This window comes from Mesoplodon densirostris, chromosome 8 (assembly GCF_025265405.1).
Source record: "Mesoplodon densirostris isolate mMesDen1 chromosome 8, mMesDen1 primary haplotype, whole genome shotgun sequence".
Taxonomy (NCBI): domain Eukaryota; kingdom Metazoa; phylum Chordata; class Mammalia; order Artiodactyla; family Ziphiidae; genus Mesoplodon; species Mesoplodon densirostris.
In genome coordinates this window covers 84,418,872-84,563,050 of record NC_082668.1, presented here as the reverse complement: position 1 = coordinate 84,563,050, position 144,179 = coordinate 84,418,872, and the positions used below count along the sequence as shown (strand labels likewise).

The 144,179-nt window shown below is 35.3% G+C and overlaps 1 protein-coding gene and 1 non-coding gene across 2 annotated transcripts; one reads left to right on the top strand and one right to left on the bottom strand.

The window, feature by feature from the left end:
* Positions 1 to 38,647: 38,647 nt before the first annotated feature.
* LOC132495326 (sodium channel protein type 2 subunit alpha-like) lies at positions 38,648 to 129,682 on the bottom strand. The gene is made up of 27 exons (XM_060107139.1): positions 129,586 to 129,682; positions 127,592 to 127,909; positions 126,573 to 126,691; positions 116,208 to 116,297; positions 115,353 to 115,481; positions 114,873 to 114,964; positions 113,530 to 113,802; positions 110,524 to 110,587; positions 108,826 to 108,967; positions 108,478 to 108,684; positions 106,812 to 107,099; positions 101,296 to 101,643; positions 95,344 to 95,476; positions 90,833 to 91,071; positions 84,683 to 84,856; positions 82,415 to 82,771; positions 76,355 to 76,834; positions 66,535 to 66,655; positions 58,076 to 58,230; positions 56,301 to 56,474; positions 52,661 to 52,783; positions 51,379 to 51,660; positions 50,025 to 50,078; positions 46,867 to 47,004; positions 46,372 to 46,476; positions 41,361 to 41,631; positions 38,648 to 39,843 (listed from the first exon to the last, which is right to left on the bottom strand). Exons 2-27 carry the CDS (start codon positions 127,856 to 127,858, stop codon positions 38,648 to 38,650), a joined length of 6,021 nt encoding a protein of 2,006 aa, XP_059963122.1. The 5' UTR covers positions 127,859 to 127,909; positions 129,586 to 129,682.
* Positions 59,108 to 59,213, top strand: LOC132495560 (U6 spliceosomal RNA). The gene has a single exon (XR_009533290.1). It is a non-coding gene; the product is annotated as a U6 spliceosomal RNA (small nuclear RNA).
* Positions 129,683 to 144,179: the final 14,497 nt, after the last annotated feature.

The following is a 144,179-nucleotide window of genomic DNA, read 5'->3' as shown; positions in this document are numbered from 1 at the left end:
TTTATTTTATTTTATTTTATTTTATTTTATTAATTTGAAAGCTAAGAAAGGCATTAGGCTTTACTCATACTCTGGCCCTCACAGTGAGCCCATCAGCAGGGGCGGTCATGGGTCACCTACTGAGGTAGGGAAAGTGGGTCTTTAGAATGGAGGAGGGGTTGACAGAAACATTCTCATTCAAACATTATTACAACACAAAGCATTTCACTGGGACTCATTTAGGTGGATGTATGGATTTTCCCCCCTGATTTTCACTGGCCTAAGCCTTCAGAAAATGGACTAGTGGCTTAAAAAGAATTGTGATTGATTGAAGACATTGGAAGTAATGCAACCACAAGTAAGCCACCTGAAAATGACACAGCTGACACATTTTCTACTCATAATGCAAGCTGTTTCTCAACCTAATTAAGAGGAATAATCTACTAAGATCCAAGAAGTTGATCAATAAAAAGAACTCTTTTCTGAAATAAATGCAGGCTATGGAAAGAGCATTTTGAAAATGGATGTTTCCATCATTACATAATTTTATTGCTAAAAATCTGCACACTTAAAAACATGGAAAACAAATTTTCTACCCTGATTAAAAATTTTCAAAAGAGGTTCAGTGGATTTTGAACCATTATTTAAAGATATAATTAACACTTGATTAGTTTACAAGAAAAACTGATGGACTTCAGGGAAGATTAAATCCTGATTGAATTTCAACAAAAATCTTTAATGGACAACATAGAGAAATGAGTGGGATGATTTGGGAAGAAAAGTAAAAAAAAAAAAAAGACATGTTTTTTTTTATCTGGATCTGCATCCTTTTTTCGTCAGCTAAGAGGGGTTACTAAACCCAAGTATCTAAGTAAACTGAACTTAAACTCATAGCTGCAAATTTCTATATTATAAAGGGTTAGGCCAAAATATTTTTATAAATAATGAGGCATATGAAATATTAGTTTTGTCCCCTATAACATAATATATATATATATATATATATATATATATATATATATATATATATATATATATATTTTAAAAAGCATTTTGTTCCCCTTCATATTAAATAGTTATTAAAATAATGTTTACGGCTTTCTCAGTTCATTTTTAAAAAATTCTGTTGCATCCTTTGTAATGTAAGGAATATAGAAATATATTTATTTATAACATAAATAAATAAACATCCATAAACTGAGGATATTTGTTTGAAAATATCTTATTGATTTGAGTATGCAGATTTAAAAGTTTGCAGATCTGACTTTTGGAAACTGGATTAGAGAGAATACTTTTCCTTTGACTTCTAGTCAATAAGTTAGAAATTCTTCCTTTTCTCATCTATGAATTAGAAATATGTACCAACTGATGATAATGAAGTGGTATTAGTTATCTGGGTATTGTAAGCATTGTCTTAATGTTATCTATTATAGATGTTAAAAACTTTGGTAATTATTAAACAATTATTGGGCTAAAAGTAACTGACATTTATTATTCTTTTTGTGAGTAAATAGTGTTTAGTGTCAAAAAAGGTTTTGGCATTATAGTTGAATGGCTATTAATCAGGACCTTGAAAGTCCTAGAAATAAAATGAATATTTTAACTAAATTATAGTAACCATCCTTGGGAAACTGGTGAAAGAGCCATCAAGGAAAAAAAGTGTCATTTGCTTTTGTCTATTATACACTGAATAGACTTAAAGCAAAATACATTATAAATACTTTTTAAATGGTTACAAAAATTTTACAACACATGCTCCCCCCAGATGGAATGCACAATCTAGGTGGATGGAAAGACATAAAAGTGTACACCATGTATCTTTTTACTTGAAGGGAAAGAATATCACCCAACTGGGTCTTTGACTGTTTCCTCTACACTAGTTGAAAATGCACACTGTGGGTAGTGGGAAATTCTCACCACTTCAAAGGGACAAATAGCACTGGCAACAAAGAAATGCTTTGAGAGAGTTTATGTCATAATGACCAGAATGAAACTCCAGCATCAACTCTAGATAGGCGTATTCATTTTCTATTGCTGTGTAACAGATTACCACAGATTTAGTAACTTAAAACAGCCTCCATTTATTATATCAGTGTCTATGTGTCCAAAGTCCGAACACCACATTACTGTATTTTCTGCTTAATCAATGTGTCAGCCAGAGCTGGAGTCTCATCTGAGGCCCAGGAATCTCCTCTTCCAAGTTTATATGGTTGTTGATAGAATTCATTCCCTTGTGTTGATAGAACTTATAGTGGCTCAGTCTTCAAGGTCAGCAGAATGGCTCTCTTAGATACCACCTCTTTTTAAAGGGCTCACCTTGGTTATATCAGATCCAGGAACGATAACTCCGTTCTTTACTAACTCAAAGTGAACTGATGGATAACGTAATTGCTGGAGCGCTCTGCCATGACCAGTCCTGTCCACACTCGGGGGAGGGAACTGTGTAGGATGTGTACACCAAGGAGACGCTAATAATGGAGACCGTTTTAGAATTCTGTCTTCCACAGCAGGCATGGATACAGTCTTTGGTCACTGCGTTTTTTGGAATAATTTATTCACACATTCTTTGGTTTATATTCAGTATTATTCTTTCAGCTATGTACTGTATTCAAGGGATTTTTTGTGGCAATAATCAAAAACGTAGTTTAGAATAACCTTGGTCTTTAACAGTTTCGACTAGTGTTTTTTTTTAACATCTTTATTGGAGTATAATTGCTTTACAATGGTGTGTTAGTTTCTGCTATATAACAAAGTGAATCAATTATACATATACATATATCCCTATATCTCCTCCCTCTTGTGTCTCCCTCCCATCCTCCCTATCCCACCCCTCTAAGTGGTCACAAAGCACTGAGCTTTTTTTTTTTTTTTTTTTTTTGCTGTACACGGGCCTCTCACTGCCGTTGCCTCTCCCGTTGCGGAGCACAGGCTCTGGACGCACAGGCTCCACGGCCATGGCTCGCGGGCCCAGCCGCTCCGCGGCATGTGGGATCTTCCCGGACCGGGGCACAAACCCGTGTCCCCTGCATCGGCAGGCGGACTCTCAACCACTGCGCCACCAAGGAAGCCCAGCACTGAGCTTTTTTAATCAAAATCCCAACCTTATACTTCTTGGCAGAGAGGCTTTAATGAAAACTAAATCATAAAGCTGAAAATTTTTTAATGAGATGAGGAAGACTTTTTTTCCTGGCCGCCGAGAGTAATGGGCCAAAGTTTAGAGGACAGTGAACCTCTGGGGGTCAGGGATCTCCATGGTACCTCCTTGTAATCACACCCTTCCCCTCCACCTCCAGCAGAGGGGATTATTGCTCTGTTTTCTGTCATTATAATTTTGCCCTTTATAGAATTTTATATGAAGGGAATCATGAAGTAGATAGTCTTTCTGTCTATGGCCTGCTTCACTTAGCATAAATGATTATGAGATTCATCCATGTTGTTGCATGCATTAGTTCATTCTCTTATTGCTGAGTGGTATTCCATTCTATGGATATACCACAATTTGTTTATTCACCAGTTGGTGGAAATTTGAGTTGTTTTCTGCTGGGGCTATTAAGAATAAAGCTTTGGGACTTCCTTGGTGGCACAGTGGTTAAAAATCTGCCTGCTAATGCAGGGGACATGGGTTCAATCCTTGGGCCAGGAAGATCCTACATGCCACAGAGCAACTAAACCCCTGAGCCACAACTACTGTGCCTGTGTTCTAGAGCCCGCAAGCCACAACTACTGAGCGCGTGTGCCACAATTACTGAAGCCCACGCACCCAGAGCCTGTGCTCTGCAACAAGAGAAGCCACTCAATGAGAAGCCCATGCACTGCAATGAAGAGTAGCCCCAGCTCACCACAACTAGAGAAAGCCCGTGAGCAGGAACGAAGACCCAACGCAGCCAAAAAAATAAAAAAGAATAAAGCTTCAATAAATGTACACATACAAGTAAAAATATCTAGTAATGGAATTGCTGGATTTTATGGTAAATGTATATTTAACCTGGAAAGAAATCCTTAAATTGCTTTCCAAAGTGACACCGAGGTATTTTGCACACTCACATGTAAGATAATAGTGTATGAGAGTTGCCTTATTAACCTCACCAACACTTGATATTGCCAGTCTTTTGTTTTTTGTTTTGTTTTGCTTTGTTTTGTCTAAAGTATCTTTTCCTTTAGTCCTCATTTTCTTCTTTCTTTATATTTTTATAAAAGAATTTTTTTATAATTTTGTTTTATCTCCATATTGGCTTATTAACAACACCTTATTATTTTATATTTAAGAGGTTGCAAGGAGTAAAGTATACCTCTTTAATGTACATTCTATAAGTAATATTATACCATTTTATACCATTTTATGTTTTGTATAAAAATGTAAAATTAGTTTATTTCTGTTTTTGTAAAATATTTTACTTCTATGTATGCTTAAACCCTTCAATGTGTTATTTTTGCATTGATTATCTTTTAAAGAACTTAAAAATGAGAAAATGTATTTTTTATATTTACTTAAATATTTAACATTTCTGCTGTTCTTCATTTTTTGGCGGAGATTCAAATTTCCCTCTGACATAATGTTCCTTGTACTTGATGAACTCCCTTCAATATTTCTGGTGGTGAAGGTATACTGATCATGAATTCTCTAAGCTTTTGTTTTTCTAAAAAGATTTTTAATTCACCTTTATTTTTGAAAAACAGTTTTGCTGAATATAGAATTCTAAGATGAAAGGATTTTTTTTCCTTTTTAAGTATTTAAAATATTGCTTTATTGTGTTTCTGACCAGAATCTGCCATCATTCTTTTCTTTTGACTTTCATATTCAGTTTGTCTTTATTCTCTGGCTATTTTCAAGATTTTCTTTTTATGACTTGGTTTTCAAAAATTTGATTATAATGTGCCTTATATGGTTTTCTTTTATTCTGCTTGGGGTTGTTAAGCATCTTTGAACTATTGTTTTATAAGTTTTATTAAACTTGGAAAACTTCAACTGTTATATCCTCAAATATTTTTTCTGTTCCTACCACCCTCCTTGTGGGACACCAATTACACATAAATTTGGCCAAGTGATGTTGTCCCACAGGTCACAGATTCTCTGTTTATCTTTTTTTATCTTCTTTTTAATTTTCATGACTTTTAACCTATCACAGCTCCAGTCAGCCAGTCCCCATACCATGGAAGCACTTGGTAGCTTTGATCTGGCTGCTTCTGCCAACTGTGTTGACAAAGAAGCAAATAAAACTTCTCTGCAGAAGAAAGAATAATGAAGTCTATTCACTGAGAGAAATAAAATTGAGAAACAGAGAAAGCTTGCTTTCTGAACTCTTGATATTTTTCTATTTCCTGGTTTAAGTTCCTTTCTGAGGATTTATTAATTCTTACCCTTGTAGTAATAGGCTCAATTCTTGGTTTTGTTCTTGGTTTCTGAGAAATGCCCAGTTTCTTTATAATAAATCATCTTTATCTTCCTTAAGCTAGCTGAATTTAGTTTTAAACAACAATCCTAAAACACTGACTCTTTTTTGTTTCAGCAGAGAAGTTTTTTCAAAATGAATTATATATGGAACCTCAATATATATAGAAACAAAAATAGAGGTGGTCTAGTTTTTTGGGTGCTGAAGGGCTCTCTGAAGATCCAATTACTTAGCATTGCTCCCCTTTATCATGGCACTTCATTTACCTCTACATGACTGTAGTGTTTCCTGGAACACAATTTGACAACCGCTGTCCTATAGGACCACTCTAGATACTCACCATTTTCCATGTATGCTTTTTGCTTCCTCATATCTGTGTTTTAGCCAGTTCTGTTCCTTCATTCTATTACATTCTTTTCCTTAACATTTTCTTTATCTATGCTTTGATCATTCCTCAGGTTCTATGTTGCTTAAATGGTCAACAATTCTGGCAGACTTAATCATTCTTGTCTTCTGAACTCTTATTCTATTTAATAACTCAAGGCATTTACACACTTTGTATTATAATATAAGCTATTTATTTAAGTTTCAACTATATTATATAAATTCTGTGAGTGCAGATACCCTAGGTTACATGGAGCCTATTGTGGTAGTTTATACTTGGTAGATACTTGATAAATATTTGTTAGATAATTTTCACCTTTTAATTACCCTCCTAGATTTCTTTAATTAATTAATTCATTTGTTTTTGGCTGCATTGGGTCTTCATTGCTGCATGCAGACTTTGTCTTGTTGCAGTGAGCTGGGGCTACTCTTTGTTGCAGTGCATGGCCTTCTCACTGCGGTGGCTTCTCTTGTTGTGGAGCATGGGCTATAAGCACGTGGGCTTCAGTAGTTGTGGCATGTGGGCTCAGTAGCTGTGGCTCACAGGCTCTAGAGAGCAGGTTCAGTAGTTGTGGTGCACGGGTTTAGTTGCTCTGCGGCATGTGGGATCTTCCCGGATCAGGGCTCGAACCTGTGTCTCCTGTATTGGCAGATGGATTCTTAACCGCTATGCCACCAGGGAAACCCTCTCCCAGATTTCTTTAGTAGAGTTTTAGCACTACTTTCAACACTACTCAATCTGACACACAAATAATCAATTGAATGCAGTGACTGATCCATATAAACCTTAATGACTAAAAAGCCAACATTAATCGAATATTTTTAAATGGGCTAATTTCAGTTAAATTTGAGATAGGAAGTATGAAAATAAAACTTCTTATAAACATAAACATGGTGGAAAAGAAAATTTATTTTAAATTTTTGTTCTATTGGCAGAGACGTGTAGGTATAGAGAAATTGTAATTATTTTCAAACTGTACTCTGCAAAGTCTTAGGAGTTCATTGAAGCCCCTTTAAGTATCACAATTGTTGGTGGATAGGGATGTATAGAAAGAGATAGAAGTGAGGAGAAGCCAAGATTTGGTGTTGTTTAAACAAACTGTCCCTTGTTTATTTTTTTTAAGTTTGAAAATCAACTAATTCCTCAGAGAAAAGTGAACCAAAATAATCCCAGATAGATGTTATCAAATCTTTGTCATACTTTCTCCACAAAGGAAATAATTGCATACTTATTTAAGTACTTGGAAGGAAAACTTCTAGAGAACAGTGTTGATTTTATACATTTACAAAGACTGCACAGCTATTGTTCTAAAAGACTATCAGACTTTGATGCTCTGAAAATTTTGCATGAAGCTATTACTCCATCACATCAATAGGGGAGGGGGAATAGAACTAATATTGAATAAAATTACTGTACACCAGCCAACGTGTTCAATTTAATTTTTAAAAAATCTTTACAATATAATGCATGGTCAACTTTCAAAAATTTTGCATTTGTTAAGTTGTGGAGTCAGGATTCAATTGAATGCACTTATTGAGATTAACAATGAGTAAAAATAATCCAGCATATTAAAATTCTTATGTTAATTTTTTCTTGGAATCCAAAGATTTTTTATATATTCTAAATTTATTCTTTTTAAAGAACAAAGTAGCCTCAGCCTAATTTTTATTGTTAGAAGAAATAAAACAAAATCTCGATATACAGCAATAACTGCTTCTTCCTAATGGGGGTTTTATAAATCACACATGTCAAGTATAAATCATTTAATATCAACACAGCTCTTGAAGTAAGAGTAGGACAGATTTTGTATGTGATAGCAGTTTTGTGGTTGTTTGGTAACATGTATCCAAGTTTCTGCTGTAGCCATTTCTTTTCTTTTGTTAATCAACTATCAAAAATACTAAATGGGGAGGGGGGTAGTGGAGGGAAGAACTGGGAGTTTGGGATTAGCAGATGTAAACTATTATATATAGGATGGATAAACAACAAGATCCTACCATATAGCACAGGGAACTACATTCAATATCCCGTGATAAACCATAATGGAAAAGAATATTTAAAAAGAGAATGTCTATATGTGTATAACTGAGTCACTTTTCTGTATAGCAGAGATGGACACAACATAGTAAGTTAACTATACTTCAATAAAAAAAAAATTTTTAAAATACTAAATGGATGGTATAGTATCCTGTGAGAGATGGTCTCTGCAATCATGTAGAAACATGCATGATAAAATAAAATATCTATAGATTTAGTATAATGTAGCATAACTGCCAATGATAAGCCCATGGATTCAAAATAGTGATAATTAAATTAATATAAAGTCACATCTTTTATAAAAATGTATTGTAATAATAATCTTTGCATTGTTCTGCCATGAACAGCAAATACTAAAGCTTTCCAAATCCGTTATACATCAACTTTCCAACCCATCTGCAACTTTCAAATATACTTGTCAAATATTAAAGATTAAGAAGGCAGTATTATTAATAGTAATACCAGGTGTGGAATTATGCTTTGCATTGGGAAAGAAATATAATAGATATAGTCTTTTCTCCAAGAGTTTGTAACCTAAAACATTCAATATGAGATCTGAGATAACATCACCATTACACTAACACACACTTAATGTAGTAGCTTGTTCAGAAGCTCAGTTTTTAACTGCGAGTTGCTTAGTTTTCACCATATTAAGTACTTAATGGAAAAGCACTCTACAAATGGGCCTTAGGAAGCCCATAAACAACTTAATATTGCTTGTGAAGTACTTGGGGGACAGGGAAAGCAAGTACATTTTGCTGGAGAGAAAGTATATGGCCTTTATCACATTCTTAATTAGTGTGTGTTACCCCCAAAAGTTTTAGAACTATTAACATAGAAATCAATTTGAGTACTATTTTATTGCTAATGGGAATTACTGTTGTTTTTGTATAATGTTGCCGTAACAAAAATCTGCTGAAATGCAATTTAACGATATGGATTTAGGTCTAGCTCTCTGTTTAGGTTGATATTATTCAGAATTGGGTGGATATTTACAGTTATCTTGAGCAATCTAGTTAAAATCAGGAGACACCTGCTCAACTGCCTTCAGGGGCTATAAGTTATTAAAAATATGTAAGATGTAAATATGTCGAATACTACAGAGGAGCAGGAATGATATAAAACCAGAGTATATGCCTCTCGTAAAGGTAGTCAAAATTCGTCATTTCTTTTAATACCATGTGGCTGAAGAAAACACCAATTTGTGAGCCCTGAATGGTTAAAGAATCAGAGTCACATAAATGCACTATTGGTGTCCCTGATGCTAATCCATGCTTCCTATGGTTCTATTGATTATGCAGAGTGAATTCACCTCACATTTGCCAAAATTTTTCAGAGTAAATAGTTATATAATGGTTAAATCATACTAATTCTGGTCTGGGTATGCCTGCCATTTTAATACCAATTTAGATTGCCTCAAATTTGATAAGATTGAATATTGTCGGCAAACCAAAAAACTTTACCCTCTTATGTTAAGTGTTTGGGACCTCCAATTAAACTAACAAGTGACAGATTAGCAAGATGAAGCGGGGCTTATATACCATCTTAAGAGGGGGTGGGGGCGAGCAGAGTGGCACTTCTGGGAGAACAAATGACTCCTTAGAAGGAGATTAAAAAGGCCACTTATGGAAAAACAAATGACTTTTTAAAAGATAAATGGGCTTTAGGAGAATAGATGGGAGATAGGATGGTTTTGTAGCAATGTCTGCTTGGGTGCATTACTGACTTCTGGTCTCCAAGAAGAAATTAGCATTGCTCCCGGGAGGTGATTTGTGACAGCTGGGTTCTTCTGGGGAGGCTCTGTTTTTAGGCAGATAAGGGATTTCAGCAACTCAAAGGTCTTCAGCTCAAAATAATTTTTTATGCCACAGTGGTTTATTCTGGATCCCTTTAATATAAAGCAACAAGCTATGAATATATGAAAAAAAAAGACAGCTTGCATTGTGAAAAGTCAACATCTAAGGCTCCTTAGATCGTCTGTATCAGATTCTTATTGAAGTTCATATTTTTGCTAAGTGTAATGTGTTAGAACCACGAGTCAACAGTTTAATAAGCTTAGGGAAAAACACATTTTTTTTTCTTAAGGAGACTCTTCTGAATTGCTAAATCACAGATCACAGACAGGTGAGCCGAAATAAAATAATTAGAGTAAATCAGTGGTTTATCCTTCTACTCTTTAAAAATCAGAGACTTTGCAATGTTTTCTGAACTCACATGACCAACACCAATGGTGATTTAGTAGTTTTGTTTTAATTAATACTGTTTCCAAAAAGCTGAATCTGAGCAGAGTCATCTGGATTCTAATAGGGAAGTAGTTTTCTTCAAGAGTGTACACTTTTTCAAAAGATAAAAATAAAATTTGTTCTGTTTTTCACTGACTATACAACAAACCATAGATGTTCCAGAGTAAACCACTCACACCTACAAGCACCTTCCCTCTGTAGATTTGTTTCTTTCTCATCCTTCCCAGGGTCCTTTTCTTCTTACCTTCACAGTCTTTCCTTCCTCTGTAGAAGGATGGGGATGAGGTGGGATTTGTTTTACTTTCTAGAAATATCTCTATTACCCACTGGCAGAAATTTAGAATCACAGAGCCCTCATAGATGAGAGATATGGGAGCAGCTGCTTTGAAAACAATGAAAATGAGAGAAATGGATGAAGGTGATTTTTAAGAAGTTAGATTAGGGCTTCCCTGGTGGCGCAGTAGTTGAGAGTCCGCCTGCCGATGCAGGGGACACGGGTTTGTGCCCCGGTCCGGGAAGATCCCACATGCCGCGGAGAGGCTGGACCCGTGAGCCGTGGCCGCTGAGCCTGCGCGTCCGGAGCCTGTGCTCCACAACGGGAGAGGCCACAACAGTGAGAGGCCCGCGTACCGCAAAAAAAAAAAAAAAAAAAAAAAAAAAGAAGTTAGATTAGTCCTTTACAATCATTAACAAGCATACAAATCTCCTGGGGATTTTGTTAAACTAGATATTTTGGGACTGGGAACTGAGATTTGGCATTTCTAATAAGCTCCCAGTGAAGCTAATGCTGCTGGTCCATGGACCACTCTTTGCCACAGTATCAAGGAGTTGGGCTGTTATCTTTATGAAAGCACACTTTCCTTGAAGTTTCTGGAAAACACGGAAGAATGAAACTGCTTCTTATTGTTTTTCTTGCTGCTCTATTATTTTTTTTGCATGTACTCAAGGCAGGACTGGACCACATGTTGCCAGGATTTATACAGCATTTATGAAATCTGGTTTCTCTGAGGTGATAATGTATCTCTTAGTGGAGCATGTATCATGATGTATCTGTATGATAATCAGAAGATAAAACAACTTTGCTTAGATTCTCTCAATAGGATAATAGTATTGACTTAAAAAACAGGAACAACAACAATCCCAAAGACCATTTGTTAAATATCTATTTTGTTTCAGGCACTGTACCAGGTCCTGGGGACCCAAAGTTGAATATTACATCATCCCTGCTGGTAAAGATCTAACATTCATCATGATCAGTGCTGCAGTAGGGTATGTATAAATGACAGGGGTAAACAGATGGAAACATAACTTGCATGTGGGGAAGACCACAAGGCCATAGAGAAGAAGTGAGACTGGAGTTAAGGCTTGAATGACAGGTAAGGTTTTAGGGGGGGAGGACGTTCTCTGCAGAGAAAACAGCAGGTGCAAATGAGGGAAGGCACTTGCCCTTGTAGCATGGTTTTTGATGGGGCTGTTATGCTCTCCATCAGACAAGTTCATTACGGAACAAATACAGTCAGAGCTGTGGTGAAAAATACTCTATTATTCACAGCAACTAATAATTGAAATAAGAAGCAAGTACATTTTTTTTAAAGTGCTTTAAAAGGCAAGTGGACATTAAATGTTTTATAATTACCCTCCCCACTGCCTTTTTAAGGGAAGCTATTGTCAAGGAAAGAAAAAAAAAAAAGGAAAGAATGTGTTTTGCACCATTTGTTACGGAGGTTGCCATGGAAAAGCTGACCTTCCATGCAGGGCTCAAGGATGGGAAGTTACTAGAGCATGAATCAGAAGCCACTTCTGCGTTCAGGCACGAGACCATTTCCACTATGGAATTAAAGATGATCTCTTTTTTTTTTCTCTCTCTCTCTCTTTTTTGTGGTACGCGGGCCTCTCACTGTTGTGGCCTCTCCTGTTGCAGAGCACAGGATCCGGACACACAGGCTCAGCAGCCATGGCTCACAGGCCCAGCTGCTCCGCGGCATGTGGGATCTTCCCGGACCGGGGCACAAACCCATGTCCCCTGCATCGGCAGGCGGACTCTCAACCACTGCGCCACCAGGGAAGCCCTGTTTGCTTGTTTTTTAAGTCAACAGAGTATTGCCAACCAGGAGAACTCACCCAAGCTTCAGTGTCTAGAATTTTTATTGGGTTGCCTTTACATAGGCATGGATGAGTGAGTCACTGGCCATATGATCGAACTAAATCTATACCCACCCTCCTCTCCCTGGACATTGGGCTTCTGTCACATGGCTCAAAGCCCCAACCCTCTAATTACATGGTTGGTCCTGAGTCATCCCAGCATAAACTCTCTAGGGCCCCCCTATGAGTAGGTAACTAGTAGGTCACAAGTATAAAGTGTCAGGGACCACCACCGTGAATAACAAAAACACCCTTATCACTTGGGAAATTCCAAGGATTTAGAGGTTACTTCCCAGAAACTGAAGACAAAGACCAGCTAAATTCTTCACTATACAACAGGGACCAACATGTAGGCACTGAAATATGGAGACTTGAACATGCGTGTCTTGCATGAGTAAAGACTTCCGGTCTGTGTGGCTTGACTCCAAGGTATTTTGAAACATAAAAATGAATGCTAAGCTATGGACAGAAGTTTGGGGACATTTTATGAAGCATCTTTGAAAGTAGCCTAAGAACTTTATCTTTTTAATAATAGAAAATCTCTTCCTATTACCAGATATATTTCCATATATGTTCCATACCTGAATTACTTCTGTTTGGTGAGATTATAGCATCTAAAAAGATTCTAACAGGGAGAATGGCCCTTGACCATGTTTCTGAAAATCTACCTCATACTTATAAACTGTTTCCAATTGGTCCAAGAAAAGTCACTGAGAAACTAGCAGTTTAACAAAACTAACAAGGGCCATCCTGATGCAGTTATTTAGCTGAGTACCTATTTAGCTTCATCCCTGGATTCTCTATCTGCTCTGGTCTCTGTTAGACAGTTATCCATTTTTTTTCCGACTCAATTTTTTCTATAGGATTCCAGATTCCTGGCATCTCCCTGAAACCTTTTTCTGTGCCTCAACTTAATGTCCCTGCTGACCTGTTAACTTACCTATATGTTACCTCCCAGGATGGCGACACAGCCAGAGGCCTAATTATACATCCCTGTGATCAGTGTGGCCATGCCAGGACAAGGCACTACCTCTCAGCTCTTTAGCCTTGCATCCCTTTCCTGCGGTAATTGAATGTTTCTTGGACAAGAGCCCTTCATTCCATTCCAGCTCTCAGCTCTCAGTCATGGGGTGGGATTCCTGCACTTGTACACTGCTTGGGCAGGCACAGTGCCTTGTACAGGATGGGCACACTGATTCTGTCACATTATATCCACAAGTACTACTTCTGCTGAAGTCATCGACTACTATACTGATTTACCCCTTTCTAAAAACAACATGGATCCTCAGGACTGTGGTATACAATAAACAAACTAGTATTTGGTCTGGCTTACAAGAGCTTCTCAACATGGTTTAATGCTAGGTGCTAAGTGAGAAATGTGGATAAATGAAAGGAGCCCTGACTTCATAAAGCTGACAGTCAAGTGGGTAGCTTATAACTTTTTTGAATATAAACACTATCAGTTAATTTTTAAACATAACCCTAATTACATATGGCTACTTCGTAATTACTAATCTAATAGTGTATTAGTATATTGTGTATATTATAAAATATATAAAAACCAGAGAATCAGAAGGATAAATTACATAATCTTTTTCTAGACTTGATAATGTCTAATGTTTATTGGACAACTTTTTATTAGATATGATTTTTTTTATCAGGTAAGATTCATTGCTTTTACCTGATTATATGGCTAAAGGAGAGGTCTAAATCGTGATAGCAGAGGTGTCATTTTCTTGTTGTTATATAAATTCCATAGTTCCTTACAGAGATCTTTTAAAGCTATTTAGGCAAAAAATCCAGAATAATTCTCTCACTTTTACACATTGGCCCCAACTTATGATAAGTCAGTTCTATATTCTCCAATCCTTTATGTGCACAAGACGGGTTCCTATCTCAAAGGCAATCATCCAAAGTGGTCTGGAATATAAATCTCTAAGCACAGGTAAGTCATGAGGGGAGCTAGATTCCTTCTCTGGAATTTAAGCCAGGAAACAGAGAGAGAATCTGCAGGAGAAGACCATGTGGGAACAGAAGCTGAGAAGATACCCAGGAGACCATATTGAGGCAGGGCCATGAGAACCATGAGTGAAGTGAAGGCATGAAGAAGAAGAAGAAGAAGCTACAAATGAGATGCACGAGCTGGGTGGGGGCTGGTAGGAGCAGAGATAAGTCTCCATCATTGCCCAAGAAGGATGTGCTCGGTTAATGAGGTGACCAAATAAATGAACCCTAATGCTGTGTGGATAATTCTACCTCACTTTGTTCAATTTCACTGCATCTCAACCATTCAACTCTTCCTGAGTTTCTGTGGGGTTCTTGCCTTCCTGATTTCCACATGTATCCTTCTATTAAACTTATACAGTGTGAGGTAGTCTGAGTTTCTGTTTCTGACCAACAGACAGCACCACCCACGGATCCAGGGCCATTTGTTAATGATTTGATTACTGATTAGTAAAAAGGGAGAGATGGTGGGGGTAGGAGGAGTCTTTTTTGTTTTTTATGAGTTTAAGAGGCATGTTCCAGAACTAAGTCTAGGGGATATACTCAGAACCTTTGTATTCACTTAATTTAGAAAAAATTCATGTAAGTGGGGCAAACAGAATGAACATCACACACTGCAAAAGGCTGATATGCTTCCTTGTCTCCCTGACATTCAATTGTGATCAACCTGAATGAAGCCATTCTGGAAATGCCCATTCTTGTTGGGAAGATATCATGAAAGTAGGCAAACAAGTGAAAGAACAGATTGGTATGTCCTTTAAAAATCCTGTTAGTAATATTCTATTATTAAGAACCCATGCTTGTGGCCAAAACAAAATCATCCAGATGAGTGTAATATAAAATAAAAGTTTCCAGCCCAACCTCTAGCCCCTATTTCTATTGATACTTGCCAGAAGTAATGAGTAATGGTTTCATGTTTATCCTTCCAGAATATTTCTTTTTGTATATACATTTTTATACAAATAAACTCATTCTAAACATGTTATTCTTTAACTTTATTTTCTTACAGCAACTATCCATTTCTGTTAATGTAAATCTGCCTCATTCTAACAACAGTTGTGTTGTATTATATTAAGTAGTTGTCACATTATTTAACCAGAACTCTACTGACAAGTAATATTTTCAGTTCTTTGCTCTTATAACTAATGCAGAAGCAAACATTCTTCTTTTTGTATCATTGTGTATTTGAGTAAATATATTTAAAGGATAAACACCTACCAATGGATTTGCTGGGTAAAGGATGTACGTTAATTTAAAACATCATAAATATTGTGAAATTGCCATCCCAAAATGTTATTTCAATTTACAAGAACCTTGTAAAAAAAAATGCCTGTTTTCCCACACCCATGTTAGACTGAATATTATCAAATTTTTTCATCTTTGCCAATATAATGGTCAAAAATGTGCTGTTTTAATTTGCATTTTTAAGCTCTAGTGATGCCAAACATCAGATATGTATTGGTTATTTGAATTTTGTTTTCTGTGAATTCTTTTTTAAAAAAATTAATTCTTTGTCATTTGTGTTGAAAATATTGTTCCACTTTATTATTTTTCCTGTCGATTTATTTATTGAATGTTATCCTGAATACGCATGTCTTTTAAAAAATATTTATACATGTTCAAGAGAATCAGTCATTTGCTTTGGACTTTGAGGATTTTTGTATACTTGGAAAGTCATTTTCTACTCAAGGATAATTTAAAAAATGATGTGTTTTTCTATATTTTTATGTTTTTATTTTAATATTTAAATTTTCGTAAATTTAGAATTTATTTTGTTATAAGGAGGGAGATTGGGATTCACTTCTCTTTCAGATGACTATACAGCTGCCCAACTACATGCATTAAATAATCCATATTTTCCCAACTGATATGAAATATCATCTATCATATCTTAAATCCTATACATATTTAAATCTATTTCTGGATTTGAATGAATATAATTGCATTGCTATATCTATTCCTGTGCCAGTACAAGCTATTTAAGTTTCTATAGCTTTGAAAATGCCTTAATATTTGGTAGGAGGTTAATTCTTTTTCTTTCAAGGGCAACTTGAAAATGTGTGTCAAAAATGACAAAGTTAACTACAATCTTTGGCCCAGCAATTTCACTTCTAGAATTTTTAACTAAGAAAATAATAAAATGTAGATATAACTTTAAAATGTATGATCTAAATTTCCCCAGGTCTAATCAGAATATAGGACAAATTGAAACACAGTAAGAGTTATAACTAGGGTGACCAACCCTTCTCCTGGGATTGAGGGATTTCCCAGGACATGGACTTTCAGTGCTAAAACCAGGAAATTCTCAAGTAAACTAGATGGTTGGTCACCTTAGCTACCCAAGTATTTCTAATTTTTGTTCTTCCTGTTCTACATGGTCTCCAGCCTCACAAATATTTCTAGGAGTTCCCAATTTTCATATGTGCTTACAAATTTGTGTTTTGTATAAATACATATACGTGCTCATATTTACTTCTGCTGGCACTGCCACTGTTCCACGTAGCAGTCCCCAACTGTTGCTCCTCTATTCTGTGCTACTTCATAGTTAGAGTTTCCTGCTTCTCTGTTGGGTATCGTGAACATCACTGTCTCTCTGCTTAGTATAGCATTACCTACCTGGTGGTAAGATATCTCTCAGGAGGTAAGGCTCCGGTTTCTCTGACTCTATTGCTGCCACTCTTCGGCTAAGAGCACAGACTCCAAGAGACAGATTGCCAGACTTCTAATCCTGAGACATTAGGAAGGCTACCCAGAGGACATAATGTCTGACCCAGATTGTCTAGGGAACAAATTATTTCCATGTTTCCCGTTAGCTAATGGAAGAACTCCTCTCACTTGTTCATAGCAGGAAGCCAAGCTTCTCCCCAGGACAGGGTCTACTCTGCCTCTAAGCTGCTGAGTGAACATGGCCTGTAAACCCAGATGATTACCCAGGGGTGACACGATCTCAGACTCTGAAGTTTGGGCTCACTGCCAATTTACATGTATGAATGTGTACCCTGCCACTTTTCACCAGTGAGCTTGGCGTAAGAAATAAGTGACAACAGGAGACTTGAATTACTCCTCTGTGTTGAGCTAGAGTGGGACCAGAAGAAGAGTAGTAGAATGAGACTGAGCAATAACCATTGGGAGTGCTGCTACCCATTAAGGCAAAACAGGAACTGAGGCAGAGAGACTCACGTGGCCACAGCAACATGGCAGGTGGGCGAGGCATGTGCTTCGGTGATATCAGTAATTGTTATCCCAATGACTAAGTACTAAACACAGTGATAACTTCAAACAGAAATGCATACAATTGTTAGTTTTTAACCATTCTCTGTAGCCTATTTGGACTTATATTTTTCAGCATTGAAAAGCAAGAATCAGCAATACATTATCATTCCAATTTTAAACTCTAAAGCAGGCGAGTTTCATCATAGGGCATACTATTAATATGTGTCTCATAAAATATTTTACATTTTGGAGATGTAATGAAGGTATCCAACTGGTTTAAATTTATTTAAAGGACTTAATTATTTTAGAGCACTTTTAGGTTCACAGAAAAATTGAGAGGAAGGGACAGGGATTTCCCATATATCTCCTGCCCCTACACATGCACAGCCTCCCTCATTATCAATGTCCTCCACCAGAGTGGTACATTTGTTACAACTGATTCACCTACATTGACACATCATCATCACCCAAGTCCATAGTTTACATTATAGTTCACCCTTGGTGTTTTATGTTCTGTGGGTTTGGGCAAATGTAAAATGGCATGTGTCTGTCATTATAGTGAACTCAGAGACTTGAAGCAGAAAAGACTCTCTTCTGCTGGCCTTGAAGAAACAAGCCACCATGGGTTCTACTGCTAAAAGAAACTGAATTCTACCAATGACCACATGAGCTTTAAAGAGGACCTCAGGCATCAGGTGAGACCTCAGCCCTGGCCAATACCTTGACTACAGCCTTGTGATGTCCTAAGCCGAGGATCCAGGTAAGCGGTCCCCAAACTCCTGATCCATAGAAACTGGGAGATAATAAACATGTCTGAACCACCATGTTGTGGTTATTTATTACTCAGCAATTGAAAACCAATATGTTATCATAAAAATATCTGAAAGTTATTTGGTGGAGATGACAAATAGATATTCCATTTGTTGGTTTTTAGAATGACTGAATTGAAACACCTTAGGAAAATCTATATATGATTTATATATTGATTATAGAGTAGATTCTGATATATTTCCAGATGTTGCTAAAGGCCTATGATTAAGCTTATGTTTCTGGATTTCGGGAATTTTTTTTTTTTTGCCAGGCCTATATTGAGTCTTGTCCCAAACTGATATGCCTGCTTCTTGTTTCATAGAGGACTTAGTATCATTCTGATTTTGCTCAGAGCATGGTGTTTTTAGTGTTTATCAGCTGATTCCCGATGAAGACTTTGTTTCCTCTTAGTATGTCTTGGAGAAGGCTGACTGCCCACTTTATAAATTAACCCAACAATGGCTGTACAATACTATAATTGTATGGTACTAATCAGAGCCCTTTGGATCAGATTTACTTTGTGGACTCTGTTTCCTTGGGCTAATTTTTCCCTGCTGCAATTGGAAGTTGTTGTGTATGGTGTCAGGAAGACTTTCATTTTGTAGGAAGAGTAGCTTATTGTGTGGTTTTGGAGCTGAAAATAAATATTCCACACATGGGGATACATGACATTTCCTGTCCTACTTTGTTAAAAGCCCTAGCCACAGTAGCTCAGAGAGATTATGGTCTAATTATTTTATTCCTGATATGACTTCCACAAATGTAGCTTTATTAATTTTAATACATGATGAAGTATTTCATGAATCAGAGAAAGAAGTTAAGACATGAGCTGAGTTGGATAACTAAATGTTACTGTGCTCATGAAAATATGGATAAACACTTTCTAGACTCTCTCAAGTACTTACAGTAATAATGAACAAGTATTTGAAACTTTGTATTTATATGAATGCTTGGACACTTTGTTCATTAAGTTTTCTATGAGTCTCTGAAATGCTTTCCATTAACCTTTTCTTTAGTTTCATAATTTATTCATGTTGGTTTAATTTTTGAACTAAGAGGTCTTCTATACTCAAGGAAAGAAATATTTTCTTAATACACATGTTTCACAACCTTTTTTTCTTGAAGAGGTATATTCAAATGCAAATTCATAGTTTTTCCAGGAATGTTTCCTAGAAAAAATTTGCTACATTTTTTAACACCTAAAATAGAAGGAAAATAAGCAGAAAATGTTTTTGCAAGACTAACTCCTTCTACTCCACCAAAAACAACTAGTCATGCTTCTCAATGGAAGCAGCGTCCTCTAGTGGATAAAGTTTCAATAATGTAAACTTTTTTAAAAAACAAATTTTCTTTGAGGTGAAATTCACATAATATAACCATTTTAAAGTGTATGATTCAGTGGTATTTTGTGTACTCACAATGTTGTGCAACAACCAGCTCTCACTAGGTTCAAAACTTTTTAATCGCTCCATAAATAACTCATAACCATTGAGTAATCACTCCCTATTCTGCCCTCCCATCCCCTTGTAAGCTCTACTATGCTTTCTGTCTCTATGGATTTGCTTATTCTGAATATATCACATAAAGGGAAACATACAATATGCGAACTTTTGTGTCTGGTTTCTTTCATTTAGCATATTGTTTTCAAGGTTTATATCAGTACTTCATCCCTTTTTATTGTAGAATAATATTTCATTGTATGTATATACCACAATTTGTTTACCTGTTCATTCAATAATGAAATTTGGGTTGTTTTCACGTTTTTTCTGTTATGAGTAATCCTGTTATAAACATTTGTGTACAAGTTTCTGTGTGAATATATATTTCCATTTCTCATGGTTAAATACCTTGGAGTGGAATTGTTGGGTCATATGGTAAGTCCATGTTTAACTTTTTGAGGAACCATAGAAAGAAAAAAAAAAAAGGGTCAACCAAGACACATCAGAATATGGTTTCCTAAAATATTGGCATGTTTTGCAAGTGAATGCTTGTTAGTGGGGAAAATAATGGGAATAGTCATAGCTACATATATTTCCCTCTAATAATGCCAATCTTTTATAGAAAGCCTTTCTAGAATTGAGCATGTGGTGATAATACCTCTTACCCCATGAAGATTGAGTTCAATGATATGCTATAAGATTTATCAATTAAAATATATATGATTATTTATGTATGCCAAGATGTTTGAGTTATCTCCTGTTGCATTTTGACTTCTAAATAAGTTTTTCTCCTTTTCTTGAATCCTTTCTATCTGAAAAACATGACATTTTCTTGTTTCAAATAACAGGAATTCAGATATCAATTACATCAATTTGGAGGGGAAAAAACATTGCTCCCCTCCAAGTTTGATATTTATAAACTTATAGTAATGTTGAGTTTTTGCATATTAAGACTCAAAGTTCAGAGAATTGAATAAAGTATAGGCTCTAGAATAGGAAGAATAGTTTATTATATAAGGGAAGTTCTTGTCTCAGAGGAAAGGGAAAACATTTCCTGTTACTGGTCAGTGGGGCAAAAGAAGAGAAAAAATTAAGAGAAGGGGATTAGATATGAGTGACCTGATTCTCTCTCCCACCTCATAGTTGAAACTAATATTGGAGGTGGTGGTGGTAGACCATTACCATTCGAGAATAGATTTAAGTGACTCTCAAGCAGAGGGCATATTCTGCACTTTTCAGGACATAGCTTAAGAAATTTGAAAGATGTTTAGAGATGACCCCATTTGGCAAATCCTGGGAGCAATGTGGTGCTGTCCTGTAGGTACAGGAAGAATCGAGAGAGTGGTTCCAATGTCACATGGTCTGCTCCTAACAGGTAAGAGGATCCAGACTTTCTTTGGAGCTCTGGCATGGGAGAGGTAGAAGGCAAAGTATGAAAGAGCTAAAAACAGTGGATCAGAGATATCTGGAGGCACTATGTGGAAAAGAGGGAATTTGAATCAAGAAACTTCAGTGTAAGGATGCTCAACATCTTTACTCATTAGAGAAATGCAAATCAAAACTACAATGAGATATCATCTCACACCAGTCAGAATGGCCATCATCAAAAAATCTAGAGACAATAAATGCTGGAGAGGGTGTGGAAAAAAGGGAACACTCTTGCACTGCTGGTGGGAATGTGAATTGGTACAGCCACTATGGAGAACAGTATGGAGGTTCCTTAAAAAACTACAAATAGAACTACCATATGACCCAGCAATCCCACTACTGGGCATATACCCTGAGAAAACCATAATTCAAAAAGAGACATGTACCAAAATGTTCATAGCAGCCCTATTTACAATAGCCCGGAGATGGAAACAACCTAAGTGTCCATCATCGGATGAATGGATAAAGAAGATGTGGCACATATATACAATGGAATATTACTCAGCCATAAAAAGAAATGAAATTGAGCTATTTGTAATGAGGTGGATGGACCTAGAGTCTGTCATACAGAGTGAAGTAAGTCAGAAAGAGAAAGACAAATACTGTATGCTGACACATATATATGGAATTTAAGAAAAAAATGTCATCAAGAACATAGGGGTAAGACAGGAATAAAGACACAGACCTACTAGAGCATGGACTTGAGGATATGGGGAGGGGGAAGGGTAAGCTGTGACAAAGTGAAAGAGCGGCATGGACATATATACACTACCAAACGTAAGGTAGATAGCTAGTGGGAAGCAGCCGCATAGCACAGGGAGATCAGCTCGGTTCTTTGTGACCGCCTGGAGGGGTGGGATAGGGAGGGTGGGAGGGAGACGCAAAAGGGAGGGGATATGGGAACATATGTATATGTATAACTGATTAAATTTGTAAAATAAAAAAAAAAAAAAGAAAAAAAGAAACTTCAGTGTCTCTGTTCATGTGAAATCCATCTGCGGCCAGCAAATGATTCCTGTTCATAGAAAAGCAAATCAGTGTTGTCAGATAAAGATCATAGATCTCTGTAAGTCAGTCCTCACTTGATCCTGCTGTTTGGGTTCTTATGGATTTTCTCATTAATTAAGGAGTTAAATGAAATCTTGGACTTTTAAAAAATTTGTATGAGAGACATGGTTTTAGGTGTTTTGGGGGGAAATTATCATTTTACAGAAAATAATGTCACCCTCAAAATACTAATATAGAAAAAAATATTACCTTAGAAATATATATCTACTTAAAATATCCTTCAAAATTGAAAATAAAAAAGAAACACTTTTCGGCAAATTAAACTTCAGAGACTGAATAAGAGTGGACCCACAGTAAAGAAAATACTAAAGGGAGTTTTTTTTCAGGCAGAACACAAATGATTCATAAGTAATGAAATTCAAGAAGGAATAAAAAGCATTAATATTATGGGAAATCTAAGTGAGTATTGGCTGTAACAATAATGCCTTCCAGAGTTTAAATATAGGTAAAATGAAAATATAAGACAATAATAGCACAACAGATGACAGGGGTGAAGTAGAAAAAGAGTATTCTCATGTGCTAGCAAAGTATAGAAGCTGGTAAAAGTACTAATTTATTCTATTTTATTTTTTAACATCTTTATTGGAGTATAATTGCTTTAAAATGTTGTGTTATTTGCTGCTGTATAACAAAGTGAATCAGCTATATGTATAATACATCCCCATATCCCCTCCCTCTTGTGCCTCCCCCCAACCCTCCCTATCCCACTCCTCTAGGTGGTCACAAAGCACCAAGATGATCTCCCCGTGCGATGCAGATGCTCCCCACTAGCTATCTATTTTACATTTGGAAGTGTGTGTATGTCAATGCTACTCTCTCACTTCATCCCAGCTTAAGCTTCCCCCTCCCTGTGTCCTCGAGTCCATTCTCTACATCTACGTCTTTATTCCTGTCCTGCCCCTAGGTTCTTCAGAACCATTTTTTTCTTTTTTTTTTTTTTTTGATTTCATATATTTGTGTTAGCATACAGTATTTGTTTTTCTCTTTCTTACTTCACTCTGTATGACAGACTCCAGGTCCATCCACCTCACTGCAAATAATTCAAGTTTGTTTCCTTTTATGGCTGAGTAATAATCCACTGTATATATATGTCACATCTTCTTTATCCTTTCATCTGTCAAAGGACACTTAGGTTGCTTCCATGTCCTGGCTATTGTAAATAGAGCTGCAATGAATATTGTGGTATATGACTCTTTTTGAATTATGGTTTTCTCAGGGTATATGCCCAGTAGTGGGATTGCTGGGTCATATGGGAGTTCTATTTTTAGTTTTTTAAGGAAGCTCCATACTGTTCTCCATAGTGGCTGTATCAATTTACATTCCCACCAACAGTGCAAGAGGGTGCCTTTTCTCCACACCCTCTCCAGCATTTATTGTTTGGAGATTTTTTGATGATGGCCATTCTGACCATTGTGAGGTGATACCTCCTTGTGGTTTTGATTTGCATTTCTCTAATGATTAGTGATGCTGAGCATCCTTTCATGTGTTTGTTGGCAATCTGTATATCTTCTATGGAGAAATGTCTATTTAGATCTTCTGCCCATTTTTGGATTGAGCTATTTATTTTTTTGATATTGAGCTGAATGAACTGCTCATATATTTTGGAGATTAATCCTTTGTCAGTTGCTTAATTTGCAAACATTTCTCCCATTCTGAGGGTTGCATTTTCATCTTGTTTATGGTTTCCTTTGCTGTCAAAAGCTTTAAAGTTTTATTAGGTCCCATTTGTTTATTTTTCTTTTTATTTCCCTTTCTGTAGAAAGTGGGTCAAAAAGAATCTTGTTGTGATTTATGTCAGAGTGTTCTTCCTAAGTTTTCCTCTAAGAGTTTTATAGTGTCTGGCCTTACATTTAGGTCCTTAATCCATTTTGAGTTTATTTTTTGTGTATCATGTTAGGAAGTATTCTAATTTCATTCTTTGACATGTAGCTGTCCAGTTTCCCCAGCACCACTTATTGAAGAGGCTGTCTTTTCTCCATTGTGTATGCTTGCCTCCTTTATCAAAGATAAGGTGACCATATGTGCGTGGGTTTGTCTCTGGGCTTTCTATCCTGTTCCATTGATCTATATTTCTGTTTTTGTGCCAGTACCATACTGCCTTGATTACTGTAGCTTTGCAGTATAGTCTGAAGTCAGGGAGCTGATTCCTCCAGCTCTGTTTTTCGTTCTCAAGATTGCTTTCGCTATTTGGGATCTTTTGTGTTTCCGTACAAATTGTGAAATTTTTCTTTCAGGTCTGGGAAAAATGCCATTGGTAGTTTGATAGGGATTGCATCGAATCTGTGGATGGCTTTGGGTAGTATAGTCTTTTTCACAATGTTGATTCTTCCAGTCCAAGAGCATGGTCTATCTCTCCATCTGTTTATATCATCTTTAATTTCTATCATCAGTGTCTTATAGTTTTCTGCATAAAGTCTTTTTTCTCCTTAGGTAGGTTTATTCCTAGGTATTTTATTCTTTTTGTTGCAATGATAAATGGGAGTGTTTCCTTAATTTCTCTTTCAGATTTTTCATCATTAGTGTATAGGAATGCACGAGATTTCTGTGCATTAATTTATATCCTGCTACTTTACGAAGTTCATTGATTAGCTCTAGTAGTTTTCTGGTAGCATGTTTAGGATTCTCTATGTATTGTATGATATCATCTGCAAACAGTGACACTTTTACTTCTTTTCTGATTTGGATTCCTTTTATTTCTTTTTCTTCTCTGATTGCTGTCGCTAAAACTTCCAAAATTATGTTGAATAATAATGGTGAGAGTGGGCATCCTTGTCTTGTTCCTGATTTTAGAGGAAATGGTTTCAGTTTTTCACCACTGAGAATGATGTTGGCTGTGGGTTGTTCATATATGGTCATTATTATGTTGTTGTAACTTCCCTCTATGCCTATGTTCTGGAGAGTTTTATCATAAATGGGTGTTGAGTTTTGTCAAAAGCTTTTTTGGCATCTATTGAGATTATCATGTGGTTTTTATCCTTCAGTTTGTTAATACGGTTTATCACATTGATTGATTTGCGTATATTGAAGAATCCTTGCATTCCTGGGATAAACCCCACTTGATCATGGTATTTGATCCTTTTAATGCGCTGTTGGATTCTGTTTGCTAGTATTTTGTTGAGGATTTTTCCATCTATGTTCATCTGGGATATTGGTCTGTAGTTGTTTTTTTTGTGTGTGTGACATCTTTGTCTGGTTTTGGTATCAGGGTGATGGGAACCTTGTAGAAGGAGTTTGGGAGTGTTCCTCCCTCTGCTGTATTTTGGAAGAGTTTGAGAAGGATTGGTGTTAGCTCTTCTCTAAATGGTTGATAGAGTTCACATGTGAAGCTATCAGGTCCTGGGCTTTTGTTTGCTGGAAGAGTTTAATCACAGTTTCAATTTCAGTGCTTGTGATTGGTCTGTGTATATTTTCAATTTCTTCCTGGTTCAGTCTCGGAAGGTTGTGTTTTTCTAAGATTTGTCCATTTCTTCCAGGTTGTCCATTTTATTGGCATATAGTTGCTTGTAGTAATCGCTCATTGTCCTTTGTATTTCTGCAGTGTCAGTTGTTACTTCTCCTTTTTCATTTCTAATTCTATTGATTTGAGTTTTCTTTTTTTCTTCATGAGTCTGGCTAGTGGTTTATCAATTTTGTTTATCTTCTTAAAGAACCAACTTTTAGTTTTATTGATCTTTGCTATTGTTTCCTTCATTTCTTATTCATTCATTTCTGATCTGTTCTTTATGATTTCTTTCCTTCTGCTAACTTTGCGGGTTTCTTGTTCTTCTTTCTCTAATTGCTTAGGGTGTAAGGTTAGGTTGTTTATTTGAGATTTTTCTTGTTTACTGAGGTAGGATTGTATTGCCATAAACTTCCCTCTTAGAACTGCTTTTGCTGCATTCCATAGGTTTTGGGTTGTCTTGTTTTCACTGTCATTTGTTTCTAGATATTTTTTGAGTTCTTTGATTTATTCGGTGATCTCTTGGTTATTTAGTAGCGTATTTGTATTTATATTTGTATTCCATGTATTTGTATTTGTATTCCATGTATTTGTATTTTTCACAGTTTTTCCCCTCTAATTGATATCTTGTCTCATAGTCTTGAGGTCAGAAAAGATACTTGATATGATTTCAATTTCCTTAAATTTATCAAGGCTTGATTTGTGACCCAAGATATGATATATCCTGGAGAATGTTCCACGAGCACTTGAGAAGAGAGTTTATTCTGTTGTTTTGGGATGGAATGTCCTATAAATGTCAATTAAGTCCATCTTGTTTAACGCATCATTTAAAGCTTGTGTTTCCTTATTTATTTTCATTTTAGATGATCAGTCCATTGGTGAAATTGAGGTGTTAAAGTCCCCTACTATTACTGTTCTACTGTCGATTTCCCCTCTTATGGCTGTTAGCATTTGCCTTATGTATTGAGGTTCTCCTATGTTGGGTGCATAAATATTTTCAATTGTTATAGCTTCTTCTTGGATTGATCCCTTGATCATTATGTAGTGTCCTTTTTTGCCCCTTGTAATTGTCTTTATTTTAAAGTCTATTTTGTCTGATATGAGAATTGCTACTCCAGCTTTCTTTTGATTTACATTTGCATGGAATATCTTTTTCCATCCTTTCACTTTCAGTCTGTATGTGTCCCTAGGTCTGAAGTGGATCTCTTGTAGATAGCATATTTACAGGTCTCGTTTTTGTATCTTTTCAGCCAGTCTCTGTCTTTTGGTGGCAGCATTTAATCCATTTACATTTAAGGTAATTATCGATATGTATGTTCCTTTTATCATTTTCTTAATTGTCTTGGGGTTTTTTTTGTAGGTCATTTCCTTCTCTTGTGTTTCCTGCCTAGATAAGTTCCTTTAGCATTTGTTTTAAAGCTGGTTTTGTGGTGCTGAATTCTCTTAACTTTTGCTTGTCTGTAAAAGTTTAACTTTTTCTGTCAAATCTGAATGAGATCCTTGCTGGGTAGAGTAATCTTGGTTGTAGGTTATTCCCTTTCATCATGTTAAATATGTCCTGCTACTCCCTTCTGGCTTGCAGAGTTTCTGCTGAAAGATCTGCTGTTAACCTTATGGGGATTCCCTTGTATGTTATTTGTTGCTTTTCCCTGCTGCTTTTAATATTTTTACTTTGTATTTAATTTTTGATAGTTTGATTAATATGTGTCTTGGGCTGTTTCTCCTTGGATTTATCCTGTATGGGACTCTCTGTGCTTCCTGGACTTGACTATTTCCTTTCCCATGTTAGGGAAGTTTTCAACTATAATCTCTTCAAACATTTTCTCAGACCCTTTCTTTTTCTCTTCTTCTTCTGGGACCCCTATAATTTGAATGTTGGTGCATTTAATGTTGTCCCAGAGGTCTCTGAGATTGTCCTCAATTCTTTTCATTCTTCTTTCTTTACTCTGCTCTGTGGTAGTTATTTCCACTGTTTTATCTTCCAGGTCACTTATCTGTTCTTCTGCCTCAGTTATTCTGCTATTGATTCCTTCTAGAGAATTTTTAATTTCATTTATTGTGTTGTTCATCATAGTTTGTTCACTCTTTATTTCTTCTAGGTCCTTGTTTAAACGTTTTTTTTTTTTTTATTTTCTCCATTCTATTTCCAAGATTTAGGATCATCTTTACTATCATTCTCTGAATTCTTTTTCAGGTAGACTGCCTATTTCCTCTTCATTTGTTTGGTCTGGTGGGATTTTACCTTGCTCCTTCATCTGCTGAATATTTCTCTGTCTTCTCATTTTGCTTAACTGACTGCGTTTGGTGTCTCCTTTTTGAAGGCTGCAGGTTTGTAGTTCCCATTGTTTTTGGTGTCTTCCCCCAGAGGGTAAGGTTGGATCAGTGGGTTGTGTAGGCTTCCTGGTGGAGGGGACTGGTGACTGTGTTCTGGTTGGTGTGGCTGGATCTTGTCTTTCTGGTGGGCAGGGTCACGTCCAGCAGTGTGTTTTGGGGTGTCTGTGAACTTATTTGATTTTAGGCAGCCTCCCTCTTAATGGGTGGGGTTGTGGTGCTGTCATGCTACTTGTTTGGCCTGGGGCATCCAGCACTGGAGCTTTCTGGCCATTGAGTGGAGTTGGGTCTTAAGGTTGAGACAGATATCTCTGGGAGAGCTCTCACCAGTTGATATTACGTGGGGCCAGGAGGTCTCTGGTGGTCCAATGTCCTGAACTCGGCTCTCCCACCTCAGAGGCTCAGGCTTGACACTAAGCTGGAGCACCAAGATCCTGTCAACCACACGGCTCAGAAGAAAAGGGAGAAAAAAAAGAAAGAAAAATATATAAATAAATAAAATAAAGAATAAAAAACTTATTAAAATACCAATTTAAAAAGTAATAATAATAATAATAATAAAGAGAGCAACCAAACCAATAAACAAATCTACCAATGATAACAAGCGCTAAAAACTATACTAAGATAAACATAAAAATCAGATACAAGTCAGTTGCCGACAGCAAACCCCAAGTCTACTCTTGCTCCCAAAGACCACTGCCTCAATTTTGGGTAGATTCGTTGTCTATTCAGGTATTCCACAGATTCAGGGTACATTAAGTTGATTGTGGGGATACAATCCAGGGCTCCTGAGGCTGCTGGGAGAAATTTCCCTTTCTCTTCTTTGTTCGCACAGCTCTTGGGGTTCAGGTTTGGATTCGGCCTACTTCTGTGTGTAGGTTGCCCTCAGGCTTCTGTTCCTGCCCAGATAGGATGGGGTTAAAGCAGCGGCTGATTAGGGGGCTCTGGCTCACTCAGTCCAGGGGAAAGGAGGGGTCTGGTAGTTATAATTGGAATGCCAGGCAAGCCTGTGGCAGCAGAGGCTGGTGTGATGTTGCAACAGCCTGAGGCATGCCTTGTATTCTCCCGGGGAAGTTGTCCCTGGATCACAGGACCCTGGCAGTGGCATGTTGCACAGGCTTCCAGGGTGGGTGTATGGATAGAGACCTGTGCTTGCACACAGGCTTCTTGGCTGCAGCAGCAGTGTTAGCATCTCATGCCTGTCTCCGGTGTCCATGTGATAGCCGTGGCTCCTGCCTGTCTCTGGAGCTCATTTAAATGGTGATCTGAATCCCCTCTCCTCACGCACCAGGAAACAATGGCCTCTTGCCTCTTAAGCAGGTCCAGACTTATTCCTGGACTCCCTGCTGGCTAGCTGTGGTGCACTAGCCCCCTTTAGGCTGTGTTCACACAGCCAACCCCAGTCTTCTCCCTGGGATCCAACCTCTGAAGCCCGATCCTCAGCTCTCAGCCCCCGCCCGCCCCGGCGGGTGAGCAGACAAGCCTCTTGAGCTGGTGAGTGCTGGTCGTCACTGATCCTCAGTGTGGGAATCTCTCTGCTTTGCCCTCTGCACCCCTGTTGCTGTGCTCTCCTCCAAGGCTCCAAAGATTCCAACCCCCACCCAGCCCATGTCTCTGCCCGTGAAGGGGCTTCCTAGTGTGTGGAAACTTTTCCTCCTTCACAGCTCCCTCCCAGAGGTGCAGGTCCAGTCCCTATTCTTTTGTCTCTATTTTTTCTTTTTTCTTTTGCCCTACCCAGGTACGCGGGGGAGTTTCTTGCCTTTTGGGAGGTCTGAGGTCTTCTGCCAGCGTTCAGTAGGTGTTCTGTAGGAGTTGTTCCACATGTAGATGTATTTTTGATGTTCTTGTGGGGAGGAAGGTGATCTCCACATCTTACTCCTCTGCCATCTTGAAGGTCCCCCCCTAATTTATTTTAGAATTTAATAAGTCACAGAAGCATGTGGCAGTTGGTGGGGTAGCTAAAAACAATATAATAACAAAATGTATAAAATTTAAAAAGTACCAATAATGAATCCAAAAGAAGTTGTCAATTTAAATCTAAATGTATTGTGTGTGTGTGTGTGTGTGTGTGAAAGATTGTTAGATAAGGATTGTCAGACTGGATACAAAATAAAACATCCATATTCAATATTGAATGTGAAGTTACAGAAACATTAAAGGTAAAGCAATGAAAAGAGATATACCATGCAACCACCATCTAAGTGAAAGCCACTGTAGATATAGTAATATCAGACAAAGTGAATTTAGGGCAATTATTAGAGATTTTTACTAGCAATTATTATTACTATTATTACTAGAAATTAAGGAGGTTATTTCATAATGATAAAAGGGTCTATCTACTACAAAAATGTAGCAATTATATATTTTAGGTGTTAACAAATATCAAATAACAAAATAAAAATCAAAAAATATATAGCAGAAGTTAACAGGACTTAACAGTGAAACAAACAAATTCATAAATACATTGGGAGATTTTCACATACCCTTTTGGTAAATGATTGAAAAAACAGACAGAAGAAATTAGTAAAGATGTATTCTGAATGAGAAGGCCAATAAACTTGATCTCTTAAACATATAAAACACTGCATCTAATAAATGAATAATGAATTTCATTTTCAACTACACATGAAACTTATGTTACATTTGATAGATGCTGAGCTAAAAAGCAATTCCTCTCAAATGTTAAATGGTTAAAATTATTCAGGGTATATTATCTGAATAAACAGAAATTAAATTGGAAGTCAAAACAAATATATCTAGATACTCCTGAAGTATTTGGAAATTTAGCAGTACTCTTCTAAACTTCCAATAAGATAAGACAAAATCACAATAGAACTTAGAAAATATTTTTAACCGAATGGTAACAAAATAAAATATAACAAAATTTGTAGATGTTATTAAAGTCATGCTTAGAGAGAAATATATAGCCTAAATGCATTTACTAAAAAAACAATAAAGGCTATAAATCAATTTCAATAATTTAGAAGATAATGGAAAATAAAAATCATAGAAATAGAAGAAAGCTATAAATATAAATGCAAAAAAAACTCCCAATGAAATAGAAAAGGATATACAGTAGAAAAGATGTCAAAAGCCAAAAGTTAGTTCTTTGAAAGATTGAATAACAAAAAGAAAAAAGTCACAAAATACCAATATCAGGAATCAAAAAAGGGTCATTAATACAGATTCTACAGATTTGTAGAAGATAACAAAGTTACAAACAACTTTATGTGAATAAAGTTGAAATTTCATTTGAAATGGACAAATTCCTTGAAAAATTTGTTACAGAAACTGAAACAAGAAACAGCAAATCTGAATGGTTCTCTATTAAAGAAAAAAACTAAGAACTTGGGCTTCCCTGGTGGTGCATTGGTTGAGAGTCCTCCTGCCGATGCGGGGGGACGCGGGTTCATGCCCCGGTCCAGGAGGATCCCACATGCCGTGGAACAGCTGGGCCCATGAGCCGTGGCCGCTGAGCCTGCGTGTCCGGAGCCTGTGCTTCGCAACGCGAGAGGCCACAACAATGAGAGGCCCGTGTACCGCAAACAAAACAAAACAAAAAAACAAAAACTAAGAACTTGTACACAAAACCAACCAGCCCCAGAAGCCTTCACTAGTAAATTATCCAAACAGTTAAGGGAAAATTAATACCAATCTTAATCTCTACCAGAGAACAAAAAGGTGAAAACCTTTTTCATCTTGTTTTAAGAGGTTAGCATAACTTTACTATCAAAATCTAACCAGCACATTAAAAGAAAGAAAAATTACAAGCCAAACTCTTTCACAAAAATAGATATAAGAATATGAAACAAAATATGAAAAAAATGAAACATGGCAATATATGAAATTGATAATGCAAGTGACCAAATTGAATTCAATTCCAGGAAAATAATTAGATATAACATTCTAAAATCAATGAATGTTATTTACTGCAATATAAAAATAAAGGAGAAAAATACTATGAATACCTAGATATAATACAATAAAAATTTAATAAAATTCAGTATTAAAAATGGTTTTAAAAATTTTTAGAAAATTAGGAACTGAAGGGATCTTTAAGATGATAAAGCATATCTATTTAAAAAACCTACACCAAACAGCATACTTAATAGTGAATTATTAAAATCTTCCCCATACTCAGATCAAAAGCAAACAAGCTAACCATTATCATCATACCTCTTAAATTTTATAATGGATGTCTAGTCAGTCCAGTAAGGAAAGAAAATGAAAATGATGGTAGAGGAATTGAAAAAAGCAGAAATCAATGGAACAGAAAACTGAAAAACTGTAGAGAAAATCAGTAAACCAAAAGTTAGTATTTTTGAATATATTAATAAAATTGAGGAAATCCCTAGATAAGCTAATCAAGAAAAAGAGATAAATTACAAATTTTCAATACCAGAAATGAAAAAAAAGATATGACTAGAGAGGCCATAGACATTACAAGCATAAAAAAGGAGTGATCTGAATAATTTATGCAGTAAATGCAATAACTTAGATGAGGAAATTCTTAGAAAAACACAACATAAAAAGTTAAAAAAAAAAAGAAAAAAATCTCAGTAGCCCCATATCTGTTAAAGAAATTAATATCTTTAATTTAAAATTTTGCACAAGGAAGATTCAAGTTACAGATGGCTTTACTAGTGAATTCTATCAATATTTAAGTGAGAAATAATTCCACTCTTACAGAAATTCTTTCAGGAATGAACACTTCCTAACTTGTTTTATGAAGACAGCATTATCCTGATACAAAAAATCTGACAAATTATCCAGAAAAAGAACTAAAAATAAGAGAGAGACATTAAGAGACATGGGAGAAAGATTTAGAAATTTCAGCATGTAATCCTCAAAAGTTCCAGATGGAGAGAATAGAAAAGTATGGGATGAGAAAATATTTCTAATGCTAAAAGCTAAGAGTTTTCCTGAAATTGTCTTAATTAAAGATACTAATAAATATCTTCAAATTATATTAGCATAAATTCTAAGTCAGATTAATAAAAGTAATTTTATAATGATGCAAAAAATTAAAAACATCAAAATAATTATAATATAAGCTAATGTATTAAAAATGTGGCTGACTAGTCATTTTCAGGAAAAGAAAAACTGAGTGAGTTTGCTATCTACAAACTTTGCTAACAGAATTCCTCATCTATTTCAAGAAGGAAATAGAACACAAAATGAAGAAGCAAAAGAAGCAAATTTAAAGAAAGAAATAAATTAACATCTAAATAAGTCTAAATAAGCACTGCTTACATAAATCCACAATAATAATACTGTTTAATTCATTGGGTGCCAGACAAGGTAGAATTAAAACAGTAGACAAAAATAACACAAGTGAGCAATGATATGAAATCGGTCTTGGAACTTCATTGCTCCAGATAAGGGTACAACTATTGATTATATTTCACTAATTAAGTATACATGTTAAAATTTTAATCACTTATAAAAAGAAATAAGGAAGAAGGAAGGAAGGAAGGAAGGAAGGGAGATAATATGCATCTTCACAACAGTAGAGATGGGGGAAAATGATGATAACAAAATTAATGCAAAAGAGGACAAAGAAAAGAAGGAAGAAACAAAGAAAAAACTTGAAAAATAGAAAGCACAAAATAGTGATAAAAATAAAATAAAATATATCTGTACCTAAAATAAATGTAAGTAGATTAAGATAGGCTATTAATAGAAAATGTCAAATTGGGTTTTATAAAACAAAAGCTAGGTATATTCTTTTAAAAATATGTACTAAAAAGATAAAAACACAGACATCTTTAAAAAAAAAGAGATGGGAAAATGAGATCTCTGTAAAATATTAGTAAAAAACAGGCAAGTTACCCTTATTACTATCAGCTTAAATAGGTACAGATGTATCTGATTTCACTGCTCATTCTACTGCTTGGAGCAATCAATCACTTCTCATTGCCAACAGAATAAATTCCAGACTCTTTAGCATAACTTTCAAGCTTCTTCACCTTTGGCTACAACCCTCCTTTGGACAGTTAAGTTCATGTTTGATCTCTCAGCTCCTATCATAAAGCTGATATGTAGTAGACACTCAAATATTTATTTAGTTCAGATGAAAGAAAAAAACTCACGAGGGACTTCCCTGGTGGCGCAGTGGTTAAGAATCCGCCTGCCAATGCAGGGTACACGGGCTTGAGCCCTGGTCCGGGAAGATCCAACATGCCGCGGAGCACCAATCCCATGTGCCACAACTACTGAAGCCTGTGTGCCTAGATCCTGTGCTCCACAACAAGAGAAGCCACCACAATGAGAAGCCCGCACACTGCAACGAAGACTAGCCCCCGCTCACCGCAACTAGAGAAAGCCCACGTGCAGCAATGAGGACCCAACACAGCCAAAAATAAATAAACTCACGATTCATGCAATCACAACATTTACTTGCATAATGTCCTTTCAACTTTTTCGTAGGTGTTTTTTCTTTTAAAAAAAGAGAGGAGAAGCACATTTATATTGTGGATCTGACATATTGACAGCTAAGCAAAATTTCTTTCACCCACGCCTCTTCCTTCCCTCTTCCCCCACTACTGCTGTACATATTAACAACAAAAGACTTTTGTTCAGAGGATAATTTATGAAGCATCCCCTCCTATTTCTTATACTCCCTTTCTTTCCTTGACTTTCCTGTTTTTCTTCCCTCTTCTTCCTTCTCCTCTCCCTTTTCATCCTCTCTCTTCTTTTTTTCACTCCTCCCTTCTCTTTGTACATTGATCTATATTATACCAGAGCTTAGGAAAACAAGTGATGATGAGGGGTGCCCAAGATAAGAATGGAAGTCTTTCCTGTTTAGATGTAACTTGACAATGACAAATCGAATGAATGTTTTATATAAGCTGCCTTCCATTGTCCAGATTTAATGGCTCTTACCCAACAGGGCATCTGGAGGACTATTTCTATGAATCCATACTGTTTCCTAAACCACCCCCATATGCACTAGGGATAGTGGGGGTGCCATTTTGTATGTGTGTGTATGTATAATTTGAAGATCTCTAAACTATTCTGATAGAATTTCCTTTCCACCAACTACAGTACCAGAAAAGAATACCTGATACAAATGGGTCAATGTCACACTTCAAGATAAACACCTCTTGGGACTTCCCTCGTGGCGCAGTGGGTAAGACTCCACACTCCCAATGCAGGGGGTCTGGGTTTGATCCCTGGTCAGGGAACTAGATCCCACATGCATGTCACAACTAAGAGTTTGCATGCCACAACTAAGGAGCCCGTGAGCTGCAACTAAGGAGCTCTGGAGCCGCAACTAAGGAGCCCGCCTGCTACAACTAAGACCCGGCACAACCAAATAAATAAATAAATAATATATTTTTAGAAAGCTTAAAAAAAAAAGATAAACACCTCTCTCCTACTGTAGAGCACAGGGAACAATATTCAATATCCTGTGATAAACCATGATGAAAAAGAATATATATGTATAACTGAGTCACTTTGCTGTATGGCAAAAATTAAACACAACATTGTAAATCAACTATACTTCAATAAAATTTAAAAAAAAGATAAACACCTCTCTCACTACAAGATAAACACCCCCAAAGCCATCATATCAGGAACTTGTATATGATGACTTATACAATGAAGCGCTGAAGGGAACAGGTGCATTTTCTGTAGAACATTTTTTCATATTGAGCAAGGGTACCCTAACTCATTGGTCCTTGACCCTAAGTATAAGTCAACATCAATGGGGAGCGTTAAAAAAATTAGATGCTTAAGTTTCATTCCTAGAGATATGAATTCAATTGGTCTGCTTTTGGTTCAAACATTGGCATTTATTAAAGCTTCTCAGGTATTTCTAATAAGTAATCAGAACTGAAAAACATTTCAAACTTCTCATAATTAAATGCAAAAACCAAATCTGTGTCATTTGGGAAATTTTGTTTATATATTATAAAGAGTGAGATCTAAGCTCACTTGGAATTTTTGCTTCCAAAATTATAGAAATGAATATGAAGATATTACATGAACCTTTTCTAGTGCAGCAGATTATTAGGGGCCTAAGTGTACAGATCTGTTGTCTACAGACTATAATAAGCAAGAGATTTGGTGAACAGAAAAGAAAAAATGAGAATATCCTTAATGAAAAATACTGAGAGCCCAAGGAAGTGATGGAAAAGTATATAGAAAGTACATCAAGAATACATAGGGAAGGAACCAAAATGGAAAAGAGAATAACAAAACAAAACAAAGCAGTAGGTAGACGGGAAGGAGAAAGGATGCACAACTTAAAATGCTAGTCAATCTTTTATTAATTTTTGTAATTTTCCACTACTCTATCCAATACCATATCTAGGTTTTGGGCCAATATTAAAACTAGATATCCAGTACACTCTTAATTAATTTCCATTAAATGAAAAAATTTAAAGATGAATTATTATATTCAATATGTATTTTTACATTTTTTCTGACAGACCATTTTACATGATAGAAATTTACCTTTAAATGGCATTTCAAAGATAGAAACAAAGACAGAACAATTAAATACAAAAACAAAAGCAAAAACTTTATTCTTTTGGCTTGATTGTAATGTGGTTTACTGTTCTTTATGGTAATAGCATTTTCCTGCATGCATTTCACCAACATACTACAAGTCAATAGCTTTAGTGTAAAGAATCTACATTTAATGTTGCTTGTGAAAGAAACACAAAATGTTTTGCTATAACTGGTAATATAATTTCACTTATATAATTTTGTTGAAAAGAAAAGCTTGGACCTCATATCATATCTGATAAAGTTCTAATGCCATATGGGTCAGTAAGAATAAAATCTACCTGTGTGAACAAACACTGGAAAAGACTGATGATTTACTGAATAAAAGACTAGGTGGAAACATCTGATTAAAGCGATGCCAAGAATATCAACTGATCGTTCCTTAAGCCTCTTTTGATAATAAGGCATCACGATTTGAAAGCAAATAAATGCTGGACTCAGTCTGAGATTTGTTTCACATTGAAATGTGTGAAAAGTTTACTGTACTAATTAAAAAAAGCAGGAAACTACACTGCATGTTAGTCTGTTTCTTATTTTGTGAAGTGCTTTGATTTAAAAGTGCTAGGAACAGAAACTAACAGTAGTGACTGTGACATCAACCTGAAGATACTTTTCATTTCTCATTTTATGTACAAAAAGCTGAAAAATAAAATAAAATGAACTTTGTACAGTATTTATATTTTCTTAGAAAACTCTAACCATATATTTTCAACAGAATTAAGCAGCTTGCAACATGTTTGTACATCGGGCTTTTTACCGTAGAGGATTCAATTAAGATTGGAAGGATAAAAACCAAGAAGCTCTTTATTGTTTGCTGCAACCTATTGCTTAATGACATGAAGAATGAGGTCTTGATAGAGCAATTTGCTTCACTTTACCACTGACATATATGGCTTCCCATATTAGACTTCTGAACAGTGGAAGGAACAAGATGCAGCAGCAGAGGCAAGATAAACATGCAGCAGTGACAGCTTCAAACTATAATGGAATCAATTACATCATATTACCTGTTGAAAGCTTGCAAACTATACTTACTGTGGTACATATCTGATGCAATAAATACTGTGCTTAAGTCGTCATTTTTGTTTGCTCAAACATGCACCAATGGGTAAAATTACTATTTACAAAGCAGACTTTTATTTTTTAAATTGACATGTACTATGTCAACCTTACCAAGAGCAGAAGATGGCTAAACAATACTGCAGGAAAAAGCAGAATCAACTTTATAAAGTGACGGGGGGGGATGCTTTTTGGTCAATTCAGGTTTTAGAAAGGACTGATAGGATATTTTTATTTTATGTCAAAGGACACTTATCAAAAATGTTAAAGTCATGCTGCCAGGACTCTGAATGACTATGTAATGGTGTGTGTGTGTGTGTGTGTGTGTGTGAGAGAGAGATGTGTGTAAACATATATATGTATATACACGCACATATACATATATACATATATACAGGTACATGTAATGGATTATGAAAAAATAAAACAACTTTTTAATGCTTGTGAATTCTATGAAACATATACAGGCACAGTAAAATTTTTCTGGATGAGACACCTTAAAAACATGAATAGCTATTTAAGCACCTCAAAAATCTAAAAACATCCTGACACAAGAAGTAAACTTTCCTTTTGTGATGTGATTTCTTTTCTTGTGAGAATGAGAAGTGCAGCATGCCTTCATTTAAAATATATCCAGTAATACAGTAGAGAAACATAGAATTTCTTACCTTTACTCCCTCTCCCCAAACATAAACCCATTTACAAAAATAGTCACATATAATAGTAAACAACCTGTGAATTAAAAAGAAAGTGATAAATTCACAGCATACATTTCATAAAAATATGGCAGGTGTGGCAGTTAGAACATAAACAGTGGTGACAATTACTGTTATCAAGTGTCACGTGTTGAATTTACATAAAAATTTAACTTCCCTCCCCCCTTTAAATTGGTTCCTAGAGTCTGAGTAGCCATTACTCTCTGCTCTTCAGCAGTGTCAGCTGGTTGTGAACACAGAAACCTCCTGTCGATGTTTCTCTGGTTTGTTGAGTCTCAGTTTGCTGACCAGAGGCCCCTGTCTTGTTATAGGCACTGACCTTAAGTATACAGTTGTAAAAACAGTCAGTTTGGCATTGACCTCCTGTGGGAGTCTTGTTGACACAAACACATCACCATCACAGGCTGTAAACAATTGATCACAAAATGGAATATTTTTTGTTTCTTTTTACTTTTTACTTTCCCTGATATCTTTCCCTTTGTCTTCCTTTTCTGATTTGTCTTTTTCAAATTTTTCTTTTTCTGGTTTGGTCACACTGTCATAGGAAGGTGGAGACGTGGTAGAAGGTGTCACATCGGTCTTCTCTGGAGTTGAATTCTCATTTAGTTTATCAGTGAGGATATCTTCTTTGATGGGTGTTCCATCACCTTCTTTACCTTTGTCCTTCTTATATATACATGAAACTTTTTTAACTTTTTGCTTCAAGAGGTAGCGTCTATAAGCCCTCTGGATAACAATAGCAGACACCTCCTCTTGTTTGCGTTTCAAAGTGGTTGTAATGGGCTCATAGGAGACTTTGGAGGGGTTCGATGCCATGAATCTCTCTTCCATCTGTACTCGAAGGGCATCCATCTCTCCACTCTCACCCAAAACACGCTTTGTAAAGGCAAATAAAATGTCAAGGCAGTGGATCCTGTCCCCACTGACCATGGGCAGATCCATAGCAATGAGCTGGACTTTGTTTGGTTTTGCTATGAGAAGAGGAGGATCCAGGGCAGCCGCAAAATCAGAGAGTTTGGCGAACTCTATGAACTGGGTGGCATCGGGATCAAACTTCTCCCAAACCTCATAGAACATCTCAAAGTCATCCTCACTCAGGGGCTCTGCACTTTCTTCAGTAGCAACACTGAAGTTCTCCAGGATGACAGCGATGTACATGTTCACCACGACCAGAAATGATATGATGATATAACTGACAAAAAAGAAAATCCCCACAGATGGGTTCCCACAATCTCCCTTAACTGAGCTGCCAGGGTGATCTTTTTCAGGGTCACAGTCTGGAGGTCCACTATTAAGAATAGGTGCTAGCAATCCATCCCAGCCAGCAGAGGTGGTAATCTGGAACAGGCAGATCATGCTGTTGCCAAAGGTCTCGAAGTTGAACATGTCATCAATTCCAACCTCCCTCTTAACATAGGCAAAGTTGGACATCCCAAAGATGGCGTAGATGAACATGACCAGGAAGAGCAGGAGGCCGATGTTAAACAGCGCAGGCAGGGACATCATCAAAGCAAAGAGCAGCGTGCGGATCCCCTTGGCCCCTTTGATCAGACGCAGGATTCGGCCAATCCTGGCAAGACGGATCACTCGGAACAGGGTAGGGGACACAAAATATTTCTCTATCAGCTCAGCCAGAAACATACCTATGGAAAGCCAAGATAAAATAAAAATAAGGCTATACTTAATGGCAGCAAATGAAAATTTACATTTCTAAGATAAGCACTAACTAGTTTTACAAAGTGTGGACATGAGAATTAGGTATACACACACACACACACACATTTACATACACACAATCTGCAATATTTGTTTAGCAAAATGAAACTGGTATGTTTAGTGTTATAACATTAACACCTTTATACTAACTGAAGGTATTAATGGTCATTTTTCCTGGTTCAAGAAAAGCATCTATAAAGGACACAATGTATATGTCAGCCAAGCACAGAAATTTATGTTTCTTAAATACTAGTTCTAGTGTTTGCATAAGATTTAATGGATAAAGCATATGATTTTTGGATCAGGAATATGAGAGTTCTTATTCTTCTGAGATGGTTTTGATCCATTTTATTTGAGAGGTGGCAGAACAATGTACTGGAGATAATCCAGGCTTTCAAGACAGACAGACATACTTGGGACTGAATCCTGGCAATGATTTTATGCATTGCTAAATGATGATGATAATAGCTACTTTGCTATCGTTGTTAGGCTTAACATTTCCTAAGTCTTTTCTTTCTGCTAGGCACAGTGCTAAGTGCATTTACTTTCATAATCTCATTTAATCTTCACAACACCACTTCACAAAAATATTCCTTGGAAAACTAAGGATTGGAAAGGTGAGGTAACTTGCCATAGGTCACAGAGCTGGTAAGTAGTGAAAATAGGGAAGCGCTCGGTCAGGTCTGTATGACCCAGGAGTCTCATCCCTTAATCACTGTATTATCCTGCATATCACAGTCATCAGGATCAAATGGAATGCTACCTTATCTTTCTACTTAACCAGCAAAGTGTATAAATAGTGGAATACTGTTTTTCTCTCTGTGTATATGTTCTCTTTCCTCAAACAAGCAGAACCTTACTTCTAGCACCTGATTTAATGTCCTACACACAAACACCTAATATGTATTGATGAAATGAATTTGCTTTGAATTTTTGAACAAAATATGTACTTGTGAAAAAGAATATTACACACCATAGAAAACTATCTGAACCCAAAGATAACATGAAGCTTGTATGAGTGTGAATATATATAAACACACAACATGATATTCCAATTATCAAGGACAATTATTTATGGACTATTTGACTACTTGTAAGGATTTATATGTGTACGTGTGTGTGAATTGTTTATTCAAAACAATACTTGTCTATACTACAAGAGTATGACTGAGTACAGGAGTATTATGCCAAAGTTGCAGTTATTTTCTTCTGAAATGAGACAAGATGATAAATGAAACCTGCAGAATATAAATTCTTATTTTTATACATCATTTCATACACAGCATGCAATTAGAGAAATGACAAGCTGAGAATGGACTAATAATTAGACTTTTATTTGAAATTTCGGGGTGAATGAGTAAGATTAGTGAAAAAAACTTTAAAGCTTTAAAACACCAATTTTCACTACTAAATTCCTTAACTGAGTAAAAGCAGCTCTTCTTACCTACAATGGAGAGAATGACCACCACAAAATCAAAAATATTCCATCCTATGGTGAAATAGTAATAACGAAGAGAGATTAGTTTCAGCACACATTCTCCAGTGAACAGAACAATAAACACCAGATTAATCCAGTACAGAATGTTTGTCATTTCTTGACTCTGGTCATCAGTTTCCACCATCATGGTGACCATGTTGAGGCAGATGAGGATCATGATGCTGATATCAAAGACTTGTTTGGTTACAAAATCAAAGACCATCCCTTGAAATTTGTTCTGAAACAAAGAGTATGTAAAGTTCATTTAGAAACTGAAAAAAAAAATCAAGTTCAACTTATCTGATTTTAATATAGCAATATGAAAATGTAGCTTTTATTAAAAAACACTCTATGTTTGTTTTACACTTGGAAGAAAATTTGTATATTGGAATATCCAACTCTTTCCAAATGTACTTGTTTTATTTATACTGTTCATGATACCAGATTTTATAAACTGATTTTATGTTGAGAACCACCTGTTAAGTTCTCAGTGCCCAGAACATCACCATGTGCACAATGGACAGTTAGTAAATATTTGCCACTATAATGAGTCTTTGTTATTGCCTGTGTTGGGGGTGAGCATCAAAATTAACTTTGAAGAACTAATGAATAAATACTTCTCTTGCTTTTTCTGTCATTTTCCCCCCCAGTTTCTCCCTTTATATACCCCCCAACCCCCAGCAAAGCCAAAGCGTCTTAAATTCTACCTTAATTCTACCTCAAGGTTCAGTTGAGAAGATGTTTTTAGAATTATAGTTCAAGAAAAAGGACATTAGTGGAATAGTTGGTGAATTCCAGTTAAATTCTACATTTTATTTTATGGTATTACAGCAAGATTAATTTCTTAGTTTTGCTAACCAATCTATGGTTATGTAAGAGGTTAAAATAAAGGAAAGTAGGGTGAGGATTTTGTGAGGTAACTCTTCTATAAGAATAAAATTATCTTTAAAAAATTACAGTTCACAATTCAAATGTTCAAACTCTGCCCTATTCAATTTGGACCTTATTCCAAGCACTAACTGGCCTTACGTCTTGTTTATGAAATTAAGTCCTCATCTTGTAAACCAATAAGCCCATTGGACCCCATTTTCTTCATTTTTGCCTCTATCTTCTTGGTACTGAGGCACTCTAGAGCTTGGGCCTTGGCTTACCTCTGCTAGGTTGTCCTCTACCTTCTCAACTAGAACTACAGACGTTCTGCTACCTCTACGCTCATAGTCTGCTTTCCCAGATCGACACATTTATTGGTCTGGATTCTCTATGTTAGTGTTTTGTCCTCTCCCTAGTTGAAATTCTGGGACATCAAATACCACCTGTTTGTTATATTTTGCTATTTTCTCTGAATACATATTTAGCCTGCTGGGTCGGACTTACATTGTTTCAGCTGGGTCTGTCCTTCTAGGGCCTTCTTCAACCTAATAAATGCATCTAATTCCAGTTCTAAACACTTCGTTCTTAGCTCTTATGTACTGAAGTTTACTTTTCCAAGGCTAGTTATGGTCCCCTCATTTCTACCCTTCTGATATCTCCTACCACTCTTGTACCATATCATTTTATCTTGTTTATCTGTCTCCTCTGTCCTAACACCTCTGTCAAGGGGTATTATCAGACAGCCCTTCTCAGTCTGGTGAATCCTAACTCAGTTTTAAGTTTTAAGCACTCTGTGATCTCAGAAAACTTTGTGCTTATATTTGTCATAAAAGTGATGACATTTTATGACATCAATTGCTCTTATTTAATTAAAACCTTTTTGTCTTCCACAGATATAGCACCTACAGTGTAGTAGATTCAAAATTGCATAAAGTCAGAAACTTGGTGTTTATTTTCATATCAGCATGATCAATAAAAAGCTCCTTAGATTCCCTGTCCATTTAGTTTTCCAGTGGATTACCTCAACGTACAACTCCAATTCCCAGTTATAGATCACTGTCTCCAATTTAAATCCCAGAATATGCTGGAGGAAGCTATATAACCTTGGAGGCCTTGTTCACCAAAGATTTATGTTCTCTCACTTTACCTTGGCCCTTGACAATGATTAGCAATCCTTTGTCCCTCACTTGGTCCCAGGATAATTTCAAACTTCTCAGAAATTTCCCATTCTCTTGCTCTCTATTCTCCTTTTTTGAGAACAACAAAGTCAACTGGTGTAAAGAAACTCTTCTACTTCCTTTTTCATTTCATATTATCTTGTCTCCCACACCTATCTTTTTATATATTACTCCAAATTCATTGGAGGACTCAGTCCCTTTTGCTCTCTAACCTAGACTACACTATTCTTGAGCCACATCCTGCACAACTTTATTCTATATTTATTCCCTTTCCCTTCAATCTCTTCTTCTCCAGAACTCCTGCTTTGCTCTGAACCTAATCTCTCAATCTTTAGAAACTTTATTTTACAGCTTCTTCTAAACATTCATTCTCTTTCAGACTCCTTTTTTGATTGTAAAATTCTGTAAACTAGCATCCCCAATTTTTTCTCCATTCATGTCCCTACTTCATATTCTGCATGACACCACTATTCATCCAGTTGTGTGAGGCAGAAACTCATAAGTCATCTTTGTTGCTTCCTTCTTCATCTCTCATATTCAATTAATAAACCTTTTAATTTCATTCCTGTGATAGCTTACAAATCCATCCATTTTATTCATCTCCACACCATTCTACCTATCATCTCTGAAATAGTTCCAAAACGAGCCTACAATGCACATACTGCCTCTGTCAGTGCTGGTTGAGTGATATTCACAAAACCCAAACGAACCAGGTCCCCTTCAATGGCTTCCCATTGCTCTAAGGACAAAGACTGCTCTTGAACACGGCGTATGAAGCCCAGAAAAGTGTGGACCATCCTAACCTCTTCATTCTCCCCATGTCCCAAATGAACCCCCAACCTCTGCACTCCAGCTCACTGGCTTTCCTACCTCAGGGCCTTCACATATACATTCCTCTTCTCTTCCCACATTGCCTACTGACGCTTCCTCATTCTTCTCCATGCCTCAGGTCATGCTTCAGTGAAGCCTTCCCAACTTCCCTGATTCATCAGTCCCCTCTTCCTTATCAGCTCTCATAGCCAAATGGATCTTTCCTTCTTCGATATTTCTATATTTGTTGGGGTGACTATTTGATTACCAAATAGACTCTTTATTGTTCGATATTTAAATCCGAATGTTTAGCATAGGACATTGATAATGAATGACTGAAAGGATGGATTTTACCAAATCATTTCTTAATTTGCCAAATTGTTGCCAATAATAGTCTAGTTAAGTGCACTGATCATTTCCTGTGCATCCCTGTCCCTGTCCAGGTAAATCTATGTCATTTGATGTAATTAAACAGCCATTTAAAAATTTCTTTCTCAATCATTTATCTACATATATATGTTGCCTATTGATAAATCTCACTCCTTCACTGATTTACCTCTTCCTATAATGGTGAAGTGCCCAAGGCTTCATGCTCAGCACTTTTTGGGTCTTTTTTTTTAATATATATATTCTAATTATCTTTCAAAAATGAATCTAAGCTTCAGAGCTCAACTGAATTATGTCTGACAATGACAACTCTAAAATCTTTGTCTCATATTCATAAGACCTAATTTTTCCAAATGCCTTTATAAGACTTTATGTTAGTGCAATCAGTAATTTCACAAAACATTAACTGTTTTACATTTTTCATTATCTACATGTCCTCCCTCTTTTCCTATATTTTATAGCTGCCTCATTCCACTGAGTCTTCTTGTTGGCTCATTTATTTCCTATGTTCCAGTCCTATTGGCATGACCCCATATTGTGGACTCATCTTCTTGTATATAAGTGTTCATCTTCTTGTCCAAGGCCCAGCATTATTTTGTCTCTAACATCTTCTCATGCCAGTCTCTAAAATTCTTTTTCTTCACATTACTATGCTGTTCACTTAACTATATTATATTTTCATTTGGCTTAATTAAGATTGATTTCTTCAGACTCATAGTGGTAACCTTGACTCATTTAACCCAGAAAACCTTGTGTTTACTACTCACTATTTCAAATATATCACTATTCTCCACTGCAATATTTATTTCCATGGCTTTGGAGTATATGTTTTCTTATATAGGGCATTACTCTGCTTTACTCCCCATCCATTCAAGTTGTATTATTTCTCAAAGAGTAGGCTCAAATTGTCCATTCCTAATGTTTTGTCCAATATAACTATCCACTTTCTTTGAGTTTTGGCTAACTTACAAACAAAACATGGGCATGGCCAGTTTTAGCTTGGCCAGTTTTACACCGTCACTAATGGAGTCATAGAGTCATGGTTCCTTGGGAACAGTGGATTGCCTTGTACCATGTATACTTTGGGGGAGGACTTCTGAAACATAGAAAAACTCAGGAACTCTCCTGACAACAATTCCTTGCAGAAACCAAACAGAACCAGTAGTCATTGGCAAATATACAACTGGAATAGCCATAAAAAGTCTTAAAGAATGATGTCATCTGATTTAGGGGCAAGATGCTAGGAGGAAATAGATTTTTCTTAAAAATCAGGAAAAAACAAGACCTGTGACTTTTTCCATTAATGATTCCATTCAATCTGCAGAGTTGGACAGAATATGGGGCATATCCAAGAGGTACCAATTATCCCAATTGGTCCCCACTGCACTCTGAGAACATTCAGTATTCCCACACTATGTATATATGAATATGTTTTCTTCTCTGCATTATTAGAAGCTCCTCAATGACATCAGTCCTATGGAATAATATTGGCATATAAGTCTGAACATTATTATTAATATGTATTTTATGTCTGTATATAAAATATATTACATAATTTCTACATAGTATGTATATATAAATTACAAATACTTAGGCTATTTAGGCTAGCTAGTCACATTGCTAAGGCAAAAACTTTGTTTTGCAAATGCACAAAAATTAGTATCTAGCAATTTGGGCTGTAAAAGTGATAGATAGCATAGCTTTTATTGATGACGAAAGTATGTTATTCTTACAGCAGGTCGAGGTATGGGTTTTTGTGGTTTCTTTGAACCCAGTTTTTTCATTGCATTGTAGTATTTCTTCTGTTCTTCTGTCATAAAAATGTCTTGACCTCCAAAGTAAAGAAATGAAAGAAAAACTTGTAAAAATCACGTTCTTTGCTAGCTACAAAATTCATCTTAGTAATTGTGTGAAAAATGGCTCCACATTCTATTCTAATGCTACTAATTAATATTAGAATAGAATTTAAAAATATATATATATATTTTAGAGATGCATATATTCAATGCATAAATTATGCCACATTAGTCAGATTTCTATACTGGAAATATCAGTACATGCTATCTGAATTATCAATCACTTAAAAACTCATAGATGATTAAGTCTCTCAAAACAATTTCTGAATTTTATATTCTTTGTTTTTGTTGATTGCATTTGGAGCCAAAAGGAAACAGTGTGATATGTTTAGTTCACATTTTAGAGTAAAGATGAAGTTTTAGTATACTTATCTTCTTTTTCTGTTGGTTGAAGTTATCTATGATGACACCAATGAAAAGATTCAGAGTAAAGAATGAACCAAAAATAATAAAGATGACAAAATAAAGATACATGTACAGATTGTCTTCATACTTGGGTTGTAATTCTACCTACAAAATATGAAAAATGATAACTATTAGACCTAATCAGTGTTTCATAAAAAAGACATCAGTGAATTTTCGATTCTCAAAGCATGTCTCTATCACTGGAAATTAAAAAAATTAAACAGATTTTTTGAAACATCAAATCTAACACCTATTGAAGAGTCTCTAATAAGGTTCACTGACTTGAGAAAATGAAACAACTCATAGAAAAGTCTGAATAATTAAAATTAATTTCACCAATAAATGCCTAGATGATGAATGCACTTTCAATGCAGTTTCAAGACCCCAATGGGGCATGCAAAGTGAGGATTTCCTCTTCCTACAGAAGAGGTGTTGTAGTCTCACTACTCTATGTTAAAACTTTCAAATTTTACCCTCTCTGACTCAGCTTCTTCATCTGTAAAATGGAAAAATATAGAACCTACTCCTCATATGGTAGTTGAGAAGGTTAAATGTTACTATTGTATATGAGAGGTGTTAGAACAGCACCTGGCCAATAGTAATAGGTTAAGAGTAAAGGTTTGATTTCTATTACATATTTCTGTTGATAGACTAGAATTATTACTGTACGTGTGGACATAGGTACAACAGTAGGATCCTTCCATCCTGAAAATGAGTCTATTGATTCATCCTATTCAGCAGGCCTTAGACATTGTTTTTGTAACAATGATGCCCTCTCATCCAGCACAGTTCTGATGAAAAATGTATGATTGTTGGTTTGGGCTTCCCTGGTGGCGCAGTGGTTGAAAGTCTGCCTGCCGATGCAGGGGACGCAGGTTCGTGCCCCAGTCCGGGAGAGTCCCACATGCCGTGGAGCGGCTGGGCCCGTGAGCCATGGCCGCTGAGCCTGCGCGGCCAGAGCCTGTGCTCCGCAACGGGAGAGGCCACAGCAGTGAGAGGCCCGCGTACCGCAAAAAAAAAAAAAAAAAAAAAAAAAAAAAAAAAAAAAAGTATGATGGTTGGTTTAAGCTTTGGCTGTAATCTGTAGTTCAGGTCTCACAGGACATTGTTCTAGCCAACTCAGTTAACTAGTCACAGGTGACAATGAATGCAGGTAATGACCCATTGTGTCATGAAATCAATTTAGAGGGTAATGGCCAACATGGAATTTTTTTTTCTAATGAAATTGGGTAAAATAGAAAATATTGGAAATATTGTAAAACTGCCTATTCTTTGATAAGACTTCTATTTTATTTATGCATGTGTGTAGTGGACAGTGATATAAAATATTTTAAAATGTCTTAAAGTTAAATACAATGCAAACACAAAAGTGCACAGTACATAAGTGTTAGATGTAATAAACTCTTTTAAAGTGAACTTTACAACCCAAGATGTCAGAAACCCTTGGTGTATCCTTCCCAAACATAAATTCTACCATTCCTGCTAGAGGTAATCATTATCCTGACTTTTACACTAATTATTTCCTTGCTTTTTCTCTAGTTAGAACCTAAGTATGCATTCTTGAACAATAAGGTTAGTTGTGTCTACATTTTGTCTAGTAGACACATTTGTTATAACAGTTACATTTTAAGATTCATCTGCATTATTATGTGTACTGGATTCATATATAATTTTCAATACTGTTTAATATTCAATATTTGCCTATTTCTACTACTTTTGAGCTGTTTCCAGTTTTTCACTAATGCAAAAAAAGTTATGCTCATTCTTATACATAGATTCTCCTATATATGTACACAAGTTTCTATAGAATATATTGCTAAAAATGGAATTGTGGGGTTAAAGAATATCTTGAACTTCAATGGATAATGTTGGTAATGCTCAACTTTTTTAAAGGAATATTTATCCATTTCCCCCCAACCAGGGTACTAGAGTTCTTGCTGCTATTTATTCTTAGCAGCACTTGGTAATGTCAAACTTTTTAATATTGCCAATCAGGAAGGTTTGCATGTAATATCTAATTTTGGTTTAAATTTGCATTTCTCTATTAACTAATGAGAGTAAGAGTGAATAATTTGTCATAATTATAGTGGCCAATTGGACTCCATCTTTTGTGAAGTGCTTGAATGCTGAGGGGTTACATAGCAGATAGTGTATGCTAGGTTATTAAGGAAGAAACTGAAAGCAAGTTGTGTGTCATGTAGGTTATTGATAAGAAAGGTGGAGAGAATTTTAAATGAATTAATCAAATAGGTAGGAAACCACTGCAGAAAATGAGATAATGTAAGAAAGCCAGCACAGTGAGTGGTAATAAATAATAAATAGTAACTATTATTCAAAAAACCCATAACTGGGATTCCTGATAGTAATAGATACAATGCAGGGTGTTAAGTGCTCTCATTCTTTTTTTTTTTTAAATAAGGTGAAAAAAAATCAGGAATTCTTTCTAAGTTACCACCTGGTTTTTGGTGTCAGGAATATAATATTTTGAGCTTAATTATTATACTCTGGCAATATATAAGAAGCCAATCTCTTTTTCAAAATGTGATTTCCTCCTTTATTGTTAGCGAGAAATTAATGGAGATGATACAAAAAATTTCAAAAGTGCTGATGTGTATAAGGTAGATTATGAAAGTCCCTTTTTCTACCACAAAAATCTCACTTCCCAGAAAGAAACACCATTAGGATTTTTTTATATGTTTATTTTGTTTTCTGTTTGCTTTTTTCACCATTAGTCAGATCCTTCCTATCAGAGGAAAGATCAAAAGCTGGAAGAAATCTGTGACAGATGAAGAAAGTGCCTGTGCAGGCTTTTAATTCATGGCCAGAACTATGAGAACCAAAAATAAGATGTCTCATTTTACAAATAGAGTCAACAAATTTTTAAGTGCCAGATACCACGCTAGATACTAGGAAAGATATGTTAAAAGATCCACAGTGAGTAGAGAAATACATTTAAATCAAATTTTGGAAAGTGTAATGTAAGGTTGAATATTTTATTTTTCTAATATAGATGTAATCTATAAATTTACCTATGATTTCATTTTATTGACAATATCACTAAATAACAACGCTGCAGAAATATTCACTGGATCAAATTAAACAATTTTCTCTCTAAACAGACTTACATTTCGTGAATCAACAGCTGCATACATGATATCCATCCATCCCTTAAATGTGGCCTGTAAAAAAAGTCACATCATTTAATTTTTTCCCTCACAAATTATAATTCTAGAAAAGAGATTAAATATCAGATTGATTGACCAAGATTCATTAAAAACAGGTATATAAAATAGTTCTGAATTAATATTTAAACTCTTTGGGCAAAGTTTTATAACACATTCATTGGAAACTCTTCCTTTGTATTCGTCTATAACATCTTTTTATGCAACTTTAACATCTATAATGAAATCATGATGGATTACAACAATAGGCTATCATAAAAGCAATTATCAATAACTTTTGATTCTGCTGTATCTAAAGAATATAACATTAAATAATTTCACGTATATAGTACTACCTTCAGACAAATGAAAAAATATGCTGTGTTGTTTGATCTTAATGCTTTCTTTTCTGCTCATCCTTTTCTAAGTGGTATTATCACCAACCATCAATCATGATGGTTTGTTCTTGAAACTCTCCTCAGTATTGCTAAATATACTATTTTGAGGCAATTATTCTATAAGAAGCAGCATTATAATCTGAAGCAAACATATTTAATTGCAATTTACTTTTTAAAATATTTTGGTTTTGCGTGTTTGTGTGGGCATAGTAATCCTGAAGACAAGTCTTGTACATTTTTTTTCAGTTCCTCAGTGCCACAGGACCCTGAAATATTTACCTAGTGTTGGGTATTGTGTAGGTGGATCATCTCAGGGAGCATGTGGACATGACTTAGAGTGGTCAGTTGAGAAGTTGAATGGACTTTTACGAAATTATAGCAGACATAATAGACTTGACAGGAAGGTTTTCATTTGCAAGAGAGCAATCTCCCTATCTGAAAGCATTCAAACAGCAGGAAGAAAGAGGGGAATCAAGGTAGGAGTTTGTGTGAGGGTACATTTGGTTACAGTGTTGGTGAAGGTTGGGCGGGTGGAGACTTGGCGAGGGTTTAGAGACTGTCTGGTACCTGAGAAGGAGGACAGAAATCTACCACCCCTCTCCCTACCACCTTTCCAACCCCACCCTCAGGCCACTGCCTCTACTTTGCTCAGATTAGGGATGAGGGAAAACAGTAGGAACCTACACAGAAATCTCAGTAACAAAGACCTGTGCTGGGAACCTAAGGCTTAGTCTGAGAGACTATAAACTTTGTAGAGCCGTCCAGTTTTCAACATGGCACAGAGAAGACAGTTCGGCCATGACTGAGGAAGAATCTAGGCAGATGGGCTTGAGGAAGTATGTATTTGCAAACACTGAGAAAGAAGAATTTTGGACTCCTTTTCATAATACATCACAGTGAATAATAAGGTGGTTACTTACTACTTGAAGTAGAGAAAGATACCCGAGTCCCACATTATCAAAATTGACTTTCACATTCTTCCACCGGGCAGTTTGGTTGCTGTCTATGAGGGCCTTACACTCACTGTAGTTGTTGACCACGCTGACATCAAACATTTCTCCAGTGGTGTAGTTAATACAGTGATAAAACTTGCCAGCAAAGAGATTCACTCCCATGATACTGAATATTAACCAAAAGATCAGACAAACCAGAAGTACATTCATTATGGATGGAATGGCTCCTAAAAGAGCATTGACAACAACCTGGCACAGAAATGAGATGGAAAAAGAAGTGAAAAGAGAGTCAGATCTATGGAAGGACTAGGAATTTAGGCCATCATATATGCAAACTTGATATAGAAAATATGAAAATCATTCTAGTACTGAAAGTTTGATTCTCTTTTTAAAAAACTAAAACAGCTACTGCAAAAACAGTAGATTTTAAATTGGTAAAGTGAAAAGAATTTAAGAGCTAGCCATTCCTTTCTATGCAATCATGTACATACAAACATAGGAGCACACACACGAACACACATCATCTGTTTCTGGTTGTTTTTGCAACATTCAGAGAAAGTCCTAAGTAACTGTTTTAAAATATCACAAAAAAAGCATCTAAAAGTTCTTTTTTGAATAGCTAAATGTACAGAGACAGGGCATCACCATTTCCTCAGTGCTGAGGGTATGTGGTCTCAGGTTTTGTGCCCCAGGGGATGACAAATGGCAGCACAAATTCCTCTGAGTTCTTTTGTACCACCTTTCTAAATGAGTGTTAGATTTCCACAGCTGACCTACTTTTTAGCCATCTCAGCCTTCGTTTGAAAGCTAAAAGGCCAGATTTGAACTTTAAAAGGCTCAAAATACATCATATGGAACCGGGAAGAAAAATGATGAGGAACGATGTGGTGGTTTCAAATTACAGTGAGTGGAATTTCGTGCACGTTTATAAATGGAAGAAACATAACTAATCTTGACTCACATCAGAAGCCTACACAACATGCTAGAAATTTCCCACAGAGTGAAAAAATCTAGTTAGAAGCAATCTAATTGTTTCTAATTAGAAGCAACCATTCAGGCATTATGTTCTGTTTGAGCGCCTCCAACAATGTCAAGTTTATGGATGTCTGACAAATATTACTGATTGATTGGTTATGTGAGTCTGAATGTAGAAGACACAAATTCAGCATGGATTTGTCATGTCTAAGGTTCAAAGCAGCAGTTTGTTCTCAATTCTAATTCCAACAAATTCTAAAGCATTTGGTCTTACCCTCATTCCTTCAAACCGGGATAAGGCTCTCAATGGCCTCAGAGCTCTTAGTGTTCTGAGGGATTTGATGGCACCAAGTTCTGAGTAACCCAAAGCATTTGCAGTTAAGCTAACCAATGAGACCTATACAGAAAAAGCAACACAGTTTTCTCATTTACAAACAAAAATGCTTACACAATTCAACCTTGCTTTATGTAATAAACCAGTAGTTCTCAAACTTTAGTGAGTATCAGAATCACCTGGAGAGCTTGCTGTAAACACAAATCGCTGGCCAAGGTTTGAGGTGGGGCCTGAGAATTTGCATTTCTTCGAGTTCCCAGGTGAGGCTAATGATACTGGCCTGTGAGCCACACTTTGAAAACCACTGCTATAAACTTATGAAAAAGAAGAAGCTATATGTTTTTTTTTTTCAAGATTCTTGGCAAGAAAATTTTTTAAAATTAAATGTAAAGCAAGAAAAAGAATGACACCGAAATGAAATTTTCATCTATAGATCTGCAAAACTTTATCATTCCTCATATTACTGAGCAGACCTGAAAGAGAAATTAAAACTTAGTACAAGTATGCAAGTAAACTACGCAAACCACTATTGACTCTGAATATAAACACATTCAGAAAGATCTAGGTTTCTAAACAGTGGCTTAGTCTTCCTGTAAATGTCAGTGTGAGGGCATAAGATCATTAATTAGGGAAAATTAAAATAATTCAGTAAAAAAATGTTGAGATTTTAGTATAACTAATTAGAAATTGTCAGAAAAATGTTTTCTTTAGTCATTTACACAGATGACTAATGCAGTTGATAGAAGTTCTAAAATCTCAGCTAAAAAGGAAAAGAACAACTGCCACAGGTGGCACAGAAATGTCTGATTTCCTTTGAAAATACATAGAAAACTCATTAAAGCTATATAAACTAAAAAAAGATATTTTCTCCTAAAGTGCACCTGAATTTCAAAAGTAGAAAAATGAAAACAGATGTGTAATATAGGTTTTAAGAATATGGTGTTAGTGTATATTTAAAAAATACATTTTTTTAAGAAAAATAAGTGAAGCACAGAGAAATTTTTAAAACAAAACTTGACTTATTCGAACTAATTTTGCACATGTTCTCTGAGATAGAAAAACCTTTAAATTTAGAAAAAATTAATCTATAAAAATTTCTGAGGTGGTTTTTATATTTTTCCTAAAATCTAAACTCAGGCTTTGTAAGTCGCCTCTTCACAGATAACTGAAAAATAGTTACTGAATTATCATTTGTTGTGAAGATCTTCTACATATAAAACAAGAGGATCTATAGTACTTTATCTTCTCTAAAGACAAAATGAAAAAGAGATAGGCATAAATTAAAAGAGGAAAGATAAAAGTTAGACATAAGAAAAAAACTTCTGAACCGGGGCAGTATTTATTGGCTAAAGAAGTAGTAAAATATTCAATTTTACATGTCTTGTGTAGCTGAATATGAAAAGGAGATACCTGTAGACCCTCTTCTCTTTTTGATCTTTATTGGTCTTTGGCCTGTAAATAGTAATCTCCTTCTATTCCATCACTGACATCTCCACCAAATTTCTCTCCCTGAAAGAGCGAGCTTTTCTTGTCACTTTCCATAGACAATTCTTTAGAGATTCATTACTAAATCATAAATCTATATCTATATCTATATCTATATCTATATCTCTTTGTATGGCATCTCAGGTCCTTCAACCTCTTCTCCAACTTACCTTTCTTACCTTATCATCCAATTACAGAACGCTTTCCCTCACTTGTTTTGTGAACAAGCCCTGCTTGGCATGCATCAGTGTCTTTAAGGCTTTGGTGTCCTTCCCCTCATCTGTACCTGCTGACATGTCATTCCTCAAAAGCCAGCTCACACTGCACTGCCCTCATGAAGCCTTTGCTCCTTCCTCAGTGAAGCACACGGCACTTTTAATATAGATGTCATCTTCTCGTTGTATACTATCTGTCCTCACTAGTTGTCTGTAAGCTCCCATAGGCCCAGAAAAATGGTATTCATATTTGTCTCTTCCATAACAAAATAGATGCTCAATAAATATATTTGACATAAAGCAAAGTATTGATTAGTTTATTACATTATCATAATAGTTTTCTTAAATCTAAGCAGGTAAATATCAGGATATTCTAGGTAATATGAGTAGCAGCTTATAGACTTCAACTAGATTTCTCTTAAGAATTTCTTTATATCTAGGTAGTGTTGACTTAATGCCTTTATTGTCACATAGATATATTAAATGCCAGATATTTTTATTAAAAATCATAACCACATGCAGAAAATAAAGAAAAGTATCATCCATAATATCATTATACAAATAAAATAACTGGTACTATCTTGGTATATTTTTCCTTTGTTTGTAATGTCCACACATATGTGGTTTTAAGTATTAGTTATTGTCTTATTTCATTGCCAGTAAACTTTTGATATAATTCTGCATGTAGCTCTATATGTTATTTGAGAATAGATTTGCTTTAAGCAGATTCAAGGGGAAAAAGATATTTTTGTCTCTTAAATTCAAAGAATACTCTTTGTCTCTTACAAATTTTTTCCTCTGTTTGTTGATTAGAAAACTCCTACTAAATTAAAAGTTGATATATTTTTCACCTGAAGTTGTAAAAAATAATTTTCTCCATGAAATGGTCAATTTTTTTCTTTGCTAACATCATACATAAATTTTATATTTCAAAATACATCTTTAATTGCCAAGGAATTATTATTATCTTTAAAGTGCACTACTTAATACATTGTGCTTTCCTGAAAATTCCAGAGTCCTCCTCCTCCTCCCTTAGCTCTGAGCATCACCCCGTCCCCTCCCCCCAGGTTTCCTGTCCCCTATTCTTACTGGCTCGCCTAGTCTTTTCTAGACAAAAGGCCTTTAAGTTCCTTTCTAGTCTTTCAAAATGGACTATTAATTTAAAAGAGGTTTAAGAAGTAAATCTTCAAAACTAAATGAAAGTGATTTAAAAAAAATTTTTAGTTAAGATATTATATGCATTAAAAAAGGTGAGATCTTCCTCAAAATTTTCCCTCAAAAATCAGGGAATAACCTCATATTCATATTTTTAAAGCTTTATATTCTGATACTGCCTCTTTATTTTCAACACCATCGTGGTTTCACAAAACTTTTAAATAATTGGTCCATAGCCAATCTGTTTCTACCATCATACAAATCAAGAAGTGTCTCTTGCTATTTGGACTTTCAAATTTTTTTGGAATTAGTAATCCACCTGTGGGACAAACACTTTGCAACAGGCTCTGGTGATGATGAATATAGTAACATCAAAGATGCCCTTGAAGAATTTAAATACAGTTATTGTATGAAATGTGAGAGTGATAAAAGCAAAACTTCTATGTTAATATATTATTTTGTATAACTTGGAATCTTAAATATTAATTTAAACTAAATCAATACATACAATAAGTTCCATTTGACTGTTTCATCTCTGAAAGTATATACACCTAAACCAGCAAAAAAATTGTTTTGGGGCATTTTCTTATTGGCATGATGGGAACCATCATTTATATTTGGGGCCATGCAGTACTTACTGAGTGCCTTTTATGTGCCAGGCACCATTGCTAGCACATATCACTCACATGCCAACAGAATGAAACAAGAATGTGCAGAATACTCACATCGACAATCAGGAAATCTAGCCAGCACCAGGCATTGGTAAAATACATTTGAAAGCCGTATGCAACCCACTTGAGAAGCATTTCCAGGATGAATATATAAGTGAAAACTTTGTCAGCATACTCTAACATGGTCTTAATGGTTTTTCGCTGTTCAATATATATATCTTCAAAGGCCTGTAAGTGAAAAAGCTTCACTGAATTTCATTTTCAAAAACTGTCTCTAATTGGTATTTTATTAGAGAAAAACATGCTGCAGCCTCTTCTCAGGTGCTTAAGGGTAGAACACTTTGTGCTTCCCAGAGCAGCACTTTGCTTTATAGTTATCTATATGCAAATGACTGTTGACTGAGCATTTATCAACCAATTAATTCAAATAATTTTTATATTTTGGTATCAGGGTACCCCAAAAGAGCTTAAAATTTTTGAGATGCTGCCAGCTGCTTCTCTCTACAGCAGGAGGCAGAAAATCATCTGCAAGCAGATCTGCTTTGTTCAGTGCAGAGTTGTGGACTGTAGCCCTTCAGTAATGCAAATGTAAGGCAAGGAGCCCCCTTAGCCTGGGAAAGGGAATGGATTATGATCTCTAGCTTTCTCCTCTATCTCTCTTGCTCAATCTGGGCATGTGTGTGGTGTATGTCTAGAACCTCCCTTTGCCACTATTTTGCAGAGATCTTTGGAAAGGGAGGGGGAATTCATTTGCAGGAGTCCCTAGGCCTTCTGGAATGAAAAGAGCATTTATCTAATTCAGTCGTCTTACAGGAAGAACTATCAGGGTAACCTGGTGGTCTGGATCAAGGAGAAAGGAGAATTTTTTTTTTTTTTTTTTTTTTTTTGGAGAAAAGGGGGATCTGGGCTTGTAAGTGGGGCTCAATACAAGAGCCTAAATGTTTTTCAACTCTATCTATAGCTGAAGCTAGAAGCCCCTCAGAAGCCAGCCTTTGTGCATGTTGGTGCACTTTGGTGATCTCTGACTGGGTGTAATTGATAACCGTGAGCTGCTACAGCAAGGGCACTAGTCACCAACAAGATGTCACAGTTCCCTCTCTACTTGGCATTAAAACACAGAGCTGACCTTCTTTGCTCCAAGTACGTGACGGGCTGCAGGATCCTTAATCAAATCAGAGGTGGGCTTTGAGGCCTCCAGATATAATGCCATGATCCTCCTACTAAAATCAACTCACCAAACACTAGCAACTAATAGAAAAATAAACAAATAAATGTAACCACATTTACATTACCAAAGGGAAAACGGGACACACTGTTTTCATTATATTAATCAATATTTTGACCAAATTGACCATTCTGTGGAATGAAAGCAGGTATAAAATAAGTTTGTAATGCTTTCACTTTGCTACTCATTGGTAATTAAGTTAGTTTACTGTTTGCCATTCAATGTGATTGGCACTAGTGAATCAGCATGAACAAGACAGGTGGGTTTTATGTAGCAATGGAGCTTATGTTAAACAGTTTGATATTTAGCTGATAATCCCATATCATGTCTACATACTCATTCTTAACAGGAACTGGTTCTGATGACTAAAAGAAAGATCCTTCCTTAAATACTAAAAAAACATCATACTGATCTAAATTTGATTCAATCTGAGGCCTATTCCAGAACAATGAAAATTGCTATTTAAGTAGTGTGCTAAAAATATCATACAATGTTTCTCATATTCACAAACACCTTGTTGTAAAAACATGTAAGAGGAGGTTCATTAAGGGGAAAGGTGAAGGATTTCAGGTAAAAGTAAAAGAGCAAATCATATTTCACCTACCAGTGCCCCACTGCTGAGTAGAATCATGAAGACAATGAAGGTTTCGAACCAGTTATGCTCCACTATCTTATAGCAAGTTTTTCTCAAGTTCCACCAGAGTTTCCCTTTGCCTTCTTCTATGCTTATCTGACAACACTTAAACTTCCGCACACAGTCTAAAATATGTCAAAGTAAATGAAGAAAAAAATTACTCTTTGATTATGTATATTTGTGTTGGTGTGAGATTCATCTACATTATTACCTGATATATTGTAAATAACTAGTTTTTAATATGGCTTTCACATGTAGAAATAGAAATCATCTATACTTTTTTACTCATTCATTCAACAACTATTTTTTAGTGTTTATGGGACTATTATAATGAATTATATTGCATTATAAAAACATATTATAGAACAGAAAGAAGTAATCACCAAAAGTTGATATTTCCATCCTATCCTTATCCAATGAGATTGATTCCACTCATATACAGACTTTATATATATTTGATTTCTAATTAGCTTAACTTAATGGTATAATATAAACATTTCCCTTTTTGTTACAAGTAAATAGAATTTTGAAAGGTTTCACATTTCTCTAAATAAGATTACCAGACATAAACAAAATTTATATAAAGATTCCACTATTATTGAATACTTTTTGTATTTTATTTAATTTATTTTTTATACAGTAGGTTCTTATTAGTTACCCATTATGTACATATTAGTGTACATATGTCAATCCCAGTCTCCCAATTCATCACAGCACCTATTATTGAATATTTATGTTTCTTTAACTCTAGCTATTATCAGCAATAATGTAACAGACACCTTTGCAGTCTACTATATCAAAGGCTTGTCAACAAATATTTATTGAATAACTGTTTATTCAAGGAATTATATTGGACAAATTATAAAACTAGAATGTGCAAAACACAGCCTTGTTCTAAAAAGAGTGTGTATTTTGCATAGGGGAGATTTGCCCACAGATATTACAGTTGTAGAAAGCAAAATAGGTATTGTGAGAGTTACCAGAAGATTAATTTCTAATACTGTGCTCACTTCGGCAGCACATATAAAACACTGGAATGATACAGAGAAGATTAGCATGGCCCCTGCACAAGGATGACAGGCAAATTCATGAAGTGTTCCATATTTTTTACAAGGGAATCCCCATAAGGTTAACAGCTGATCTTTCAGCAGAAACTCTGCAAGCCAGAAGCGAGTGGCAGGACATATTGAAAGTGATGAAAGGGAAAAACCTACAACCAAGATTACTCTACCCAGCAAGGATATCATTCAGATTTGACAGAGAAATTAAAACCATTAGAGACAAGCAAAAGCTAAGAGAATTCAGCACCACCAAACCAGCTTTACAACAAATGCTAAAGAAACTTCTCTAGGCAGGAAACACAAGAGAAGGAACAGACCTACAATAACAAACCCAAAACAATTAAGAAAATGGTAATAGGAACATACATATCAATAACTACCTTAAATGTAAATGGATTAAATGCTCCAAACAAAAGACAAAGACTGGTTGAATTGATACAAAAACAAAACCTGTATATATGCTGTCTACAAGAGACCCACTTCAGACCTAGGGACACATAGGGACGGAAAGTGAGGGGATAGAAAAAGATATTCGATGCAAATGGAAATCAAAAGAAAGCTGGAGTAGCAATTCTTACATAAGACAAAATAGACTTTAAAATAAAGACAATTACAAGACACAAAAAAGGACACTACATAATGATCAAGGGATCAATCCAAGAAGAAGATACAACAATTGTAAATATTTATGCACCCAACATCGGACAACCTCAATACATAAGGCAAATGTTAACAGCCATAAAAGGGGAGATCGACAGTAACACAATAATAGCAAGGGACTTTAACACCCCTCTTTCACCAATGGACAGAATATGAAAAATGAAAATAAATATAGAAACACAAGTTTTAAATGATATATTAAACAAGATGGACTTAATTGATATTTATAGGACATTCCATCAAAATTCAACAGAATACACTTTCTTCTCAAGTGCTCATGGAACATTCTCCAGGATATATCATATCTTGGGTCATAAATCAAGCCTTGGTAAATTTAAGAAAATTGAAATCTTATCAAGTATCTTTGCCGACCACAATGCTATGAGACTAGACATCAGTCACTGGAAAAAATCTGTAAAAAATACAAACACATGGAGGCTAAACAATATGCTACTAAATAACCAAGAGATCACAGAAGAAATCAAAGAGGAAATAAAAAAATATCTAGAAACAAATCACAATGAAAACATGATGACCCAAAACCTACGGGACGCAGCAAAAGAAGTTCTAAGAGGAAAGTTTATAGCAATATGATCCTACCTCAAGAAACAAGAAAAATCTCAAATAAACAACCTAACCTTACACCTAAAGCAATTAGACAAAGAAGAGCAAAAAACCCCCAAAGTTAGCAGAAGGAAAGAAATCATAAAGATCAGATCAGAAATAAATGAAAAAGAAATGAAGGAAACGATAGCAAAGATCAATAAAACTCAAGGATGTTTCCTTAAGAAGATAAACAAAATCGACAAACCATTAGCCAGAATCATCAGGAATAAAAGGGAGAAGACAATAGAATTAGAAGTGAAAAAGAAGTAACAACTGACACTGCAGAAATACAAAGGATCATGAGAGATTACTACAAGCAACTATATGCCAATAAAATGGACAACCTGGAAGAAATGGACAAATTCTTAGAAAAGCACAACATTCTGAGACTGAACCAGGAAGAAGAAGAAAATATAAACAGACAAATCACAAGCACTGAAATTGAAACTGTGACTAAAAGTCTTCCAACAAACAAAAACCCAGGACCAGATGGATTCACAGGCGAATTCTATCAAACATTAAGAGAAGAGCTAACACCTATCCTTCTCAAACTCCAAAATATAGCAGAGGGAGGAACACTCCCAAACACATTCTACAAGGCCACCATCACCCTGATACTGAAACCAGACAAAGCTGTCACAAAGAAAGAAAACTACAGGCCAATACCACTTGTGAATATAGATGCAAAGATACTCAACAAAATACTAGCAAACAGACTCCAACAGCGCATTAAAAGGATCATACAACATGATCAAGTAGGGTTTATCCCAGGAATGTGAAGATTCTTCAGTATACACTAATCAATCAATGTGACAAACCATATTAACGAATTGAAGTAGAAAAACCACATGATCATCTCAATAGATGCAGAAAAAGCTTTTGACAAAATTCAACACCCATTTATGATAAAAACCCTCCAGAAAGTAGGCATAGAGGGAACTTACCTCAACATAATAAAGGCCATATATGACAAACCCACAGCCAACATCATTCTCAATGGTGAAAAACTGAAACCATTTCCACTAAGATCAGGAACAGGACAAGGTTGCCCACTCTCACCACTGTTATTCAAAATAGTTTTGGAAGTTTTCAAACAGCAATCAGAGATGAAAAAGAAATAAAAGGAATCCAAAGCGGAAAAAAAGAAGTAAAACTGTCACTGTTTGCAGATGACATGATCCTATACATAGAGAATCTTAAACATGCTACCAGAAAACTACTAGAGCTAATCAATAAATTTGGTAAAGTAGCAGGATACAAAATTAATGCACAGAAATCTCTTGCATTCCTATACACTAATGATGAAAAATCTGAAAGAGAAATTATGGACACACTCCCATTTACCATTGCAACAAAAAGAATAAAATACCTAGGAATAAACCTACCTAAGGAGACAAAAGACCTGTATGCAGGAAACTATAAGACACTGATGATAGAAATTAAAGATGATACAAACAAATGGAGAGATATACCATGTTCTTGGATTGGAAGAATCAACATTGTGAAAATGACTATACTACCCAAAACAATCTACAGATTCAATGCAATACCTATCAAACTACCAATGGCATTTTTCACAGAACTAGTACAAAAAGTTTCACAATTTGTATGGAAAAACAAAAGTCCCCAAATAGCAAAAGCAATCTTATGAAAGAAAAACAGAGCTGGAGGAATCAGGCTCCCTGACTTCAAACTATACTACAAAGCTACAATAATCAAGACAGTATGGTACTGCCAAAAAAACAGAAATATAGATAAATGGAACAGGATAGAAAGCCCAGAAATTAACCCATGCACATATGGCCACCTTACCTTTGATAAAGGAGGCAAGAATATACAATGGAGAAAAGACAGCCTCTTCCATAAGTGGTGTTGGGAAAAGTGGACAGCTACATGTCAAAGAATGAAATTAGAACACTTCCTAACACCATGTGGAAAAATAAACTCCAAATGGATTAAAGACCTAAATGTAAGGCCAGAAACTATCAAACTCTTAGAGGAAAACAAAGGCAGAACACTCTATGACATAAGTCACAGTAAGATCCTTTTTGACCTACCTCCTAGAGAAATGGAAATAAAAACAAAACTAAACAAACAAGACCTAATGAAACTTAAAAGCTTTTGCGCAGCAAAGGAAACCATAAACAAGACAAAAACACAACCCTCAGAATGGGAGAAGATATTTGCAAACAAATCAATGGACAAAGGATTAATCTCCAAAATATACAAGCAGCTCATGCAGCTCAATATCAAAAAAACAAACAATCCAATCCAAAAATGGGCAGAAGACCTAAATAGACATTTCTCCAAAGAAGATATACAGATTGTCAACAAACACATGAAAGGATGCTCAACATCACTAACCATTAGAGAAATGCAAATCAAAACTTCAATAAGGTATCACCTCACACTGGTCAGAATGACCATCATCAAAAAATCTACAAACAATAAATTCTGAAGAGGGGATGGAGAAAAGGGAACCCTCCTGCACTGTTGGTAGGAATGTAAATTGATACAGCCACTATAGAGAACAGTATGGAGGGTCCTTAAATAACTAAAAACAGAACTACCATACAACCCAGCAATCCCACTACTGGGCATATACCCTGAGAAAACCATAATTCAAAAAAAAATCATGTACCACAATGTTCATCGCATCTCTATTTACAATAGCCAGGATATGGAAGCAACCTAAGTGTCCATCGACAGAAGAATGGGTAAAGAAGATGTGGCACATATATACAATGGAATATTACTCAGCCATAAAAAGAAACGAAATTGAATTATTTGTAGTGAGGTGGATGGACCTAGAATCTGTCATACACAGTGAAGTAACTCAGAAAGAGAGAAACAAATACTGTATTGTAGCACATATATATATAGAATCTAAAAAAAAAAAAAAAGGTTCTGGAGAACTTAGGGGCAGGACAGGAATAAAGACGCATACGCAGAGAATGGACTTGAGGACACGGGGAGGGGAAAGGGTAAGCTGGGATGAAGTAAGAGAATGCCATGCACATATATATACTACCAAATGTTAAACAGACAGCTCGTGGGGAGAAGATGCATAGCACAGGGCGATCAGCTCCATGCTTTGTGACCACCTAGAGGGGTGGGATAGGGAGGGTGGGAGGGAGATGCAAGAGGGAGGAGATATGGGGATATATGTATATGTATAGCTGATTCACTTTGTTATACAGCAGAAACTAACACACCATTGTAAAACAATTATATTCCAATAAAGATGTTAAAAAATAAATTTCTAATACTGAGCTTTACAGAAAAAGTGGATTTGGGGCTAGACTTTGAAGGATGTGTAAGAATCAGGTCTAGTACATGGAGCTGTAAAGGAATGCAGAAAAAGTGATATTAATAAACCTTGGTGATGGAAAAGTCTAGAAATTGTATGAAGCAGAGAATTGGGAGTCAAGACTAGAAAAGAGACTCTAAAGCCAATCTCAAAAGGACCCCAATGATTCAGTTAGAGAACTTAGATTTTATGTGCTATCTAATGGGGAAAACATTGAAGGATTTATTTGGGAGTTATGGAGATTTACCTGATAAGAATACTGATTTAGAATGATCTTTATCTGCACAAGGCATTGGATGACTAGAAGAGAGAAGATGGAAAAGGAGTCCAGAGTCTATGAGATTCAATCAACATTAAAGAAAATGAAAGCAAGGGTAATGCTAGGGATATTGGTCAGGAATCAAAAGATACTGCTGAGTTGACAGGACCTGGCAGCACACAGTATATGGGGGAGCTGGGGTGTGAGAGAGGAGTCATGACATAGAGTTTTAACCACGACAGAGAGTTCTCCTTCAATGAATAGAAAAATGGAAACCTCATTTTGAAGGAGTTTAATATTTTAATGCATAAATATTTAACAGATGCTACTTTATAATGTCAGCCAGATCATATCCTTTGTTTCATGAAAATTTAATGAAGTCCTCTTAAATGTTATTAATTTCTCAAGAAAGAAAGAAATAGCATTGTATTTCTTGTTTCTTTGAGGCAAGATCTTTTTCACATTTCTTACTCCCAAATGATTAAGAAGAATTACATGCCCTGAAAATATTTGTTGTAATGAATTAAATGGAGCTATATTTAAGGGTTTTTTTTCCCCCTAAAGAGGATATGGGATGAAAAAACACTGTTTAACATAAAAAGACCAACATTAGTGGGAAGGATAAATGCCAAATTTGGGATACTGATTCACTTCTGAGAGGAAAGCAAGGGAATGGGATACTGAAAGGGTACAAAAGGGGCCAAATCTGTATCTGTTTTATTCTTAAATAAAAAGTCTGAAGCAAATATGACAAAAATATTCAAATTGTTAAAGTTGGTTGGTGGGTGTCTATGTATTATTTTTGTTTTCTATAATGTTATGTTGGTGACATTTCATACTTAAATGCTTTTTTTAACTTCACAAAAGACAAATGTTGATATTACCATAAATATTATTATGCATATATTGTGACCCTAAAAATAAGCTAATTGTCTGGGAAGGAGTAATAACTAATACTACAGAAATAATTTTTGTGATATACCACTTAAATGTTTCGTAAAGTCATAATTTTTTTCATAATCAACGTCACTGAAACGTGTGCAGAATTTTGGAGGAAATAGTGAAGAAAAGTGGCTTTCCTCATAACTTATCCTGAACAAATAGCTCTTCCTCTGAAATAATTTAAAAATTGACAATTAATATATAAATGTTTTCTCCAATGCATTTAAGTCCAAAAGCAATAGGTGTCTGTAACATGATCATCTGCAAAAGCCTTGAACCTATTGACCTCAATTTTGATTTCTAACATTTGTATAATCACATATTTTTAAAGTTAGCTTAAGTCTAAATTAAAACAGCTTTAACGTTCTTAAATAAAATGAAAATGAATGAAACACTTTTAGAATTAGTTGTAATTAAATAGCATTACTACAGTCATTATTATTAAAATAAACTTTTGCTTAAGCAATTACTTTGGAATTTGGGTCTAAGACATAGTATGAATTGTTAAATAGCTGTTAATTAAAAAAATGAGTTAAGAATGAAGTGATTCCTAGGACTTTAGAGGAAAAGTTCTGTACCTACAATAGTGATTTATATAAGAAATATAAGGAATTTCATACTCTGTAATATTGCACTGATTTTTTACGCCTCTTTGTATGTAGCGCATTCCCACATTGAATCTGGATTGGTGACTCTGCTTTGGTGAACAGGACAGAAGCAAACCTGATGTAAGTGGAGGATTAAGTGCTTGGCATTTAGCCTTCCTCTCCTGCTCCTTTGCTTTCGCTATGAGAAAAAGCCTGGGCCAGTGTGTGGATGGAGCTGAGTCAGGCAGCAGTCTCATCTAAGACCTCAGCCGTATGACTAATCCTAACAAAGATCAGCAAAACCATCTAGGCAGCCATGGGCTTGTGAGCAAAAATATATGTTTTTTTGTTACATGATAAGAAGTTTTGGGTGGTTTGATACACAACATTATTGTTCAAGAGATAACTGATGCATACCTCAAATAACATAATTTTAGTTTTCTTCACAGAATCCTCTTAGTATTACTCCAATGGCATGGAGCCCTGTATTATATAACTCAGTATATTTTGGCATTTCATTATCTACAATATAGTATCATTCAGAGCTAATAAAAAATATTTGACCTTGACAGATACAGGTAATTGTTATTCATGGACAGTTTGAAATGTACATTAATCAATTTATACCCATTATGACATGACAAAACAGTAAACAATAAATTACTTCTTTGATTTAAAATTTTTTTCTTTTTTTTTTTAAGCTAAAGAGAGAGATGTATGATTTGGCTTTCTCTCCTATCAAAGATTCTAGAAGGCCACCAAAAAAACCCAGATAGTTAACAGCATTTCTTAAAGTTGAACAGGATTCACAAAAATAGAATATCTGTTTACATAACTTAAATCTTACCTTTTCAAAAATCATCTTTGATATAGAAAAAGCAATGAACAGACAAGTAAAGGAACAGTTGTTGGATAGATATGGACGATTAGAGCGAGCCCGGGAGGGAGAGAATAGATGGCTAGATCAGAGAAGTCTAATGAGCGTACACACATTGTTTCCTCACCTTCCGTAAAACAGGCTTCAGGTTCCAGAGATTCTTCAGGTTCAACCTCAGGTTGTTCTCCCTCAGCGGGAGCTCCTATGTCAACAGTGCTGCCTTCAGATGAACTAGTTGCATTTAGCTTCTGAAAATCAATTCCACAGAAAAGCTTTTAAAATATTTTCTTTAATCTACAATATAAAAATTTCAAAGGCGTGCCCTTAAGTCTTCTGTATTCATTTCCTTGATCTGTAATTTAAGAATATCTTAAACATAATGCCAGTCCGCTTTAGTAGAGGTGGGGGTCACAAGATTAGATACAGCACCACAAAATTTTTTTCCTTTAAAAATATGGTGCTAACAACTTAAATAATTTTTGATTAAGCTCCTGTATAGGGAGAGATTCTGAAATAAAATCATGCAGAGAGCTTACATAAGCTGCCAGAGTAGTATTGTGGTCTGTGATCTTGCTTTTGTAAATTAGTTTGCAAATGGTCTAGTTTGTTTTATTCTAAAATTGTGACCCAACCAACAAAAGCTGTATGAGTGTATTTTCATGTCAAATGCAGAAAAGATTTGATCAAATGCACATAAACAGCAACAATCTAAATTTACCCACTTTTCATTGACATGAAAACATATACCACTTGTTGTTATTAAATATATTTTATAGTTTTCTAATTCTGAAAAGAGCAGCACATTGTTAGCTTTATAGCAAGAGCTGATATTTTGCATTCTCTTTGGCCAATGCACTCCTGTGTTTCATTGTGCATTTGGAAACTACTTGTTACTCTGGCACTCTTACCTCTCCGGTTAATAAAGGCAGAAATGAATCTTTGGTTGTTGTTTTGTTTTCCTTTAGGTTAAATCAAATACCACCAAAAGAAAAATATAATAGAAAGAAGTTGTTTTAAATCTTGAAATACAACAAACTTTAGCCAGGTCAGGTCGTTCATGGGATCAGTATAAATGAAGGGATCCAGTCTTTAACCTGGTCTTAAAATGCTGCAGGAATGACACAGGGCCAGGTATGAGTGCCACATGGAATCAGAGTAGTTTGGGCCACAGCATTCTCAGACCTGTTACAATGTTATTACCATTAGTACATAACATTAGGAAATGGCTGAGCTGATAGGAGCTACTTTATAAAGGGGATGAGGTAAGCATATGATAAAATGCACATTGAAATATGTTGAACCCACTCTAAAATAGATGTTGTAGTCAGTAGTGGAAACATTTGGGCCAAGGATTCTATGGATTTCCGGAGGAAGCTGGTTCCTTTATTTCCTGAAAATAATTTTCTTTATATAAAATATTTCCTTGGCATAGTGGTGCTGATAAAGTAAAAATATTTATATAAGCTATAGATAAGCTTGAAAATGCTTTTGTGTGTGTAATTTAACAATACCAATGATAGAAGCATGAATATTATATATGTATCCTCAATTAGAACTCGTTCAGGATTATTTTTAAATCTAACCAAACTACTTAAATCAAGGATTATATATTATAAGGTGCCTGAAGTTTGTTGATTTCTTTTTCTACTCACCAAGTATATCACAATACTAGACAGATACTCAATGATAATATCTTTACTGTTAAAATTTGAATATATTTTGTTTTAAAATGAAATATTATATGACTTTTTCTAATTTCCTGTCCTTCATCTTTTGATTAGACTCTTTCTTTGATAAGTGTAGCTGTGTTTATAAACATGTAATTGACTAAGAAATGGCTAAATTATCTTATCAATCCCATCCATCTGATTCACATAAAGCTGTTACACATTAGGGACCTGAAAATACTGATCTCATAATTTACTGGATATTGAAACGTGACATAGGTAATCAGAATAAGTGAAGTTTGGTCATATATAATCTAACTACAAACAGCCCACAATAACAAATGGAAAACATTCCTTTTAGGAAAAAGGATAACACTGCAATTACAGATTGGGGGATGACCTGGAGGTAAATGAGAATCCATATTCAGGGCGCTCCACATTGGCAAATGACTGCATCAGAGCCTGCATCAGTGCTGGCTATATTACATGTCAGGTACTCAACAAATTTTTTTTTTAAATGAATGAATGAATGATCTTCTTCATAACAGAACGAAGGCTAGTCCTTGACAGTGATTGGGAGAAGTCACCAGACAACATATTACAGGGAATCTTGGTTTAAAATTTTCCAGAGGATCTCTGTAACATCAACTATAATGCCTTTCATTTAGTGCAGTGCCTTAGTACTGACATAGAATTAATAGATATCTTTTTAATTGAAGCCAAACATTTATATATTTAAAGGTCAAATCATTACTTTTTCAAAAGTACAACATAAAAGTATTCTGCTTTTCTAGAAGATGTATCTCACCAGACAATCTTTCGAAGCAAAGATCATGCTTTTGCCATCTCTGCATCCCTAGGACCCATCACAATGTTTGTGTTTAATAGATGTTCATTGGGTAAAAGAATGAATGACCAATGCATGCACTATTTTATTCTTCCACTAACTACTTCTAACACCTCCTATCTAATACTTACTTTTACATTCAAGGGAATACACATAATATTCTCATGTTAGTACAGAGAAACACAAATCCTTCAAGATTCTAAATTGTGTAGGTAATGACCAACAACCCTTAGAATTTGAAGTGCTGTCTAAACATCAGGCTTCCAATTAACCAGAACTATGATGAAACTATGAAGTAAACTGTACTTTAACTCTGGAGTCAGGAAAACTAAGACAGACTCATTTTGACAATGTTTTTCCTGTTTCTACTCTATGTACATGGATCTACAATCCCAGCAAAGAATGGAACCTCTCTAAGGAAAGGCAATATCTCATCCTTCTCCATCTTCTCCCTGATGTGGAACAGCACAGGATCTACCTGTCACATTTATTACTTGAATAACTTTATTTGGTTTACAAATAAAAAATCTAGGGTACACATTAAGCCTCAACACCAACCAATCCAGTGTCTAGTTAGAGAAGGAAATGTGGCTTTAATCATCTTGTCAAAAGTCATACTGAGTCAGTAGCTGGACTCTAGGTCTTCTGTACCCCACTTTGCTAGGATTCCTAGAAAATTTCTTTGATGATCCATAAGTTAAGCCAATCTTTATCAATTTAAAACATTTAGTAGATGTGATATGTAATTAAACATTGTAGGTTCCAGATAGTGTTGGGATACTGTTGATTCCCATGTTTCATGACCATGAACTTAGTATTAGTTTCTTATATTCATATCTTTATATGTATTAATGTAGAGTGAAGCTAAACATATGTTGAGATATTTTATAAACAAAAGTTTACTTTAAACAATAAGCCTGAGATATAGGCAAGAAATTCTGATTTATAAAATCTTTCTTGATAACATCAATTCAATGACTTTCTTAAAATCACATAAGAGGCAAATATCATATCATAGAATATGTTGACGAAAACAGTTAAAATGTATAAAGAGCCAATAAAAACCAAATGAATCAAATTAAGAATATAAAACTTCAGCTTCAGATAAGGTCATAATTATGATTAATTTTAACTATAGTGCAAATTCACCAATTAGAATTATCAAATGCACATCATTTTATGGAATTATTAGTACTCATATACTTAAAAGAAGAATTTTCAAATAAAAATTATTTGTAAATTCTCCAATCTAGGCACCATTCACTGTAAAATGCCACATGAGTAAGAGACCAATCTATTAACTACTTAGAAATAGAACCAGTTTTTTATTTTCAAGTTCTATTCTTCCCTTTGGTAAAATTTAGATGTTTAGGTTCCTTTTTTATTATTTGTGCTTATTTGCTGGAAGACAAGTGGACTGAATGATGTTGTTAGAACAGCCCTTCCTTACTCAACCTTTAAGAAAATATGGATGTTGCCTCAATGTCAGGATAGTCAAGAGATCAAACAGGAATAACAAACTGTTATTTGCTATGCCTGGCATTGACAATCATTTATTTTCAGATGAAAATATTAGCTGAACTTTTTTTTTTAGTGAAAACTTCATGTTACAGGGCTCTTACTATTGAAAATCTGCAGGATTCCTCTAAGTACTGGGGAATTATAATCATAGGAGTTAAACAGGGAAGAATCATATTTTGCTTAATGATGTAATAAATAAATTTCAAGACACACAGTATTTCACTTCGCATTTTTAAACATTATACTTCTAACTTTTACTTTCCAAACTATTGTTAAACATCTACATGCCAAACTCGTAGTCCTTCTTTCAGAAAGTAAAAGTCTTTTTGAAAATAATTAATCACAACAGAAAAAGGGAGGGAAAACATCACTTCTTGTTAAGTTTTTCAAAGGCACACTTTTTTTTCTCATTATGAAGTTAAGATATATTTTTGAGAAAATGTAATTAGTAAATATTGTATATATTTTGGGGAAAATGTATATTCTAAACTTAGTCAATAAAAGAAATAGGACTTTTTTTTAAAAAAGAGATAATTCAAATATAGATGAAATCAAATATTCCATATCTAACTATTTTGGTCACCACAAATGGCAATCTTTTGTTCCACATGGATCCTAATCTGTACTTAAAGAACTCTAGGTCATTTTACATGAAAAATCTTAACATCGAAACAATGAAAGTGATGGTTATGCTTACTTTGGGATAAGCCTAAGGCCAAAGTGATACATTAATACTAGAAAGGAACTGCTCTTCTTAGTAAGGAAGAAGGCAAAATCAAAACTATCATTATCATCATACTACATTATCAGATAATCATTTTTGTCTTTATAATAGATACATTATAAAATTCTATAATCCATAAATAGAAGGGTCTTAAATATTTCTTGGGATGGCAAAAGTAACCCTTATGTTGTGCTGACCTACCCCTCAGCATATTACCAGTGCCCCAAAGACACATGTTTGGTCAATTTTGTTCTTACATTAAGGATATTTAGAGCTTTTTTTATCCTTTAATCACTATCCCACTGGAAAACTTTCCCTTGAAGACTACACATTCTCCAGTATAAAATTATAGATGGGTTTCTATTGAAACCACTCTACCACTGCTTACCCAAACCATCTCTACACATCCTTCTCTCCCTTCCTACCCCTTGTGTTGGAATTCAGTATACTACTCTTTTAGGGAGCAGACAATGTTTTCTGGCCAGAGACATATTCAAGGAAATTGGAAAGTATAATAATGTGAGGGTGAGAATAAATGAAGTCATTTGCATCAGTTCTCCTTAGTTTGTGTTCCACCACACTTACTCCAGCTAAATCTCTTAAATATTGGTAGACGATATTCCTGATTGTCACTTTCCCTCATATACCTCTCTACACAGGAACTTGGAAAATGATACTCAGAGAATAAGAAAACTAACTTACCTCTTTATAAGAAACTAGGAAAAACAAGCCATTATCCTAAGGAGTCAAATCTCACACTTTTCTGAAGAATTAATATATAACAGGAAAAAATAATTCTCTCTAGTCCCTGTGTATATGTTTTTAGTATGTATCTGTGTTTAGTTGTGAGCATTTTTTACCTTGGGTCTCACTTTATATGACCAATGATATTGGTTTCATTCCTCCAATATGAGGCATTATCTTTCATGAATGTAAAGTGCCAGTGACTGAATATTTTGTTCTAAGAAATAAAAGAATGTTCCCAAAATGGCATGATTATTGCTCCTTCCAAAGAGGCAAATATGCTTATGTTAGGGTTGTTTTACAGTTTTAATGGTAGAAGGAGAGGAAACTGCATCTAAGTCACAAAGCATTTAATTAACATTTCTTGAAAATAATTAAATTGGGTTGAGCAATTTGGTTAATATATTTTAGCACAAAACTGTGATTTCAACATCAGGAAATGAAAGGTCCTCCAAATGGAGCCCATAGAAAGGTGTTACATTCACTGCCTTAGTTGCGTGACTAGGAGGTCCCTTCATTTAATAAACATGAAAGGAACAAAAGCTCACACTGATTCTCTTCCTGTATGAATTTTCAGTGCATGACATATTTAAATAATATTCTTCAACAGAAAGTTTCCCAGCAGGTCTGGATGAAATAAAAGAGAGACAAAAACACCAAGTACAGAGGAGCAACACGATGAAAAAAGTGGATTCCAGATCTCTTTTCAGAATGAATATACCACCTATAACACTGCATTCCTTCTTTCCTTCCTTCCTTCCTTCCTTCCTTCCTTCCTTTTCTTTTGGTGTATAAAATGTATTTCCTTTTCTTTCATTCTCAAGAGTTTTAGGGGTAAATATCAACAGATTCTCCAAGGGAATTGTATTCTAAATACAAAGAACTTTTGGTAAAGTGCTAAATAGAGAGATGGCATTTTCTCTGAAATGAAGCAGATAAAAATTGTACCCATGCTGGTAGCAGCCAAAACATAATATTCCAATTCATTTACATTCTAATCACATTAAAACATCCTTTAGGAAATTTGCACATGAATAAGGGATTGCTTTAATTTGCAGATTACCCTTCAGAAAAATTTAATATGACACTGAACAAAAAAATACCAACAAAGTACACTCATTGGGGCTTTATTTATTTAAGAAAAGGGCAGGGGAGAGAAAGCTTTCTGCCAGAGTTTTTCAAAAAGTATCTTATATTTCTCCTTTTAGACCCTTAGCATGTTCAAAACTCTGTAATGTTAAATGGTAATTAAATAATTCATAAAGGCATGCACTTTTACTTTTCATTGAATGTAATTTCTATAAAAATGTATGTAAGAAAATTAGCAGCTAACTCATTTTTTTAAAAAGTTAGGGTTGCCAGACTTGCCTGACCATGCTTTATGACTCAGCATAAGAGCAGCTGTGCATGTTTTTATTTTACTGCCAATGGATGGGCAAGGAATGTAGCTGAGTAACATGCAGGCCAGTCAAACTTCATTTAGAAACTAATTGTATTTATATATGTACAACTTGCTTAGGTAACCTGGGTAAAAGTGGTGGCACGAGCCTCTGGCTGGTTAAAAAACACCAGAGCTGCATTCTTGATGGCTCCAGCTTGATTTTACCCCTGTGAGAAGTAAGAACGGTAAGCAGTGAAGATCACCATATTGCACTAGTAAATTTCACTTTTAAAAATAATCATTGCGGTTTCAACATTATTAAAACTCTATAAGAAAAATCAATCATTCAAAATCACAAAGTATGAAAGGAATTACATTATATATAGTCAAAATAACATGAGTTAAAACATATAATTAAGATATGAATTTAAAATAATATACTCTAGAGAATCTACAGAAAGCTGTCAAAGAATCACACAAATTTGGCAAAGATAAAATAGAAGAGGATTTAGTTCAAACACCTAAACAACCTCTGGGTCCACTTGCCCTATAAAAAGGAATTCATTAGACATTCCAAAAATTAAAAGGTGCTCCGTTATTTTCCTTTAATTTTTCAAATCATTTAGAAAAGAATGTCAATTAGCCTTATTCCATTTATTAATACTCCACATGTGATATTTAACAGCACAATCCAAACCTATCAGTTAAGAAAATGACCAGACAAAACTAACGTGAAGTCAGGACACTAAAAAGATGTCTAAGGTGGGAATATTTGCAATTCTTGAATAATTATGTCAGTTCTCTTTTGTTTTCTAGTGTAGAGTTACAAGGTAAAATACCAAAAAATTAAAACATGCACATAGTTCCTTCCTAGACTATTGCTCTAATCCTTTATTTGTCTATGAGCTTATATTTAGGAAGTTTGATATAAAGCCATAATTAAAAATTTCACCAAATAATAAATTTTAGTACACAAGTAACAATCACTATGATGGGAAAGTATTGAAAGGACTCTACAGCTAAAGCAATAAAATAATTCTGTCTACTTTCAAATGGCAGATCCGTTCTCTGCCTCCAATTCCAAAGTATTGACTTGACATATATTACTTTGGAGTACCTAACTCAAACAGAAAACAGACGAAAAAGCTTAATGGTAACAAGAGAAACTGGGAAGAGAGTTTGGATTTTTCCTTCTATAAGCCCCACCTTAACTAGATAATTCTCTAATGCCAAACACAATGGTTTGAAATGAGGCAAAATACATGCTCCTTTGGAGAAGTCTGAGGCTTTAAAATTTCTGAAAATTAAGAAGACTGGATGATGAGTTAACCATACCTCAAAAGATCCTCAGCCAGAAGTTTAAATTGACTGATGGCTTCAACATTTGATTCTCCATAATTCATTCTTAGTTAATATATTTTTTACTAGCTAAAAATAAAAATTGACTTCCGTACTGTAAGGGAGATATTTGCTATTAGGTATAATGTCAAAGTAATGAGAGGGGAATATATATTAAAATTTAATGACCGAATTCTATCTTCCAAATGCTGACTTTAGTTTCTAGTAATATACAATGCCAGAAGTTAGTCCCCACCCTTTCAGCATAGCCCAATCAAATACGCTTATCCAACATTTTATTAACTAGATCTTAAGATATTAGTCAGTTTTAAAATAATGATCTTATTAGTGAACAATTGAGTTCAACTAGTTACAGCAATTATTTGTCCCAGGCTATAAGGTTTTAAAATTTTCCCCTTTAATCTCATCTGTTATTTTGTGAAACTAGTAGTTATGGCCTTGTTACCTATATGCTAATTTTAGTACCTATATTTAAACTTTCTCTGAATTTCACGTTTAACATCTACTTCTATGTAATCACTGAATTAGCAATACTACTTATCTTACAAACAAGAACAAATGGAAATAGCGTCTTCTTCAGTAATCTTACAGAATAAATATAGTAATACTGATTGAAATATCTAAGGTTCCTTTCTTAGAAATATACTTTTGCTCATAATTTTATTAACTGATCCCTAATTTTTGTGAATTTGTTGCACTACTTAAATTGTACCCTTCAGCATCTCAAACTCCCCCAAATCACCTTTCTTAGGATGAGAATAATAACAGAGGTCTTTTTGTTCCCTGCCAATCACTTCAAATGACAAAAAAGAATGAATCTTTGTTTTTCATTGTTATTTTTATTTGTTTATGCAAGCTTTAATTGTTGGGAATTCTGTCTTCATTTTTGTGTAGTTAAACATCAAGGTTTTAGTTCCTTCTTCTCTTTATTCCCAACTCTGTGCTTATTAACCTATAAATAAACCAAGAACATACCCTGGTATTTATACTCTTCTAGTAAATCAAAGAATTCTTTAAACTACCAAGACTCTTAACTGTAGTTGGTAAATTTAGAATTTTACATTCTATAACATATCAAGGCTTTTTGTTTGTTTAGAGAGCACGTACTGGGTTCAGTAGGGTTAAAAACATTTTCAACCTGATTCTTCATCACTACCTTCACTTCCTTTAAAAAATTATTTACTTCAGGAAACATGAAACTATATGTAAATATCAAGCCAATATCCCAATCATACTTCCATTAATAAATATGCCTGTGAAAACTAAATAAGATCATAGTTTATAAATTATTCCATAAGAGCCAAGAATGTAGCAAAATGAGAATTGGAACTGCCCTCTCACCAAGTATTGTTCTAGTATATACAAAAAAACCACCATTGTGGGAGAAGTATAAGGAAGAAAGTGTATAAACTGAGGCACTATTCACAAATCAAAAATTATTTAAAATCCTCAAAAATTCATATTAATCTGAATATTCATATTATCAATAATTCAAAATGGTGAATATTTGAAAAAATGATTCAACATATCATTTGTCTAGTTATATATTAAGGTACTGTCAAGTTATCTATCGTCAATTTTGCCATAGAAATTGTGTCAACAGATATTTCCTATTTTCTTACAGAAAGAAAATATAATTTTTAAAAGTCTGATAGTTTAAAGCATACATAACACCAAAATATCTTCTGACGTAGCAATTCCTACCTCTTTGCTTTCCTCCATATCTGACTCGCTGCTGAATTCTTCAGTATTTACATTTTCAAAATCAGATTCTCCGACAGCAATTGGTACAGTCACAGTGAGGCTGGGGTTGTTTATAAAGGACATGTAATCACTTTCATCCACAACATATTTTTCTACACTGCTGCCTATGCCACTGGTAGTTCCATTTCCATCTTTGAGATAATTGAGGTCTTTGCCTATTTCTATGGTGGTATGGTTGGAAATACAGCTGTCTTTTTTGTTATTTAGATCTTCAAGAGGTTTAATTTCATCTAAAGCTTTCTGCTTTCTAACAAAGGCTTTCTGAATAAATTCACGTATTTTTCTTTTAACATAATCAATTCCTTTCTGCATCCTTCCCACAGCAATCTGGAGATTATTCATTTCATTATCATCATCAGTGGCGGCAAGATTGTCAGAACTGAATGAACTCAAGAGTAAGGCCAGGAAGAGGTTCAGAACCTAAAACACAATAGGAAAATTGGTGATCAAAACATTCCGTTGTTTCTATTGCTCCGAACTACAAATTTTCCAAAACTGTTCTTACACCTCACTTTTTGCTGATAGGTATTCTTTCTAGTTTATGGTAAACTATCCTGGGGAAAAAAAAGGTGAATGAAATAAATACCTGGTCAATATAAAATAATACTATTAACACTAATTCCTTTTTAGTCATTGCAAAATTACTGAAACGACTGTTGTGTAAAACTTCTATATTAAGTTCAATTCCAAATTTAAAATTTTAGCTATCTAGATAACTATACAGTGAAAAAGAAAAAAGCCTTTTATTGGGATGTTAAGTATTTTCCCCATGTAACTTGGGTTTTCCAGGACACTGATAATTTATTACAGTTTTATTCCTGAAGCCAAAGATGATTCCAATATATTTAAATATGATTTTATTTTTATGTGTTTGTACCAATTTTTGTACTTTAGGTAACTTGTCTAAAAAATATATATACCTACTGCTAGATCAAAGTTCCCAGTTTTTGGTTCAGAAAATAATGGCTACTAGATTTATACAGTGGTTGGAAATACTATAAAGAAATGGTTAGAGACCACTAATTAGCCTATAACTTGGGTCTCCAAAAATAGGACCCACTGATATGAGTGAGTGAAAAGATTAGTGACCATAAATCCACTGTGTACACTCAAAAAGAGGTAATTTACTAAGGAACAGAGTACTCCCATAGGCACAAGACCAAGTAATATAATTTTTTTCAGAATTTGATTGATAATGTTCATGAGTCCCTGACTATTCAAGCATACAGAACAAAAGGGAAGGATATGGCCCTGAAGGGATCTAAAGACAAAAAGTAAATAGTACAGAAGAGGAATCCTAGGAAAAATTTTAAGTAAAACTCCAATGAAAAGGATGCTGCATTCTTGCTATATTCCTATCTTTCCAATAAGCTAATGAGGCTCAGAGTTCCTTTGTCTAACCAGTACGAGTTAGTCTAACCAATTGTGGTAAGAAAGGTAAAAACCTATAAGACCCAACAAGGACTGCACATAATTCTGTGAGTCTATATTGACATCTTTCAATTGCTATACCACATCTGCTAGTATTCATACTAAGATCTGCTCCTTCACATCAGAAATTTACCAACAAAGTTATATTTTATTGTGATTTGCCTTGAATTTACTTTTTGGATGAAAAAACAGATGCAAGAGAAAAAAATTAAATGCTACTTGGGTTTTATCCATTATAAAACTGAATTTTGGTACCATAATTTTTTTCCAGATTTGATTTCCTAAGGTTTATTAATGAACATTTCTATTAGGAACTTTTTCTTGACAAATATCAATCAACCTCCCCAGAGTGAGATCCAACTTATAGTTCCTCTTCAAAGCATTGGAACAGGTATCTACTTGTGTCATTTACTGTTATATCTATACGGCCTGCTCCCCTTTCTCATTAGAATTATAATGTTGGGTATGAATCCAGTTTCTGTCAATTTTCCCAGTGCTAAGCTTACAAGATTGTTGTAAGGATTCAATTAGAAAATCCATGTGGCTCTCACAAAGCTATTGGCACAGGGTAAACCCTTGAGAAAGTTTAGCTGTTATTATCACTGTTATTAATACTATGATACAACCTACCCTCTGTTATACTATCTTTCAATTTATCTTTTTCCTTGGAAATGTTTGTGTGAGCAAGCTAATCTCTTTTTCTAGGGCTCATTTGTTACCACAGGGGATTGATCTGCATAACAACTGGCCAAGGTGTTGGTTGTGATGACAGGCAATTTAAGGGAATACAGTTCAACTAGCTTACTCGTACTGAAACCTGGAAACCTGTCTCACATGTGGTCATGGGCAGACCTGATAGCTCATTGAGTGAAAATGACTCACACGTCCCCCAGTCTCTTGGAATAATAATTTCCATTTGGGGTTCAGGATTGAAATATATTGCACGTATCAATACTGTCTCCATCCTGATTCTTTTTTTTTTTGGCCGTGCCTCGGGCACGCAGGATCTTAGTTCCCAACCAGGGAACTAAGGTGCCCCCTGCAGTGGAAATGTGGAGTCCTAACCACTGGACCGCCAGGGAAGTCCCTCCATCCTGATTCTTAATTGGTGAGAAGAACCCAAAACTTTCACATCCCTCCTGTGTGCTAATGCTCCACCTTCTCTTAGACATAGACGAGACTGCGGTGGCTACTTCTAGAAGTGGTAAACTTCAAAAGATCATATTTTCCTTCTGCAGCACTTGCCTTGAACCTATAAGAGGGTTTCTGGCCATAGTGTTAGCAAACCAAGAATAATAGCCTGGGGAAAAGCAGTCTGTGGCCAAACCTCTGTCTTGTCTGTGGACTAGGCAGTGGTTACACACACTTCTCGTGGTGGAGCACCATACAGAAGTTTACATGTGTTAACAGGAGGTTATGACAGCTTGTCTTTGGGGGACATTACCCTTTCTGGTGAGGATGAGAAGGAAGGATTGTAGGAGGCACTGCATCAGTTTCGGTCAGTCTTATTTAAGCAAATGTGATATGAACACATTTCCTTAATAGTGGTAAACATGACAGATACTATTACTACCTTAGTTACTCCAGAAAAAATATCCAAGATATCACAGAAGGAGGAATATTTTTTAACTTACAGTGAAAAAAAAAAAGGGAGATTCTTTAATTTTTAAAAAAATGTACTGAATTAGGGTTTCCCTGGTGGCACAGTGGTTGAGAATCCACCTGCCAATGCAGGGAACGTGGGTTTGAGCCCTGGTCTGGGAAGATCCCACATGCCATGGAGCAACTAAGCCCATACGCCACAACTACTAAGCCTGCGCTCTAGAGCTTGCAAGCCACAACTACTGAGCCCACGTGCCACAATTACTGAAGCCCGTGTGCCTAGAGCCCGTGCTCCGCAACAAGAGAAGCCACCACAATGAGAAGTCCGTGCACCACAACAAAGAGTAGCCCTGGCTCACCGCAACTAGAGAAAGCCCACGCACAGCAACAAAGACCCAATGCACTCAAAAATTTAAAAAAAAATTTTTACTGTACAGAATTTAAATTTATGCCAATAGATGGAAATTATTATTCTATAGGCTGTATCTTTTTATGCATATACAGCCATCTAAATTAATATTAAATGTCATCCATAGGTATGGATACTTCCTGAAATTCTCTTTTCAACTTGAATCCTCTGTACAGTTAGAGAGATGTGTCTTATTTCAGTAAACTAATAGATGACATGTGATATGTTGAGTTTCCTTCTCTTTAAATTCACTCTGTGTTTTCTGGCTACATGAATTCTACCAAAATCCCACTTGCTCATTGTCACTTTCCTGATAAAAAGCCATCTGTAGCTCTGAATTGCCTACAGAAAAACTCCAATTTTTTTATGCAGAGTCAGCCTTTTCATAAATTAAACTCTACACAGTTTGGCCCCAAACTTACTTTCTACTACTCCCACTATGAATTCCCTGTTGCTTGTGTCTGATCTGCTCACTCATTGTTGTCATAAAGGGTTCTGTTCTCTGCCTTTTATTCTTTTCTTCCAATGTATGCCAAATATATAAATCAAATCAAATCTAAAATCAAACCTATAACCTTTTCTTTGTTTCTTTTCTATTAACCCTATGACCATTTCTTTCTGTTCTATGCAATATTGCACTTTTCTGAAAGCAAGCAAGTTGTATTCGGAATTGTGGTGGCTTTAAAGTAAATGTACAGGGGAATTCCCTGGCAGTCCAGTGGTTAGGACTCCACACTTCCATTGCAGGGGGCACGAGTTTGATCCCTGGTTGGGGAACTAAGATCCTGCATGCCACACAGCATGGCTAAAATATATATATATATATATATTTATATATATATTTATGTATATAAATTATTTGATACTCTTCCCTTCAAAAGTGAAAGCCTAATCTCTTTTTCTTAAGTGTGAGTTCTTTTTAGTGACTAGCTTCTAATGAATACAATATGGCAGAAGTGACAGTACGTGACTTCAAGACTAGAACATAAAGAGGGCTTTCTCCTTGCCCTTTGTTTTGTGTCACCTGCTCTGGGAGAAGCCAGTTGCCATGTCATGAAATAATCAACAACCCTATGGTGAGATACATGTGGAGAAAAACTGAAGCCTTCTACCAACAGCCAACAAAGAGGAATTGGGACCTCCTGCCAATAGCCATGAGAGTGAGCCTTCTTAGAAGCTGATCCTCCTGTCTTAGTCAAGATAACTGAGTTCCCTGCCAACATCTTGACAGCAACCTTATGACAGACCCAAAGCCAGAAGCACCCAGATAAGGTGCCCCCAAATTTCAGACCCACAGAAACTATGAAATAATTAATAAATGTTTATTGCTTTAGGTCACTGTTCATATTTCTGGATTGTACACTGTTCATGTTTGTTGTTATTTTAAGAAGAGGTCAGAATTATCTAAGCTAATACTGAGGAGGTTGAAATCTTGGGATAAATAGAAATAAATGATAATCTTTTGCTTTTTTTCCCCCCTCCCTTTTCTTTTCCTCTGGGGAACTGGAAGTTACTTTGATGTGAAAGGAAATTAAGTCTATAAATTGCATACTTTAAAATATTGGTTATGACTATTCCACTGGACTGGGGCCTAATCAAGCACCTTAGTATAATAACTTTATATTTAAAGTATAAGAGCCTGATCCCTCTCAGAGAATCTACTGTCCTTTCTTCCACAACCACTGGGTCCACTGTTCCCTGGCTTGGGACAGTCTACCTTTCTTCTTACCGAGCTAAATCTTACAGCTCAGTAAAGATATTTCAGGTCTGAACTCCTTGACAAAGCCTTGCCTGATCATCCTTGCCACTGTAAAGCAAAGTTTCCATCTTGTGAACTTGACATATAACACTTCACTTTCACGTTTTTTCACTTACTAGTTCCGATTTTTACTCCTGTTTAGGTAAATGTCATATCACAATGCCATATATATCTTCCTATCATTTTTCCCATGCCTCCAGGACTCAGCAGAAATGTGTTGGACATGGTTCATTTTACACAGAAATGATAAACAAGTGATTCTTGAGTCAGTGTTACTTGTTCATACTGTAGTTTCTAGGCAACAATTACCTTATGTGCTTTTAATGGACTGAGATTATCACTATTTTTTTTAACTCCAACTTGCAGAGAACCCAAATTTGAAACATTTTCAAGTGATACTATTATTAGTACTTATAAATAAAATGAATGACTGTTCTTCATGGCACTTCCATGCTTTAGTATAAGAACTGAAACATAAAAGCCAAAAATGGCCCTCTCCATGATCAATAAGGTACAGAGATGAAGAACAGCTTTGGTTCAAAAGACATTTTAAGAGTTTATGTTGCATGTCAATTATAGCTCAATAAAATTGGAAAAAATAAAAATAAAAATAATGAATAAGGAAATACTTAAAAAGAGTTCATGTGGATTTCAACAGTCTGAGCTATACCTGACTCCTGCCATCATGAAAATTGAGAATTGATTTAAAAAAAACATTCAAAACATTCCTCAGTTGAACATACTTTTTCATGGTTACATTGTCTTTTACTGAAAATGAGAAAAATGTTTTACCACATACCACCAGGTTTCCAATGACCATGACCATCATGAAGACAGTAAGGCACATGGTTTGACCGGCGACCTCCATGCAGTCCCACATGGTCTCTATCCACTCTCCACACAGCACTCGGAACACAATCAGGAAGGAGTGGAAGAAGTCATGCATGTGCCAGCGCGGGAGTTCACAATCATTGGAAATCTTGCAGACACATTCTTTGTAGCTCTTACCAAAGAGCTGCATGCCAACCACGGCAAAAATGAAGACGATGATGGCCAACACCAAGGTGAGGTTACCCAGAGCTCCCACAGAATTGCCAATGATCTTTATCAACATGTTCAGAGTCGGCCAAGATTTTGCCAATTTGAAAACTCTGAGCTGGAAACAAAAGCAAGAAGGTCATTACTGCTCTGCATTCTGAAGAATCTGCATATTTGTTTATAGGAAAAATCTATAATGTCTCAATTTTAGGTGATGGATTATTCATGTGCCAAACTATTATCTAGCAAATGTATTAGTTTGTTACCATGGGATATTTTTCATTTTGAAATAGTTTATATTGTAAATAAAATAATTATTCAGTTTTTCATCAGCATTCAAAGAATAAGATTCACCAAATATTCCTGAATCTTACATAAGCACTTATACTATTCTTTTTGTTTTTCTGTAAGGAACTGAGATATCTAACATTAGTGATGATTAAGTAGAAAAGACTCTTTCAGAGAAGTAGAGGCTCTCATTATTTAAAAGCCCGAAGTGGATATATTTTTCAGTGTACTTGAAATATAATGCTGAAATTCACAAGTGCAAACAACACTTATATAAGGTACAAGAGAAAAACCAACTAATTTCTTTAAATCTCTGGACTGCTATATCTGTAGCTTGCTGTAATTTTAGGCTGTATTTTAAAGGAGATTTATTATATTCAAGGAAGAAATACTTGAACTTGAGTAAAAAGCTGTATTTTGTCAACCTTTATGTCTTCAGTGATTTAATTAATCAACTCATTATAGTGTGGAAATGGCTCTCTACTACTGTGCCTGACACATTGGTTGTATTAGAAGCTTCTAGAGTACCATTTACTATTAATAGCAGCAGCATTTTATTTCCGATGCTTCAGTAAATGTCAGGTCAAGAGTAGTGCATTATTTAATGGCAACTAAGTGACCCAAAGGAGCAGATATAAGAACCAAAAATTTTAATTTATTCCCAGAGAATAATTAATGCAAAAGGGCCTGATATACTAAGCAAGACACTGATGATATTATGCCTTCTATCTCCCCAAACTGCATCACACTATCACAAAGATTTACTAAGCTTCTTAAAAGTAGTTGCCCATATTCACTTGTTATATAATCATTGCTAATTTTTGTTTTGTTTTTTGTTTTTTTGCATCCTTCTAGCTTCAAATTAGGTCTATAGCTATCCATGAAGACTAGGAAAGGAAATCACAGCTCTAAGGATCTTAACACAAATTTGAAAGTGGTAAGGGAGTTTCTAAACAGACTTCACAACTAAGTCTTGAAACTAATCACTGTTAAGATAAGTTGCCTATAAGAATCTGTCTTTACTAACTATATACAACCTCTGTTGTTTCAAAATAAATTGCAAAAAATTAGAGCCAACTCAAATAAACAGCACAATAAAACATACCAAACTTCAAATGGAAATGTGTCAAGTGATATTTTGTCTCATCTGTGAAAGATCCATAAACTTTGAAATATAAAGATCAAATGAAAGACCCTTTCCTTAAAATTAAAGTATAACACAGGCAACTCTTCTCAGACAGTGTATTTGGTGACTTCCTGACCTGGCTGAAGAAGTAGATGTATAGGAGCTCTGTCTTCTTCCCCTGTACACTCTACCCAGTCCAGGGTCTTGGCTTCTATGGGGGCAAAATGGGCAACTCCATAATCCCTTAGCCTCTGGTAGAAAGATGAGCCCACCCAAAGCCCCAACCAAGCCTTAACATGGGTAAGCAAACCCCATATAGCTGAGAGGTACATATTGTGTTGTTTAATTTGATATGCATTTATCTATGACCTCCATTTTCTCTCTCCCCATTAGCCTTCCTATTCAATTACTAAGGACAGAACTATTGGCTGTTCATTTGAATAAACTTAATCTATGCATTAAAACTATGAGGAAGAAGAAATTACCATCTGCTTTGTTAGAAGTATATTCAAATAATATTAAAGCTATGGGAAATCTTGTAATTTTTTCCTAGAAAAGAGTGACTACTAATTAAATTATTTATAAAAACATTATGTTTACTCTCAGTTAATTTACCAGTCGAAATGATCGGAGAACTGACAATCCTTCCACGTTTGCCAAACCAAGTTCCATTAAACTAAGGCTCACAATAAAACCATCAAAAATATTCCAGCCTTCTTGAAAGTAATAATATGGATCCATGGCAATTATCTTTAGAAACATTTCTGCTGTGAAGATCCCAGTGAAGACCTAAGTGAGAAATGTTTATTACACAAGTGAAGACTCTTGAAAACATAAATAACTATCGAGCAATTTAATTTAGTCCCAACAAATCACAATTCAATTCTGAGTTTTAAAAATTGGTTTGGGTCCAGGAAATTAGTATCCTCAAATGGTTTGTATTCAAATCAATATTTAATTGTTTACTATATTTAAGGTTTATCAAGTGATAAAGAATACAAAAATTAAGACAACAAAATTAATATCCTTATTTCTATATTCTTAAGTGAAAGGTTCAGCTAACTCTTTGTGGTCAACTACCTGGCTCTGCCTCTGATCTCCCTAGCCCTCCAAAAACTCACCAAATAATTGCCTAATAGTTTGATTCCCTCCCTTGGCCCTGCAGGCAAGGCTGGTGCTAAAAAGGTTTTATGTTGGCTGTAATAAACAAGGTCACCCCTAGCCCTATAGATGTTAAGGATGCTTTTAAAAAATTTTTTATTTTCCTGGCCAAAGAGAAGCAGCATTCTCTAGTCTCCATTTTCTTTCTCTACAACTATTTAAAATTTTCCACGTGTCTTCAACCATTTTTCTTTATTCTCCACTCTCAGTACTTCTGCATCTCAGAGGTTACGGAAGTCAGTCAACCTGAACTTACTCAGTTTCCTTATATCTACCAAACTACTTACATCCACACCATACTTTCCTTTTTTTTTCCTGTTAAAAATTAAAGGCATGTCACTGCTTTGCTCTAATTTCTGCAGCTGCAATTATGTATCTTCTTTGGACTTCTTGAAGAATTCACCTTCTCAATTAACCTGTAGTTTCAACCTCTTCCTGCTACTGACTGCTTCCTATTGGGATTTTACAAGTATCAACAGATACTCAGTCCCTCTCCACCTTAAAACTACCACCAGCATCATAAAAGAAACTCTCCTTGCATTCTACTTCCCCCATTAGCTACCACCATCTGTCCTCTCTTCATAGCCCAACTTCTTTAAGAGTTTGTGTACTTGTCTGTACTCACTAGTTCCATTTCTTTAACTTACCCCCTGACCTGCCAGTCAGCACAAACTGCTTTAACCAATTTCACCAACATAACTGAAACTGCCATTGATAAATTCAATTGAACTTTTAATAGTTATCTTGCTTGCCTCTTTAGGAGTTTTTCACAACGTCGTCTGTTCCTTGTTCCTTAAAATAGTTTCTGTCCAGGCTTCAGTGATTCACATCTCCCTGGATACTTCTCAGTTGCTTTTCCTCCTCCAACAAATCATTCAACACTGGATTTCTTCAGAGGTCTTTCTGTCCTCAACCTGCTTAATCTAATTTTCCTTTTACAATAAATTTACATTTTGAGATCTATTTTCCCATTCAAGCATACCTCCTGAATTCCAGAACTACATCCTTATTTCCTTATTCAACACCTCCACTGGATAACTGTCTCACAGGTACCTCAAATTCAACAGGTCCAAAATTCATTTCATCACTTTCTCTGCACAACCTTGCTTCTCTTCTGATATTTGCTAATTCAGTAAATGGAATGACTCTCTACCTTGGTGGCCAGCTCAGAAACTTGAGAGTCTTGCTAGCTTTTCCAAATATCTCTTGAATGCTTCAAGTTGAAATTCACCCATGCACGTATTACCAGTTTTTCCTCCTTTTATTGTTAAGTAGAATTCTATTGTTTGAATATTCTATAAAAATTTAAATAATGTATAGCACTTTTTGTCTCTTTTCCAAGAAATCTTGGCCACCCCAATCACATGTGCTAAAATTTTCATATATTTTATACTTACATATGCTATAAACGCTTGCTTTAAATAATCAGTTGTCTTTTCAAGAAATTAAGATAAGGGAAAAAAACCCAGTATTTTCTATTTACCACATTTATTCATTTCTAGTGACCATCATTCTCAAATTTCCATCTAATACATTCTTCCCGTTCAGCCTGAAGAACTTCCTTTAGCATTTCTTGCAGCATAATTCTGGTGTAACAATTTTTTTAAGGTTTTGTTTATATTAAAATTCTTTATTTCACACTAGTTTTTGATAGATAGTTTCACCATAGAATAATGTTTTAACTTCTTTTTTTTCTTTTTTTCATCAGGCCACTTTCTTATGGCCTGAACTGTTTCTGACGAGATGTTAATCCCTTATACATAATATGTATTTTTCTTCTGGCTGCTTCTAAAAGTTTCTTTTGTTTTCACAGCTTGGCTAAGATGTGCCCAATGTAGTTAATTTTATATTTATCCTTGTTGATGTTCACTGACATTTTACAATTTAATATTAAGGTGTCTAAGTTAATATCTTTCATCAAATTTGAGAACATTTTGGCCATTATTTCTCCAAATATTTGTTTTGTTCCATTCTCTCTTTTGTCTTTCTGAGTCTCCCTTATGTAAATATTAGACCACTTGATGTTATTCTGCAGATTAGTGTGACTTAGTTCATTTTTCCTGTAAGTTTTTCTCTGCTGTTCAAATTGGATAATTTCTATTGGTTTGCTTCAAGTTTGACACTTTCTTCTGACATCTGCAATTTTCTTTTAAACTCATCCAGTGAATTTTTCATTTTAGAATTTGTACTTTTCAGTTCTAAAATGTCTAGATAATTCTTTTATATAGTTTCCATTTTTTCTGCTCATATTCTCCATCTGTTTATTCTTTTTTTTTTTTTTTTCTTTTTTGCAGTATGCGGGCCTCTCACTGTTGTGGCCTCTCCCGTCGCGGAGCACAGGCTCCGGATGCGCAGGCCCAGCGGCCATGGCTCACGGGCCCAGCCGCTCCGCGGCATATGGGATCCTCCCAGACCGGGGCACGAACCCGTATCCCCTGCATCGGCAGGCGGACTCTTAACCACTGCGCCACCAGGGAGGCCCCATCTGTTTATTCTTGATGACCATTTTTTTCCTTCAATTTGTTAAATGTATTTGTAATAGGTCCTCTAAAGTCCTTTAATGCTAATTTTAGTAATTCAGCCATCTCTGGATCTATTTCTATTGAGTACTGAGTATTTCTTTCTCTCAACTAAAGTTACAGTTTCCTATTTCTTCATATATCATGTAATTATTTATGTGATGTGAATAATGTGTTGTAGAGAGTTTTGATTCAATTATTTTCCTCTAAAGTGTACTGATTTTTGTCCTAGCAGGAAGTTAAATTATAGGTTGGCCACTTTGAACTTACAGCAGTTAGGTTTAATACTTAAGTAGGGCACAGCTATTTTGGTTTGCTCTTTGTCCTAGTTGAATCTTCTGGTTCTCTGACATAGCCTTTACTCCTTAAGTGTAAAAACCCTTTGGGGTTTTAAAGGAAAGCCCAAAGTCTGTTCAATTTCCCCATCTTGGTCAGCTTTATATTCAAAACCCTTGGGAAGCATTTCCTTCTATTCTTTTTTTTTTTTTTTTTTGGAACAATTTGTGAAGGATTGGTGTTAATTCTTTAAATATTTGGTAGAATTCACCAAAGAAATCATCTGGGCCTAGGCTTTCCTTTGTGGGAACATTTTTTCATTACTAATTCAATTTTTACTTGTTATAAGTTTTTTCGTATTTTCTATTTCTTCTTGAGTCAGTTTCAGTGGTTTGTTACTTTCTAGGAATTTTTCCATTTCCTCTAGGTTATCTAATTTGTTGGTACAATTATTTATAGTACTCTGTATACTCCTTTCTATTTCTGTAAGATCAATAGTGATGTCCCCTCTTCATTCCTGCTTTTAGTAATTTGAATTTTCTCTCTTTTTCTTGGTAAGTATAGCTAAAGATCTGTCATTTCTATTGCTCTTTTAAAAAAATCAACTTTGGGGTTTGTTGATTTTTTTCTGATGTTTTCCTATTCTCTATTTCATTCCTTTCCACTCTATTCTTTATTATTTCCTTTCTTCTGCTATTTTTTTAGTTTGCTCTTCTTTTTCTAGTTTCTTAAGATGAAAATATAGATTATGGATTTGAGGTGTTATTTTTTTACTATAGGTATTTATAGCATAAATTTACCTCTAGGCACTATTTCAGTTTGGTGTGTTTTCGTTTTAATTCATCTCAAAGTATTTTCTAATTTTTCTTGTGATTTCTTTTTTAACCTATCGGTTATTTACAAGTCTGCTTTTAATTTCCATATATTTATAAATTTTCCAAATTCCTGTTTATTGATTTCTAATTTCATTCCATTTTTGTGAGAAAAAGTACTTTAATTTCAATCTTTTTAAGATTAATGAGGCTTGTTTTATGACCTACCTATCACTTATGCTGGGGAATATTCCATATGTACTTGAGAAGAATGTGAATCCTGTCTATATATTTTCTACTATTTCATTATCTTCCTTAACACATAAGACAAGTCCAATTTTGAACTGTCCACTTGTTGTTTATGTCTTTCCAGCATCCAATATCTCTTCTTCTGATAATGGTAGACCTAATTTTCTTCTTCATAATTGTATTCATTTACTCTGTCTCCAGTGATAAGACATGGTTCTGGTTTGGCCAAGTAGGGCATTCTAACCCTGGAATCAGATTAACTGACTGACTTAGAAATGGTCATGTAACTCCAACCAGGCCAATGATATTCAATTCTTGGGCTTTTGTTAGAACCACTAGTTAGGAGGCACAATCCTTCTGCTTAAAGAGCTGTGTCAGGATAAAAGTTGGTAGACCGTTGCCATCAATAGAATACCCAGCCAGAGATGAAAAAACATACAGGGAAGAAGTTGGCAAGAAGCTAACTCCCAATGACATTGACTGAGAACCTGAATCTAGCCAGATTAAAATGTGGATCTATGCCCAAATGGACTTTAGTTACTTGAAGTAATGAATTATCTTTATTTTTGCTTAAGCCCATTTGAGTTGTTTCCTAATATCCACCTCCATAACGCTGCTTTGATCCCTTGCTCACTTTTTATAGATAATGTTGAAGTGATTCCTATATATGTGAAAAAATTTGGACTAGGTAATGTTATTGTTCTTTCCTAAAGTTTTGTGATTTTTGGCCACAGCTTAAAATAGTCTCCGAAATATCTTTCAGAGTCTCTGATATAGTATTCAGAGCTTCCATTGTTCTGTGAATTTCTCATGGGTATAGTTTCTCCCACTGTAAGATGCAGACATTCATAGTATCTATGAGGACTGACTTTGTGGGAACCTAGAGAGAGGGATTTTACATAAACTATTTAATACAATGCCTGGTACAAAATAAGTGGTCAGCATATATATGTTAACTTTATCAGTTAAGACCTATCTGGATTATAATAAAAAATAGTGGTTACTTCAGAGTCTAAAAATATTGTGTATTATACTTCAGAATATATCATTTACTATCTATATAGAACCTGTTTATATGTTCATTTATCAAGTTGGGAGGTTCATGAGAACTCAATAAGCCTCATATTGATATTAATATATTTTTGTTGCCTGAATTTATTCATTTTGTTTCTCTGTAAAAGACCACTTTACTTTCATTTCTATCATTCTACCATGTATCCATGAATGTTAATACAAAATTTTAAGTAAAAATGTATGCAAAAATTAATCATTTATAAATTCTTAAATTTATAGGACAAATTCAAACAGAAATAATAACTTCTATGATGTTTCCTCTTTTAAAAATCCATCTTCAGTTATGAACAGATGATATTTCAAAATTATCTGACTTGGCATATTTTATAATTTGTTTGGCAAATGTAGACATGTCTGAAAGAATCTATTCTAAATACCTGAGAAACAGATCAGAATTTTACCATAAATCAATATCCTCCATAATTCATAACAATCTTTGTAATGAATGGGCAATTTATATTTAATTCTAAATCAAACTATACATAAAATCTTTGAATCTTTTCCACTGCTAAACTCTAGCAGTATATTTTTGTTATAAAAAAGTGATGCTGAACTTTTGCTGTCCAGGTATATACGACCAATTAATTCATATTTAATTTGAGAGTGATATGTGAAATTCATTAAGGCAATCATGAACTCTTTCAATGGGTAGAGTAACCCTCAGTGAGCCTTACCAGGTTCCCGACTGACAGCACACTGCTAAACTGCTCCGTCATGGGATAGTGCTCCATGGCCATGAAGAGGGTATTTAAGACAATGCAGATGGTGATGGCCAGGTCAACAAAAGGGTCCATCACTATCAAGTTGACGAGATGTTTCACCTTTAACCATGGCTTACAGCAGTCCCAAATCAAACACATGTTAGCAAATTTATACCAGCAGGGTGGGCATTTCTGTCTGGATTCTTCAAGTTCTGGAAGAAAAAGGTTAGAATACTTATGAAAACTGCTTCCTTCCTATTAAGCAGCCTTTGGTTTAAACTGAAAGTGATTTTTAAAAAATCTAAAGTTGTTAAAAGGCATTATAGGTTAATCGGATGGTTGAGCAGGAAAGCACTTACAGCTGTCATAAAAAGTGTGGGCACAGAAAGGCTAGTAAACTTTCCAAATTTATCTTGGTTAAACATGGTTTCCAAGATTCTATCTACAATATTAAATAGTCTGATAATTATCTTTAAGGCTATCAGAAATTAATGGGTAGGACTTGTGTTAAGTATACTTAAAGCTCATCTATGTTCCAGATAGAGCAAGACATATAATATCAAAGAACACCTCTCAGGAGATGTCTTTAAAACCTTTATCAGTCATGCTGAATCTCAGTTTCTTGGATTAGATATGTTCTTTGTGTATTTTAATGAGATAGTTTTGTCAGTGTCACCAGTCTTAGTTAAAAAATTTCTAGTTAAGTCTAATTAGATATAGGCCTGAATATTAAACTCAGCAGAATTTCTTAATTTAACTAGATGGCACAAAAGAAGAGGAAATATCAAACCTAAGAAACTGAGAACTTCACTGTTTCACAAAATGGGACTTATGTACTACTGGTAAAATACAAGAGGAGTAGGTAGAACATAGGTAGAATTCATAAATTTTAATGGTATGCATTTATTTTAATATATTAAAATGTATAACTATCACACCAAACCTATGATATAAGATTTCATATAAAAATACATTTATTTAAAAAAATACGATTTCAAAAAGAATTTCAACTAAATAACAGGAGAGAAAAGACAGAAATGCACAGATCTATAAGGTGATACTCAAAATACTGAAACTTAGTAAATAATGGCAAAGAATTTGGGAGAATTAGGAAGTGGGAAATTATCTGCTCTTTTCCTTTGGTATATTTCTCTCTTAATCAACTCTTGAGTGAGAAAAGAGTTCAGCAGTTGTTGTTTTCTGCCAATATCATTGCTGCACTCTGTTACCTGCTCTGCCAAATGTGAGACCATCACCGATTAGCACTAAAATAGAGGAAAAGATTCTTTGTTCATCCATAGCATGACTCTGGTTGGTCACTTTAGTATTACTACTGTGGTAACTGGAATATCCCTCCAAACCTGGTACAGTTTACTAAGAATTAAACTTTTCAAGAGAGTTTATGCAATGGACAAACATGACCATAGGTAGTGATTTTTGCTTTGCTGATAAACATTCACTACCAATATTATAAAGTTTGCTACTTCCCTAAAGTAAATTAATTTCCTTATTATTTTTAACAGAATTCCATGAGAGGTAGATTCTTCAATTGTGTCTTTATATACTGAAATTCTTCAAGCACCCAGTTTATTTCCTTTCCTCTTAAATGTAATTTTGTAAACAGTAAACAGTAGTTGAATTGTAAATCAGAAGAAAAATATAAATATAGTTAATATGCACTGTTTTGTAGAAGCTTTTAAGACTCCCGAATAAACCCATATTTATACTGAAGGTAAAAAGGCTTTACTACTTACAATAAATAACAAAAGAGAATTGAAAAAGCTCTTTGCCTATGTACAGTCAGAATAAGTATTTTTTAAAATGTTACTTGTAATTTAGCAGATAAAGAGAAGCAAATAGAAACTGTGTGGAAAAAAGTAAATTAGAGAAAAGTTCAAAAGGCAAAATGCAGCCAGTGTTGCTCGTCTTGACACCAGGAAAAAGTGGAGCATAGTTGTTAAATTCTAAAATAAAATCATTCAATTATTCATGCTAAAAAAAAAGAATATCACACTTTGACACAAAACAAAGCACTCGGGGAGAACTACAGCCACGTCTCCGTTATTCCTGGGTGGGTTATCCACATTGAAAATCATTTACAGCCCAGTTTAGATCTTTTGCTGGCTCCCCTCAATTCCTCAGTGCTTGTACCTCACCCTCCCACCACCTTCCCAAGGATTTGACCTGGAAACATTTCCATATGGTTTTTGCATTTAAAAAACTTGAAAAGCAAACAATTCATTTTTCCTTATCTCCTACAGTGCCATTAAGTAGGAGGTCATTCATTCATTGCCTGGACAATGAAGACTTAGCTGTAGTTCAAAAGAAGGAAAACAAAAGTTGCCAGCCTGGATCAACAAGCCTGTTTCCAAAAAGGAAAGGTGAACTAAACCATGATTAGACTTAGAAGGAAGGATCTCCAAATAAACAGATTATGTCAACCTAAGACACCTTTCCACTGTTATTAGGAACAAAAAAGGACTATATTAATGACAGCTCTAGTTGCATGTATATGCTATGTACTGCTAAAAACAAGCCTTGATTAATGCCAGATTCAAAATGTTTAGATATAATCGAATAAAAAAAAAGTAGGCTTTGCATCCAACACAACCAATGAAAAACAGAATGAAAACTCAGCCATTTTTCCTCACATAAATATAAAGTTAAAAGCTCTGCAGATATTAAAACCAAACACTCAGTCTCCTGCTTCCTAAGTTACACTTATCTCTAGGACATCCTTTTCATTCTAAGCAAGTCCATGAGACACATTTGCATGGAGGGTGATGTGGGTGCACTCATTTTAAACTGCGTATCTTAATTAGTGGACAAGTCCAATCTTGTGGTGGTGGGTTGATGTTTTTTAAGTAATTTCTTAAGTTAGCCCAAACTTAATGCTATCAGAAGTTCAAAGTAGGACTGTTAATTTAGACTTACCCTGTCTCCTTCTCTACTTCTTGCTTTAGGGAGCAGACATGCTGCTGACATCAGTAGCAGAACCACTGGCAGCTTCCTCTCAGTGGTTTTGCTATGGCAAGGAGCAGAAGACCAGAGAATCTTCAAAAGATTTACCTGGAGGGACAGGGAGGAGCAAGCTACTGGCAGCTGGGGGGGAAGAGGGAGTGCAAGCTAACGCAGGCGAGGTTGGGGAAGAACGTACTGAGTTTAATATTCCATAGAAATCAGTGAAAAGATTTCTGATATTGCATTAGGACATGATGAAAATTGGGTCGTTCAGTAACTGACATGGCTGTGATATGTAAGGCCATCTACATTGTGAGATTTTCCTGGCTGTGACTTTTAGGCTTTTGGTACTGATATTAGTATCACGGGATCTTTGCATTCAGACTGGAAAATAATTATTGCACGAATCTATCCAGTGTCAAGAGAAACTATAACTAACAGGAAGAAAGGCATGAGCACATGTTCGCGCTCTCTCCTTCATTCTCCATCTTTCTTTTTCCTTTGACACATCCACACACACACACACACACACACACACACACACACACTTCGGAGGGGAAGAAAAGGGAGGGGTTATAAAATAGAAAAGGAGAGAAGGGGAAAGGACAGCAAGGGAGGAGGATAGAATATATTTTACATGAAAGTATTTTCCAAGTAACTGAAGTTGATAGTTGATGATGCTTGAATTCACTTACAGTATGGAAAGGCACAAACATGTGAATTAACAAAACAACAATAAAACAACCAATAATAATATTTATTGACTGTCTTCTACATGCTTCTACATACATAGGTGCTTTATATATGAGGCCTTATTTAATCTTTACAACAACCTTAATCTAAACGTCATTATCCACACTTTACTGATGAAGAAACAAGTGTAGAGTCCCAAACTAACACACAGAGCCAATGATTGATCGCAAATCAAGCTGTCCTCAAAGTCTTTATTTTGGAATTATAAGATCCAGATCTCTAAACAATATATTCTCTACTCACGTATAATCTGCAACTAAAGAGAAAGCTGAGATATTGTAATATCTGATCAGAGAAAGACAAAAGTAGTTTTACAAAATTTTGAAAACTTTGCTTCAAAGAGGTTAATATCAAACCCTAATTCTCATTTTTTCATTTATACATCTGGTTAAATCAAAAGAGTTTATAGCTTGAGTCTCAAGCAGTTAATACAATTTAAATGGGTTAGCATCACCATAAAAATAAACATTTATCATTACATTCCTTTTTATGTCATGCACATAACAAGCTTCAACAATTTAGAACTTAATCTACCAAAGTGGTATTCCAAGTATACCTCGAATTTGCAGTAGATTCCTGGAGGCTAAATGTAGAAATCTGTATGAGACAATAGAATCCATTTGTTGTACATGGATTTTACTTTTATTTAGTAAAAGACATAATGATGATTTGGTGTCAAGTCAGGAAGAATTTTCTTGGAATTTATAAGAGTTCTTTTCATCATTACTAGAGCACTGCCAAGTAATTGTGCTGTAAGACTTTTGACATACCTTCCATGGTGTTGGTCAAAATACTAGCCATACTCATTGCTCTTTGCTTTGCTGTAGGATCTTCCAACAGATCCATGGAAACATGGTAAGAACTGGACCGTCTCTTTCTTATTTCCGTTTCAGTAGTTGTGCCCTAAAAAAAAATTTCATATGAAATAACTATTATTTTTAAGGGTAGCAAAATCCAAAGTGTTCCTGTAATAGGTGTTACTTAACTAAGTATTCAACATGCTTTCTCAGATGTAAACAGCTCATTAAGACATTGCTGGAATCATCATTCTTGGGAAGTGTTTAAAAGCCCATAATATTCTCAGCTTTCAGGGATGCCTGGGTTTGTGATAAAGATGGACTTTTCTAATTCCTCCATCTTGGAGCCTTGGGCTGGAGGGATCATGCCTATTACAGGATAGATAACCTTTTAGCATTTCAGCCAGTCCTATCTAGGACTTCAAACTGAAGCATATCACTCTTTGATTTACTCACAGGTTGAGCTATTAGATCTTTACTTATATACATTCATGTGGTTTAATGTATGAAAAGAACTTTAAAAGCTTCCCTAATATGTTCTCCTAAAATGAGAATTCCACTTTAAAATGCTTCTGTTCATTATAGACAGGTAACATTTCCCAACATCCTTAATAATAAAACTGATTTTTAGAACTACCTATAACTTTGTCTTACAAGACAACCCATCCTTGGCATTGAAACTCTAATTTAAGGCAAAACATCAAATTGGGGGGGTCTTTGATTTTTAGCAATGTTGTAATGACTTGACATGTTTCTATTCCAAAATAAACTCACCAGAATTTCAATATGGGCAGAAATTTATTCCTACGTCAGGAGCTCAAACAATGAAGTTAATGGTCACAGGAAAAAAGGGCAAAACTCAAGCATTCCTAATGTGGGTGTGAGTGCTAATAATAAATAAGAAGTCACTTTTAGTTCTCTGAGGATTTTCCTTATTTCTAAAAGAGTAATATGAGTCCTGTTCATCTACTTTATTGTGCTATGAATAATTAACATTATTTTATTAATCTGCATGCCTCTAATGCATATATATTCAAAAGCAGACTTTCCACTCAATTGATAGGATTGTCATTAATGGGAATAAACATTCATTTAGGTCACTCTAAAATTAATTTTACTGTGAAAGAAAAGTAAAATTAATGAGAAAAGAAATAACCCCTCTCTGAGACTAAAGCTCTTTAAATCAAAAAGTTGTCTCTCAGAATTTAAAATATTTTGCCTTGTCAGAGAAAGGCAAAGTTTGAAGGAAAAAATAGTGTCACTTATGAATTTGATAAAGTAGCAGGATATGAAATTAATGCACAGAAATCTCTCATTCCTGTATACTAATTATGAAAAATCTGCAAGTGAAATTAAGAAAACACTCCCATTTACCATTGCAACAAAAAGAATAAAATATCTATGAATAAACCTACCTACAAAAGACCTGTAAGCAGAAAACTATAAGACACTGATGAAAGCAATTAAAGATGATACAAATAGATGGAGAGATATATACCATGTTCTTGGACTGGAAGACTCAACATTGTGAAAATGACTATACTACCCAAAGCAATCTACAGATTCAAGGCAATCCTTATCAAACTACCAATGGCATTTTTCACAGAACTAGAACAAAAAAAAATCACAATTTGTATGGAAACACGAAATACCCCGAATAGCCAAAGCAATCTTGGGAAAGAAAAACAGAGCTGGAGGAATCAGGCTCCCTGACTTATAGGAATCAGACTATACTACAAAGCCACAGTAATCAAGACGGTATGGTACTGGCACAAAAACAGAAATATTGATCAATGGAACAGGATAGAAAGCTCAGAGATAAACCCATGCACATATGGTCACCTTATCTTTGATAAAGGAGGCAAGAATATACAGTGGAGAAAAGACAACCTCTTCAATAAGTGATGCTGGGAAAACTGGACAGGTACATGTAAAAGTATGAAATTAGAACACTCCCTAACACCATACACAAAAATAAACTCAAAATGGATTAGAGACCTAAATGTAAGGCCAGACACTATCAAACACTTAGAGGAAAACATAGGCAGAACACTCTATGATGTAAATCACAGCAAGATCCTTTTTGACCCACCTCCTAGAGAAATGGAAATAAAAACAAAAATAAACAAATGTGACCTAATGAAACTTAAAAGCTTTTTGCAGGTCAAAGGAAACCATAAAAAAGACAAAAAGACAACTCTCAGACTGGGAGAAAATATTTGCAAATGAAGCAACTGACAAAGGATTAATCTCCAAAATTTACAAGCAGCTCATGCAGCTCAATATCAAAAAACAAACAACCCAATTCAAAAATGGGCAGAAGACCTAAATGGACATTTCTCCAAAGAAGATATACAGATTGCCAACAAACACATGAGAGAATGTTCAACATGAATAATCATTAGAGAAATGCAAATCAAAGCTACAATGAGATATCACCTCACACTGGTCAGAATGGCCATCATCAAAAAATATACAAACAATAATTGCTGGAGAGGGTGTGGAGAAAAGGGAACCCTCTTGCACTGTTGGTGGGAATGTAAATTGATAGAGCCACTACAGAGAACCATATGGAGGTTCCTTAAACAACTAAAAATAGAACTACCATACAACCCAGCAATCCCACTACTGGGCATATACCCTGAGAAAACCATAATTCAAAAAGAGACATGTACCACAATGTTCATTGCAGCTCTATTTACAATAGCCAGGACATGGAAGCAAGCTAAGTGTTCTGACAGATGAATGGATAAAGAAGATGTGGCCCATATATACAATGGAATATTACTCAGCCATAAAAAGAAACGAAGTTAGTTATTTGTAGTGAGGTGGATGGACCTAGAGTCTGTCATACAGAGTGAAGTAAGTCAGAAAGAGAAAAACAAATACTGTATGCTAACACATATATATGGAATCTAAAAAAAAAAAAAAAATGGTCATGAAGAACCTAAGGGCAAGATGGGAATAAAGATGCAGACCTACTTGAGGATATGGGGAGGGGGAAGGGTAAGCTGGGACAAAGTGAGAGAGTGACATGGACATATATACATTACCAAATGTAAAATAGATAGCTAGTGGGAAGCAGCCGCATAGCACAGGGAGATCAGCTCTGTGCTTTGTGACCACCTAGAGGGGTGGGATAGGGAGTGAGGGAGGGAGATGTAAGAGGGAAGAGATATGGGGATATATGTATATGTATAACTGATTCACTTTGTTATAAAGCAGTAACTAACACATCATTGTAAAGCAATTATACTCCAATAAAGATGTTAGAAAGAAAGAAAGAAAGAAAGAAAGGAAACATAGGGTCACTTAAAGGTCATCTAGTCGCTTCTGCTCTATATAAAATTATATGTGTAATCCTATATCTGTCTAATTTGTAGTGCTAGATTCCAAAATCTCTAATGATATCACCAAGGAAATTCTTCCTTAAGTTAAATTGCTTCAGTTGAATTTATGTGTAAAGTGCAGGATATTGTGTGCTTTGGAGGGTGGCATTTGTTTGCAGCTCTTTATTTTCTGTTCTCTTTTCCTCTCTGCAGTCTTGCAAAGCCCCTTCTTTGGCCGCACTTTCAGCTCATGTGGCACCATATGTTGCAGCTCATGTTGCAGTGCCCTGTCTCACACCTGACTGCAGCACTGAAGGACGGACACAAGGCAGCAGGAAATAGAGATCACACAAGGCAGCAGGAAATAGAGATCACACTAGGCTTTGTTTCAAACTGCCTCAATTTGCCTTCAGAGATTTATCCCACCCTCACTGATATGACAGGATTTGGGGGTAATTATTGATGAATGTTAAATATCTTCTGACAGACTGACATTCTCTTTGTATTTATGCAAAGAAGTTGTGGATTTATTTTTGTTTGTTCAATTAACCTTTATCAAGATCAGTGATACTCATACTTTATTATGTGTAAGAACCATGTGAGATACTTGTTAAGGAAGAAGAAATCCCTGATCTTGCTCTCCTCGGCCTTTTGGTCTGAGTAAGTCTGGGCCCAGAAATCTCCATTTCTTTCTTTAAACCACTTTATTGAGGTATTATCGACATGTAAAAAGCTGTATATATTTCAGGTATGCAACTTGATGAGTTTGGGAATAAGTATACACCTATGAACCATCACCACCGTCAGGTCATAAACATTTCCATCACCTTCTAAAGTTTCCTTCCGCTCCTTTTATTATTGTTGTTGTTGCTATTTGGGGTAAGAACACTTAACATGAGATCTACCTTCTTAGCAAATTTTAAATTTACAATTCAGTATTGTTAGCTCTAGGTCCTATACTATATAGTAACATATCCAGAATTTATTTATCTTGCATAAATGAAATTTTGGACCCTGTGGTCATCAAACTCAGAGAAGCAGAGAGTAGAATGGTGGTTACCAGGGTTGGAGGGAGGGGGAAATGAGGAATTTCCACTTTGAAAAGTATCCCAGGGAATTCTGATGTAAGCAGTCTGAAGATGAAATATATTTTGAGATACACTGGGTTAAAATGAAAGTTTTTGTTTCCTTGGCCATGTCTTCTTTTCCATTTAAGAAAATTAATGGGAGGTAATATTGCAATACAGATAGAATGTAGGTTCAGTAGTCAGCACACCTGGGGTCAAACCCTAGCTCCACCATGCACAGGCCTCAGTTTCCTCCTTATAAAATGAGGATAATATTAGTAACTACGATAAAGGGCTGTTGTGAGGGCTAAATGAATTAATGCATGTAAAGTGTTCTGGACAGTATCTAGTACATAGTTAGCCATGATTATTTTTTAAGAGAAGTTGACATTCCCTATTTTTAAAGAGAAGTTGACATTCCTTTTGCATTCTTCCAGTTCCTTTAACAACAGAGTTCTACTTTTTTCATGATTTGATCTGACTCCAGGATACCTGGACATTTCTCTGGGAGAAAGTGGTGGGGAGAGGCTATGTGAAAAAAGTGAAGAAGATCAGTGGCTATGTCAGTGGCTATGTCAGAAGATCAGTGGCTATTCCAAGGCAAGAATCTCCTCTATTAGGTGACTGAAAGCTGACTCCATATGATTTTAATGTAGCTGAAAGAGCTCGTCTAACTATAATGAGTAGAATTGTGTAAAAAAAAATCATACTGAGAAGATTTTAATATGATTCTGTAAGCTATAAAGTATAACCAATGACATTGCTAGAATATTTTTATATTGGCAAATGAAGTCTTATTTAATACTGAACTTAAAAAGCACCTATGTTTTACAAATGAAATGTCAATAACATATCCCTGTAAGTGTCTGGTATTTAGTTGAAACCCTTTTTCATATGCATGATTTAGGGCCACTATGTTTATTAAAAAATTCATGAGGGTAATATAAAAATTGAAATCTGCCCTAACAATTACAACACATGACTTTACCAGGTACTTCGAGTGGCTTCTTTACCACACAGATGTACAATGGTCATTTGACTGGGTGCTAAAAATGTTACAGCACTCTGACCTTCCAAGAGGAAGAATGTTGCCTTGCAGGATTTAGATGTATTTAGTAATACTATCTACTTCAAGTGGAAGTATCAAGTTCTTCTTTTAAAGGAACAGAGATAACAAGATCCTTAAGTTAAGTATTTATAACATTTCTTGCATTTACTTTGCTTATATTAACTAATCATAATGCATGATAAATTGTTGCTATACTTTTTGGCAAGTTTCATTCTGTAGTAATAATGATGAAGGAATACTTCTAATTATAGTCTATGAGACCCAACCTACGTTTCTAATTCATTTGAGAAAAGTCTGAATTGAACAATTTGACAAAATAAATTCATAACTTGATTGAACTGACCCCTGGCCTTTGAACGTTAGACTCTGTAAAATTCACACGTGTGGAAATCGACACCCATTCCTGCCTGCAACCAGCCACAGCTCCCTCGCCAACAGCTGCAGGTTTCACTGGCCTCACCTCTGGCAGGAGCTGTCCAGCGGGAGATGTGAGGGCAGAAGGGCCCCCGACCAGGGAGACCACGCCGTTGCAATCCACAGCACTGTGCATCTTCCCGTTCATGGGCAGAACGGGGAGCACCCTGGAGGCGCGGCTGGCCTGGCTGACATTGCTGGGGCGCCGCTCCCCGTGTCTGTGCGGCACAAACAGAGAGTCTCTTCTGCTGTCATTGTCTTCGAAGGTGCTGTGCTCGTCATCGGCAAAGTCATTCTCAGAGCCAATATCCTTGGCTCGACCTCTGAAGCTGAAAAGGCTCGCCCTACTGTTGCGTCTTGGAGAGAAAAGGGAGCCACGGATGCTCAATAAAGACTATCAATAACAAGAAAGGAAACAAACAAACAAACAAAAAACAGATGAACAGAATTAAGTGCTGGTGTCCTGAAGAATATGAGCCTGGACTCTTCATTTCATAGCTGTTGACTCACCAAAGGTAAGGCATTGGACAGGTGGAAGCAAGGGCTCCTGTGGCAACTGCTGGTGGGGTTCTGGCACTTTCTACTAGGTTCAGGTCTTTCTTTTTTGCTCTCCCTTTTCCTCCCTTCCTTCATTTTCATCTTCTGAGCTCTCATTTTCTACCACTTTACCCATGACTTCATATAGTCATAAGTACCCGCACTAAAGACTGTTTTGTCTCATTTCTGGCACCTAGAACTGAAATCTTTGCTAGACCCTTCTCTAGAAACTATTCTTATTTAACAACCCAGTGGAAAGCAATTAAGTACACAACTAAGTTTTGATCCTTTGAAGCCAAAACTACACCAGTAAGAGTTCACTAGTGCCCACACCCAGATGCAGATCTCACCACCGAGGAAAATAAAACCAATCTTGCTAGTAGGTCTGTTTAATTATAGTACAAGGAGCAACTTCTCTCCTTCCCTTTGCATATTTTATAACAGTCCTCATGAATAATTTAAACAAATCTAGCGGAAAGAACTGTATGATTCATTCCCTGATTTTCACTCTTCTGTCTCAAGAAATCTAAAGAGCACCATATTTACAAAAACCTGGTCTTCACTAAGTATCTGGTCACAACCTTGTGACAATTTTCTAGATGGCTACAATGTCATTGTTATCATTCAGTTTACTTTGATTCTCAAACATAGTACCATTGAGCACAACGAATCATTTGCTGTTTATTACTATTTTTACAACCTCACTCAGTGAGCACTTGTTTCTGTTTGTCCAATACCCATTTGTTCTTTTTCTGTGGACAGTACCCCGATTATCTCCAAGAACTGTTCCCCAGGCAAGACCATGGTGCAGGTCTAGTCAATGAGTGTATTCTATGCCTCTGGCCATAGAGACTGGTTTGAAAATGGGTAGGAGACCCTGCATGGTCCATTGACAGTCACCAATTTCTTGTACAATTGTTGGGAAAGAGGTGCATTTTCGACTGAGGTTGCTAAAAAATATTGAATGTAAGTTTGGAGCCATGGTGGGCATCTTATCAGCATATTGGAGGAACCTGGAGATGTGGAGTAATACTTGGCCCTGATAACATGTTTTGAGCCTTTGGATCTAGCTGTGCCTAAAGCTACTCATTGATATCATTTATATAATTTAATCCTCTTTTTTGCTTAAGCTGGCTTAAGTTGGATTTCTATGATTATTAATAGAGTATCAACTTTATCATTTAACCATTACTAGTTTCACCTTTTTATCTCCAAAGGATTTAAAGCTAACTAAAATTATTATTTTGTACCTATTTTTTACATTCCCTAATAAGTATACATTTAATTTTATTTTCAGTTAAAGAATGATTTTCTCAATAACATCTATAAACATCTATAAAATGTCTATAATCTTTAAACACTATCTTATGTTATATGATCTTATTCATTATTTACAGAAACACATCTAAGAATACTGATCTGCTCCCACAGCAGAACTTATTTCTTCTTTTCCTATACCCATGTTTTTTCATCCTGTTATCAACTTCATTATTCTTTTCTTTTATTGTTTCCATATGAGTATTATTTATTTTTTTCTATTTTTTAATATTTATTTATTTAATTGGGTGCCTGGTCTTAGTTGCAGCACACAGTATCCCTGACCAGGGATCAAACCCGGGCCCTGTGCATTGGGAGTGTGGAGTCTTAACCACTGGACCACCAGGGAAATCCCCAATACGAGTATTTTTTCAACTTCTCCTACACTATCCAATTTCTTTCATGTCTCCTTTCTTTCCTTTCACATGGGACTTTGAATTAGCAATAAGGACATAACAGTTACAGAATTTCTGACCTACTGGTTATCATTACCTCAAAAAGAAGCCAGATAAGAAATGCTTGGCAATAAGAAATAAAGTAGAAATTATGTATATGTACCACTCTTAGTAAGAGTTTTTATTTTAACTACAAGTACTCCCCTCAATTAGAGCCAACAGAAGGGTTGGAGAGAAATGTTATTAAATTGCAAACAGTGTTTCTCAAAGTTCAAAGGTGAATTATGCCACACAAGAGCATAGTTTACATATGGCAGCTATATGAAAAATGATTGTTTCCCATCTGTTAGCATCAACTTCCACTGTTTACATTGATTACATAAATCCATAGCAATCAGATGCTATGCCACAAATAGAGGATGGACAGTAAGAAAAAATCTGCCATATCAAATGGATCTCTAAAAACTCCTCGTTTATCACAAATATGGAGGGAAATAATAACTTCAGAAAGTCAACAGTATCTTATAAAGGCTTCAAAATAAAATATTCAGGTTGTCTTGAGACGTCATTAGAGATTGCACTCTTGACTTTCTTCTTTCCCTTCTCCCACACTAACAAGTCATATTGAAGTCTAAAAAATATTTCATATAATCCACCTACTCTACTGAGAAAATTAGAATCCTATGGTAAAAGTATACATTATATTTTTTTCAATATGAAAGTAGAAATGGTTACCAACACAGTTGCCTATCCTGTCACTACAAAACAATAGTTTATATTACTTTTGGGCCTTAGGCCCTTGAAAAATCTAACAAAAGCTATGGACCCTTCATCACTGTTCCCAGGTTAAGAACCTGGTTCACTATTTTCAGTAGTACTTACAGGGTCTTGCAAAGTGGGATTAATATGATTTCAGCATTCCTCCCTTTCTTCCTCTTCCTTTATCTCTCTCTCTCTCTTTGTGCCTCTCCATTGCCCTCTCCATCTTCTTAGTTACTTGTTTGTCTACTTGTTTGTCAGATAAAAATCTTTAGTTCTATTTTTATACACATACCACTTCAGAAACAAATATTAATTTGAGCCAGATATTACATGTTGTGTGAGTGATCACCTATAATGCCCAACTAGGAAGCAGAGGTTTTAAGAAGACAGTATGGGGAAAATGTTATACCTTTGGACAAAATTTACAGAAACAGATGGGATAGAGCCTAACATTTTCAGACTTTACTATTTTGCCTACAATTCATTCTATAGGACTTGAGATGAAGCAAATTGGAATAACTCTGTGGTATCTGTTGGTTTGCAGTTCAGATTTAGGTAGTTTTTCCTCAGGTAACTTACTTTCCTTCTTTCCTCCCTCTCTCCTTCTCTTTTTCCCTTCCTTCAAAATAAATAATGCTCTAAAAAGGGGATTTGATTTTTTTAAAATTCACATTTATTAAGATTAGTATCTCCACTAATGTAATCATAATGATTGTGACAACATGAATAGGGGTGAGTAAATGTTGATATTTATTTAAAAACAAATTCTACTTCAAATTTAAATTCAACCTCACTAAGCCTTTAATTTATCCTATCTTATAATGTTACCTGGACTTGGAGTGAATCAGGCTGACATAAAAATTTATATGTATTAAACATAAGGCTATGTGAGACTGTGTATACTAAAAAATGTACAAAGAGGGGCTTCCCTGGTGGCGCAGTGGTTGAGAGTCCGCCTGCTGATGCAGGGGATACAGGTTCGTGCCCCGGTCCGGGAAGATCCCACATGCCGCGGAGCGGCTGGGCCCGTGAGCCATGGCCGCTGAGCCTGCGCGTCCGGAGCCTGTGCTCCGCAACGGGAGAGGCCACAACAGTGAGAGGCCCGCCTACCGCAAAAAAAAAAAAAAAAAAAAAAAAAAAAAAAATGTACAAAGAGCATGTATAATCCTACATATATGTATCTTTTAAATGAAATCAAATTGTAAATTTCCTCAACAGTTTCTTAAGATTTTTAAAAATATTTTTATTTCTTTTAATATTATTATTTAAAAAAATGTTTTTGGCCATGTCACATGGCATGTGGTGTCTTAGTTCCCTGACCTGGGATCGGACCTGCACCCCGCTGCATTGGAAGGTGAAGTCTTAACCACTGGACCGCCAGGGGAAAAAAGAGATATTTTTTAAAGATGTTCTTTCTAGTCAGCCTGATACAGTGGAAAGTTCAAGGGTATCAGTGTCAGGCCAAATCTGAATGCCGCTTCAACCTTTAATAACCAGATGACATTGGGCAATTATTTAACTTCACTGAGCCTAAAAAATAGTGAAAGTAGTACTATGCAGGGCTGTTAACATTAATTATGGTAGAGTAAGAAGAATGCCAAGCACAAAACAGGCACTCAGCGAAGAATACCAGCCTTCCCCTGTCTTCACATCTGCAGATTGGGGATGAAGATTATAGTACCACCCTAGGGCTGTAGTGAGTGGCTTCAAGTAGCAATGCACCACGTAGGTGTTAGCTATTATCACTGTTATCGGTGTTGTTCAACTTGTGACTGTTAACTGTATGGATATTAAGCTTTCACTACTGAAAAACTGTATTTCTGGTAATTCTCTTGGTAATTTCAAAGACAATTAAGGATCCTAAATTTCAAAGTTTCAGCAGCTTGTGTTGGTACATAAGCCAGAAGCATCTAGATATCATTTTCTGCACTATGTAAGTCAAGGTATTCTTTTCATGCAAGTCTCCTTAAACATGAGACACAGATAATCAAGAGCAATTAAGCACAACTGTTTATTTAGTGTCATAAATCTTCTTCAGTGCATGTCTGCCTAAAATTTTTGATTACATTTTTAGAAAAATTTTGCTTCGGTTTCCCTTGAAACAAGGACACGAAGAATACACTCCCCACATGAAGTTCGCACATACATGGGAACAACTGCACAGATGGTCTGAAAGAATCCACTCTTCACTTCTAGGAACCTGTCACTCAGAAAACCTACAATTCACTGGGTCCAGGCACCACAGCTAAGAAGGGACAGTAACCATCTGCTGATTATTCCTCATGTAGAAAATTGCCCTGAGAAGTCTCAGAATCACAAGGCTTCCCAAGCCCACTGGGATCTATGCTCTAAAAATGCTTTCCTGAATTCCAAAAAGTTGTAAAACTCACAAATTCCTTGAGGTGATAACCAAAACACTCAATGATCATTACCATTCTGAAAGCATTGTGCCATCCAGGAAGAAGGCAGTTTTATCTAACCAGATTCTGGCATATCTTAAAAAAATTGTGTTTGTTATGACAATGCAATTTATATAATCTAATATTTTTACCTGGTGTGGAGAGGAAAACCTCTTTTCATATGTCAGCCGGCTTCCTTCTAAGGAAAAACGGAAACCTTTTCTTTTTATGCTGTCTTCAGATTCAGATTTGTGGACCCCATCTTCCTTCTCTTCTTCTCCAGACTGTTCTTTCTGTTTCTTTTTCTTCCTTCTGTTTTTCAGCTCTTTTTCACTCTTGGAGCTCAACTTTGATGCTACTGAAGAACTTTCTGAGAAAACCCCTATCCCACCAGCACCACTGAAGTCTCTTGATTCAGCAGATGCTGCTGCAGCTGCTGCCTAGAAGGGTTCAAGGGAGATGGTAGTTGCATATACACTTTGAAAAACTCTATCTATGTTACTGCTTACTTTATCTTTGGTATCATGAATATGTGATTTTGAAAAATGATTCTCCATTCTAGTATGTATTTGGAAAACAATGCATTGTCGTTAGACCGGTTAAAGAATTAAAATGAACAGAATAGTGGAAGATGATCATGTGGCTTTAATGAAGATCTTCAACCTGTAGCCTCACACTACACTTTTTAATTATCTAATTAGATGAATAAGATACTCAAATATCATGATTTTTTTCTGTGATTTAAACAATATCATAAGAAGGAAAGAATTTAAGAACTAAAGGTTTCCTATTTTAACCTGATCCATCACACTTCCACTTGACAATGACTTTTAGTGCCAGTCTAAATTATTAAATTTAATTCAGTCAAGCATTTTGTTTAAATAAACCTTTTTTTCTCTTTGACTTAAAATGATTATTTCACTAAGAAATGCACAACAAAAGCAGATTACAAATTGTATATAAGAAAATCCCAGATCATGGCATCCAAATGAATTTGTAAATTTCAACAGTACAGTTTTTGGAAAGAAAAAGTGCTCAATGTTGTTGCTGCTAGCCCAGTATATTTTATTTATTTGATCTTTATTACATATTGATATTTAGGATATTCTGTGTTAAAAGGGAACTGTACGCTACATTCAAGAAAAGACGAATATAGGCAATTGGATTAATGACATTAAGTCAAACAAATATAACTAGAGAAATTCTTGCCTTATTTTGAAGCCTCAACAGTCCAAATTATAGGATTTACAGAGTAGTAGGTAAAGAATGTAATGATTTAGTATGTTTATGTACCAGTGTTTTCCTTATGCAATCCACAAACTTGCATTTAAACACTTGAAATAGAAAATAAACATTAAATAGGTCTTTGTCTTTCTTCCAGACTCTATGAAATAATCTTCTCAGTTTGACCCTGGTTTTCTGACCTTTCCCACCTCTAGCAACACTAACGAAGAAGCAATTATAACTGAATTCTGCTTCCTCAGAAGATTAAGAAAATACTTCGACTGAAGGCATGTAGGTATAACTACTTTGTGAGCTTGAGTGAATAAAGGGTCACAAGGGAGAAAAAACTGTCAACAAAGTCATTATAATTCATCATGTTTGGATGCCATTACTATTGACCATAAATAATCATCAAAATAAAATAATAATCTCCTAATAACCAAACAGGCTCCTAACACTTAGCAAATACATATGACTTGTTTTGAACATCAATTACCACTGCTGATTTTGTGTGTTAAATGACTCTGGTCTCGACAGTGTGGTCAGACAGCTGAGATAAACAAACACAAAAAGGCTCGAAGCTTGCTACTATACCTGAGCTTCTTCTTGTTGCTTTTTTAATTGTTCAAGCATCTGCTGAAATTCAGCTTCTTTCTGTTCAGCCTCTTCCAGCGTTGCCTGATTCTGTTCCTCATAGGCCATGGCCACCACAGCCAGGATTAAATTTATAAGGTAGAATGAGCCCAAGAAAATGACTAGCACAAAAAATATCATGTATGTTTTCCCAGCAGCACGTAATGTCTGCAGAAATGGAAGAGATATTTTATTAAATTTTATACAGGATGTTATGAGCTCACACTCTAAGTAATAAAGTATATTATAGCAATTCTCTTGATCTCAGTATTTCATGCTTCCCAGAAGAATCGTTTTATCTGTTCTCACCAGTTGATAAAGGTTTTCCCAGAAGTCTTGAGTCATAAGACGAAATAAGGACAAGAAAGCCCAGCTAAAGGTGTCGAAGCTTGTGTAGCCATAGTTGGGGTTTCTACCAGCCTTCACACAGATGTATCCTTCTGGACACTGGCTGTTATTAGGTTAAAGGAAAGAAAGGAAGTCAGTAACTATAAGTTGGATGGCTGGCTTTCCTGTTTTTATAGATGCCAATATCCATTTTATGAGACACCAGGGAAAGCAGATTTCTCTCACTTTAGCCAGTGCTCAACCCAGCACTTAAGTGCACTGATTTACATAACAAAAGAACAACAGTCTATTTGTGGATTCCTCTGTGATTCATGATTGTCATTATTATATTTATCATGTCTCCATATAAAAGCAAACATATTATGATTACTATCTTCTGGGATTTGTGAACATGAACAGAAAAATAAGTCTACAGGGAAAAATTTGATTTTCACTGAAGATATCTAGAGGCAGAAGTGTGTTGAATGTGGAGGTAGGCAAGAGGGCTAAAGAAAAGAGTGGGGGCACATTGAGAGGAATGAATGAGTCTGCAGAGTGAAGGTTTCATAGTATGACCTTAATGATCAAGCTGACCTGGCCTCAATATTGTGCCTGACACTTCTGGGCTGCGAGACCTTGGGCAAGTTTCCCACACTTGCTAGTCTTGGAGAACCTCATATGTAAGAAACGGCTAATAACAGAACCTGCCTCCCAAACTTACAATCATTGAATATGATATCATATGTAAAACATTTAGTATAGTACAGAGAAAGAGTTAAAATCAGTCTGTTTTACTTATCACTAAGATCTGGAGATAAAGGCAGCACAATCTTTATCACATGAGCCAAATGCAAAGCCTGATGCTGATACCATTGGGAATTTTGCTACAGGTATTAGCTACTAATGTCCACAATATCATCTTCCACAGAAAGAACATTAGATTTCTGTCTATGATTCTAAAATCTTGTTAACTAGAGAAAGGTAACTATTTCTCTGAATTTTCCTCCTTGCTTTAGCTCCAGGTACAATACTTTTTAATAACAAGCATTCACATGATGCCAATCATAATAATTAAAAGTACTTATTGAATGCTGTAATAGCTAAACATTCATTAATCCATTTAATTCTCACAGCCACCCTATAATTATTCTTATTTATCACATGGGGAAATCAAGGTAAGGAGAGGTGACGTTATATGGTGAAGTCTGGGTTTGAATTCATGTAAACTCTCCAGTCTATGCTGTTAACTGCTTCACTAAAATATGCTAAACGTGTACTCACCACACCTCAGTTATTGACATTATCTTCAGATATCTTACATTTTATGCCATGGAGACCACATTAGCTTATATAGAATATCACACTTATAAAAGAACATGCTTATGAATTCTATTAACTTAAGCTTCTTATGTACATGTACTGCTTTTCCCTATATTTTCCATTGAACTAATTTGCAAGATTAGCTGTGACATAGTATGGAAAAATAATTGCTGCGTATGAGTGAGTGGGTGAAAGAGGTGAGAATCCACACTTATCCCAGCTATTTTGAGAGTCAGCGTGAAGTGGAATTTATGCAGGGCTTTGAATGAGGAGCAAGCGGGGACTGGATGGGTAGAGGTAGCAGGTTATTAAGGCCAATGGAACAGTGTGGACTGAGACTCAACACAAAACATCACTTACCCTGCATCTGAGCTGTTGCCACAAAGCAGAGCATCATTTTGCCCTTCCAAAAAATAGAAGTGACCTATTTAAAAGAGCAAAGAATAGAAAGAATCATTTTTAAAAAACCCTCAAAACACTTCAGCCATTGTGCCTAGGTAACAAAGCTTACTTTTTTTTAAACCATGATGAAATTGATAAAGTAATAAATATGTATAGGGTTAAATGAAAATATTTTAATAATAATTGAATATTAAACAAATATCAAAAAACATTTTTGATTAAACAAATGTTTAGAAAATTGATTTAGAAAGAATTTTTTTGGTAAGGAATAACTATTATAGCATTCTCTATCAGCATTTATTGCAAATATAAGCTCAAACTGCTAGGGATAATTCAAAAAATAGCTGTCAAATTAAGGCTGTTTGGCACAAAAAGTGAATGATAGGAAAGCCTTGTTGCTTCTAAATGCTGCCATGAAATAACATTTTATTTTACAACTACGCTTTGCCTGGACCCAAACTAGATTCAGACCTTTGTTTTCCCTACCAATTTTAACTTAATTTCTTGTGAAAAGTGGACTGAGCTGTTTGCTCTTTCCATGATACTGTAAGTAAGTGTTTTGCTTTGAATTTTGGCTTGAATACTGTCTTTCAAGATAAACTTGCTTCTTTGGAGATACGTATTTTCTAAGTATACCTATTTTTTATTCTTAAGGAATGCTTTATATATAAATTTAATAAGTTGCAAAGATGATCTCAGGAAACATACACATATATAAACATACATATTTACATATTCACATACAAAAACACACAGACACATATACATTAAAAAAACACACACACATAACCCCCACAAAAAATTTTACTATAGTTTTCAGGAATACTTAAAAGCCTATATTCAAGGAATACCCTAATATATTATGTAGGTCAATCTGGGTCATAGTTTCACAAAAAATTTTAGATCCTTACCTCATAACATATATCAAAAATCACTCTAGATATTTAGAGATTAAAGATTTAAAGATAAGTCCATTAATACAATATAAAAATATGCAGGTTTTCTTTTCAATCTAGAATATACAGGTGGCTATTTTATATGCAGAATATACAGGTGGCTGTTTTATATGCAGAATATCTAGGTGAAAATTTTTATTATTTCTGAATACAGAAGCATTTTATAATCTTAAATATAGAAAAAAAGAAAACAAATTTTATGACTTGATTGCCTAAAAATTAGAATCACTTAGGGATCAAAAACAAACAATAAGAAGAAAAAACAAGCTGGAGAATATATTCGCCAAAAAAAGACAAAATGTTAACATACTTGATAAATTATAGAGATCTTATGAATTTCCCAAAATATACTATCACCTGATAGAATAACAGGTTAAAATGTCAACAGATAATTCATATTACATTAAATATATAACTTGCTAATGATACTAATAAACAATTATAGATCCTACCACATTAATAATTAAAAAGAGGATACACTTTTCCTTCTATCAGAAGATGTTAAAATATGGTAATAATCAATATTAATGAGAATTCAGTAAGATGGCCACTGCTATAGGAGGTATATAGTGGTCTGACCTCTTTGGAGAGCAATATGACACTATGTCTCCCTAGCCTTAATCTCGTCATACCCTTTAACCCCCCAAAATTCTACTAATAGAAATCTATCTGAAGGAAACAATCAGAAATAGAGAAAAGATTTATGTGCAAAGATTGTCACTGTGCTGTTATTATAACATTAATAAATGGGAAATTTCATAATGAAATCATTTGTTTTATTTATTCACTTGTCCAAAGAATCTTAATTTCTTCAGTAAAAATCTTCATGAGAATACTAATTCTTAAAACATTAATATAATGTGAGAAGTGATAAAATTTCACATGGTACTAAAAACCATGAAGGATACCTCAGACTAAGTATCCCAATGGAGTATTGATAATCAAGACATCAATGGAAGTAGGCTAGCTAATTGCACAAGGAGAGGGAGGGGGGCTTCCCTGGTGGCGCAGTGGTTGGGAGTCTGCCTGCCAATGCAGGGGACACGGGTTCGGGCCCTGGTCCAGGAAGATCCCACATGCCGCAGAGCAACTAAGTTCGTGCACCACAACTGCTGAGCCTGTGCTCTGGAGTCCGTGAGCCACAACTACTGAGCCTATGTGCCACAACTACTGAAGCCCACATACCTGGGGCCTGTGCTCCGCAACTAGAGAAAGCCCCGCACAGCGGCGAAGACCCAACGCAGCCAAAAATAAATAAATAAAATAAATTAATAAAAAAAAAAGGAGAGGGAGGGACTTGGACATTCCAATGACAGAGGGGCTGGCTTCAATGATAAGAAATTATACTAAAGCATAAGTATATTCTGATGTCCATCTCTAAAATAAAATCAAACTGTATTGATAAACAACTCTAACACAATGATTGATACCAAAGAGACAAACTGGAATAAGAATATTATAAAGGTAGGTTTTGAGTTTACACTTTCTCATCAATAAGTAACTTGCTGGACTGAGGTTGCTTAACTCTCTGATGAATACACAAATTCAGATTTCATCTTAGTTTCTCCATTTCCAGATACATCATATGCACTCAATACATATATTGAGTCAAACCAAATAGGGCCAGATTATTTTTCCTCAGTCTTCTTAATAATCCATTTCAGCAAAATACATTGAATAGTCCAAACTACTGATTTATTTATTAAGATGACTGAAAACTCCTGATCAATCCCTAACAAATAAATATTTTTGTTTATAAAGCATTATATTGTATTGCTTGTCAAGACAGGTTTGGAAAAGAACACAACTTCAAATGGTAACTTTCATCACGTTGATTGAAAGATAAGGAAAAAGGAGTAAGATACCATTTGATTTCTGTATCATATATATTATCTTAAATTGGTCTAAGTAATTTGGCTCACATCAAAATTGAGACAATTTTCACTATATATATTTTTTTAATATTTAAAGGACTAAACAGCTTAATGGTTAAAAGAGTATATCTTACTTTTATCTTCAATATATTCATCCCAGTTAAACATGCTCACTGTCCTATTGAAAGTGGTACCATTCCCATCCAATGAGTTATTAAAGAAGGAAGTGATGTTTATTTCAAAGGAAGAATTATCTGGGGGCCATTGCAAACATTTGTTTCGCAGGTTGCCCATAAACAGCTGTAATCCTATTAGTGCAAACACGCTCAGACAGAACACAGTCAGGATCATTACATCTGAGAGCTTCTTCACTGACTGGATTAGGGCTCCCACGATGGTCTTCAGGCCTACACATAAAATCAAAGGGAGGAATTTAAATATACTATTCGACAGCTACTTCACAGACAAAAACATCATGAGCTTGCCCTGGAAAATAAAGATGTCATGCAGAATGCCAACAATATTAGTTTAATGTTTGTGATTGAATAACATTTTCATGAAAAGCCTGCTAGCTGGTGAAAATGAATAAAAGCAGAATTTGTATGTTCATTAGAAAACCGTGAATGAAAATAAACCAAAAATGTATTTCCAAATACTCTTTAGAGCAAAAGAAATGGTTTTGTTATTCATGCTTAAACATCAACCTTGTATAAATTTTTTGCCTTTATTTGCAGATGTCTTACTCCCTAACCTCTTATTGATTTTACAAAAATCTATATGAATAAAGTAGTAAGAAATCTTGAAGTCACTGAATTATGAGGTTATATATTTGTGAATTCTGCAAGCTTGAGTATGGGTTAAAAAAGGAAGACATCTGAAAACTGAGCCCCATGCAGCACTCATGCTATCCCTTGCTCTTTCATTTATCTGAAGTTAAGAAAATTACCAGTTTTAGACCTAACTGGTCAAATTTGCAGCAGTTTGAATGCCTTACAGTTTAGCTTCTATGCAGAAAGCTTGATGTTACAGGACGCAGACCATGTAGCCTGTTACTGCAAATGCCTCATGCAAAAACTTGTTAAACTCAAAGGCTGATTTAGAACAGATCATTTTAAAGAAAGCAACTAGTAAAAGCAAAGAATCAAATCCACCCAAAATATGATGTACTGATTCTTGCTTTTTTACAAATGTATTTGCAATAGGTGAGAAGCAACAAGGCTTACGCACAAAAGCTGTGATTGTAGCACCAATGCTGCTAAAGTCAGCCTCAGTGTTTAACCTAGCTCTCACCTGGAATGACTGAAATTGTTTTCAGTGCTCGGAGAACTCTGAATGTTCTCAACGCTGAGACATTGCCCAGGTCCACAAACTCTGTCACATATCTGTAATAGGGAGTTCACACACAAACACAATAACAGAACACAAGAAACAGTTGGAGATATAAGGGGCCTACCACCTTATACCAGTTTCTTCTTACCTGGAATTACAGAAATAGTTTTCAAAGCTCTCAAGACTCTGAAAGTTCGAAGAGCTGAAACATTGCCTAGGTTTACAAATTCTGTTACATACCTGTAGAATTAAATCAGAGTTATTCAGAATTTAGGGAAATCTAAGTCTGAGTTGGTCTTTCATCATGATCTTTCAACTTCAATGAGTGTTGCCATCAGATTTCCCAATTAAGAGAAAAATGGCATTGTCATCAATCATAATCTCTGTTACTTGGGAAATTTATTTTATTGCTTTACAGCACTAATTGAAATCAAAGCCATGTAATTTACTATGATAGTCCATAATTTCTCCAAAGTGCACAATCTGATTGGAAGAAAAATATCCTAAATTCACATAATAACCAAGAAAAATGCTTGATCTGTTAAGGGAAACCACCAAGGAGAAACACAGTGTAGGCTCCCACTAATGATTTACTCTTCCTGGATAGAAAATGTATTAAGATACTTACGCAAAAGTAATGACTGTGAAATCCAACCAATTCCATGGATCCCGTAGAAATGTGAAATCTTCTAAACAAAAGCCCCTTGCAAGTATTTTTATAAGTGATTCAAAAGTGTAAATTCCTGTAAAGGTGTACCTGAGAGAAAATAGCCAAGCCCACATTAAAGATCTAGTAGGTAATTTACATGTACATATCTTAAAGGAGAAGAACAACAAATACAAATTAGAGGCTTCCATATAGTTCTATATTGGTCTCCCTATAATGTAGACCTTAGGTAGTAGTTAAGGAAGAAAGAAACATTACATTCTGAGACATTCTCTTGACTATAAATGAGTATTGTACTTGCTACATTAATTCATTTAAAGGCCCAAATAATGTGGTTCTATATGAAGATATTACCTGAAATACACTAGTTTTTGGTCTAATTTAAGGAAATCGTTATTAACAAAAATAAATGAAGATTTTTTTGTTTAATAAAATGCGCATCATTAACAGCCATGAAATATATACTAATAAAACATAGAAAGGTGATAGCCATGAGGAAAAGAACATACAAACTAGGTATAATTTTTATCATCAGATATTAGTAATCACTGGTGACCTTTGAAAGAGTGTGAGACTCATAAGGAAGATAAAGAGCTACAAATATTGGCAGTCAAATCAGTGCAGTAATTGGAGCAACTTAATGAGCCAGTGCAAGCTTTGTCCTACAGAAAATCAGTGGTTGAAATGAACTTGAATCACTAACTGGTTTGTAGTAGCTAGTATGATTTGATAAAGAAACTGATGAGGTCTCAAGATGTTAAATGCACATAAAGGGACAACAATATTGCAAGATTTAAAAAAAAATCTTCTACTTACTCCACATTCTTTGTCCAGTCTGGAGGATTACTCATGGTCATAAATACACAGTTGGTAAGAATAGTGCACATAATGAGCACATTGAATAAAGTAGAAGAATACCGTCAAGGAAGACAAAATTCAGTGGAAAATTTCACTTTCATACACCATTATGTCTTTCACCACCATGAAGTTTAGAACTCTTATGCCTTTATTATTTTATTATTGAGTTTGCTTTTTCCATTTCTGTAATTTTAACAACTCCATAACCAAGTCATGTCAGGCCAAGCCATCAATTATTTGGAGGCTACTTATGTGATTTTAGTAATGAAAAAGATTAAATGAAAAGAAATTAGCTCATTGGTAAATAATTTATCAATTTAAGTTTTTTTCTTTCTTTAATGACAGACTCAATGACTGGAGTGCAAGCTCAGCATGTATGAAGACTGACAAAAATTCAACAAGAGAATTCTAGTAATTACAGTCGTCCCACAGTATGCGTGGGGGATTGGTTCCAGGACCTGCAGCGGATACCAGAATCCACGGATGCTCAAGTCCCATAATGGGCCCTCTGTATCCATGGGTTTTGCATCCTCAGATTCAAGGAACCATGGATCCTGAACACTGTACACCACCTACTGTTGGTTGAATCTGTGAATGTAGAACACATGGATATGAAACCCGTGGATGGGGAGGGCCGACTGTAACTGAATGCATTATAACTCCATCCTAAGGGTCACCTGAGTGGAATATCTTCAATAAAATTCTTTTAAAGTGGAATATATAATATACAGTGATTGCTCATTAAATTCTGAATAGTAAGAGAAGATGGCTGGTGTTAGTACTGACATTTCTTGGGTTTGTAACTGTGGCCAAATTACTTAATAATTTCCCTAAGCCTTGGTCACTTTGCTATAAGAAGGAGAAAGAATAACCATTCCACAGGATTGCTGTCAGGATCAAATTAGTTAAAATATATTAAACCTCCTACAACGTAATGTGCCTTGTACATGGTAGATACTCAATAAATTACTTTCTTAATTTCCTAAATCATAGAGAACACTACTTATAACAAACATGTGGTTTGTTTCACTCTACCCCACTTTGCCTGTGTAGACATAGCCAATGCAGTTCACTCTCCTTTATACTGAAAAACAGCAACAAAAGCTCTTTAAGAAAACTTTCAGTAGTAATACTTGAAATAACTTTCTTTCATAGTTAATAAAAAGCACAAGAAGGATTCAGCTGTACTTATGCAAAACAAGAGCTTTATCAATATAGATTTAGAAGCTTTATAAAAATTCCAGTGAATAAATGCTATTAATATCACTTCTCACTCTTTATTTTTATTATAAATCTTCACATTACTTACACATAGCAAAATATCAGCACGATTTTAAGTGTAGTAAAATAGAATAGTGTTGTGTTGTCTATATGTTGCATTATGTATTATGTGTTAATCTATAAAGGAAGTTTCTTTGCACCCGCAACTGACTTTAGTCAAAGCAATCACTATGCAAGGCACATGCTTAATTCTCAGCTTGTTAAAATGCATCCACATGAAAACAGTCATAAGTGAATGATGTGGATCAGCCACATGAGGGCACTACAGCTTAGAGAACACAGAAAAACACCATTTCAAAGAAGAAACATTTTTCCTTTATTGCTAAAAAGAAACAAAAAGTAAGACAAAATTAAAGATGACTTGTTATTAGTATAAAAAAACTAGAGGATCCTCTGTGTCTGTTAGGCTGCTAGGCTCTACTGGAGAAAATGACTCCCCTTGGTCGGTTGGCGCCATTCAAAATACATGGTTCCCAGCCTCACCCACACTCAACACAGTCTAAATATTTCTCCACTTCACTGCACCTCCTACTCTGCAAAGACAATTCCAAATATTCTCCACTCTTCTCTGATCTCCAATCTTCTTCCTTCCCTCCCCATTTCAAACTCATGACCTTATTTCCTACTTCACTGAGAGAAGAGATAGGATCAGAATGCCATATCTTTACTTCCCACTCCCAAAGTGACAAACCTCTCTGTATTAAGATCCTTTCCTCCTTCTTGTTTCAATGGGGGGAGTTTTCAATCCCTCTACTCATACTCTGGACACCTTCTACCTTTCCAGAACACTTCAGAAATCTCTTATCTCTTCCTTCTCTTACCTTTAACACTTCCCACTCTATCCATCTCTTCCTATCAGCACAAACTTGCTTAAGTCTCTCTTATCTTGGAGGAAAAAAAGAAAATACTTTCCTATAAACCACAATCCTCTAACTACTTACTACTAACTACTCCTCTTTTCCATTTCACAGCCAAACTTCTTGGAAGAGATGTTTATCTTTACTTTCCCTCATTTATCTATCACATCCTTAGCCTACCAGTTTTCTTTCTAAATGTGACAAACATCTTCATGTTTTGTCCCTGAAAACAAAAGGATAATTTTGAGTTCTTATTTGACTTGCTCTCTCAGCAGCATTTGACAAGCATGATTCTTCCCCCTTTCATTATGTTCTCTTATTTTTGCTTTCATGAAGTCCCAATCCCTTGATTTTTCATGTCTCATGGACAACAATTTTTTTGTATCCTTTGAAATGTTTTATTTCCCTTTTTGAAAAGGACATCGGATATCCAAGCCATTTTTCCCTCTCCTGCTATATTTATCCTAGTAAAGCTCATCAACATACATAGCTCCAAGTACATTTACATGCCCACTGATCTCAAGTATTTCTCTCCAGACTAGCCCTCTCTTCTGAACTCAACTGTCCATGGTACCCAATTGTACATATTACATCTGCACTTATGTTTACTCATCTCATTGACACTTCAAATGTTTTCAGTTCTAACACTAAACTAAAAAATCTTTTCATCCTATCCCTCTGCTCCTCTTAAATACTGCCCCTTTGACATCTCTGTATCACAGAAAATGGCTCATGATCCAGCCAGGAACCTAGGAGCGATCTTGCATTTTTCTCTTCCCTAAACCTCCACATTCAACTTAACACCAAATACTGTCAATTCTACCTGCTATGCCTGGATTCAGTGAACTTTTTCCCCAATCCTCATATCACTACATATACCAGGTGTCCATCAAATCTAACCTAGATTACCGCAATTTCATCTAAACTGGTCTTTCTGAATCCATGTTTGACTCCTTTCAATCCTTTCTGCCTACTGTACCAAATGACCTTTGTAAATGTAATTTCAATAGCTTTCCACTACCTTAGGATGGCTATCAAATATCTTACAAAGAGTGAAGAGTCTAGGAGGTCTAACTCCTCTCTATTTCTCCAATTTCAGCTTTGTTACTCTTCATTCCACTCTCCCCAGTCCAATATTATTGCAGTTGTTTTAGGTCATGGAATTAAATAAGCTCTTGTTCAAGTCAGGATCTTAGCAAATATCACCTCTTTTCCCTGGACATGCTCTCTACTTCACCTAGCCAATTCCAACTTTTCCTCCAGCACTCAGATTAGAAGTTATTTTTAGTAAAATGCCGTGCACAATAGCACATTTCCTGATTAGGTCTATCAGTAATATATACTTGTAGCACCTGATACCATTCCTCCAACGACTAATGTTAACACTGATTTTTTTTCTACTAGGCAGTCAACTTCACGAGGGCCCTGTCTATATTGTTCACCACCATACCCTTGCCATTTTGCAGTGTTCATTGACTATTGAATGATATCAGTTCGGAAGATTGTTTATTACTAAGTGAAGTAAATTTTCCCTTTTTAATGATATATTTATTAATATGGATCAGAAATACAGCATGAAATTTGTTTTCACATATATCAAGTTCACAAGTTTCTACACTTTTTTTGAAAGAGAGAACACTGGATAAATATAAAGTGGAAATTGATAGCCTCATGAGATTTATGTCACGTAACAGACAAGCCATGGTTTTATGACCCTTAAAAATATTTACTCCTTATAATGATAAAAATTAAGTATATATAATAACGTAAAATATATATTCAAATATTAATAAATAATAGAAAGAGTGAATATTACCCAATAAGTCAAAATTAATAAATCATTACACTCAAACTCGTGTTTTTCACATTGTATGACTACCATTTTAATAATAAAAAATATGGTTAAGTTAAAGATCCTGACAGATGCTCAAAAAGGAAAGCAAATAAAACTATTTTGCTTTTAAACCAAATAAGAGATAACTAGAGTCAGGTTTTTATGCTTTTAGTTTAATAGATAATCTCTAAATAGAGAGTTTCAAAGTCGATTACTTTTTAAAATCACTATAAATTTATTTTATCAGTCACATATCTTTAAGATTCTTGGAGTTTGGTGAGTGATTGAAATAGTAGGATTTCAGATAATGATAACAAATACACAAATATGAAAAAAATGTAGACATGGTATTGGTGATACCATACATTGAAAAAGTATAGAAACTCCATGTCAAGGCAGATTTCAAGGGGTTAGAATTGGTAACAAAATGCATATATTTATTTTCTAAATATATATTCCATGACATCAACTAAAGTACATTTTTCGAAAGAACAATGAATCCTAGAATAGTATTTCCTTAAGAGACTTTGTATATAAAATAAAATAGAGGTAGGTTAACCTCATATAATATCAGGAAAAAAAGGATTTTTAAATCTATTAATTTCTCTATACCAGGTATTAATAAAAATGTGTTAACCTTTTGATTGATACTAACCCATCAGTTGGCAAGTCTAAAATATTTCCTATGTGTGTATGATGAAGAAAGACTTCAAGTTTATACTGAAAATGGTTTATGTAACTTTTGACTTGGAAACTAGATGTCTACCCCTATATCCATGTAGGTAGGATGAAGTAGCATGAGTTTTAAAGTGATGAACTGTGGATCAGATGCATCCTTTACCAAACACATGGGCTTCAGCAAGTTAATTCTTTAAGGCTCAGTTTTCTTGTGTAAATGCAGATAAGAGTACTAATACTTTTCTTAGAGAATACAATCATTTTTATTACTACTAATCATTTGTTTATTAAACATAAAAATGTAGGGCATTTCTTTGTTATTCTTAAGGAGAAGACATCATTTGTTCTGTCCAGGGGGTTTGTAATAATACATAATATCCAGAGAAGTGGCAGAGAAATTTTCAACTTAAAATATATATGAACTAGAGGTAGAAGATAGTTTTATGTAAGAGGCTTTCTAACATAAAAATGGAGAATTCAAAGCAAAGTAAGACAGGCCTCTTTCTACATATTGGTGCATATTTGTGAGACAGCAGAAATATTGACTAAATGTCACATATATATGTGACACACACATAATGTTAACTCTTGAGTTGTTTAATTTTGTTATTAACAAATTCCTAACTATGTGATAATTTTTGAGCATTGAAAGCAGGAAAAATAGAAATCATAAGCTGTTTACCTTCCTTTCTCTTAGACCTATATAATTTTGGGGTTTTGATTTCTACATAGATGAAAACTGTGATTTTTAAATTTCTACATAGATACCATATAATTTTGGGATGAGCTAAAAAGCTTCCTATTTAATGAAATAGTAAGCTGGAGCTACTGAAAATAACCTTTGAAATACACAGAGACAGAGATACTGGCAATGCCCCCAGTACATTATTTATACCTGAGGGCTCAGAAATCAGTTTTCTTCTGTTAGATGGAAATTGCAAAAGACCTAACCTGAAGTTTTAGCTCTGCCACTGTATAAAATGTAGTCTTAGAAAAAGACTAAACATGTGTGGACTTCAATGAACTCATCTGCAAAATGAGAAGGCTGGAACTGACCACATTATGTTTTGGTCGATTAACAGCTCCTAACTCTGGTGCTGTATAAACATTTTGTTTGCAAAATCAAGCCTCAGGACAGTAGAGATTTGTACAGAATTCTTTGTGGAATTCCTTAAACAATATGAGAGTGTTCCTTTGCTAATCTTGCAGCAGCTGCTCCTAGAATTGTAGCTACTACTATCAACAATAGCTGTCCTAGCTACCAGTTATCACGTTCTTACCAAGTGCTAGTCATGGTGTCAGGTACTTATGTAGTTATTTTTACTGATGTATAAATAACAATTGCAATTTTATAGATAGAGAAACTGAGACTCAAAACAGTTGGAGTAACTTGGCCCAAGGTCATGGAGCCAAGAAGTAAATCTCAGAGATGGGGTTTGAATCCAGGTTTTCTGAAACCAAAAGCTGTTTATTTTCCTACCCGTTATGAATGATAGGTAGTTCTGCATTATTGTGTGATTTGGAGTGTTTCAGGTCTTTGCCATCACTTTAAATACCATCCATACACTGACATCTCTCAGTTATACCTCCAGCCCAACCCTTTTCTGAATTCCAGACTTGTATTTCCATTTAACTTCTCAACTCCTCCACTGAATGTCTAATAGACCCCTCAAAAAATAATATGTTCAAATCCATGCTTTTGATTTTACCCAGCATATCCCTCCACCTAATGTTGTCCCAAGCTCAAGTAACTACATTTTTCTTTCTTGACCAGACTAAACACTTGGAGTCTTCTTTAGCTCTGCTCATTCCCTCACACCCCATGTCCAATTGCTCAGCATATCCCATTCAGCTCTTCTGAAAAACACATCTGAATTTGATGACATCTGCTACCCTCATTGTTTCCACCAAAGGCCAAGCCACCGGTATCCCCTGCCTTCATAATTGCATTAAGCCCCCAATCTATCTTCTTGCTTCCATTCTTTCCCCCCAGGCAGTCTGTTGTCCACGCAGCAGGCAGAGTGATCTTTCTCAAATTTGAGTCAGGTGATGACACTCTTCTGCTGAAAACCCTCCAGTCATCTCTCCCCATCTCATGCAGCATAGATTTGGTGTCTTCACCATGGCCTACAACTTCAGCCCCGACCTTCACTCTCACTGACCTCATCCTCTCCTACTCTCTGCCTTTCCCACTCCCCTCCAGGCACTCTGGGCTTGTGGCTGATTCTAGAGCACACCAGGTACACTTCCACTTTTATCCTTTGCCTTCATATTTGCTATTCCCTTTTTCCCTCAGATTTCCATGTCTCACTCCCTCACTTCCTTTGGCTCTCTACTCAAATGCTATTTTTTCAGAGAGGACTTTCCTGATCATATGATTTAAAACAGGACCTTGCCACTCTTCTCTTTTTACACTGCTTTATTTTTCTTAATAGCACTTATCACTAGCTGACACTAGCTGATTTATTTTTATTATCTCTCTCCTCTCAAACACACACATACACGTGAACGTAACCAGATGCGAGCAGGGACTAGATTTGGTTCTATGTTGCATCCCTGTGTCTAGAAGAACATCTGCCACTCAGTAGGTACTTAGTAAATATTTGCAAATGAACACGTGAATGAGTAACAAATGCAAAGTAAAGGAAAGTGTGCATATTAAAGTAAAATAATAAAAACTGACATGCAACACATTGAAAATTCTGATAGGGAATTTTAGGAATATGGATTATTTTTTACATGTTTACTATCTAGAAAATATAACCATATTTTATTTAACTATTGAAACAAGGTAATGGGCACATCAACAGCATTTTCAGTTTTCAAAATATACCCTGACAAAAATATAGTAAGCATAAGATTTTTCTGCCAAAATCAAGAAACAAAGCTAATTTGATATGCAACAGCTCCTAATGAAGATAACTCTTTAAGAAATAAGTCAGGAGTTTTGGTGGAAATAGAAATACCAATCTAGGTTTAAAATACAAATTTCTTGATTGTGAGTGGCCATTTTCTGGATTATAAACTAATGATAATAAATACACAACAACCGCTTAACTGTGCCCAAAACCCACCATGACCAACCCCAAGCATTTTTATCTTATAGCAAAAGACACTTGAAGTCAGAAAACCAGGATTTGAGCTTAGGATTTGTGTTGTGAGGAATAAGACAAAATCACTGGGAAAATCACCTGCAAACTGTACAGTATTATTTACACCAAAGTTTACTAGGATCTCCAGGCAAATGTGCCTTATCACCAAAAGACTGAAGAATGTGTCTATCAGTCTACCTGCCTTTTCTCATATCTCTACTCCAAGGTGAGATATCTGAAATATAATATTTTAATTCAGGCAATCAGAGATTTTTAAGAATCTACTTTTTCTACGTTGGAAGAAATTTATAACTATATGCCATTTGTAAGGTTCTGAGAGAGTCAACCGTTCAGTTTGGCAAATCTTAGATTTACCTGGCTGCCTTCACATTTCAACTTGCACCACTGCAGGCCTCCTAACAACTTTGCCCCTTGGAGGTTTTATTTGTTTTCTGGGAAGCAAGTGCAAACCTTCAAATTAAATTGTATCTTGATTCCTGAATAGCCCTCGCCATAAACTCGGTCCTTAATGCCCAGAGTCTCTGATCAGAACTTCTAAAACTGCTCTCATCTTCTACCACTGGAAGTCTCTATTCCCAGAGGGCATTAAGTTAGGGTTCCTGGGTCTCCTAATATAGAATTTTTTGGAGTGGAGATTATAGATTTTCAAAAAAATATACTATCTCCCCACAAAAGTTTTAAAACAACAAAAACAACAAAAATTCCTGCCTTTTCCTGTAACATTGGGCTTTCTTAATTTTATTTAATCATTCATTTTCAAGAAAAATAGATTTTTCTGACCTCTTCAAACCTTCCATTTTGTCACTTGTTTTGCATTTAACCTCTTGACTCATTTGTCACTTATTTATTCAATATGTACTCCCTCATCATTTACTATGAACTGAGCATTGGGCTAAGTCTGAATTTTCCACATAATTTCATGTATAAATTGTGAGTACATAGGGATGTACAATTATTTTTAAATATAATAAATAATTTATGGAAAGATTTATTCAGTGCCCAGATTATAAATACTCAAACATAATAATGGACCATAATTTATAGTTCAAGTGACTCAAATCTAAATCTCAATTTCATTATTCATTCCTAAAGCTAACTCAAAGCATTTTTTCTCCCTGTACAGCTGGGTTCTCTTACTTGAAAAACAGAAGTAAGAAATCATTATTGCTTAAAAAACACTCACAAGAAATGATTAAATGTTAAAACATGAAATTAAAGTATGAAATTAAAATATGTTGATGTCTATGCAAAACTGGGGGGGGGGGTGGAAAAGGAATGACCTAGAGGTTAAAAGGAAACTGAATTCCAGAATGCCACGCTTCTAAAGACATCATTTGCCACAATGCCAGGCAAGTCTGGGGACATGCTTTACAGCCCCTCCACCCAGAAATTAGATGACTTCCCTGTACCAAGCTTATCCCATCTGTTGAATTCCTTATCTTTTCTAATTCCCTACCATATCTAATTCAAATATTTTCTGGGCCTGCTAGAGTAAGTTTTTACTTTGTAAGCCTTAAAGCCAAGCCCTGGGTTGACCATGTTGTAAATTGCAGGCAATGACTCTTTCTAATTAGGAAACAAAATTTAAAGTTGTCCTACCTGAGACTTTGCTTAATTTTCAGTTTCCCCTTCCTTACCTCTAGTTCTTGATATATATCAGTTCCTCATCCCAAGGCTTCTGTGCGCTTCCTGTAAATGCCTCTGCCTAGCACAGCCAGTCTTGCAAACCTTTGCTTCCTTGGTTGTTCCAGGGCTGGCTGTCAGCCAGATCACTGTCCCTGGCCTGGAATAAAACTTCTCATTCACAACTACTCTATTTAACCTTCAGAAGTAAATCAAATCACCATCTCCCACCAAGGCATCATCAATCCCATCTCTAGGAAGTAGATACTTCATGAGGAGAATGAAGCATGAAACGAGGATGTATATGGATAAATAGAAATTAAGCCTTTATAAAGAGATAATTGTAGCAGGACCTGAGACTGGAATAAACATAGGAACAAGTGACCCAAAAAAGTGACATTTGAAAGGCTAATGTGTATTCCATCACAATTATAAACATTTACTAACTCAAAGCTTTCAAATGCTAAAATGAAAAGCAGAAAGTAGTAAAATTCAGATAAAAAAGATATAAAATTGTATAATTCAGATTATGCATATATTTTCCAAATGTAAAGTAGTCAGGAAAATTAACTCACAGAATTTACCCATTATATAGATAACCTTGTAAAATTTGAAGACTTGTAAAAGGAGAGCCTGGTAATACCATCAAAATTAATGAAGAAGTCTTGGATGTAGTAGGCAATTCAGAGGGAGAAGAGGAGGAAAGAAGAAAGAAAGAAGTAGTAAGTCAGGGAAAGAAGAAATACTCGGAAGATGGGGCAAAGTGTTTCACTTACCTATGATCCCATTTTGCAATAATGCTAACTGTTGAGTAAGAGGGAAAAAAAAAGAAAGAGCACATAACATTGCCAACCACGCATATTTCTGAAAAATTCCCAACTCAATAAGTCAGTCAAAGAGCAAAATCATATTAAATGACTATTCGAAAAAAGGATATGAATGTACCAAAATCTTAATAGCTAATTTTCTAATAGGGTTGAAGGGAGTTAAAATGTACAGAGCAGGGGTGGCACTGAATCGAGAGATTGCTTTCCCTTTATTCAATACTATAAATGTCTGAAAAAGAAAACAAACACATAAAACAGAATTTAGAATCTTAGTATTAAAATTAAGAACATTTTAAGAAAAAAGTGAGACAATTTTTTAGAAATATTGTCTTATAAAATAATATAATAATATAATAATTACCAACATATGACATGATGCTATGTGCTTTCTCTTTCTGAGCCCTATAAACTCTCCTTAATTTGGTAAGTGATATGAGGATTTAAGAACATAAAGAAAATCTGTAGTCACTGCCATAGGAATACTTAGCATCCTTATCAAGTTTTAATATCAGTATTTTAAAACTGTAATTATAATTCACAAAGAGCTCAGAAATGAGGCTTTGATTAGTTTTTCAGTTAGTTAGATAAAAATTTTCTCAGAGGAACTTCAGGGTTTTCCAGAGGTGTTGTTTGGTCACACTCTTTTTTCGGCACTTAAAAGCCACCTGCTTTTATTTCTTCTGGGGGGAGCCATGGAATGGGCAAAGTTTAGGGTGTGAAGGAATAAACCTGCTGAAGATCAAAGTACCTTATGTAGAGCTAGATAATGTAAAGAGGAATTTGGATACTACTCCTGGAAATATTATTTTTAATGCATAAGAAAATATACTCCTTGTCTTAACTTTCTGCTTCACCACACTGTAAGGTGAAGAGACTTTTGCCTTTCCTCATTTCCCCCACTGCAGGATGCCCCTTCAGTTCTCTGCCTGTCCTGGACATGGGTTCAAATAAGTGATTCCAAAAGGCTTCTAGGGTAATGGGGCCATTACATGGTCAAGCCCACCTAGTACCCTAATGATACTTCAGACAGAGGGGACGAGGAACAACATTCTTCACCTGACATCCCTGGCCCTAGCCCGGAAGCAATTAGGAAGTAGGGGAAGTAAAGGCAACTTGACTAAGAACTCACTTTCTTATTGATATAGTAGGGGTCCAGGTCCTCCAGGGGTTCTGACACCATCTCTGGAGGAATGTCTCCATAAATAAATGGAAGGGATTTTCCTGCTTCCAAGTCACTATTTGGCTTTGGGCCATTTTCATCATCTTCATCCTTGCGTTCTTGTTTGGGTCTCTTAGCTTTCTCTTCTGCAATGCGTTGTTCAATAGCAGCAAGGGATTCCCTGGTAAAGAAGCGGAAGCTGTCAGGTCCTGGCGGTACCAGCACTGATTGTGCCATCTTTTCATCCTGCTCCTTTAATCACTGTTTAGCTCCTTGCATAAGAAAGTGCTATGGAAACGAGAGAGAGAGAGAGAGAGAGAGAGAGAGAGAGAGAGAGAGAGAGAGAAAGAGGGAGAGAGAGAGAGAGAGAGAGAGAGAGAAAAGCAACGGTCATTAGGATAAAATGTGACTGTGGCCAATTACATGATACTGAGATAAAATATATAAACCAAGCTATCTGTAATATTTTACTAAGGAAGCTGCACTTGGCATTCGAGGGATTCTCCTGCATGCATTCATCTGCCTGCATGGAGATCTATCTTTCACATTCAGTAGGTGTCTATGAGGTAATCTAATCTCCCACTCCCAAAATGTTTTAAGTGAAAATATCCAACTCAGAGCTCAGAAATGGAGAATACTGGTTTGTGCTTGCTGTTTCACTTGTGTGAATATTTTGGCAGCCATCTTTTTCAGCATCCCTTCTGAAAAAAATATCCGAAATCCATAACAAGAGATGAATAATTATCAAAAATTGCAGAACCTGGGCTGTGCGAAGATCTTGCATGTATCTCTCCATTTTTTTCCATGTTCCCTTTGGCCTACTTTTCCACCTCAAAGAGCTTATTCAAAATCAATGCACCTGGTAAAGAGCTCTGGAAATCCTGAAATGCCAGGCTGTGGAAACATAGGTAGATACTGCTTGAAAGCAAGGGAGCAGGAAGGAGCAGGGAATGCCGGATTGCATTTGGAACTGCTCGGAAGCTGCACAGGAAGGGACCCAGCTCCTGCCAAACCAGGCAGGAAGTCACCCACGTCAAGAGGTCTGGAGCTTGGACCCCCTGGTTTAGCAACCTGCTGCTAGCTAGTGTAATTGTTTCTTAAATTAACAAATTTGAAGTACCTTAGGAAATACTGTAGAGATAGCTCATTTTCTCAAACAGTGCCCATTTCTTAAGAATCCACGTAGCAGATTTGGATTTGAAAAAAATAGTAAGTTTAAGATAGTTTATCTTTTACATGAACTCCTATTAATGTTGGTCTTTGTGATAACATAAATGGAGTTTTACTGTATTCTAATCATATTTTACTGGGCTAACATATATAGCTCAAGAGAGCACACCAATCATTTCAAACGTTATCTGTGAATCAGTGGCAAGAGTTTCTATGCTTTTTGAAATAATACAACCAAAATCTTGACTCCTGAATGCCATCTATATACAATCACTTATCTGTTTTTCCTTCTATTTAAAATATCAATCCATTTTAACCCTTACCCTACAGGAATGAGAATTACCATTTAAATATACGAGGTGTCTTTTCTAAAAGTAAAATTCATTCACATCCAGATCATTTCTGTAGATATGTTAGATCCAACAGGGAAATCTTAAATAACATAAGTTACTGTACCATGTCCACATTTTTTTTTGAAGTAGACCAGGACCTTTCAGCCACCAGCTAGAAAACTGCCCTCTCAGTATCACAGAGCCTCCAACACATCCCTCATTTTCCTCACCCATCCCCAGAGACCCTTATGCCTAGTGACAGGCATAGGCATGAAGAAGGTCCCTGCACACTTCAAGGAGGAACCTGCCATGCCTGGATGCTCTAATAGCAGAGACATGCTAAAACATGCAGACAGCAGCTTCAAAATGAAAGTGGTCCTCTGCAGATTCCCCCAAGGATTCTACTGTAAAGGTAAAGAAGCATCACAGAGAATAAGCATAATAAGAATATTAAAACATTACCCCTGCAGAATCTTTTACACCCAGAGTTTAGGATTGATAAGCTGGCACCAAGAAGACTGCAGCTAAAATTCCATCATGCTTTTTTTCTTTTTTTCATTTTTTTTTTAATTCTCCTTCAAAGACCACACCTAACTTCCTGTGAAAGGATTCTGGTAACTGAAGTAAGAACAGGCATTTCCTGTGCGGGGACTACAAAATGGCATTATTATAACTACCACTAGAGGGCGAGGAACTGTGAAGAGAAACCCCTCAGTGTACACACAGAAGCATGTTTGAAGCAGCCCAAAGCTCTCAGTAATGGAGCTCTAATCTTCTACAAGCTTTTCTTAGAACAGAACATTAAGACTTAGCTGGTCTGAATTACTAATTTTGTTAACTGATAATGTTTCCATTCATGCTTTTTATTTGTTAAGCCAAATTGAATCATACAAATAATTCAAAGTAAAAAGAAAGTAAATAAAGGGTTAAAAATAAAAACTCATAAAACAGCAATTATATTAATGAAAGTCTTACATACATGAGCTTTAACATCAGCCTCAGTCCCAGAGTATCTGAAATCCAATAAAGGGCTTTGATAGTTCAACAAAGAGGTGGCCTTTGTGCTATCTAAGTTAACTTTCCCTAGAAATAAAACTAAACTAATGGGACACCGATATTATTTTATCTCTAATTTAAGTGGCTGAAAAGCAACCAGAAAAAAATGAAAGCCAGTGAGATACTAAATGCCAATACTTAGATTAATAACATAGTTAAGATTTGCAGGCTAACTATGTGCCAGTCACTGAGCAGGCTGAGTCTGCATGCACTATATCATTTCATCCTTCCCGTAACTCCATCAGATAAAGGCTTTCATGATCCTTATTTGAAGACTGAAGAAAGGAAGTACACTGAGGTTAGGAAAAGTTACCTCAGATCACACAGGCAGGATTCAAACTTAAAATCTCTGAGCTTTATTCAGTCATAAACAAAACAAAAACAAAAACAAAAAATAAAAACACCTCATGTAACTAAATCCTAAAATAAAGATTAAATAAAAATCAGTAAATGGCATCAATTATAATCAGAAACAGTCATAATTATTAAGTCAATATATTCTTTACATATTTTCTAGCTTCACCATTTTCATTAGAAAAGGTATTTGATTGAAACAAGCAAGAATAAGATATAGCCAAAAAGAATTTTTAAATTCATTCTAGCATGTCTGTTTTGGTTATAGAAGCAAAAAAAATGACCCAAAGTGGCTTAGGTAAGAGAAAGAAAGAAAGAAAGAGAGAGAGAGAGAGAGAGAGAAAGGAAGGAAGAAAAGAAAGAAAGAAAGAAAGGAAGGAAGAAAGAAAGAAAGAAAGAAAGAAAGAAAGAAAGAAAGAAAGAAAGGAAGAAAGGAAGGAAGAAAGAAAGAAAGAAAGAAAGAAAGAAAGAAAGAAAGAAAGAAAGAAAGAAAAAGAAAAGGAGGAAGGGAGGAAGGGAGAAAAAAAAGAAAGAAAGGAAAGCAACATGGGAATTCATTGTCAAGGTTTATTGTTTAGGGCTAGCTATAGGCACGCCCAGTTGATGTTAAGAGCACCTAGTCATACTGCATCCTTTGGCTCTGACTTCTATGGTGATAGCTTTTCATTCCTCATTGTACTAAGATGCTATAGCATCTCTGGCCTCCCAATCTCCCAGATTTAAATCCAATCGGAACAAAGACCCAGAAAAACTCTCACCGCATCTCACCGGCTTCAGTTGGGTCACATGCTCATTCTGAAGTAATCAGGCTGTCCAGGGTGATGCCATGCTTTGTGCTTTGATTGGCTTCTCCTAAGCCAATGCCTCATCCTGGACTAGGGAGGAAATCCTACTTGAAACCTATGAACAGTCAGGGTTGTGGAATCACTCAGTATCAGGAACACACCAAGATATGTGCATGTACATTAATTGTAGGGTCACCCCTTTCTCTCCCATTGATCCTAGCCAGTGAATGTGTCTTAGGATATTTAAAATGGTGAACACAAAATATTTTAACAAAACATCCAAGACATACAATGAACAACACCTGACTGCTTTTTCCGTCTCAAAATGTCTTTTGTAAAATATAGATAAGAATCATAGTCTCTTGTTTCTGATCTCCCAGGATGACGTTTTCAGAAGTCATGCATATTAGTTTTTCTTGCATTTGCCTTGACCCTTGTTAACATCATGCTGACATTTTATGAGAATGCTAAATGACATATGTTACATGGTTTTTAAATTTCATTCAGTTGTACTGCTTTTCAGACAGAAGATTTTGTATTACAACTTTTAAGGCCAGACACTGTATTTGGAAGACCCATAAATAATGGGAAAGGCAAGCAATATAAGTTTAAGTGGTTGGAAAGAATATTAAGAACTGGATTTCTAAATTCCAATGACATTTGTTTCCCTTTCGATGTCTTCTTTTTTAAAAATTTGTCTCACTTATAAAAGAGGAACATTAATTTTCTATATTAAAATATAAAAGAAAAATTAACGATATTATTACACATGTTGATATCTACAAAAAGTTGTATTACAGTGATATGAAAGAGCAATAACAAAACAAAGAAATAATAGTATATGACTCAATTCCTTTCCACAAAGATTCACATTTATATTAATAAGTACTCTAAAATTAAACTTATACTAAGAAAATTAGTGGCTTATTACATTTTATGGATAAGGAAATAACTATAAAATAGTTTATATTATAATTGATGATTGTGGATAAGTGCTCAAAAACCTTAGAGGATTTTGTACATAAGAGTTAAGAAAGCTGAGAAAGACTAAGGAATATCTTTTTCTGAAAGTGATCTTTTAATCCTATTTTACAATTGTAATATTTAATTTTCTTCAGCACATTAAAGTATTACTGGAAACATAAGCTAAGGAAAGATTTGCTAAGTATTACCTGGAGATTTGTTTTCTGTATTTTCTAGTTTCCTTTATCTATAGGTTTGACTCTATTTTCTTATGAACTTTTTGATTGTCACTTACTGTGTTTTTGCATATCCTTCTTTCTTTAACCTTGATCCACTAGCTCATTTCCGTAACTAACAATTTCCTTAAGAGTGAGAAAGTTCTGAACTACCAGACTTACATGTTTTCTCACTACAGATTAGAAAAAAAGCATAACAGAAAATAAAAGACATATGCTCAGTACGTACTGTTCAGATAAAATGTCATTATTCTTTAAATGCTAGTTTTAGTTACAACACTTTTTAAAAACCTTATTTTCAATATTTTACAATCATATGATATTTGTTGAGCAATATTCTTTATAAAAGTACAGATATTCCTTTAAATGACTGTTATGTTTTTAAACACATTTTGTTTTTCTTTAACAGAGATGTACTCCAATGCTATCGTGATCCCTGGGAAATATCATTCAAGGTAACAATAATCACTTTCATCAAATTTCCTGGGAAAAAATCAATTATATATGAAATATGCCTCCATTTTTATACAAGCATTTTCATTTTATTGCAGGTAGGGTGGCAACTTGTTTCTACATCCTTTCTTTATCTTCAGATATATTAAATGCATGTTCACATCCGTGAAATACTTCAACCTTGCCAAAATGACTTATCAACTGGAAGTTCACCTCTAATCTGATTACATTCTAGTTTGTTTTTGATGGATCGATCATACTAGAATCATTGAATTCTACTTCTGGATCTTAAGAGTCAACTAAGGAAGGAAATTTCCTAAGGTATGGTCCTCCCCATGAGAGTGAGACATTTCCATGTTCTCCAAAGGCTTGAATATTTCCAGCTCAGTTTTCTTCCTTCCTTCTGTTTCACTGAGGATTGCTACCTAAAACTGTCCCCCTCAGCCCTCATCCTTTCTTACAGGGGAGAAAAAAGTGGCCTCTAACCTCATAAGTGGGATAGTAAATCTGAATGTCTGGGTATCTTCCCCAGGAGAGAACAATCAGGCAGAACCAGGAGCAGGTCTTTAGAATGAAAAACGATACTCAAAAGATAGCTACATTCCAAAGTGTCCTAGATACAAAATTTGTGCATGCCTGTGCATGCCTGTGTGTGTGCACGTGCATGTGTGTGCCTGAGAGAGACAAAGAACTAGAAATGAGAATGAGTGCGTAAGAGACCATGGATTTGTTTCTTCACATCATGTTAGCATGACCTAAATTCTGGCACTCTACCTGGTTCTTGCTATTAGTTGCTACATTTAATTCTTGTAATATTTTGTGAAGGAAGTAGTATTGTGGTCACTTTTCTAATGTGATGGTGATCCAGGCTTATATAGGCTGTGTAACCTGACATGGTCACACAGAGCCAGCATTTAAACTCACATGTGTCTGATTTCAAATTCAAATATACTTCATTGTCCCATTTTGCCTCAGGAGTGAGAAATGTACCATTGATAAGTTGAAAAGGATAATGTGAAATAAGTCTGATTTTTTTAAGTCACTGGATCCCCATCTATAGCTAAGATGTTTGTAGGGTACACTAAGCCCACTGCTATTAAACAAACTGGTGACCCACTAGGGTAATTCAGTTTCCCCTTCATAATCTTGCTATTGTGGGGTTCGCTTGACTTCCACTGGAATAAGCTTTAAACTCTGAACCTCAGTGTTCTCATCAGTAGACATGAAGGCTCATTTTGAGTTTTATGAAATAAATTTATAAGAACAAACTAAGCACTATGACTGGGACACAGCAGATTCTTAGTAAATGCTGGCTTCTTTTCCTTTTTTCAGAGACACCTTAGTGCTGTTGTTTGTCATTTGAACTTTTTATTAAAGTTATTTCTGTAAAGCTTCTCTCTCCATTATCCCACCTTCCTTATCTTATCCCATTTTTGTTTGTGGTTTCCAGTGTCCAGCACAGTACTCACCTGAGATAAACCGTTCAGTAAATCACTGGTGAATTAACAGTCATAACCCTATATTTATTCAGGAGCTTTCTTGGTCTTTTTACTGAGTACACTTTCTTTCCTTTTGGGGATAATTTATGTGTCATGACACCAACTAATTCTAGGTTTCTGATTTTGTGGTCGTTGTTTCAGTTATATAGAACTTTATACGTGACTGCATACATTTATGGCACCTCTATAGTTTGAGCTGACCTCACCTTTCCTAATACGTGCCCTTAACCTAAAGTCAGACTACTATCGTCACTGCCTCTCCTCTCCATCACACATGCACACACCACACACATGTGCACATATACACAGATATGTTTGTTTCTGTTTCTCTAGCTTATTTCACCAGCCCAGAAAGTTCAACATTCATGAATTTGCTTTTCACAATCTTATCAATTCTTCACGAGCCACTGTTCTGGAAAACATTAAGAAATTTCTTCTTCATTTTCTGAATTTCCATTATATTTATGGTAGAAAAATAGTGCAGTATTTACTTCTTAATGCATACCTCTACATACATTTTCCTTTGCTTTAATTTGTCCCTAAATTACTACTTCTAGGTCAGTTTTAATGAAACTAGAGACTTACATTTGTCATCCTCATCCAAGTATCGTCAAGGATTCTCCATTACCATCCACATAAAGTACAAATTCCCCTGCCTGACATTTAAAGGACGCTCCAAATTTTCTTTCCAGTCTTACATCCTGTCAACCCCTACCCTCACCTTTCATAAAGACAAAATAATTTGTTCAAACTGTGATCTCTGTATCTTCACTTCCAAGCAATTGTTTATGCTGTTTTCATGACCTGACATTCACTGTATTACCAATTCAACCTGATGAGACAATAGCAGTTTTAAATCTCAAATATTGCATTTTCCATAAATACTTCCACATCCTTCCATCCTGTTATGTCCTTCACTTTTTTGAGCTAAATAACACTTGTTTTTTACACACTATTTGTTGTATTTATGTAACTGCCTTGAGGTAAGTGTATGATGTCCTCCTCTTTGTAACTCTTGAAGTTCATAAAGCAATACCTTGCACAAAGTAGATACCCAATAAAAGAACTGAATAACAAAAGACATCAAAGAGACAGTATTGAACAAGTTGTGATGTTGAAGGGGGCCTGGATGTACAACTGGCTCTTGTGACTCAAGAGAACAGATCTAAGATGCACGTGAATGTCACAGGAAAAAAACTGATTCGATATAAATAATGTTCAAATTCTTAGACCTGCATAAAGCAAAACAGCTACTCTTTAATAAGAAGTAATTCTCAGTTACCAGAGATATTCAAGCTGATACTATAGAAAGGATGCTTGTCTGGGCAAATAATTGGAATAAACAATTCCAAAAATATTTCCAACCTACAGATTGTATGATTGTCTAAAAAGCAGAGCATCAAATTATCTTTTACTAAAGTAAGAAAAATGAAGACAAAATTAGATTAATTATTATGGTCTTTTACATAAATTCTGGATTAGAGATAACTCAACAACCAGAAGATGGTGATAAAACATTTTGTCTCCCCGATCAGTGGTTGCCGCTGCTTGGTAATGAGCAGCATGAGGGCAGGGAGCTTGTCTGGACCTGCTAACCGCCTTCTTCTCCAGTGCTTATTGCATCATATGGTTTCTAGATAAATATGGGGAACTGCATTAAAAATGAGATTTAATTTGCATTTGCATAACTAGACCAAAAGAGGTCAGAAAGAAGACACAGTAAAAAAGGATCTTAACATAAAATCTGGCTTGTTTTAAAAATACAATCAATTACTGCTTCTTGGAATGCAATAAGAAAACACTGAAAAGCAATGGTTGAAGTTTTTCTTGCCTCTTTTTAGGATAAAGAATGAATCTATTTGTCTTTGTTGAGTTCACACTGTAAAAATATATTTTCAGCAAATATGTGAAAATATCTGTCCAGATACATGTCTTCCTTTTAAAAATTAGTTACCTTGGAGGTCCAGGCACTTAAGCCAAGAGGGTTATGGCTATAAATAGTTTGGGATTTCCTTCTTTTGGGGTTGTTGCTTATTTTCTAGGGAGCTAATTTAAGTTTCTTTTTTTTCCCACCAAACTTTTTTGGCACTCATCTTGATTTATGCATCATCACTCATTTTGAGGAGCTCTAATTGACTTACTATTATTTGGTGTACACCAGGCTTCTGAAGAAAAGGCAGTAACTCTGGAGCCAGACAGAACTAGTTTGCATCCTTACTCTGCCACTTTCTAGCTGTGGTTCTTTAAACAAAGTACTTGGATTATAATGAGGATTGAAGACGATAAGTAAATTACCTAGCACACACAGAAGATGCTACTTATTCCATTTTTTCCCTATACCCTTCAAGTTCTTTTTTTTTTTAACATCTTTATTGGAGTATAATGGCTTTACAATGTTGTATTAGTTTCTGCTGTATAACAAAGTGAATCAGCTATATGTATACATATATCCCCATATCCCCTCCCTCTTGCATCTCCCTCCCACCCTCCCTATCCCACCCCTCTAGGTGGTCACAAAGCACGAAGCTGATCTCCCTGTGCTATGCTGCTGCTTCCCACTAGCTATCTATCTTACATTTGGTAGTGTATTTATGTCCGTGCCACTCTCTCACTTTGTCCCAGCTTACCCTTCCCCCTCCCCGTGTCCTCAAGTCCATTCCCTACATCTGCGTCTTTATTCCTGTCCTGCCCCTAGGCTCTTCAGAACCTTTTTTTTTTTTTTTACATTCCATATATATGTGTTAGCATACGGTATTTGTTTTTCTCTTTCTGACTTACTTCACTCTGTATGACAGACTCTAGGACCCCTTCAAGTTCTTACAAATAACACTGTATGAAGCAGAATAAATAAGACTAAATATAAAGCTAGAAGTCCGATCTTTTGCAATTTACAATCCAGTTTATCATTTAACAAAAAAATTTTTAAGCTCTCACTAAAACCCAGCATTCTTCCAGATGCTTACAGACAAATCTCTGCCCTCATGAAGCTTATATTTTATGTATCCTAGTACTACAGATTATGTACAAGAAAATTAATTATAGAATATAGCAGGTGGTGGTAATTGCTATGGAAAAAGATAATGTAGGAAAGAGAGGGAAAAAAAAGACAGGGTAGAGAGTGAGGGAGAAGAAGGGTGTGTTGTAATTTGAAATAGAGTGGTCAAGGAAAGTCTTGCTGAGGAAGTAACATTCAAGCAAAATCCCTGAAGGACTCACAGAAGCCAGCCATGTCATGAGCCTTCCTGGATGACAGGGTCGCAAGCAAAGCAAATGCATCGAAAGAGTTGCAAAAAGGTATTCAGGTTTGGAAAGGCCTAAAGAACGGTAAATAACATTGAAAGAATGAAATGACCATGCAAGGCAACACATATCAACAGGAAGAAGAAAGTGGAGCAGGTAGCAGGGACAGTGAGTATAGCAGCAGATGCTGCCAACCTCAGTTAGGCCTGCCATCTGCTTTCCCAGCAGTTTCACCGGGGACACCTGTGACATAAATGTCAAGATCAGAGCCCAAGCCAGAACCTGAGAAGCAACAATCACACCAGAAATGAAGGAAAGCTCACTGCCACCCAATGTCCTTAGCCTGAGCACAAATTGGAGATGTTAAAAGCAGGATAGCCATGCCCGGTGGCTCAGAAAAATCTAAACCTGGATGGCCGTCTGCAGAGTGGACCCAAGAACCGCCTTATGGATAGATATGGAGTATACAGGAGCCAAATTTAGCAGCTAAAAACAGCTCAACATCAGAGAAGCAGGCAAAGCTTGCAAAATGTTGCCTATCTTTAATGCCTAGAAATATTTGTTGAAATTTTAAAAGATTAGAAAAGGGATATTCTTTTGGGACCATGATGCAGTTTTAAAACAGACCAATTAAAAGATATAGAACCAATTAAAATCACAGCTGTGAAACAGGTATTGCTTATAAAACTTTTTGTTTGTTTGTTTTTATGTATGAAAAGTGTGCTGCTAATGCATTTGTCTATTCAACATGGTGGCAGCTATCTTCACTAGCATATTCCCTGGCTTCTAATCACTCCTAATACATTTTAGAGAGAACAAATAGAGAATTAGCCACTCTTCCCTCAAGCCTTAAGGGCTCCTTCCTGCCTCTCTCCCTCCCTCCCTTCTCTCTCTCTTTCTTTATTTCTAATTCTTCTTTTTTTCCCCCTCTCTTTAGAACAAGGATAATTCCTGTCCTGATCAAATCCATAAGGTTGTTGTTGGAATGAAATCAGATTATTTAAAGTAAACCACTTTTTGAACTGTAGAGCCCTATAACATTGTTTACTCATTTTATTATTTTTCTTCATATTATTAAAACATTAAATTTGCCTGTAGAAATGAATGGAGAAAGGGTATTTTAAACAAAAAGAAGTGACCACTTACGTTTTATGTTTAAAAGTTTCCCTACATAACTCCATGTATGTGAATTATAAAAGTATGGTTAGAACTCATAAGATGGTGAGATTTTGAACAGCTCCCTATCCATGCACATAGATGCAGAAGCCCACATATGTCAGGTCACATGATTTCCCTCCCACCATATTGCTGTACCAGTTTCATCTGCAAACTAAAACAGGAAAAATAGCAGGCTTAAAAAGGGAAAAGGGCAAAAGCCTCAGGAAGACATACCGCCTCTCCCCAATAAAGTGATCATTTGCCTTCTATGTATTCGTTTCCAGGCTCATAGTCATGAATGACATTTCCCATTTATTTTTCTCACTCCCAACCAAAATATACTGAAATCATTAAAAGCAAGGACCGATCTGTAAAAGCAGCCTCATCACTTGGAAATTATCAAAGGGCAAGAAATGACACACATTTTTTTTTAAAGTTTGAATCATGATCACAAATTGCAAACTGAATTTTCTTTTGGTTTCTCATAAAAGATAGAGATAGGCAGAGAGAGAGAGAGAGAGAGAATGGTTTGAGTTCTATAAAGAAAATGTTCTTCCAAATAAAAGAATTTGCAAATTAGAAGATATGATTTATATTTAGAATTAAACCCCTACTTTCTTTATGGCACTGAGCAAATTCTTTCCCTTGTATTGGCACCATAACCAATGCTAATTAAAATCACAGGTTTTGTGTTTGGAAGGGGGCCTCCCCAGAGATCATTTAGTCAGACTACTTATATTCATTAAGGACTGAACTAAAATCAGAGACAGATGGCTTTGTCTCAGATCTCAGAACAGAGATTTCTCAATTTTCATTGGTTGTCTCTTCAAATCTTTAATCACCATCTAACTTACACTTTAGTTATAATCTGTTAATATTAACGCTATTCAGACTATTTCTGCTAGTGTTTCATTGGATGGAAATGGAAGCACCATACACATCCCAGTATGGGATTTATCAGGGTGAAATTGCCAAAACATTTATTTAGCATTCTTTTTATTGACATTGAAAGGATATTACCTATTAGTTCAACCAAGGTACAGTGACTCAATAACAACTGTAGTAAAATAAAAACACTGGCTGATGGTGGGTTGATCCCTATAATTCTAAGCCTTTAGTCTGCTTTTCTGCCCATTCTCTTTCCCAATTCTTCTGAAGAAAATGTAAATTTGATTAATCAGTCCCTGAGACAACATTATAGTTAAAAAACATAAACACACAGACTTTTAACATGTTGTAGTCTGTCATTCAGTATAGAACACTTCCTAATTTTCCTTATGATTTCTTTGGTTCAGGGATTGACTTAAAAGTGAGTTGCTTAATTTTTCAAAAAAAAAAGGACTTTTTCTAGATGTCTTATTGTTATTGGTTTCTAACTGAATTCCATTGTAGCCAAATAATCAAATAGATTGAGACTTATTTTATGGCCCAGCATATGATCTTTGGTGAAAGTTCCATGTGCACTTGAAAAGAATGTATATTCTGTAGTTGATTGTAATATTCTATAACTGTCAATTTGAGCCTCATGTTTGATAATTGATAATACTATTTGTCTCCTATGTCCTTACAGGTTTTTTTCTACTTGTTTTATCAACTACTGAAAGAAGACTGTTAAAATCTCTAAAAATAATTGTGCATTTGTCTATTTCTCACTTTAGTTCTGTCAATTTTTTCTTCTGTTTTAGAATGTAATGATTTCATCATACACATTTAAGAATGCTATGTCTCGTTACAAATCTGACCTTTTATCCCAATGAAATGACCATTTTTATCTGTATTAATATTCCTTGTCTTGAAGTCTACTTTATTTGATATTAATATAGACATTTCAGCTTTCTTTTGCTTAGTGTTTACACGCTATATCTTTTGCCATTCTTTTACTTTCAACCCGTCTGTATTTTTATACTTAAAATGTGTCTCTTAAAAACAGCATATCATTGGATCTTGTTTTTTATCCAGTCTGCTGAGAATCTCAAGAGAAACGAAAAAAACCTATACAGGAATGTTCATAGCTCCTTTTTCATAATAGTTAAAACTCAGAAACAACTCAAATGTCCATCAATAGGCTAATGAAAAATAAATAAAGATGTATTTATCCAATGGAGTACTACTTGACAAAATGTTATGAACTACTTATATATGCAACAAAATGTCTGAATCTCAAAATAACATTGTGTTGCATGAAAGAAGCCAAGAAAAAAACACCACATACTTTACGGTTTCATTTATGTAAAGTTTCTGAGCAGGCAAAACTAAGATATGGTGATAGAAATCAGAACAGTGTTTGTCTCTGGAGGCAGAAGGAATTGACCGTGAAAGGGCATTGGGGATGTTCTGGGCATAGAGATGTTCTACATCTTGATCAAGGTGGTGGTTACACAAGGAATACATTTGTTGAGACTCAAACTAATTCATATCTTATTTTATGCAAATTATACTTCAACTAAAGAAAATGGGATGAGCCCAAGCTCTACTGCCTTTCTTCTACCTCCTGTTTTCCAGTAAGTCTGTGTGACTACACCAAGCCAGACCAGGGTGAGCTGAGGCAAGCTAACCATCTTTGTTCACTCTCTTGTTGACCCTCTTTCAGTTGATAGAGTGTTTCTATCAGGTATCTTCAATTTACTCTCTCCATGTGGTCGAGATAAGAATATAAGCTCCTCTGACATGGATTCACACTTTAAAGGGAAGTACAAGCCAATTATGCATCTAAGATAATTAGCTCTAAGATAATTGGGAGATGGCTCTTTTTGGTCTTTGATCATATCACTATCAATCTTCCTTGCCCCCCCCACCGCAGCCCCACCCAAAGAATTTGAAACCTAATTTAGTCCAAATAAACACATGGAAATTTAAATGACAGTACTGAGTACAGTAACAGCATAAGAGAAAAATGTACAAAAACAATACAGCTAACAAGTTGATTTGTTTGTGACAGATTTTTTTAATTTAACAAAATGTTTGTATATATATTATATTTATCACTTACAACAACCCTAGGAGGTAGATCAGGGAGGTATGAATAACTTCATCTAATAGATGAAGAAGCTAAAGATTTTAGTCAGCTATGTCACTGGCCACAGCAAATACACAACAGATGCAAGAGTGCAACTTACATATTTTGACTCTCCCCCAAAAGAATTCATTTTATATCTCTCACTGTTTATAAGAGGTTAAAGGCAGTGAGGGCTGAAGTGATCAACAAAAGCTTCTTAGATGAGGTGGAACTCAGGCTAAGCTTTAAAAGCTGTACCAGAAGAAGAGGACATTCCTATGGGAAGGGAAATCATAATCAAAGGCTCAGCCCTAAGCAGGGCTTGGCTCTGACCTACAAGAGAAAACAAGACAAGTCAAGGCAATAGCAAATGAAAAGATCAATTGAACTGAAGTGGAAGTTCTTGCCTAGATCTAATCAGGGAAGGATATTAGAGGTGAGAGCGGGGAAGGTGTCAAATAGAATGCCAAAGGTCAGTGCAATTTGCTGAAGTTTTTAAGAAGGAAAATGAAATATTAAGAAGAAAAGTGTGTATTATAAAATATCTTAAATATTATAAAATATTAATATGAAAATACTAAACTAATATACAAGTAAGATTACAATTTTAGTACAGTAGTGAGAGTAGATAAGCAACAAGTAGGTTATAAAGAAATAAAGGAAATTGGTACACAAAACTTGTTCAAGAAATTCACTTTCAAGGGAAGAAAAACAGGGACAAAATAGAACCAAAGAGCACATTATTTTTCAATGTAAGAGAGAGTTATGCTTGCTCGAAGGCAGAACAAAAGGAGTTAATGAAATAGGAAATTAAAGATATGGAGAGAGTACTTGCTTAAGGGGAATTTCTCTTGGAATATGAGGATAGGATAGGGTCAAGAACAAAGAATAAATCATTAAGCTTTGAAATCAAGAAGAATAACATTAAGTATGGGGAAAAGTCCAAGTAAATGGATGAAAATACAGTTAAATTAAGATCGACAACAGAGAAGATCAAATTCATCTGATCACCTCAATCTTCTGAGTAAAGCCCTGTGCAGATATTGATTTAAAAATAAGAAGAAAAGATTTGGATTGGAAAATACAGGAAAGAATAATAAGGTCATTTAAATTATCACTGATAAGAAGCAGATTGTTTGGTTGTTTACAAAAGAAATAAGATATAATAATAAAAATAGAGAAATGGAGAAGACTTTTAAAAAAACATAAATTTAGGTAATAATTCATACATACATAGTATCATTATTATATTAGCATTGTTTTCCCATTTGAATAAAAGAGGATATGATGTCCTTGTGTGAGATGAATTTAAGCTTAAAATTAGGAAAAATTTACTATCTCACTTCTCCAGAAATGTAACACAATGGAACATCATAATAACCAACATTTAAAAAAATTAGTCAAAAAAAGCTAATACTTGTTGAAGTCTTACTAAGGACAAGTACTGTTCTAAATGTTTTACATGTACACTGTATTATTTAATTCAATCTTCACAATAACCTATGGGGTAGGAACAATTATTTCACACAAGGAAGTCCAAAGAGGTTTATTTCTTGCCCAAGAACAGATGAGTAACTAGAAAAGCCAGAATTTGGACTGGGGCAACCTAATGTCTGAGTCCAAGTTCTTAACCATGACTAAAATGGTTATTTTAGTCATGGTTAAGAACTTGGACTCAGACATTAGAACTTGGACTCTGACTAAAATCATCTATGTAAACTGTAAAATGTTAGCCATGGCTCTATTTCCTACTACAGTGTTAAGATTTCAAAATTTTATTTTAGGTCTACTATACCAGGTCAGACTGTGACCACTGCCATCTCCCCAGGCTTTATATCCAGTAGAACTGGATGTATATAGACTGGAGTATAAAGTCCATGGGGTGGAGTTCACGTGCAAGTTAAGCAATCTGGACTTTATACTAAGGGCACAGGAATTCTTGGGGAACATTATTCAGAAAAGCAACCGAACAGGTTTATTTCCTAGATATTATTCTAATAGTGTGGAAGAGGTCTGGAGTGTGAAGCCTTTTAGGGCGCAAGGTAAGACAAAAGCCTATTTTAAGAGCCCAGATGAAAGACAATAAAAACAAAGATAAACAAATGGGACCTAATGAAACTTCAAAGCTTTTGCACAGCAAAGGAAACCATAAACAAGACCAAAAGACAACCCTTAGAATGGGAGAAAATATTTACAAACGAAGCAACTGACAAAGGATTAATCTCCAAAATTTATAAGCAGCTCATGCAGCTCAACAGCAAAAAAACAAACAACCCAATCCAAAACTGGGCAGAAGACTTAAATAGGCATTTCTCCA

Coding starts and splice junctions, on each gene's coding strand:
- LOC132495326 (XM_060107139.1), bottom strand. CDS start 127,858: ATGGCACAATCAGTGCTGGTACCGCCAGGACCTGACAGCTTCCGCTTC. Junction 126,692..127,591: donor CCTACTATATCAATAAGAAA/GTGAGTTCTTAG, acceptor TTTCTTTTTCAG/ACATTTATAGTATTGAATAA. Junction 41,632..46,371: donor AACCCATACCTCGACCTGCT/GTAAGAATAACA, acceptor TCTTTGTTTCAG/AACAAATTTCAAGGGATGGT.